The following is a 114,201-nucleotide window of genomic DNA, read 5'->3' as shown; positions in this document are numbered from 1 at the left end:
ATATCCCATATGTTTAAAAGTAAATAATAATGCATTTTAAAATGAAATCATAACATTTTAAAATATATTGTGACTATTTTTCATTTTTTGTTGTTTTTTTAGTACTCCAAGGAGGTGAGCGGCAACGGAGAAGGGAGAGGAAAAGATCAGGCAAACTTAAAACTTAAAAGAGGGATATTTCTCAAGTATAACTTCAATTTTTACAAAGGATCTGTTTTGAGAATTTTAATTAAATCTTCTAAATGTTTTTTTTTTGTGGAAATTTTACTTTTTTCCCTTAACTTCATTACATTAAAAATAATGGAAATATCGTTAAAAAATATCATATAAACTTAATTTTCTTTGCTTTCTTCTCGTTTTCAGTTTACGAACGTACAAATACGGCTCTAACCTAATTAATATTATTTACTATTCTTTGTTGAGAATATATATATTGTATTCAAATATATGTAATGTAAACTACATACTTAGGTAACGGTAATGTTATGGGGGGAGGGGGGATACATCTTTCAGCTCTACAAAAGATACAACATTTAAATTCCCTTTCTTTATAGATGATTTAAATAGCGAAGCTATATTATTTTATACTTTAAGAAATGGATATAGCGAAATGTGTTTTTCTGGGCTGCTATTAAAGATAGACAGCGGAATTTAGGTTTGAGGATATCCTGTACTGTTGAGCATCCAGTTTAAAATTTACTTAGTCTGTCAGTATTGCTCTGACAAATATTTCATATAAATATAGAGTTTCACCTGTGATATCTAATATCAAAGATTTAGACAATTAAGAGAATAAAATCTCGACAGTTGCAAAGATACTTTAATATGTAAGTTTATGATAGAAATACATTATTCCTATGGCAGTAGAGCCATATTATAAACGTTTTATCAATGAGTCCATTTGTAACGACGCGGGGAATAAAAGGGTTGACAGACTAATAAAAACCCTTAGGGAATGTTACGTAATCACCTATTAAAATTTTTGATTATATCAAAAAGGGTTGGTTGTCTCTTGGTCCCTTTAAATCATGGCTGGGTAATTTTTGCAATTTTTCTAATTGCTTCGTTTGGTCCCAAGCTTAGAAGATGAAGGCGTCTGCAGTGGACACATACAATTCACCACTAAATAAAGCATATTCAAATACAAGATTTAAATTTAAAATATTTATTTCATGTCATAGATTCAATAATCAAGAAACATTGTGTTTGAAAATTTGCGTTTTTCATGAAATCAGAATTTATAATCCTGGAATAAAAGACATTTTGAAAAGAAGTTAAATACAAATGCTAAGATTTATTCATTGTGCTAAAAATAATTAAATATAATTTGCTTTAATTTTGACTATCATTACGTTTGATGTTTTATCAATTATAAATTCAAAGTTTGAAAATAGAAATCACATGAAAAACCTGCTACTATGTGTGCGTCTTAAAGCCTCATTAAACAATAAACCCTGGGCTCGGCAACTACAGCCAAGCCTGACTGATTCACATAATTCAACTTTATGTTAAGTTACATTATAATTACAGTCTGTTATGTTTCAACATTATTTAGCTACAACTTGGTAAAAAATGACCACAAAACAGACCATTTTTGACCTAATATACTCAAGTTACTTTTCATGTGCAAAGATACCATAAAATCAACAGAAAGAATACTTATTTGTACTTTTCTCTCATTTTTAAAGTTTTATTCTGTTAAATTAACTATTCTTAAAGGGTATAATGCATTGATTATACGTAACCATAATATTGTGTAGAAATTAATAATCTGTAAAAATTTTTTTAGAAAATAAGAAATTTAACACCCATTGCTCAAGAGAACAGCTGCTGGCCTCAATTGTTCATGGATTTGTTAAATACATGTTAAACATAAAAATTAGCCCAAAAAGCACATGAAAAAGTCTTTTTATGTGTTAGAAATTTTTTTTTGAAACTCAGATTTGGGGATGCTGACCTTAAAGATGCTCATACTGGTGGTGATGGTGACCCAGATGGAATCAAAGTACATGACCATCCTGACAACTCATCTGTTTAACCAAGGTTTGATTTTTTTTTATTTGTAGCAGCCTCCAATAAAAAAATATAACAAGAACATTTACTATCTTATGAAAACTACAGTTTTTACCTCATGAGTTTGAGAATTTAAAAAACATGAGTAAATATTAGGGGATTTTATTTGATTAGAGGCACCTACGAATATATAAATTGGAATATAGTTCAATAGATTATGTGTTATAATGGGCATGTACTTAAATATCTAATCTTATCTAATCTAATACCATCTGGGTCACCATCACCACAAGTAAGAACATCTTTAAGGACAGCATCACCAAATTTAAATTTAAACAATTTATTTTTTTAGTACATTAAAACACTTTTTTATGTACTTTTTGGGCAAATTTTTTATCTTTAACATGTATTTCACTTAACCATGAACACTGGAGGTCAGCAGCTGTCCTCCAGAGCAATAGGGGTTGAATTTCTTATTAAGAATATTTTTTGAAGATCATTAATTCCTACCCAATATTATGTTTCAGTATAATCAACGCATAAATTCCTTAAATAATAGTTACTTCAACAGAATCAATCTTTGAAAATGAGAGAAAAGTATAAAAAAGTATTGATTGATTGGGCTTGTAAAGGAACTATTTGAGCATCTTAGGTCGAACAATGTCTGTTTTGTGAGCATTTTTGACCAAGTTTTGGCCAAATAATGATGAAACATATAAAAAGGTAACAGACTTTATAATTATATTATTTTGTATAAAACCGCAGCCACTAAGCTATGAGTCAATGAAAATGGATATACGCGCAAATCTAGGAAAACAAGTGATTTCTGCTTCCTTGTACAATTAAACTAAATCAATTAATTTAAGAAAGATTATATAAGAGGAGAAAAGTTCTCATATTCTTAACAAAATACATAGCTATCATTAGAAATAATAATAGATCTATAAAAATTATTTATATTTACAAGAATTGTAAAGAAAAGCAACTTTATTGTTTATCCTAGCAAAGATATACAGAAAATTCTGATAAAATGTTCGAAAAGAACTCTTGAATATTGCGGGCATGCTTCTCTTTCTAGACTTCCTAGGCCTTCACATTCAGTCTCTACTTCACTAACACAGAGATCAACCTAAACAAACAAATATTAATATCATAAAATCAAAACAAGGATACTGTTCATAATTAGCGAAAACATAGTATTAAACATTAAGATTTTCATAATTAAACTTTAATCAAGAGGCGTTAGTTGTGTAATGTTATAAAATTACACTTTAATTATCTCCCGTAAAGTTTTACCATGTTTCGGCCAAAATTATCTTCATACAGTAGTAAAACATGCCCGTTAGTTATAAAATAGTCAAATATGCCCAGTATTCAGTGAAATCTATCCTAATAAAACCTCTAAGAAAATCTAACCTACTCTGAAATATAACCGGACGGACGTATCGACCCTAGTTACAGAGTAGCCCACGCTACTAAAAATGCGGACAACAGGAGCTGCGCTACCAAATTTTTTAAAACTATAATAAGTAAAATTATGTCTATTAGTCAATTTGTTCGTTTGTTCGTTCCTTTAGATATCACTACAGTCCTTTGAAAAAAATAGCAACGTGTATACTGTTTCATTTAATGAAATAAATATATATTTAAATGTGTACATATATTTATTTAAAATTTTATAAATATATAAACAAATTTCATGTGAGTTTTGTTTTATTTATATTAACAACGAGTTTTCTACTATTCGCGCAAAATCCTACATTTTTTTAGTAGCGAAGCTACTCTATAATTCACAATGTCCGTCCGTCCGTCCGTAATTAATGAATTGGGGGAAACGTGATTTTCTCGGCTCCCATAAAAGATAGAGAGCTGAAATTTTTTGACAACATTCCCATCATTAAGGAGCACAATTAACTATAAAACATCAATGACGGTCGGAGTGCTTTTAAGCAGGTTTTAGGCTATTTTTTATATTTTCCAAATTTTCCCCATATCTTTGGTGTTAATGGTCCGATTTTCAAAATTTTTTCAGTTAAAGATATCAAAATTAAATTTCCCGTAATTTGAAGAAAACAACAATGACGGTCAGACTGCCTTTTTGCAGGTTTTTGGCTATTTTTATATTTTTCACATTTTTCCCCATATCTTTAGTGTTTATGGTCCGATTTTCGAAATTTTTTCAGTTAAATATATCAAAATTAAATTTCCTGTCGTTTGAAGAAAACAACAATGACAGTCAGACTGCCTTTTTGCAGGTTTTTGGCTATTTTTATATTTTTCACATTTTTACCCATATCTTTGGTGTTTATGGTCCAATTTTCAAAACATTTTCAGTTAAAGATATAAAAATTAAATTTCTGGCGTTTTAGCAGGTTTTGGGCTATTTTTATATGTTTGTCATATTTCCCCAAATCTTTGGTATTTTTTTAGTTCAATTTTAAAACTTTTTTGCATTAACAGTTTCAAAAATTTTTTTCCCATTGTTATGTGCATCTAGTATGTAATTTACTTTAACTTTAATCATACAAAATAAAACAAGGTTTCGTGTTTATTTTCTCCAATAAATCTATTCTTGATTTTAATAAATACACCTTAAATTTACTCCTACACGTATTCCCATCCACAATTGCTTCGCTACTTATGGATGTTGTCATCCTTGTTTAGTTTCAAAGTTGGTAATGGCCACAAGATTTTAAAAAAATATTAAATTGCATTGCACTATAAATAGATTCTAAATCTATTATTTTCTTGACAATTAAATTAATATATGTATGAAACAAGGATATCAACTTTAGTTGGAAAGCACAGACGGACAATATTGACTCATTGACAAAGTTCTTGAGAAATTTTTGAACATTTTTTTTATAAAATAAAACAGATGCCCCTAATTCATTATTGACCCATACTTTATTGACTGGCCGCAGAAATAAAAAATTTTAAGATTAGATGCTAAATGAATCATATTATCTCCATTGTAGACAATGCTCCCAAAGCAAACGGAAAGACCGAGAAAGCCTATACCGAAAAAAAACAGGCGTACAGATGAACGTTTGCAAAATAATATGTTTCATATTAGAAAATTTCCTCTATAATTTTTCTAACCATAAATGAATTTGTTTTTTTTTCATATTTATTTTTAAAATAACGGCCTTCTCCAGACAGAAGAACAGAAGAAGGGCTGAGCGCTGCGGCTAGGCAGGCAAGGGTTGCCGAGCGCCGCGGCCAGAGTTTATAGTTCTGCCGAAGGGGGGGGGGGGGATATTACCAAAATAACGGATATAAAATATATTTAATGTCTAGATTTGTAGCGTAAATCGTATAAAAATATGATAAAAAAAGGATTGAATAGAAACTGGTGTATAAAATGATAGGATTTTAGAGTTATGAAATATTCAGCTCTCAGTCTTGCTTCTAGCTATGATAAGCTATTATATAAGTGGGACAACCCAACAATATGTATGTACAAAAAAGAAAAAAATCTTTAATAACCAATATCTTACAATCTGTATTGCCTTACACAATACATTTTACCTAGAGAAAGCTTACAAATAAATGTTTAAATTAAGTAAGTGAATATTTTCTGAACTTATTTTTGTTTAAAATTAACTAGAACCGATAACTGTGTCCCCTATTGAAGAATCTTCCTTTGGCAACAAGACAAAAAGCCTATCTATTTTAAGTACAGCATTCAAATTAGATTTAAGGGTCAAATATAAAGTAAAGATTTTACTTGAGATCCTCGGTTTATTTTTGTTGGTTGTTGCAGGACAGTATCACAGCTAGAACAATTCACAGTTTCCCTGAAATACAATTATATTATCTTTTTCTTACTCACAGTATCACAGCTAGTACAGTTCAAAGATTCCTGTAAATTCAATAATATTATTCTTGTTTTCAGAGGACAGAAGAAAAGCTAGAGCAATTCACAACTTCCCTATAATATAATTACTTTATTCTTTTTCTTACAAGACACTGGTACAAATAGAACAGTTCTCATTTTTCCTATATTATAATATCATTCTTGTTTTTACTGGACAGTATCACAGCGAGAACAGTTTCAATTTTTCTAAAAAATACAATTGAATATATATCATCTTGTTATTACTGGACAGCATCACAGCTAGAACAGTATTTCAGTATTCATATAAAGAATACAATTACATAATTTATAGTTTACAAATAATAATACAAATACAAATGTGAAAGTGGAAAATATAAAGTTTCTTTGATTGAATATATACAGGGCGTTTAAAAAAAACTGCGTTTTCCAAATTTGGGAAACAACCATTAGGAGTACAAAAAAAATAATTATATGTCAATATTCTCTATAAAAATATGCATCGCAATTGTTACAGGTGTTTTTTAATATCTCTTAAAATAACGGCGCATTTTAAAGCAATAAATATTTTCTGGTAGAATTTTGTGCCTTAAGGTTGGTTTTCAAAAATTCACTTGAAAACAACATCTTTATACGGCCAATACAATTTTTTACCAATTACACTAAAAATTTCATTTAAAATTCCCTCACTGAAAACAAATATTCAGTTTTTCTTTTTGTATACTTAAGAAACATGACCTTAAAAATTGCTCATGTTCGTAAATCCCCACCCCTCATTTATTCCTATAATCCTTAAATTTGATTGACAGGTTAAGATATAAACTCATAATTTATCCATAATTTGTAATTAAATGCTTTAATAAAAAATATTCAAACTTCAATAACTTTTTTGTCTTTAGAGATTTTTTGTCAAATAAAAGGAGTTTTTTTCTTTTTACTATAACCTACGTTATTAAAGAAGATTCTTTTACTGCAAATGCATCACAATCAAGAAATGTGAAAAAATGACAAATTGCAGTTTCCTAAAAATGCTTTTGTGAGGAGCTAAAAAGCATTTCACCTTTAAAACTCATTAAGGTACTTTTCTTATACCTTTTGCTAAATCAATATTGAAATTCTACGATTTTTTTATACATAATAGAAGAGTTATTTTAATTTTTCTTGCACAACATTTTTCACATAAAGCATTTTTGGAAACTATGTACCTATCATAGATGCCGTATTTTCAGAGATAATGAAAAATACCTGTTATAAATTTGATGTACTTTTTTACAGAGAATAAGTACATATAATCGTTTTTTCTGTATTCCTTCTGGTTGTGTCAGAAAAACGGAAAACGCGGAAAACTGGAGCTGACAAGAAATATAAATGTGCTACGTGCATAATATTAATAACAAATATTTAACTTTTAAGGGGACATCTTAATACCTACAGGCACAACCCTGAAGCCTATTGTAAAGTCACTGGCATGTTTCTGATATATTTTTTTACCTGGAGAGTGATTTATTAGAAGAAGGAGAGCTATAGGCAGATTTGCAAGGAGTGCACACAGACGAGGGGGCAGAGGTTATATAACTATTAACAGACTCTTCATCTACACACTTGTGTCCATCCAGCAGGGGTCCCTCACACTCCTCTCTTTCCCCCCGGGGAATCACACAAGGAGTTGGAGATGAAGAGCCTAGAGCTGCTCGGGTTGATGTGTTTGTCATAGCATGCAGTGAACTCTCTGTATTTGATTCCTTAAACACATTATAAGAATAACAAGGATGACAACATTCATAAAAGCGAAGCTCTGAAACGGTACGACAGACGAACATTAACTTTTATAGAGTGTCAGAACTGAATAATCAGAATATATTAAAGTCGAACGAAACAAAATTATAAGTAGATCTGTTGAAAAACTGCTTGAATACAGGATAATTTTTATGGACATACTTACATTTTTAGGACTTGATTATAGAGTTGCTTCGGCTATAATCAGGAATCAGTATATCAAAAATCAGATCAATCGAATGATTAGATCACAAAAAATTTAGTTGTTAAAAAAGTAAAAAAACAACATGCTTAAAATGGATGTACGGACATTCTGGTAATGATTATATAGTTGCTACGCTTTCTTAATCATACCTAACTAATACAGGAATCACCATGCAAAGTTTGAAATCGATAGGACAATTTTAACATGCCTAAATTTACGAAAAAATCTATCCGTTGCGGATGGACGGACGGACTGACCGACCCTAAATATAGAAAAGCTTCGCTTTAAAAATTTATTTAAAATTCAATTAAATTCATACTCATACATATACTTTTACTCATTGAATGTTTTTCAAATACTAAAAGCAAAGCTGAAATTATTAGACCACAAGACAAACGAACAATGACAGATAACAGCAATTTTTATATTCGACATAATTCAGAAGTCTGAACAAAATTACATAAATACACAGGATTCATAACACTTTTTACATTGTACCTAACTGTTTCAAAATTTACCATGAAAACTTTAAAGTTAATAGAACAGTTCTAACATGTCTTTTTTGACTATACCAGTTATTCATTACGAACAATACCGACCCTACTTGTTGAAAAGCCTCATAAACGGTCATTGTGCATAGATGAATATAAATTTTCAAACAGGAGAAATCTAATCTAACCACGATAGTAAATGGGAGAGATAGAAAGAGAGACAATATAAATATAATAATGGCATTTTTTGCGGGGTTAAGTTATAAGCGTGCCCTTTTTTGGAGAAAAGTGGAAATAAGTACGTACATATAGGGAAGTGTTTGATTCTTCTTCATTTGATGCAATACTTATTATTAAACTATGACTAAGTTTGAATATCTGATCCTACCTTTATAGATGAATTAATTTCTCCTACAGAAGAGCATAGTGGTCTCAATGAGCAGGCAGTCAAAGTTCCATCAACTTCTAGATCACTATCCAGCCCTCCTATGGTACAATCTGATACTTCATCTCCACTGTTCATCCAAATTGTGTCTCCTTTATGTTTGGATTTGTTTTTGTGATGTAGTTGAGGTGGCACAGGAGATCTCCATGGAAATTCATCTGAACTTGATGAGACCCAATCTTGTGATTGAGGAGATGGTTCGCTACAGTGGGAGCTCAGATCTTAAATTATTGTATTTATTATTTAAGAAAAATAATAATATCACTATTAAATTATTGTTCTCAAAATTAGTCATTAGACATTCTGTTTGTCACAAAGATCTTTAGGATTCAAAAATCTTTACTACTCTAAAAAGTAAAAAAAATAACATTCAGAGTCTCAATAATTTACACATATACACAAATACATTATATCAATGTTACATTTGATAAATTTGCCTAAAAATATTTTGGTTATTTATGTGTGGTAATTTGCTATTTTATGTTTAACCTGTAATGTTATTGCTGTGCCGCTTATATTTTCTATATATTTTCAAAAAATATAATTTTAATTGATGTAAACTGCTTACCTCTAGAAGTATCAGATTGAACTGAAGACACTAATGAAGCCGTACAATTCTCACTAAAATTAGCAAATTTTATTCAATGGTGTCATCTTTCAAACTTATTAGGTATTAGATACAAATTTTATTCATAATTTCTATTTCAATATGTGTGTTAAATTAAATGAAAACGAAAATACAAAAAGTGGTCTATTTTTACAAGAAAAACTTCGACAGTGTGTATAATTTGTTTGCGATCCATTAAAAGCTTTTGGGTCTTATTTCTCCTCATTTTATAAACTTGATTAACTTAGTTTGTGCAAAACAATGCATTTGGACTTTGTAGTCCAGGCAGTTAGAAGAGTAGCTACTAGACAAAGCACGTGTTATTAGTTTCTACACATTCACTCACAAACTTTGTAACAACTGAAAACAAACACGATGCCCGGAGCAGCAATGCAGAACAGCTAGGCATATCAAAGTAAACTCAAACTTGTTATTGTTAGTCATTGTTGTATACAAGTTTTGATCAAAGGAACGTGAATTTAACCTGACTAATAGCTTTCTTTAACTAACTTAATAAAACACATACCATAATGACATATTGATATAGAAATTAGAAAGCAAGTTGGCACTCAGTGTTTGAAAATCACCAGGAGTAAATAAATTATTTGGGTAATGTTTCATATTGAAACAATAATTACAAGGTCTAAAATATATAGAATAAAAGTTGCATAAAAATCATACCTGTTTGTAGAAATATAAATCCCAATCGGATACTCATAATCTAAAAATGAGCAATAAGTTTTTATTAGTATCAAACATTTTGATATTGTCATAGGGATTTTATTAAACGAAATTTGTAAACTATGTGTTTGGAAACATATATTTTTTTTAATACTTTATATTGAAATTTATAACAAAAGGGAAACTAGTTATGGAAATATAAAATAAAACTCACATGGATTTAGTCTGTAATCGAAGCCCAAAGGACGAGGAACATTATTTAATATAGCATCTGTCTTTACTTCTCCAGAATCTGAGTATATCATTAATATTTATGCATACATACATTAAAGGAAAGAAGCAATATATATATATAATTATTACATCCTAGTATAATTTTTTTAATAACTTTAAATTCATCATCCATTCAATTATTTTTTCAGAAACGCATGATCTTTAATGTAATTATGCTAAAGATTTGATTGTACAATTGTGTGTTCTGTTCAATCATTTATCTTTTTTTTTATATAATTTGTCCATAACCCTGCAATAATAAAAGGTCAGTTCTGAATTATTAATAATATTGCAAAAGAACAGAACATTAATGTTATATTGTTCAAATATGAAGGAAACAATAATTAAGTTTGACAGACTTAGCTGAAAGTACAGGGTAAAATTTTAAATGAAGTAATTCCATTAGAAATACAATTTACCTTTCAAAAATTGAATATATATGTTGCTATTACAGCTAGCAAAATAGTAAAAAGTGAAAGGCACGTCAAATAATTGCTAATAATAAGGAAAATATTGAAAAAGAAAAAAAAAGGAAAAAGAAAATAATAAAAGCGAAAAAAGTAAGAAAGAAAAAGTAAGTGGAAAATGGAGTATTTTCTATCCTATTTGTATGTTTAGAAAAATAGAATTTAATTAAATAAAATTTTTGGCTAAAATATATAACCAGGTGAAATATTTATGAATATATTTCAAACTGAGTATATTCGATTTTTTTTGGCAGAATAGCAGATATTAATAAAAGTTCAATGAAATAAAGATTTTTTATAATTGTAAGAAAGTAATAAAAATCTACTTTCTTATTATAACCCATTTGTGCATTACAGAAAGACAGACAAACATGGGCACTTCGTTACTAAACAAGGATGACAACATCTATAAAAGCGAAGCACAGAAAAGGTAGGCCAAACGGACATTAGCACTTGTATAGTGTCAGAACTGAATAATCAAAATATAAATGTATAAGAGTCGAAGCAAAATTATAAGTAAAGTTGTTGAAAGACTGCTTGATACAGAAATCGATAGGATAATTTTAACATGCCTGAATAAACGAAAAAAGCTATCAGTTCCAGACGGACAGACGGACGGACTGACCCTAATTATAGAAAAGCTTTGCTTTTAAAAATAAACTAAGATTTTGTGACCTTATCAACCAAACATTTGGGTCAGAGTATCTCAGATATTTGGTTGGTTGAGAGAGGAAGGTAAACACAAATCATAGGAATTTTATTTAAGTTTGCCCAAATATCAGATATTGAAAATGTAACAAATAGTAAACACACAAAGTAAACAAAAAATAAATCCTATATTGCATTGCATCGCCCCATTACCCCCCTCCCCCCCCCTTGGACGTCTATGTATCCTACTTAAAACAGTTAGGGAGTTGAATCCATTTTTATAGAAGCAGAAATATAATCTATGATTATGGTTTGGACCCTCTAAAACTGTAATCTACCCTTCCACTTTCCCCTCTCTTGGTGAAGATATCTTCAACGCCGATACGAGTTTTGAAATATAAGATTCCACTTTTGTCTCTCTTGTTGAAGATATCTTCACCAAGAGAGGCAAAAGTGGAATCTTAAATTTCAAAAATCGTATCGGCGTTGAAGATATCTTCACCAAGAGAGGGGAAAGTGGAATCTTACATTTCAAAAATCGTATCGGCGTTGAAGATATCTTCACCAAGAGAAGGGAAAGTAGAATCTTACATTTCAAAATCGTATCGGCGTTGAAGATATCTTCAACAAGAGAGGGGAAAGTGGAAAGGTAGATTACAGTTTTAGAGGGTCCAAACCATAATCATAGATTATATTTCTGCTTCTATAAAAATGGATTCAACTCCCTAACTGTAAAATGAGTTTTTATCAATCTTCAATCAAACAAATATTAATCTTTAATTTATTAAAATGAAATAAATAAAAATATATAGCTTGTTAAATCTTTCTAGGTTAATAATAAATGTGATGAAAAGGTATTCCTAATCAAGAAATATATAAACAGAATATCTGTAATGTTTCATTCTTGTTTAATTTTCTACTCAAATACAACTACTGCACTTATTAAAAGTTAAATATTGAATGATTCCTGAGTTAATATAGGAAGAAAATTGTCTAGTTTTTGGGGATATTCGTTGTTGATCAACATTTAAACACTTTTTACCATGTACACCGGGATTTGGCAGCTCTTGGCAGGGGTAGGCACCACTTTCATCTTGGCAAGGATGGGGGGTGTCACCAATGAGGTGAGCACCAAATAGTCGAGATGGAGGATAGTTGGTGCAGCTTCCTCCAGAATTAGGCAGTGGTACTAAAACTGAATTTGAAGGCATTAAATCTGAAATGGAGAGAAGTAATAAGTCGATTTTTGACAGAAAAGTGACTTTTTAAGGTTAGGCCGCACGTAAGTAACGGATTACTCTTATCGGTTGCACTGATTTCTGTAACAGTACGGTACAGCTTTAAAAACTAAATGATAATCCTTGAATAATGTGTTTCTTTTTAATATAATAGTGTATGTAATAAGAGATGTATGTAAGTATTGAATGGAATGAAAAGTGTTGATGTGTGTGTGTGTTTGTGGCTGCCTACAGGCAATGAGGCAACAAAAGTAATCTAATCATTGCATTGCTCAGGTCTGCATCTTTATCTGCACTAACTAAATAATATTTACCCTCAAATATAATCTGCAAATTAAACTAGATTTTCTTCTAATCTTAATCATCTTGTTAAACGTAGCAAACCTGTTATGAGAAAAATTGCATTGTCGATCACTGTTAAATGGGTAACTCGAAAATGTCTTGTTAACTCATAAAAGATTAATTGTGTACCTGATTTTTTCCTTTTTGTAAATTTTGCTGTGTATGAAGAGGTAGTTTCAGAGACCTAAAAGTAAAAATAATAAGATTAGTTTAATGAAATAATAAAAATGACAAATGAAAAAGATACACTCATTTTTTTATATTTGCTCAAAAGTAACAACTAAATGCCTGAACCACAAAATGAAAAAGCTTGCATATTATCAACAATATCTATAATAAGAGTCAAGTGGGTGAAAGGGTTTGACACTTAATATATGGTTGAACATTACAGGCTCTCCTACATAATGGTAATATTGACAGCTTCTCTGTAAGAGATTAATACATTTGGTCAGACAATGCTCTCAACACACACATAAAACAAATACAAACATAACAAAACGAATATGATTTTTAAAAACATCCTAATCGATACCCATGCATCAACGGATGATAACAACGTAGGGATAAACCTTTATAGTATGTCCAAAGGCTTATAACATCCCAACTTTTTGAGACAACCAACTATTTCATTGCATGACCTTTTTCTAGAAGTTCCAATTGAGGCCAACGGCTTTCCGCCTGATCTTACTATTAATAGCTCGTATCTGACATATCAGAAGTAGGTACAACTTTTATCACGGCTTGGACCGAGATTCGAACCCAACCCCTCCCTACCGACGTGATATGCTAAGGTCGCAGTTTATGATTTTTAAAAGAAGCTTGTATATAAAAAAAACATAAGGAAATGTCTACTATTTTGATTACTTTTTATTTTACGCCTTCACTAGGACTAAGAATTTGCCAAAATAGGCCAACCCCCTCGGCCCCTGAAACCAAAAAAGTGAGGGGGGGGGGGTTCGATTTAATTAGTTAATTCTATAATCTATGGGGAGACTGCCATTTCAAACACACGCAGAGAGGTTTCAAATGTTGGGGGTAAATACCCCTTTACTACACGCTTGGACGGTTATTATAACTGTAACTATTTAAACCATTTTTGACAGGGATTTTATTTCTAATTTATATTTTATTACGAATCTATTAGATATCCCGAAAGCAATAATGATAAATTCACACATAAATAAAATTTTATTTCAGACATTAATATAGTTATGTAATTATCAATTATGTTCCTACATGAATTACACATACACACAAACTTTTGAAATACCTTCAGAGAAAGTGAAGCCTTATCATTTCAATTTGAATATTATTAAATTTTTTTTCTTATTTCAGTCCAATAAGGCTATTGACTTACCTCACTTCAAATTTATATGATTATTTGAAAATCTATTTTAAAATTAAATTCAGAGAACAAAACAAGAAATATTTATTGGTTTTAAATTAGAATGATATTGCAATACTTAAAAATACATAACGTATTAAAATTTCATAAAGATCCGCTGCCGTTTTCTCGCCGACCGCCGACTTCGGCGGCTGGCAGCTGCCAAGTACAGCTGCGGCCGCTGAAAATTATATTTCGATATTTCTAATGTAAAATTTACATAAAGATAAACATTTTCTGGAAAAAAATTATTCTTCTAGCTTTAAAAATAAGAAAATTATAGCCGTTTGTAATTTTTAAGAAAAAAAAGACCTAAAAACAAAGGTTGTTAAATAAAAGGGTGAAGGAAGCGAAAATTGACTTAGACTTATAAAAGGTCGGAATATCATTATCAGGGGACTTGCACAAAAAAATTTAGCCCTTTAGCTCTAACAGGAACGCCCCCCCCCCCCCCCCCCCCGACCGATTAAGGTGCGGCAAGGGGCCCGACTGTAAAGGGTTAACTATTTTTTGTTGATGTGTTAAAGATATCTTTAGTTTCTTAAAACCAATGACAAAAAAATTAATTATGAAAGTTGTCAATTTTCATCTCTGTATTTTATCAAATTTTAAGGAAAATATCTTATTTCCAAAGTTTCTTAGTTTTTATAATTGAAAGTTTCCAGATTCCGTCTGGCCTTGTGTCTCTGCATGGAGGGAGATGTGTTAAACATTATCAACATTTAAAATATATCGGAAGTGGCCAAAATCTAACCCTTTACTTAATCATAATTAAAATTTATAAAATTATTATACTTCTTTTAAAACTGAGAAGGCAGCCTGATATTTCGAGATTTCTGATGAGGGTAAATTTTTTTTTGACAATATGAGTCCACTGCTGGCAAATTAAGTAATTAATTACCAATCTTTAGCTTCTCTTCATTGTAACTTCCCCCCCTGTTTCCATCATTATATTTCAATTATGAAACTTTATCTTTTTGTCTTATTTAAATATTGAAATTTATGTCTTTGTTCCAGACTGGGCCCAAAGCGAATAAAAACATTATCTAATTGCAGCAAATGATCAAAATTTTATTTTTTTTTTGGTGAAGGAAGGGTTAGTGAATGGGAATGTCGAATGAAAAGACATTAATTGTTTCTAGAGACAAATCCTAACATTGCGGACAGACATAAGGAGAGAAAGACACACATTTATACTGCTAGAGTAGATTTGTCACTAAAATATATTTGAAGTTTAAGTCATATGTTCTAACTTTCCAATTTGTAGAAGAGCATTACTTAAAATACCTGAAACGTAGAAAAACTTACCTTTTTGTGCCTGTTCAGGACTTTCATTTCTGGATGTGGGACAATTTCGCTATGAGAGTTTTTATTATTTATATTCTTTTCATTTCTATTGATTTTGCATGCAGCCATTTGTTGAGCCCACACCACCTCAGCATCAACCCTCCACTCATAATTCTCTTGGCAACTTGAATTTTGTAACTGCAAATAGTTATCAGTCCTTAAATCCGGATAATGTGCATCCTTAAGCTCCCCACTTAGCAAGGTAGACATATCTTCTCTATGATGTACCAAGCCTTCTACGCCATAGTTATTACTATGACCATGAGCAATTGGTCGCCGAAAAGTTTGGAGAGATGTTGATTGATATGAACTATTGATATTTGGAGATTTATCATAATTATTATTTGGGTTCTGTATTTGTAATCCCCGCCTTATTTCATTTACATCAGATCCACTCTGGGCCATGGAAACAAAACTTAACTCATTTATTCCTAAAATATATAAAAAATACAAATCAAAACTTACATTTATTAATAAATAAATCTTAATTTTAAGAATGTGTTACTGTTCATTTTGAATTAAGATGCAATTGCCATAACTTCTTTCAACTTAAAGTGAGATTTTTTAGACATAAAGGTAAAATTGTTTTCATAAAGATAGGGAAAGAGAGGACATTGGACTGTAAATTATACTAACAGTTTTATAAGCATTTTTTCTATATTGTTGTATGCTAATTTATTGGGTACTTTTATCAAATCTTAATTAGTTGGTTCAAACTATCAGTGTAAATACTTTTGAACCAATAATTTTAATCTGTATATCTATAAAAGCGATGTTTTGTTTTTGGGATAACCAACCAAGAGTTTTAGTAAAGCATTTTCTAAAACAAAGTTTTTATTTTCATAAATTTAATTTTCATTGTAGTAGATTACCTTTTTTATCCGATTCATTCATATTTGGCAGTTCATCACTCAATAATCTATTTAAATCATTGTTGTAAGAGGCATCTTTGGATAAAGCAAATTTTGAGTTTTTAATCCTAAAAAGAAAATTCTAAAAGAGAAGCATTTTTAGTAGGATTTTGTTTTCATGAAGAGCTTCATGATAATTATCCTCTAAAGAAGTTGTCTTAACTTTATTGCTTTTTATTTAAGATAGCTAGTCGGTGTTTTTAGTAAGTAATATATGTAAAATTGTCCATAGAATTTAGATATGCAATCCTTTTTTTTTTTGTAGACCTCTTATCTTTGAAGTAATTTAAGTTTTAAAAAAAATAAGTCGGTTTTAAGGTACTAAAACGGAACAAAAAAGAGAAAAGAAATAGCCATAATGAACAAAAATAGTAAGATCTTTAATTTGACACCTTACTTTTTTAATTCTGTTGAGTAATTGTTGAAAAAATTAATTTTTAAAAAAACTTAAATTACTTCAAAAACAAGAGGTCTACAAAAAAAAACGATTGCATATCTAAATTCTATGGACAATTTTACATCTACTACTTAATAAAAACAAAAAAAAAAAAAAAACATTTATTCAGTGACAGATTACGCCCCGTCTTACGAAGCAGTACATACAATAGTACACCAAGCTACTGCTTAGTACCAGGTGTACTTTACAATTTTTCATAATATTTATAAATTTAAATTGCATGACTAACACTAGATGTTATGTGTGGCACTGATTAGGCTTCCCTAAAAGTAGGAATATGCGTATCCGAGATGTTTGCATTGCCTTTTTTAGGTTGGCATTAAAATAATAAGAAAAATAAGAAATAATAATGTCAAAATAAATGTAGGTAAAATTAAATGGACAGGGGAAAAAGAGAAGGAAAGAAGGGTTACAACAAATTTTAAGGCTAGTTTTTCTTAAATTTTAAAACCATTTCTGTAATTAATAATGTAAGGTTTTTAATAAATCCAGGCAAATCAATATATTTTAAGTACATTCATTACATTCTTCAATATTACATATAGATTTAAAAAGTTCATCTTTAAGATTTAATGCAAATGTTTTTTTAGGAATATTCTCATTTAAAAGATCTTTTTCATGACAAAAATTATTCCATAGTCTTTGAAATGAAAATAATGGAAACCTTTCAATTTTTTTAAATTTGGCTATTGGAATATAAAACTCACTAGAATTTCTTAGTTGTCTCTGATTTCTTAGATTATTTCTAATCCATACACCATCAAAAGAATTTGGTAGCCTCCAGCGAATAAAATCATAAAAAAATAGTAGTTTTGTATAAATAGATAGCTCCTTAATAGGCAAAACATTAATTTTCCTAAACAAAGGTGGCGTATGGCTGTTATAAGCGGATTTGTGTATAATTCTAATAGCTTTTTTTTGTAGAACTACTAAAGGCTTAATAGATGATTCTAAGCCACAGCTCCATGCTGGCAAGCAATACAATAAATGGCTATTTATAAAAGAGTGGAATAGTGTTACTAAGGATTTTTCACATAATATATGCTTAACTCTATTGATTAAAAACAAACTTCTAGATATTTTTTTCCTTAAATATTCAATATGGTATTTAAAGTTAAGTTGAGAATCAATAAACACACCCAAAAATTTAATTGCAGGAATTTCACTCTGTTGGTTGATATAACCCAAATATCTAATTTTATCTGTATCATTCTCATTTTCATTATTAAAATCTAATTTAATTTTAATTTGTTCCCAAGTTATGGAATCCTCCCTTTTATTAAAGATCATAAATTTAGTTTTAGTTGGATTAAGAGACATTTCATTGCAACGAAACCAATCACAGATATTTTTAAGTTCAATGTTGAGTATTTCAATTATCTCATTCAAATCTTTTCCTGATATCAAAAAATTACTGTCATCTGCAAAGAGTAGTGTCATTAAGCTAGTACAATTTTTAATATCATTGATATAAACTAGAAACAAAATTGGACCCAAAATACTTCCCTGTGGGACACCCTTGCTGATTCCTAATAAATCACTTTTTTCGCCATTTGTATAAACAAACTGATTTCTATTACTTAAATAGTTTTTAAACCATTCTAATTCTAATCCATGTATACCAATTTTTTTAAGTTTTTTTAATAAAATTGTATGCGAAATTGTATCAAAACATTTAGCAAGATCACAGAATACCCCTATAGTAATTAAATTTTCATTTTTTGCTTGTCCTAGATAATTCAAAAGGTGGATCATAGGATGTAGTGTAGATTTTTTGCTTGAAATCCATATTGATGTTCATAGATAATTTGATTAAATTCAAGATATCTTGTGAGTTGTTCAGATACAATTTTTTCTAACAATTTTGAAAAAATAGGTAGCAAACTTATTGGACGATAATTGCCAGGGTTACATTTATCCATTTTAGAGCTGTTACTATATTTAAAAATTGGCAAAACTTTAGCAATTTTTAATTGTGAAGGAATTTGACCTGTTTTAATAGATTGGTTAATAATGTGAACAAGAGGTACGGCAATACTATTTATAATTTGTTTTAATAAACAATTTGATAATCCAAACATGTCAGAGCTCTTTTTATTTTCCATTTTTTTCACTAAATTAAAAAGAACATGAATATTTATTTCTCTTAGCTTAAATACACTGTCTGTATCAGGAATAAAGTCGCACGGATTAAGTGGGGAAGGGTTAATTTGGCTGGCAATTTCATCAGCAATTGAAGTAAAATAAGTATTAAATTTGTTAGAAATATCATGATTATTACTGTAAGATGTATCATTGACAATTATTTCATCTATACACGATGTCTTGTCATTTGATTTTGAGATTACTTGTCTTAAAGTTTGCCAGGTTTTTCTTAGATTTTCTTTATTTTGATTAAGTTGTTCCCTGTAAAAAATTTTCTTTGCATCTTTTATTGCCTTATTGTAAATGTCCCTATATGTTGTATATGCAATGTTATTTTCTGGTGTTTTATTTTTTGAATAAATTGTCCCTAGCTCAAGTTTTTTTCGTCTAGAAATCATAAGCCCTCCCGTCATAAATCCCTCTATTTTATGAATATTTTTATTAAATTTAACTTCTTTGATGGGAAAATGTAAATTAAAAGCACAATCAAATACTTCATGAAAGTTTTCAAAACTAATTTGTGGGTTTAATTCATTAAGAACATTACCCCAGTTGTTCGTGTTTAACATTGCATTAAATTGAATAATTTTTTCACTTGTTATATCCCTGCTGATAAATGTTTTAGGCTTTTCTGTTTTTTGTGTTTGAGAACTAACATGAAAAATAGGGAAATGATCAGAAATTGAGTTCAGAATAACGCCAGATTCCAATGTATTATTGCAAGAATTAGATAAAATATTATCAATCAATGTACATGAAGCATGTGTAACTCTAGTTGGTTTAGTAATTAAAGGCAAAAACCCGTTAGATAAAGTGTTCTCTATAAAATCATTTGTTTTTAAATGAGATTCAAATTTAAGGAGATCTAAATTCAAGTCAGACATGATGTAAGAGTCACCTTTATAAGATGACATTGCTGCTTGTAAATTTGATATTTTATCAATGAAATATTCCATCTGATCATTAGAACTCATGCCTTGTACTGGAGAATTTGGACGATAGACACAACTAATTATATTGCTTTTTTTCTGTTCAGTAATAACTTTCAATGTTAAAGATTCAAAAAGATTTTCTTCAAAATATGATAAATCATCAATTACAGTAAATCTATGTTTTTTATGAATATAGATTCCAACTCCCCCTCCCTTCCCCTTTTTTCTAGATGAGAATACAAAATTATAATTTTCAAGTTTATATAGATCTTGATCAATAATTGAAAATATTTCTTGAATACAAATTATGTCAAAATAAATGTTGTTTTGTAGAAGAAAATTGATATATTCTTTAAATTCATCAAATTTCGAGGGTAAGGAACCAAGATTCCAGCTTAAGAATTTTATCTTCCTGCAATTCTTAAATTTATTAATGAGTTGTGTGTTGTCAAAATAGGAACATTTTAAATCTATACTGAGGTACGGGCTTTCAATATCGTTTTGATTTGCACTATTTAATTTATCAGCAAAACATTCATTTAGATAATTAATAAATGTCAAAATTTAAAGAAAAAATAGCACATAAAAAATGTTGTAAAATTTTTGCGTGGGAAAACTTAAGAAATTTTATTAAGGAAGGGAAGGAGAGAGGGGGTGAGAATATTTTAACTTCCTGTTGAAATAAGATATTTAGGGTGTATGAAAGGACATATTTAAAAATTGAGGGGAAAAAAAATAGCGAGAAATACTATTTTGAATAAAATTCAATTACTAGTTTAATTTAGAAGGTTAAGATTAGGTCATAATTACTATTATATATACTAACTTTGAGCACTATTTAATTGTTCATTAGTTCATTGCATGATTTATCAAAAAACTTCACAGATTGTATCCTGTCTCCTTCGTTCTTAATATATTTGATCACTCTACCATCCAGGTGCCAGCATTTAGAGAATTGTTTACTTCTGATCAGTTTTTGCATTACATCATACCTCATTTTGGTGAGGTCGGCGCTTATCGAGTATCTCTCTACACCATTTTTGACGTCAATTTCTCTTATAGGCAGATTTTTTTTGTTTGAGAGGATAAAATCTTTCAATGGGCGACTATGGAACCTTACAATTATAGGTGGAACTTTGTATGATCCATTCTTGTCTTTCGGTATAGGCAGAATATGGGCATTTTTGATGAATTGACCTGGTTCAGTGGGCATTTTGAGACGGTTTTTGTTCGCCTCTAGCAGAGGTTTGAGGACCTCTTCAACTGCTTTCATGGCTGCTTGATTGTGGCCAAGGGACTTTTCCAGATCTTTATCAACTTGTACACCATTGATTCTTACACACTCGTTTCTGCTGTGTTGTTCTCGTTCATCCAGCTTGATTTTTAGCAATTTGATTTCAGATTTGTAGCTCTCCATCTCTGTCTTCAAATTTGTGTTAACAACCTTTATGGCGCTAATATCCTTTTCAATTTGTGGAAATTTTTGAATAAGGGGTAGAACCTTCTTGTAATTTTCCTCAAGGACATGGACCCTTTGTATTAAATCATCCAGGCTGTTGAGCTTATCCATCACTTGCTTGTGGTCGGAGGATTGTTTTTCCGTAAGCTTAGTAATAGCCTCCATGATATCTTTGGAGATATCCTCACTTGTCAACTCAATAGGAAGATTTGCAAAACGGTTTTTGTCCGACATTTTTTAAAACAAATTTAGTCCCTTCTGGCTTGAACTATGTATTAAAAGCGAGACATTTACGACACGTCCGCTCAGTTCAAGTATTTTAAGTCAACTGAGTATTTTAAGTCAACTTTTAAGAAAACACCGACTAGCTATCTTAAATAAAAAGCAAAAAAGTTAAGACGCCTTCTTTCAAATATTGCTTGAGAATATCTATAGCCAGTCCTTTTGTCCTTATTTTAAATGTGTTTATTTTTTGTTAAGACAACAAATTTTTACATGACTTAATGATTTTATTAACTTTAAATTGATTGTTTTTCTTCAGACATACTGCTTTATTTTGATTTGTTGATTAATTTTCGTTTTTAAGCCTGTATAATGTTTTAAGCTTAATGTTTGTGGTTGTTATTAATATTGTTTTAAATCAACCTGTCAAGAAAAATTAAAGGAAGATAATTAATATTACTATAAAAAAAGAATTTAAGACTAAATATATATACACATTTGTAGGAGGATATATAAAAAAAATATTTAACCTTATTCTCTCTCCAGCAAACTTTTTATGTTTTGTATGACAGGCAAGGTTACTTAATTTTTCATCTATACGAAATTCTTGCACAGTGGAATAACTTTGTCTTGTGTTGTGCTGGGAGGAGGAAATATTTTCCTTTTGTTCTGGATATTTTCTTTGTTGTCTTACTGGAGAGGGCTGGCGGGAGCAGGAACTTCTTCTTCCTGGAGATTCTCTTCTTGTTGTGGCTGTGTGTGGTCTGGCTGGAGAATTATGTCTGGAGGTTGGTGGCAGTAGTCGAGCTAATTCTTCATCATCTTCATCCATAACTTTACCTGAAATTATATTTCTTATGTTAGTTAACTTTTACACAACAAAGTAAAAAGAAAATTGAGCACAATTAACTATACATCATCAATGGCGGTCGGACAGCTTTTTAGCAGGTTTTAGGCTATTTTTGTATTTTTTAAATTTTTCTCCATATCTTTGGTGTTAAAGGAAGCCTGCAAGAAATACGACGCTTTAACTGCTGAAAGACTGCCACAAGTAGACCAAATACCCCAAATTTGAAGCCTTCAGCTTCTATAACAAAAAAGTTCTAGGCATTTTAAAATGACATCTTATGTACAATGGAAATTTTGAAAGAATTGCAATGCTCATGTTGAAAACTTTAAAATTAAACTACGTGGCCTAGAAACAAAATTATAAGCTTATTTTTGTCATAAATTTAGGTTTCCAGTAACTAATTATATTTTTACAATAAAAATACACATTTTTATAGTCAAAATCATTAAAAAAAATTAAGTTTTACTTGCGTTGTACCGAATGTACTGTAGCCAATCAGAAGGCTGAATCAGCTTAACAACCAATCACAGCTAAGCTTGTATTAGTTTACCCCTTTGTTTCCGCTATGATTTTCGTTTAAAACTGCAATTTAAATCGATTTTTTTTCATAGATTTTGACTATAAAAAGTGGTGTTTTTATTGTAAAAATGTAATCAGTTACAGGCAATCTAAGTTTCTGACAAAGATAAGGTTATAATTTTATGTCTAGGCAACGTAATTTAATATTGTTTTTTCTTTTATGAGCATTGGAAATCTTTCAAAAATTCCATTGTACATAAAATGCTATTTTGAAATGCCTATAACTTTTTTGTTATTGAAGCTGAAGGCTTATAATTTGGGGTATTGGGTCTTCTTGTGGGCAGTCTTTTAGCAGTTAAAGCGTGTTATTTCTTGCAGGCGTCCTTTAATGGTCCGATTTCCAAAAATTTTTCAGTTACAGTATCAAAATTAAATTTCCTGTCGTTTCAAGAAAACAACTATGAAGGTCAGACTGTCTTTAAGCAGGTTTTAGGCTATTTTTGTATTTTTCACATTTTTCTCCATACCTTTGGTGTTTATGACCCGATTTCCAAAGATTTTCAGTTATAGATATCAAGATTAAATTTCCTGTTGTTTCAAGAAAACATCAATGGCGGTCAGACTGCCTTTTTGCAGGTTTTTGGCTATTTTTATATTTTTCACATTTTTCCTCATATCTTTTTAAAAATTTTTGTAGTTAAAAATATAAAAATTAAATTTCCCATTGTTTTGAACATCCAATATGTAATTTACTTTGACCGTCAGTCTGTTATTCACAGTACTGAAATATAAATATTAAGAAATTAAAAACAAATGTTGAAAAGGTTTCGTGATTTTTTTACTAATATACATGCCTTTGACAACTAATATCTAAATTCTTATTTAATTTGTTGTGCTTCGGTACTTATGGATGTTGTAATCCTTGTTTCTCTTCAATTTCGCTTTAAAAAACCTGTTTTTCTGTTTTGATGTACCTTTTTATTTGTGGAATAATATTCCTGTTTACATAAACGCATATAGAACTCAAATAGCTTATTTCTTTGTATAAATCTTGTAAATTGCCAAGCATGTTCATAAGTATTTTAATACTAGAGTTGGCTCGATATAACTATCTCACTATTGGCTAGTTTTCTATAAGTACATATCTATTTATCTATTTCAATTTTCCTCCCTCGCCATTACTATCTAAAAGAAAGAAGTAAATATTTAATATTTTAAATGATTTTTAAAAGATTTCTTCAATTATATTTTTTATTTACATTACCGTCACCAAAGGGTTAATATGATTGAAATTTTAGTTTTAATATTTGAACACTACGGAAGTGTCGCCACAATCAAATCCTTTTAAAACAGAATTTTCTTAGATTTTCTATATTATGAACGTATATTTTTTGTTTATTAAATCAAGATTAAATACTTTAATGTAATTCAAGTATCAACATGGATTGAAAAACTTTATTCATTCCATAAACAAATAGAATAAAGGTCTTATTGTTTGGTCAATGAGAGTTTAATGAGGATTATTGGAGCACTATGAGTTTTGAACATTTAATCCTTGGAAAACTTGAGCTCATTTATAGACATTTATTTCCCATATAGATCTGACATGGATCTTGAAGCAATAAAGCAGGCTGTTTTGTAAATGTTAAAAATTGGAAGAATCTATTAAATAAAAGTTATCACAAATATACTTAGTAAATGAGTAACAAATTTTATACTAAATACATAATACACATTTTAATATGTGAATGAATTCATCTATAGTTTTTCTACTTCAAATTGTATTCCGTGTCTTACACAGACATTGTTACATCAATTAAATGAAGGATAAATTCGTTTAGATTTTCTTTCTTTCTTTTCTGATTAATACTGTCTGCGTGTATGTGTATTGTTGCTTTTATAGCTCAAAATTTAATGCAAGTCGTATAATATAGATTTTTCAAATTTTAACTCTTTTTTAAATAGACACATTTTCTAAGCAGCTTTAGCTACACAGATCAACCAAAAACTCCCTATTAAAAAATACGACCTACCCTATATTATTAATATTGTCAAGAAAGGTTTTAAACCTAATCTTGCTGTTTTGAAGTATTATGATACTTTGATATTATTGCGCATTCAATATTTGTTATTTCAATACATTTTTTTCTATTAATTTTATGTTTATCTGCATGCTTTTTTTGGTAAAGAAAACTCAACATAAGCACTTTGAGCGATATAGAAAGAAAAGAAGGTACAATGTAAAATATTACATTTTTTCACCTGCATTCGCAAGATTTGATGAAACCACTTGAAAGACAATAAAAACAAAATTAGCAGCCGTCTTCTACCAAGACGAAGTAGTAGCCGCAGCTAAATATCTTTAACCCTTACAGATCGGGAGGTGGGGGGGGGGGGGAAGAGGGCTCTAAGAGTAAGTAAGTTTAGTAATTATTATACGTCGGCAAGAGTTGATTTTATAAGGATATCTGGTCTGTGTCGGTCGTGGTGTCCGGTCAAAGTTGGTTAGGTAGCACCAAAATTAGAAAAAAAATCTAAATAAATCTTAATTTCTACATTATGACTTTTGTTATAAAGTACCTAGAGACCTAAATTTTTTTTGGTGAATACTTAGATATCAATGAACATCTGATAAAAGTGATGTTATGGCCGTTTGACCGCTTCCTGGCCGATTTCAGACAAATTTTTTGTCCGGCTTATACTATAGACATATATCATGAATATCATGGCTTCTATTACAGCTAGGACCTGTAATTTTTTGGGATAAATCCTTGAGCAATGATGAACTTCCGTGAATAGTAAAGTCATGACCGTTTGACCACTCCATGACCGATCTTTATTTCCTACCTGTAGTTTTGCCGTTTTTAAGCTGCCAGTTGCCGAATTTTAAAACAGCTCTAGACCAGCCAATTTTTGTATGTAATCTTTTATTGTGATCATAAACAGATAAAAATATTAATTGGCACCGCCAACCGCCCTAAAATTTGGTTATCCTAGCTTTAAAATTGGCCGCTCTACATTTCTTTTTTTATTTAGCGGCTGGCCGCTAAAAATCGACTAAGGAGCGGTCTGGCCGCAATGACTAGAAAAAGTAATTTTCTCAAAAATATACATGAACCACCAGAAAAAAATTTACGTCTCTATCTCTAACAGGAGCCGAGATAGAGGGGGGGCTCTTATAGCTCCCCCTCCCCCCAATCTGATAAGGTGGGAATTGGGGTCCGATCTGTAAGGGTTAACAAAGTTTTTTTTGAATGTTTACAAATTATGTGCTTTATTTTATACTAGCGGCTTCGCCCCTAGCCTCTAGGGGCTTTGCCCCAAGAGGTATAATTACATCTTCTATTACTTACCCAGCAGAACGGATCACAAATTTTCGCACCTACCCAGCAGGAAACATTTTCTCGATTAAATAACGAATTCGCAAAATTCGTAAAAAAAAAAAAATAGCGATTAAATAACGAATTTGCAAAATTCGTAAAAAAAAAACAGGGGGGAGGATTTTTTTTGTTTTTTTTTTGGGGAGGGGGGTGTCCCACCCCCCAAAAAATAGCTTAAAACCACCGCAGGACCAATAGGTATATACCCTGAAGAGTAGAATCCGATCGGTTCAGTGGTTACTGAGATCTTAAGCTTCAGACGGACGGACGGACAGACAGACAGACATCAAGCTACTTTGTATTATAGATTACATTTTTGATAATACTAAATAACATGATATGAATTGTTTCTATATGATTATTAGTAGGGAAGCTACTCTTTCATTCGATCTGTGTCTCTGTCTATCCGTAACGCTATGGGCAAAACGTGATTTTCTCTCTCCTTTTCAAGATAGAGGGCTGAAATTCTAAGTGATTAAAAGTTCACATTCTACATATTTTCACCAAGTTTCATTATGATTTGTCAATTTATTGGGGTGCCTGATCGATTCCTAGATTTTCCTATTTTCCTTAATAACTAAATCCTTAATTGCGATGGTTAATCGAAAGCTTTTCAAATTTCTGGCAACAAACATTTATAATATTATCATAAAAATAAAAAAAGTAACTTTCTATGTCGGTCTGTTTATAATGCTTCAAAAGATCATTTATCAAGTATAATGTTTAATTAATGCTCTATAGTTAATTTTTCCCCGTTGTCCATTGATAATTTTTAGGATTCGCTATTTATTTATGTTGTCATTGTTGTTATTATTATTATCCAAAATCATAGTGATTAGTGCATGTATATTGTACAAAGATGTTAATGAACCCATGCTGTAGCCCTATAATTATACACAAAGCAACGATAATCACAAACAAAATTAACTCATTTGCACCTTTTAAAAATTAAACTATAATGTATCTGCCTTCAATGATGATTTTAATATTTTACAAATTTACTTTGTGAAAATCTGCTTTATTAAACTAATTTTGAAAATAAGAAGAACCATTTTTTTGCCATACTATAGCCAAAGTTATTTCAGGAAGACAATTCTTATGAAGTACATGCATTTCATCAAGATACTGACTATCGTCGAGGGAAGCAATAACCTCAAATTAAGACAGTCGAACGTACATAAGAGGAAAGTCATCATAGGTTAATAAAAGCATCAATACTGGATAAGCTATACAACTAAGTATTTCTATATTGTATAAGAAATAAATATTAGTGGAATAATCACTTTTGCAATAATAATATTAATTTGTTATTCTTGCAATAGATGTGCACAATATGAGAGACATTGTTTGTTTTTAATACATATGCATCTTGCTATCTAAAATATTTCTGAGAAAGTTAGCAATTTGACAATGAGATACCATTTGCCTTATCTCTTTTATTTCTTTGTAGTATCAAAGCTACTTTGTAATTCGAAATGTCCGCCCGCCCGTCTGTCTTTAAGAAACGGTATAGGAGAAACTGTTATTCAAGATATTCGTATAAATAATTTTGTGAGCATTCCTTATAACAATGAGCTTCCAGCATAAAGTTTAGAGTTCTCCAGTCTATCGACATTACACATTGGATGTTCTCATCATTATTATGTCTATTTAAAATTTCTGTTTTATCTTTCTCTTTTTTTCTAACAATCTCAATGGTTTGCCTTATATTATGCTTAATTTAAAAAAAAAGACTTAGTTATCATGGTACACCGACAAACGTCCTACTACGACAAACGTCCTAATCCGACAAACCCCCTAAACGACAAACGTACCGTTATCATTAGTCAAAATCTTTATATACATTTATGTTTATATTTCTAATAAAAAATTACTCTTTTTTTCTTTAGTTTGGTGAATTATTGGTTCAATCTTTCCTACGTTTTCATAATAAATGTAAAATGTTCCCTCATTGAATAGATGATTGAAATATCTATCAAATAATTCATCTCATCTAGTTCCATAAATCATTGAATGAATTTTTATAACTTGGAAAACTCATCATCATCTTTTATAAATTAATTTCATATTCTTAATAATTAAAAATTGATGTGTTGACTGGACAGTTGTGATTGATAGAAATAAGTTACAACTATACAACTACAACAGCTTTTATTATCTAATATCTAATGGTTTTAAAATTTAAATCTGAATTCAAAAACAGAGGCTTATCATAATAAGCTAACACTTTTTTGTACTAAAATGACAGTAGTAAAATTAAAATCAACACATTTTTATTGATACTTTGATTAAACTCGAGCCATTTACTCCTTACACTGTAGCAAGCATCGTAAGCATTAAACTTCTATTTAGTTCAATTTAGTTTTTTGTCTGTCTATTCATTAAAAATTTTACAAACAGGAAAAATTAAAATCAAACAAGGTTGACAACATCCACAAGTAGCGAAGCTAAAAAATTATGAATGGATATCGGGAAAAAAATTTACTATAGAGCAGTGACATACAATAACTTTAACCTTAATAAAATAGGGAAATCACGAAACCTTTCACACCAAACAACCTTTAAATCACTAAAACTTAAAAATCTAGGAATCGATCTAGCACTGCAATTAAAAGACAAATCTGAATGAAACTCGATGGAAATATGTAAAAAAATGAGCATATTTAATCCCTGATAATTTCAACCGTCAATCCTGAATACGAATCAAGAAAATCGCGAAAACCTAAAAATCTAGGAATCGATCTAGCATTTCCAATTAATAAACAAATCTCAATAAAACTTGGTGAAAATATGTAGAATGCAAAATTAATTAAATTTCAGCCCTTCATTAGAGTTACGGACTGACTGACAAATTCAAATTCCAATATTTTTTATTGGAACAAAACAACATACCTATACATTTTATATCAACATTTATAAATGATAATTACATTGCATTAAAAATTTTAAATTAACTACTTTTTAAAAACATTGAATAGAAAATGAGATAATTCAACTACCCTCTCCTAAAGTGTCCCTAGAGGCCTCTAGAAGCGTAGCCGCTAGTAATTATATAAATGAATAAATAATTGTAATTCTGTTATAAGGTACTAAATAAGTACATATAAGTTTTACACAAACCTATTATGTATTGTAGATTTGTTGTGAATGGGAAGCCCAATAATGTATGAATAAACAATACTTGTACACAGTGTGTCTACAGATAATGTATAAATAAACAATATTCCTACACAGTATGTCTACAGAAATAAACAATACTTGTACACAGTGTGTCTACAAATAAGGTATGAATAATAATACTTATACACATTATGTCTACTGATAATGTAAAAAATATTTAGAAACTACTTGTACACAGTGTGTCTACAGAAAATGTATGAAAAAACAATACTTTAACACAGTGTGTTAACTAATAACAGTACTTTTCGTGTACACAAACAAACCCCATATACCGTTTAGAATTTTTTTCCAGGTTTGCTTTCTAATCCATTCATTAGCCCATTACTTAAGACCATCGTTGACAACAATACTGGAAATATTAATATAAATTTTCACTTTCCATCTGAAGACAACTGTCAATAAAAAGATACAATTTATTTAAATCCAATTAATTTCCACTAGTTTTCAATCAAAATGAAAACAGAGACTTCGCCCCAGTGTGCAGTTGGTGTTCCCTCTACCCTTTTATTTGTTTTTGTTTTTTTTCCAAAAAATATAAAAATCCATTTCACCAAGAAAATAGTTAAAACCATCACAAAACCCGTTTGTATATTCACTGACCAGCTCAATCGATTAATTTATTACCGAGATCTTAAGCTTTAGACGGACCGACATTGTTATACTTTTTAATATAGATAATAATTAAGATTTTAAGGGATGTTGGAAAACTAAACTGCGAACCAAAAAAATAGGCAAATCTGAATTTTCAGAATAGCAGCTTTATTATTCATTTAGGATGATTTTACTGTAAATATAAAATGTAGATGCATCTTATGGTTACAAGTTTCCACTGTTAATTTTTTTTAATTAGCACTAATGAAGCACAAGATCTCAAAAACAGCATTTGGGGGTGAACCCAAAAGATATGCCAATATAAAAGATAATCAAACAGGAAAAATGTTATTTTTGCACTTTTCTTCACTTTTTTGGTGAGCCAAATGTTATCTAAGTACATGCCCATTACAACAACTTGTCTATTAACCTATGTACCATTTTTTATAGTCACAGCAATCTCCAATAAAGAATCCCGACAAGCTACAGTGTTTACCTTATGAATTGGAGTAATTAAAATTGGAATTTTTTTCTTTTTTAATACTGCTTGGCTGGAGGTTGCTAAGAATACAAAAATTGAACCATAGTTCAATATATGAGTTGTCATCATGGGCATGCACTTTGATAACATTTGGCTCACCATCACTACCAGTAGGAGCATCTCAAAGGCCACCATATTCAAAATCAAGATTTTAAAATGGATTTTATTAGCACATCAAAAACATTTGTGTATACTTTTGAGGGTAATTTTTATCTTTAACATTTATTTTGCTATTTTGCTTTATCCATAAGACTGAAGGTCAGCAGCTGTCCTCTAAAGTGATAGGGGTCAAATTTCTTTTTAGTAGCAAAGCTACTCTATAATTTGAAATGTCCGTCTGTCCGTCTTAGTTTGGGGGAAACGTGATTTTCTCAGCTCCTATAAAAGATAAAAGTTTGAAATTTTTTGACAACATTCCTATTATTAAGGAGCAGAATAAACTATAACACATCAATGGCGGTCGGACCACTTTTTAGCAGGTTTTAGGCTATTTTTTTATTTTTCACACTTTTCTCCATATGGTGTTTATGGTCCGATTTCCAAAATTTTTTCAGTTATAGATATCAAAATTAAATTTCCTGTTTCTTAAAGAAAACAACTATGACGGTCAGACTGCCTTTAAGCAGGTTTTAGGCTATTTTTGTATTTTTTACATTTTTCTCCATACCTTTGGTGTTTATGGTCCGATTTCCAAAAATTTTTCAGTTATAGATATCAAAATTAAATTTTTCCCTTATTTTTCCATATCTCTGATGTATATAGTCCAAGTTTCAAAATTTTTTAGGTTAAGGTAATAAAAATTAAATTTCCTGTCGTTTTAAGAATACAACCATGGCGGTCAGACTGCCTTTAAGCAGGTTTTTGGCTATTTTTATATGTTTTACATATTTCCCCATATCTTTGGTGTTTTTGGTCCAAATCTATTTATCAAAATAATCTATTCTTGATTTTGATAAATACACTTTAAATCTACTTGTACGTATTCCCATCCATGATTTTTTGTGCTTCGCTACTTATGGATGTTGTCATCCTTGTTTAAAATATTTCTTATTTAGAAAAATCATTAATTTCTACCTTACACTGTATTTCATAATAATTAATGCATAAATTCAGAATCAATCTTTAAAAGAGGAGAAAAGTGAGAAAAAAAAATCATTTTTTCCATTGCTTTGTTTTGGATTTGCATATCTTTTTGGTTCACCAGTTTTTCACCCAAATGCTGTTTTTGAGATCTTAAGCTTTATTGGCGCTGATTATTAAAAAATTAACAGTCGAAACTTGTAACCAAAAGATGCATCTACATTTCATATTTACAGTAAAACCATCCTAAATAAATAATAAAGCTGCTATTCTGAAAATTCATATTTGCCTTTTTTTTAGTTCGCAGTTTATGTTACTTTTGATTAACCCTGTAAATAAAGATAAATAGAATCTCTGGTGTGGATAGATCAGTGGGCCACCAAACCAAGAATACCAACAATTTTATCAAAGCATAAATTCTCATCATTAATCTCAATCCATCTTTCTGTGTTGACTTGAATACAGATAAAATTAGACTCTGCTCTTTCTATACCCTTTAATATTTAGTAATATTTATAAGAATATTCCGAATTTTAAAACATATTTCTATTTCAATACACTACATACGCTATTTTCACATTAGGTTAGGTGTGTCAAGGGAGTTCACTAGAACTAGTGAAATATTCCGCTGGGGCTAGGTTAAAAAAAATATGATTTATATTGTGTGCGTGATTAGGAGTTGTTGGGTTGTCCTATGAAGATAAGATTTACACTACTATAGTGTTTAAAGCTTTTTCAGCAAAGTAGAATATTCACCTTTATAAATATATATTTCGTGGTGTCAGAACTTTATAACGTCACTCTTACAGTTTTAGAAAGTATTAAATAATCAGGCAAAATAAGATTGAAAATAGGAAAAATAAACCTGACAAACAACATCTCTCATAACAATTTTAGTAAGACAATCACTACCAGAGCTACTCTTTAACCAGCCCATGTATGTACCTTGTACGTGTCTATTAAAATTAAATGAATACATATTTTTATGGTTTGTTTTTGCAATCTTGTTTACGTGGCTAGTAAAAATTATAACTTTAACCATACAAATTTCACACGAGAAAAAAATTATCGTTTTCACTAACCACAAGTTTGTTCAATGATCAAGTAGAAACTAAAAGCTTATTTGCAAGATTTTATATCTGTTTGTGCATTTGGAGAAATTTACAAATGATCTTAATTGGGAGGTTTTGGGGAATCGCTTATATGAGTCACCTTTCTCAGCATAAAAGTCTATGAAGGTTAGGGCAAAGCCGTTAATATATTAGAGGGAAGTGTTTTTATTCAACACAGCTTCAATTAAAGTATAAATATTATAGATAACAAGGATGACAACATCCATAAAAGCGACGCACTGAAACGATAGGACAAACGGACAATAACACTTGTATGGTGTCAGAACTGAATAATCAGAATATAAATGTATAAGAGTATAAGAAATACTAACATTTACTAACATAATTAGGACTTGATTATAGAGATGATTCGCTTATAATATTGTACCTGTTTGTAATAAGAATCAGTACTCCAAAAATCAGATCAAACGGATGATTATTGATTATATCACATAAAAAATTGTTGTTAAAAAAGTTAAAAATCAACATGTTTAAGATGGACATGCAAAGGTTGAAAACGATATGACGATTCTAACGTGCATAAATTAACGAAAAAAGCTATACGTTACGTAACGACCCTAAGTAAAAATTCTGAAATATTCTAGCGATATATAAGACTCTTGTATGTAAATAACAATAGGAAATGATCTGAACAGGATAATCAAGGATATTAAGTACAGCTTAATGACGACAGAATTGACAGATTATGATTATGAATGGTTTTACATACTACAGTTTTACAAATCTGTATAAATAAAATGAAGTATACCTCTGTATGTGTTTGTATGAAGCCGGAGCCAAGAAACTTCTTCAATATCAATGTATCAACTTTTCACTTCTTTACACTTCATGTCTTTAATAATAAGCTATGTAATAATCAATATAGTTCATTAATATTTTGTACAATTATAAAATGCTTACATTGTTGTTAACTAATGCGCATGAGTAAGGTATTCCAGCCTAATATTTGTAGCCCGGCTAACCCTGTGAATACCATGGCTACACCATAACTAAGTGTTACGAGAGGCTCTGATCCAACCGTATAGAGGATTCTGTCTTCCGTAGATGTATGTGGTAGCAAGGGGTAGGGAGTGCAGTTTCCCTACCTAGGCTTACACATCCCCCCTTCTCTTACTATTCTTTACTTTCAAAGTATATATAATATGTATTATGTATACACAAGGTACTTTGAATGGTATTAAACTATGATAAGAATATTTTTCCAAAATATATTTTTAATCAATCAATAATGAACATGAACAAAAATAATAAAGGGAGGGAGGAGTATGTTGCGCTAAAAATCCGTTAAGTTTTAAGTTAAAAACAGTAGTAGAACGATAAAAATTTAAGTTAACCTTTAAAATTTTTTTTTGTCTATAGTTCGTTTCTTATAAGCAATACACATTAGATCTTTTCATGAAAATACACTTTTTCGAATTTTAGTCTTCTGCTAACCTAAAAAGTTACTTTAGGAGCCTAGAAATACATGTACAAAATTTCAGCTCTCTATCTCTACTGGCGACCTAGCGCCAGGCATGTAAAATATCAACAGATAACGGTAGCACGGCGGTTTTAACAATATCTCAGCAATGTGCAGGTTTTAAGCTCTTCTGCATATTTCAATCTAAACACATAAGGACAAAGGTATATTATCCAAAAAATCTTTTGTCAAAGTCTACTCTACACCTAGCGCCAGTCAGTTTTCTAAAATCATGCATTTTATACCTGTGAAAATAGAAATCGCCAGCGCTAGGTGTAGAGTAGACTTTGACAAAAGATTTTTGGGATATTATATCTTTGGCCTTATTTGTTTAAATTGAAATATGCAGAACCCCTAAATTCATCTTCCAAGCCATTCTCTGAGCATTTTAATTTTTTTTATGAAATAACGGTATTTCAAAACTGCCCTTTGAAAAGGCCTAAAAAATATCTTTTTTTGTTACTTTTTTTCACTGCTTATAGTTACAACTTATTAAGATATTATGCTCAGTTAAAAAAAATCGGCGCCTCCAGCACCAAAACCTGCAAAAACTGGCAGTTAAACTTCTGTGCCCCTACTTGCCCCCCTCTTCGGCCAACAGTAGTTGTCTCAAGAAGTAAAAGAGATATCAACACACAGAAAGAAAACTTTTTAAATAAAACTGAACTAAGTAACTATTACAGATTTCATTTTGGGGCTTTCCTTCAAAGAGCTTGTGGAGCAAAAGACCCCCCCAAAAAATAAGAATATGAGTTCTGAGCTTATTTTTAAAGATATCAACCTGATTTTTTTAAAGAAAACTTTGTAAATAAAACTGAACTCAGTTATCATTACACATTTCATTTTAGACTTTCCATTGAGGGGCTTGTGGAGCAAAAGCCCCCCAAAAACTAAAAATATGAGTTCTGGACTTTTTTTTAAAGATATCAACCTAATTTTTTTTTAGAAAACTTTTTTCACATAACCAAACTCAACAACCTATACAGATTTCATTTTAGGACTTACCTTCCAGGAGCTAGTGGAGCAAAAGACCCCCCAAAACACAAAAAATATGAGTTCTGAGCTTATTTTTAAAGATATCAACTTGATTTTTTTTAAAGAAAACTTTTAAAATAAAACTGAACTCATTAATGTTTACACATTTCATTTGGGACTTTGCTTTGAGGGGCTAGTGGAGCAAAAGACCCCCAAAACTAAAAATATGAGTTCTAAGCTTATTATTAAAGATATCAACCTGATTTTTTTGTTGAAAACTTTGTTAACATAACCAACCTCAGTAACATTTACAAATTTTATTTTGGGACTTTCCTTCTAGGGGCTAGTGGGTCAAAAAAAAACCAACACAATAAAAATATGAGTTCTGAGCTTATTTCTTGAGATATTGAGCTGATTTTTCAATGAAAACTTTTTGAACATAACTGAACTCAGTAACCATTACAGATTTAATTTTGGGACTTTCCTTCTAGAGGCAGGTGGGACAAAAGACCCCCAAAACAATAAAAATATGAGTTCTGAGCTTATTTTAAGAGATATTGAGCAAATTTTTAAAGATATCAACCTGATTTTTTTGTTGAAAACTTTGTTAACATAACCAATCTCAGTAACATTTACAGATTTCATTTTGGGACTTACCTTCCAGGAGCTAGTGGAGCAAAAGACCCCCCAAAACACAAAAAATATGAGTTCTGAGCATATTTTTAAAGATATCAACTTGATTTTTTTAAAGAAAACTTTTAAAATAAAACTGAACTCATTAATGTTTACATATTTCATTTTGGGACTTTGCTTTGAGAGGCTAGTGGAGCAAAAGACCCCCAAAACTAAAAATATGAGTTCTGAGCTTATTTTTAAAGATATCAACCTGATTTTTTTGTTGAAAACTTTGTTAACATAACCAACCTCAGTAACATTTACAAATTTCATTTTGGAACTTTCCTTCTAGGGGCTAGTGGGTCAAAAAAAAACATCACAATAAAAATATGAGTTTTGAGCTTATTGTTAGAGATATTGAGCTGATTTTTCAATGAAAACTTTTTGAACATAACTGTACTAAGTACCCATTACAGATTTAGTTTTGGAACTTTCCTTCTAGGGTTTTGTGGAGCAAAATACCCTCCAAAACACTAAAATATGGGGGGGGGGGGGTCTTTTGCTCCACAACAATCTGTAAACATTACTGAGTTCGGTTATGTTAAAGTTTTCTTTAAAAAAATCAGGTTGATATTTTTAAATATAAGCTCAGAACTCATATTTTTTGTGTCTTGGAGGGTCTTTTGCTCCACAAGCCCCTCAAAGGAAAGTCCAAAATGAAATGTGTAATGATTACTTAGTTCAGTTTTATTTACAAAGTTTTCTTTAAAAATATCATGTTGATATCTTTAAAAAAAAGCTCAGAACTCATATTTTTGTGTTTTGGGGGGTCTTTAGCTACACAAAATGAAATCTGTAAAGGTTACTGAGTTTGGTTGTGTGAAAAAAGTTTTCTCAAAAAAAATTAGGTTGGTATTTTTAAAGATAAGTCCAGAACTCATATTTTTAGTTTTTGGGGGTCTTATGCCCAACTAGGCACTAGTAGGAAAGTCCTAAAATGAAATCTGTAAACATTACTGATTTTGGTTATGTTAAAAAAGTTTTCTTTAACAAAATCAGGTTGATATCTTTAAATATCAGCTCAGAACTCATATTTTTTGTGTTTTGGGGGTCTTTTGCTCCAAAAGCTCCTCAAAGGAAAGTCCCAAAATGAAATGTATAAACATTACTGCGTTCAGTTTTATTTTAAAAGTTTTCTTTAAAAAATCAGGTTGATATTTTTAAAAATAAGCTCAGAACTCATATTTTTTGTGTTTTTGGGGGTCTTTTGCTCCAATAGCATCTGGAAGGAAAGTCCCTAAATAAAATCTGTATAGGTTGCTGAGTTTGGTTATGTGAAAAAAGTTTTCTCAAAAAAAATTAGGTTGATATCTTTAAAAATAAGTCCAGAACTCATATTTTTAGTTTTTGGGGGTCTTTTGCCAAACAAGCCCCTAGAAGGAAAGTCCCCAAATGAAATCTGTAAATGTTACTGAGTTCCATTATGTTAACAAAGTTTTCAAAAACAATCATGTTGATATCTTTAAAAATAAGCTCAGAACTCATATTTTTAGTGTTTTGGGGGGTCTTTTGCTCCACAAGCCCCTAGAAGGAAAGTCCCAAAATGAAATCTGTAATGGTTACTTAGTTCAGTTATAATTAAAAAGTTTTCTTTCTGTGTGATATCTCTTTTACTTCTTGAGATAACTACTGTTGGCCGAAGAGGGGGGCAAGTAGGGGCACAAAAGTTTAACTGCCAGTTTTTGCAGGTTTTGGTGCTGGAGGCGCCAATTTTTTTTTAACTGAGCATAATATCTTAATAAGTTGTAACTATAAGCAGTGAAAAAAGTGACAAAAAAAGATATTTTTTAGGCCTTTTCAAAGGGCAGTTTTGAAATACCGTTATTTCATAAAAAAAAATTAAAATGCTCAGAGAATGGCTTGGAAGATGAATTTAGGTGTTCTGCATATTTCAATTTAAACAAATAAGGCCAAAGATATAATATCCCAAAAATCTTTTGTCAAAGTCTACTCTACACCTAGCGCTGGCGATTTCTATTTTCACAGGTATAAAATGCATGATTTTAGAAAACTGACTGGCGCTAGGTGTAGAGTAGACTTTGACAAAAGATTTTTTGGATAATATACCTTTGTCCTTATGTGTTTAGATTGAAATATGCAGAAGAGCTTAAAACCTGCACATTGCTGAGATATTGTTAAAACCGCCGTGCTACCGTTATCTGTTGATATTTTACATGCCTGGCGCTAGGTCGCCAGTAGAGATAGAGAGCTGAAATTTTGTACATGTATTTCTAGGCTCCTAAAGTAACTTTTTAGGTTAGCAGAAGACTAAAATTCGAAAAAGTGTATTTTCATGAAAAGATCTAATACACATATTTAGTGAATATTATCGTTCTACTATTTTTACTTTAAACTCACAACTTTAGGGATATTAGCGCAACCTACTCCTCCCTTTTATAACTTTTAATTTAGCCCCTTAAAATCTTTCAGTGTAATTTTTATTCTAAAAATTTCCTATTCTGAATAATACGTGAATTTTCTAATTATGCAATTATAATAAAAAGATTTGTGGGATCAGTCATTCAAGGTCTTATTGCAAAATAATAAATTCAAGTGGTGAAGTCATAGAAGTCAATGGGATTTTAACAATTTCAGCTTTCCTAACCACGTAAAAGAAAATCATGTCATGTGTGTGTGTGTGTTTTGTGCGATTACGTAATCATAAAAAGTTGCATATTGATTTTAAAACAAGGATGACAGCATCCATAAGTAGCGAAGCTAAAAAATTATGAATGGATTTTGGGAAAAAATTTACTATAGTGCAGTGTCATACAATAAACATTTAACATGATAAAATAGACCTTTAAAATCACGTAACCTTTAAAATCTTGAAAACTTTAAAATCTTGGAATCGATCTAGCACCTCAATTAATAGACAAATCTTTATGAAACTTGATGGAAATATGTATAATATGAGCATATTCAATCCCTGATAATTTCAGCATTCAATCCTGAATAGGAATCGAGAAAATCAAGAAAACCTAAAAATCTAGTAATCGATTTAGCACCCCAATTCATAGACAAATCCAATCAAAACATGTTTAAATTGGTAGAATCTAAAATTAATTATCCCTGAAAATTTCTGCCCTATATCTTGAAAAGGAATTGAAAAGATCACGAAAACTTGAAAATCTAGTAATCGATCTAGCACCCCAAATAACAGACAGATGGACAAAACAATGTATAGATTAGATGTTCATATGTCATAGGAATCTTCACTAAATCTTTCAGCTGTCTATCTTGTAATATAAGAAAATTGAGAAAATAGCATTACGGACTGACTGACTGACGGACAAAGTGAATTATAGAGTAGCTTCGCTACTAAAAAGAAATTTTACAGTTATTTATTTGCGCTTATGGAAAACTTGATGATTGTTTGACTAGAACAAAGTTTTGATAGTTTTAAACCGATATTTTTTTATTAGTTTAGATTACTTTGTGCTTTCCCTTAAAGTGACTGTCGAAAACTGCCCACCCCCCCCCCCCCCCTCTTTAAAACATTTTTTTTTATCTAAATCTTAATTGAGAATTGGCTACCCTGACATAACCTGACATAAAGTAATATACAAACAAATGATAAATCTTTCTCCCTCCCTTATTTTTAATTTACTAAAAAAGTAAGGAAGGGGGGTTCTGTACTCATTTAGGCACTTTAAACGTAAAACGCCGATTATTTTGGTTTGCCAGAATTCTCGTTGTAAAAGTTTATTTGTTTTCAATAAATATCTTTAAAAAGATTAAATTTGAACGAATTACAAAATTTCTCTAGTTTTATTGATTTTTTTAAATTGCACCAATGATACATTTTAAGTTTAAATTTTCATTTCACAAAATCTTTTAATTTATAAAATACGTTACAACAAGCAAGAACGTTCAAGGGGAGAGGGGTAAAGTTGTGATTACCCCCCTCCAAATTTTTTTTTTACCATCCCCCCCCCCCCCATTTAAAATTTATCCCTACATTGGAAGTGCCGTAGACAACCCTAACCATTTAAGAGGGGTATTTACCCCCCCCCCAAAATAAATTATCACTCAAAAAAAAAAAAATTTTGGCGCACTTCGCGCGCATTTTTACCACTAAATATTCAATAATATTTCATACTAAGGGTAATTTACATTATTAAATTACCCTTACCCCCTAAACATTTTACCCCGGGGGTAAATTTTTTTTGGAGGGGGGGGGTGGTAAACAAAATTTACCCTTGCCAACAGATTTCAGGGGGGGTAATTACCCCCTCCCCTCCCCCAAGCAAATTTTACCCCCGGGGTAAAAACTTTTTTGGGAGGGGGGTAAAAAATTTGCGGCGAGCTTAGCGCGCCATTTCCTCATCCCCCCTCAAAAAAAAAAATTACCCCCCCCCCCCCCAAATAAAAAAGCTTGTTATACCCCTGACAACAAGCATCTATAAATGAATAACTTTTTAGCATTTTTAGAACTATCACACAAAATATTTCAATTATCTTAAAATTTGAAATAAACTGAGAGAGAAAATGATTTTACTTTTATTTATGGTCCCGCGTAAATAAATTTATGTTTAAGATTTGAGGCAGATATTGGACATTGAAAAGAAGTGTAACACAAATTACAGGAAATTTTCTCATTATGTCTAAACATATTATGCACAAGGATGATAAAAGCAAAGCTTATAAAAATAAAACACACCAACCAACTGAAAAAAAGATATGTCTACATAGCGTTACAGAAGGACAGGCAGACACGAAGTAGCTACGTTAATCATTAATGAAATTTTCTTACTAAAAATGATATTAAAGTTGCAAAGATCTTGACAAAGTTGCTGTAGCATCATTCCTTAGAACAACTTCAAAAAGATTAAGCTTAACCAGCGCAAAACGGTATACCCTAATTATGGAGTATTGTGGTTGTATTCTGTTATGTGTAGAATATCTGCATTGCAAAAACATTGTCAGCTATAAAAAGTAATGATTCTGTAACACCATACTCATAGCATATATCAGGGTCACGCACAATTATTGTAAAAACTATCTATAATTCATATCAAATTTATTACCATTATTTAAGTAAGAAACCCTTCCCTCGCACTTTATGAACATAAGTTATCATTGTTATATCCATTTATTAATTTTTTTGTTTATTTAAAATTGTAGTATGTAGTTTGATACAGTTTTAGTATCATCTTCAAAACCACCCTACCCTTTTTTGTAAACATATTTTATGCCCGTTTTATCCTTCGCAACGAGAAGTTTCTAATAATGAATTATGTCCTGTCAAATTTCATTCTCTGAATACCTATTATAATAATAGGTATTCAGTAATATATTAATAACTAGAGTTGGCTCGATATAATTATCTCCCTATTGGCTAGTTTTCTATATGCATATCTATTTCTCAATAAATCTATTTTCCTCACCCGGCATTACTATCTAAAAGAAAGTAAATATTTAATAATTTAAATGATTTTAAAAAGATTTTTTTAAATCATATTTTTTTCTTTACATTACCATCACCAAAGGGTTAATGATGATGATTACAATTTTAGTTTAATATTTGAACACACAAAATGTCGCCACAATCGAATTCTTTTAAAACATAGTTTTCTTAAATTTATCATATTATAAATTTAAATTTTCTTTTTTATGATTAGAAATTAAATACATCAATATAAGGTAAATAGCAACATGAAATGAAAAAAATAAATTTATTTTTAATAAAGTAAAATAATGGGTCTTATCGTTCTGGGCAATGAGAGTTTATTATGGATTATTGGAGCACTATGAGTTTTAATCATATATTCCTTGGAAAACTTGAGCTCGTTTATAGACATTTATTTCCTATATAGATCTGACATGGATCTTGAAGCAATTAAGCAGGCCGTTTTGTACATGTTAAAAATTGGAAGATTTCATTAATTAAAAGTAATCGCAAATATACTTAGTAAATAAATAAGTGTAGTTTAACAAGGATGACAACATCCATAAAAGCGAAGCACTGAAACGGTAGGACAAACGGACATTAACACTTGTATAGTGTCAGAACTGAATAATCATAATATAAATGTATAAGGGTCAAAGCAAAATTGTAAGTAAATTTGTTGAAAAAAACTGCTTGATTTAGGATAATGTTTATGGACATACTTACATTTTTAGGACTTGATTATAGAGTTGCTTCGCTTATTACATTATACTTTGATGTCCCAGGAATCTATATACCAAAAATCAGATCAATCAGATGATTAGTTCACATAAAAATTAGTTGTTAAAAAAGTAAAAAAATCAACATGTTTAAAATGGACGTACGGACATTATGGTAATGATTATAGAGTTGCTACGCTATCTAAATCGTACCTAACTACTAAAGGAATCACCATGCAAAATTTGAAATCGATAAGACAATTCTAACATGCCTAAATTTATGAAAAAAGCTATCCGTTACGGACAGACGGACGTACGGACGGATTGACGGACCGACCCGAATTATAGAAAAGCTTCGCTTTTAAAAACAGAGTAAAAATTAAATTATTTATTGAATTATTTACAACAAATCATGAGGCAAATACTATTTATTAATAACTAATAATAAGATTAATATTGTAATTATTTCATTATATTACATTATTTTTTATGCATTGCTGACCATTTAGGAATATTAAAGTTGAAATAAAATATCTTATTTGTATATGAGCCAGGTTTCCCGGGGAAAATATTCCTACAAAATATTACTCAGCTTTGGATAATTTTATACACAATGATAAGACTTTTGGCCTCAGATTACTCTGGACACAAAACTTGGAAATACAACAAACTTGTCAAATATATTGGGGACATGAATCCAATTCTGCTGTAAAAGTTTGGAATTATGTGACACACACAAGATTAAAGAATATAAATACTGGATAGTATTTTATAAAACAATAGTTGTGTTGCAATCCAGGATTCTCGGAGTTTTGCAGAAAAGCGGCTACAAGAATTGTCAACAATTTAACTTAATTAGGAAATTCATGGCTCTATGTTTCATGTTGATAATTTATTCCGTGTGTGAGAATAAGACTAAACAAGACCAAATGTTTAATCAGCATTAACATTCTCAAACATTTTTGCATTGTACCAGGTTTAGTTTATACGAAAACTTAAATAAACAACTAATCTAATTAAATCTTTTTGAAACAATATAAAACAATATACATTAAAGACTAGAATTTTCAAAGCTCTTTCTATTAATAAATGCATTAGGGCAAATAATGACCGTAAGGAAATATTTTTTTTTATACAAACCCCACAACTTTTATACCAGTTGAAATTTAAGTGTTGTTCAATTTGCTTAGTTGATAAATTCATTTGTGGTTTTAAAGATTAACTTCAATTCAATAACAATTATTTTTCACTTGTAAAAAATTAAGGTATAAAAAGAAAACTATTGTTTCACATTAATTTTTTAGATAAAAGACTATAAAATTTAAATGTCATTTCTACAGAAGGAGTTTAAATTAACTTAAGGAGATCACAATAAAAAATCTCAAAAACAACATAAAAAATTGTTTAATAACAAAAATATACTATGGCTCTTACTATGTAAATACATAGCAATTTAACTTTATTAAAACCTTTAACAAAGTTTCTGTTGAAGTTAATGAAATCTTGGTAATTCTTCTAATGGTGAGGCGCGTGTTCTTTGAATCAACGGATTACTTTTTTTAAACAGGTTTTCATTAGCTTATAATTCATATTAATATCTTTTTGTGGATATTTAAATTTAATACCGCCCCTTCTCTGTCTCACCCAATGTATTATATATTAGACCTGTTACTCAAAATACACTTTTTCGAATTTGATTTTTCTACTGACCTAAAAAGTTACATAGGGGCTTATATTACATGTACAAAATTTCATCTCTATATCTCTACATATAAATAGATAACAGTAGCACGGCGGTTTAACAATTCAACTAGCGCCGGTCAGTTTTCTAAAAAATTGCTGAAAAATGAAAAAAAAACAGATATCGCAAGCGCTAGGTACGATTCAAAGATAGCACAACATACTTTTGACACAACAATCCTAATCGCATTTATAATTTAAAAAATATGCAAACACCCAAATTAATCTACAAGACATTTGAATATTTGTATAAAATTTCAAGATCTCAAAAATGGCCTTATTTAGAGGCCTGGCGTTAGATAGCCAGTAGAGATAGAGAGATAAAATTTTGTACATGTATTTCTAGGCCCTTAAAGTAAATTTTTAGGTCAGCAGAAGAATTAAATTTTAAAAAGAATATTTTGAGTTACAGGTCCAACGTATATGGTCATATTCTTAAGAAAGTTTTTAAATATTACACCAAATCTTTTAATTGATTTTTAATTTCATTTAGATTTAGGGATACATGGATGCTACAAAATAATACTACAAAAGTAGAACGATGAATATCCGTCTGAAGCTTAAGATCTCGGTATCCGCTGAACCGATGGGCTCTACACTTCTGTTTATTTAGATATTTTAAGTTATTTTTCCTAGGCATAGGAAACTCAAACTCCCTCCCTCCTTTATCATTACCAAAAAAGAAAAATTAAATTACCTTCCTATATTATTTGCATTCAAAATTGTATATGGGTTTAACTGACAATTTTAATTTTTAGAGTATGCGACAACTTGTAACAAACAGTTAATTGATTAGGAAGTTTTTTTGATAATAACTTTAGAGCTTAAAGAACGATATATACATCCCATCACCTCTTGGGGCGAAGCCAATAGTAAATAATAAGATAGGTATGTCCTATTGTTGCTGTTATTGTCTTTTCTCTATTAAGTAATACCTGCTTTTTAATTAAAATAAAAATCTGTTTTTCCTTGAGCTTAAAATTTCGCTTCTTGGAGTTGTAGAGCGTCTTCTACGTTGCCTTATTACTCCTTTCCCGTGGGAAGATTGACTTCTTCTTCGTCCTGGCGCCCTTGTCGTTGAGTCTTCCTTCACTAATATACTTGATGTTTGGCTTGTGGAAACAATTTGTTCTGAGGATTTTAGTTGTTCTGAAGATTTTAATTTAGACCCAGGGAAATTGGGAAATATTGGTTGTTTAAAATCTGCATTAAATGCAGTTGTTGTTGTTGATTGTGTAGTAGTTGGGCTGCTTGATTTTGAAGAAAGCGTTGGTACTGTTATTGCAATTTTACTTTCCTCTGGGTATGTTGTGCTCTCTAAAAAAAAGAAGAAAAAATATTTACAGCGTTGATTTGTAAGAACAACTTTATGATAAAATAAACAAATCAAGAAATGGGAGTAAACCGCCATTAAATCACTATGAAACCTAGAAAAAAACATATATTTGATAAAGGTTGAAATTTTCTATCATTCTTAGCAACATTGGCTTGTAACATTTTGTCCTTTTGTCAATCCATTTTTTTGTGCTTCTATATTAATGACTGTTGTCATCCTTGTAATAAAAAAAAAATATTGAAAGATAATCAGAGTGAATTAAATTCAGTTTAAAATTTGTTGTTGAAATATCTCTAAAAAACACCGTTGAAATAGTCAATGCCTTTTCTTATTGTACTTTTTTGGTGCGAAGATAAAAAGTCTTGATTTTATTAGGGCACAGCGAGTTCTTTTTTATAATTAAGGCTATAATTCTATGGAATTAAATAAAAAACCATCTTCTAGAACGAACAGGATAACTCCAACATATAATAATCCCAGATTATTCATATTTTATTCATTTTATAGTGCATAATATTTCTTTTTGTCAAATATAGAATATCTATGACTTTAAAATGTTTTATTTCCCAGGAGGGAGAGGTATAATATCTGAAATTGTATACTTCTCCCCCTTTACCAGCCAATGTCACATCCCTAAGGAGAGTGCTCACTTCAGGTAACGGTACAAAGATGAAGAAAATCAAATAAAAAATATATATAGGAACTTGAGCGTTCGATTTATAGTTTAGCTATACATTTATATATGCTCTTGAATTTTCATTATGTCCTATTCCATTTTTCAGTAGCTTTATCTCTGTTATGGACTGTGTGTATTTCCCATATTGTAGACACAATAAGGTTGGCAGGACCAGTTTAAATCTAGTATTGTTTAAACTAAACCAAACAAATAAATTTACATTTATGGGCTGTTTTCCTACAACCTAATTTTTCCTCCTAGTATAAAGTCTAGCAAGGGAAGAGGTATATTCTTACTATATTTTTTTTTACTGTGTATTTTACAGAATGATTTTTATCTTTACAATGTTTGCTTACTATCTAGAAAAGCTTTCTTGCTGCATAATGCTTTAGTGTTTACTCTATTCCATAAACATACAAACACAATAAGTAGATTCTATTCAAACAGCTGGGCCAAACAAAAGGACTTAAAATGCTTTTAATCATAATTCTTTCTGTGTAATTCCCAACCAACTTTTATAATTTTGTTCCTCATTTATCATCATTCTTCATAAGTTTTCATAATTTTGAATTTGTTAAAATTATTCAACATAGAGGACAAACTAAATTAGGCATTTCTTCTTTACATGTATGTCCTTCCGTCGTTCATAACTCATTGATTCACATTTAAGGAAATTGCCATTGACTTAAACCAAGAATGACCTATTATATTTTTTCTTAAATGCTCATCAAAGTTCTAACAGCAATTGAATTATTTATTTGTACAATGTACAGAACATATTCTATAAACAGCCCACTCCCCCTAATTCTTCTAGCCAATGCCATAAAGGAACTTCACAAAATTAAAGATTTAGCTAGGTTAGATATGTGTTCCACTGTCTAACTATGAAAGTTTGCAAAGGGACTAAAAACAATTTATTAACTGTAAGGTTAACCTTAAAATAGCAAAAAAATGGTTCTTACCTATACTATCCATATTTTGGGTGAAGTCTGTAAAAGTAAAAGGTTCTTCCGTTGTTTCAAAATTTATTGAAGATTTTACGTCTATGTCACCGTTCTTCGCGTCATTCTGAGACTTTTGGGAATTGTATGTAAAACCTTTGTAAAAAGCTCAATTTTCCTAATTTAACAATATAAAGGGAACAATATTTTAGAAAAAAGCCCGGTAAACTTTATAGATATTCTCATAGAATTAATAAATGTAATTTTCTACTATAAAGTAATATCAGCACTGCTATTTTTCTGTAAACGGGAGTTAACAAATGGACGGACACACTTTTAGTAATTAGATATAAATAACTTGTGCTACTAGTAAATAACTTTAGTAATGTCTGATTTTTTAACTGCGTCCTAGAAAAAAAACTATAGTGTCGGTTATTGGGCGAAATTAAACCTGAAAATTTCTTTAAAATATTTTTTCTCTCTATAATTTGCAATATGCAAAATTATACATATATTTCATTGTTTCTTATCATTTTTATTCCAGAAACTTTTTTTGTACAATATGTTCAAAAATTTATGAACATTATAGAACAGAGTTGTTCAAGCTAAGCTAAGTTTTTGTTTGTTTGGGGGGGGGGGGGGGCGAAATTTCTTCCAATTTCTTTGTTTTTGACTAAGATTTCAGTGCAAAATTATGTATTTAGAGATGTCTGTAAGGGTAAATAGAGATATGTGGACCATGAAGCAAGAGTAACAAAATACTTGATTGTATATATTTGTTTACCTCTTTCACTACCTATCCAAGTCCATAACATAAATAAAATTATTATTATTATTATGAGGGAATATCTATCACAAGCAGACCTATTCCAGGGATATAGAATTATTTTTATAAAAACATATCATAGTTTACAAAAGGATTAACAAAACGATGAACTGATTAGGTCTTGAGAAGTGTTTTTCAACCTTCTTAAGGATAATAGCTACAAGAACCCTATCCCTAAATTTTGATATTATTATTATATGAGTATCCATACATTCTTATCTTGATAGCTTAAGCTATGTCATATCTAAATTAATAAGTCATGTGATTACATTACAGATTCAAACTAAAAAATCTGGTTCTGTTTATTGTTAACCCTTAAGGGTTATAAAGATATGAAAATAGTAAACGACTGTTTCCCTTTATGGCTTAATTAGGGATATGATTTTAACTATCCATGTCCCTATCCCTAACCTGGGTTAGATCATTATTATTTCACAACCTCTTCAATAGCTGCAAAACATGGAAAATATCCGTGTATGTGTATGTGAGAGTGAGTGTGTGGGTGTTTGCGTGTGTGACCTGATTCCCATCTTGAAAATGTGTTTTGCTAGACATTTCTCATATATTGCCAAATATAGAATATTATAAAACATTTCCACCTTTTTTGTTCAGACATTAAATGGAGAATAACAAAATGTAGAAAAACAAGATTTCCGATATGTAGTAATGTAGTATAGTAAGGACGTTGGGGAACAACAATTTTGTATTCTCAACTTTAAATGACATAAATATTTTCAAGAAAAAACCTCACAAGAAAATCTTTGCAAAGAAATTAAATTTTAAAAGTTTTACTTCAATTCTTAAAACAATGCCTGAATTTTATTTAGAAGTTCTTGATCGAAAATCACGTAATTTTCTTTTTCATCTTGATTTGTAGTTTCAAAATATTCCTCATTTACTTTTTCGGTTGTAGTTGTGTCTCTAAATACTTCTTCAATGACAAGAGCTGGCTTTGTAGTTGAAAATAGACCAGCTAGGCTTAATTCATACATTGGTGTCATGCTTATTTCTGTATTTGTATCTGCACCTAAAATTTAATTATAGTTATCATTGCAACATGTGGTTGTTATATAATGAAGGGTTAGGTAGGCAAATGAAACCCCAGTAAATGAAGATTTGGGTAAATCATGCTAAATAATATTTATTATGGTTGAAATATTTGCTACAACCTTACCTTTCAACAATTCTTTATTTTGAAAGTTTGATTGGTGTGATTGTGTCTGCCCAGATTTTGCATCACTACTCTCCTTCCCCCCAACTCCATTCCTTTCTTCACCTGTATCCCCTTCTTCTGCAAAAATTTTATTCTTCTGTTCCTCCTCCTCTCCCCTCGCTAGCTGCACCAATTGTTCCAAACTCTTGACATCTTCAGTTTTACCAGAATCTTGCAATTCAGCAATTTCTTTCTCATTTTTTATATCTTTGTAAAATTGATCCAAAGATTCATATGATTTCACTTTTGAACCATAACGATGTTTGTACCTCTGTCGGTTTTTATTTATTCTGTCTTTTAACACATTTTCCCTCCTTTTTAATTTGAATTGAACTCTGTAATCTACCGTTGTAGGATTTGAATCCGTAGTCACCTGAAATAAAATAGTTTTGCAATTACAAAACAAGTAGATTTTTTTCCATAAAAATGATTTACCTGAAAGGTATTGTGAAATAAAGCATGAGAATAAAGATAAGACAATGCTCTAAAATCATTTGCTCACTATTAATTCGGTTGAACAGGTAATATTTTTTATGATAAAAGGGAGGATGAGTTGTTTAACCATTCTCTGTTCTTATCCCTTTTTGTATAATTTCGAACATTAAAAGATGAACAAATGTGAAGATGATTTTAAAATATCCCTTTACATTAGACATGTTACTCAAAATACATTTTTTCGAATTCATTTCTTCTGCTGACCTAAAAAGTTACCTAAGGGGCCTATAAATAAATGTACAAATGTTTCATCTTCGTATCTCTACTGGCTACCTAGCGCCACCTCTAAAAAATCAACAGATTTCGGTAGCACGGTGGTTTTAACAATTTTTTAGCATTTCTACATATTTTAACTTAAACAAATAAGGCCAAAGATATGATATCCAAAAAATCTTTTGTCAAAGTCTACTTTACAACCAGAACAGGTTAGTTAAAAAAAAATGCTGAAAAATATTAAAAAACAGACATCGACAGCGCTAGGTACGATTCAAAGATAGCAAAGCATACTTTTGACACAGCAATCTAAATCGCATATTATAATCATAAAAATATGCAGAACACCTAAATTAATCTCCAAGCCATTCTCGTATGCATTTGAAATTTTTGTATGAAATAACAGGATCTCAAAAACGGCCTTTTTTAGAGGCCTGGTGCTAGGTAGCCAGTAGAGAAAGAGAAATATTTTTTTTACATGTATTTCTAGGCCCCTAAAGTAACTTTTTAGGTCAGCAAAAGAATTAAATTCGAAAAAGTGTATTTTGAGTAACAGGTCTACTTAATATACATAGTTACAGACATAATGAGGGAATGTAAGCTTTGGAGAACACGCTTCCTGTTTTAAAACGGATTTTAAAATCATATAAAAATGTTATTGGATTTTTTTCCCAAAAGACATATTTTTTCTAAATCAGCGCCTTTTGTACTTTAGCTTAGTTTGACTTTTTGACTCTATACCTTTCAATTAGGTTACCAAAAAAATTTCTACAAAATTTTAAAAGTACCTGAATATTTGGTCTTGAATAAGGGCTATTATTATCCACCTCCTTCACCTCAATATTTTTACGGATAAAAGGATTGATTCTTTCAACATAGGGTATTGTTGTTTGTGTTACAGGAGTTGTTGTCTGGGTAGTTGTTTGAGTTGTTGGCTGTGTAACTGTTGTAGTTGTTTGTTCTGTTGTAGTGGTTGTTTCAAGTGCAGGAGCTGTACTTTGTAGGTAGGGAGTTGTACTTTCTACAAAAGGTGTACTTGTTGTTTCTTCAATATTTTGATGCTTTGTGAATACATGCCCATTATCACTTAATTTGATTTGTCCTTGTTTTTTCAATTTAGGTTCTATTTTTGATATTTCTTCGGAAAGTTTGTTTTTATTCATAACAACTACATCATCCTTGATCATATCATTTTTAATCTTGCTTTGCAAATTTACTCCAAAGTTACCATATTCAACAATTTCGGAGGTGCCTTGCTCAGGTTTCATTAGTTCCAAGAGGGACATTAACTTTTTAATTCCCTTTAGATGTTCGTCCCTGTCAAAACCAAGCGGAATGCGTGGGGGCAAGTTAAACATATTGTTTGTTTTTTGAATGGTTTGTTCTGTAGTATATATAGTTGAGAAAGTAGGTGGCATTGTTGTTGTAGATGTTGTAGTTGTAGTAGTAGTAGATGTTGTTGTAGTTGTAGTAGTGGTTGTTGTAGTTGTAGTAGTAGTAGTAGTTGTTGTAGTTGTAGTAGTAGAAGTTGTCATTGGTTTAAAGGACGTGGAAGCAGTTGATCTAAATATATGTTGTGGTACTGATGCCGGAGAGTCACTTTCTATATCAAATCTGTCCCTATTCACAACATTTTTTCTTCGCGTGTCATAAATGTCTTTTAGTATGTTTCTGTGCTTGTTGTTCATCTAATTTTATATTTTCTTTTCATCTAAAGAGGGATTAAAAAAAACTTCTGTAAGAAAATATTGTAAATAAAAAAAAATGTCATAAAATTTTAAAATAATAATTGAAATTCAATTGTTTACAAATCATGTGAAATTGATAATTTTAATTTACTATAAACAAAGGAATAAAATTAAATTTTGATTGTGAAATCAAGTTTTGTCCTTACAGACTTAAAAGTTATTTAGTCGGAATAGATATTTGGTTTATTAATTTTTACCAAAATCATATTATACGAAAAACAGATATTTGAGCTTTAATTTCTGGGAAATAGATAATTTCTGATACAAAATTCTTAAAGCCATTGAAAAAAAAATTGTTGATTATTAATTTCTTTCAAATGTAAGTGTTCCTTTAAATAAAACACATTGTATTATTCTACTATTCTTTGAATTATAATCTCATTTAATTGAGTAAAGCTGAAATGAAAACATTCCTTTTGTTTGGATTTATCCGGAGATGACAAGAAATTTTTATTCTTCCAATTTGAATTTATGTCTGCGCGATCTGAAATAAAAAAGTTATTTGTAATTATAAAAATTATATTTGAAACTAGTAGTGTGTGAATAACAGTACTTGACCAATGATGCAGGAACAGATAACAGGAAAGTTAAGATAAATTATCAATCTTAGAATTTTGTTGATAAAAAAAAATTATATAACTCTACAATTAATTAAAATCATTAATTTAGAAATAATACTTTTTAAAATACTAGTGGCTTCACCACTAGATGAATATGTGGACTACCAATTTCTCTTTTATATTTCTTATTTTATATATTGGGGTGGTTCTTTTTTTTTAGGGACGAAAGAAGGGGTTGTTGAACCTCCAAGAAACCTAAAACCTTTGTTTGAACAGAAGGTATATTCACAGAAAAGTGCGGATAGCGAGATCTTCAGCTCCTATGGATAGACAGATGGACAGTCAACTGCAAATTATTTATTACCTGGTATTGAAATAGATGTGCTTGTAGAGAATTGTAAATCTGGATAAATTTCACTTTTCATTATCTCCTTGGCCTTACCCCATAGAGGGTTCCCAGTAACAGGAGCCAGAGTAACAGAGCCCCATCTAACGTTTGGCTCTGTTGTTGTATCAAAATCAAATCCCTCACTAAATAGACTGTAGGGGGCACTTTTAGAATTATCATTTTGGATATGGAAGGGTGATTGTGTTGGCTTCTGTATAAATTGTTTTTGTTTCCAATTATTTGACATATCATGTGGTACTTTATTTGTAGCATGACTAGTTCCCACTCCTGCAGTTACTGTCATCTCTATCTTACCATTTTCTATACCAGTATTCCTCATATCATTCTCTGTTATAATAACATCATCATTATATTGAGGTGATAAAGTATGGCTAAGTCCAGACCAAGGCTTCAAATCACTAGATGTTGTCAACTCTTTCAATTCTTGATAATCATCATCATAAACATAAATATATTCATATTCATAATCCTCTGGTTCAGAAGCATGTTCATTTTTAGATAGACGCACTTCTTCCATGGAAGTTTTGACAGGTTTATTCAAATTATTATCTCCATAAAATCTGAAATACATTTATTTTGTTATTTAGACCATAATCCATTTTTATTAGCGCGGCTACCTTAAAACCCACATTCATCCTCAGTCTATTTGACCAAAAAGCATATTTTAAAAAACTTGGCTGTTCTGAATTTTACTTTACTTGTATTTATGTATTTTATTTCTGAGCTTAACCAGGATGTTATGCTATCTTTCTTGGTTAAAGAAATCTTGAAATCCTCGCAGTTTTTATAATGAAAATAAAATCCACACATCCCATTGATCACATCATATAATTAAAAGAATATGCAAAAATTACATCTTTTTATAAAATACAGAAATTATGGTAATTGAATTGATTTCTTATAGAAAGTCCAAATATTTTAATTTCTTTTAGAATTGGCCTATAGTTACTATTATGTACATGTGCATTGTGCTATTTTAATTCTGGTTGAAGTTTATAGGAATGATTAGACACGCAAATAATAAATAAAAAAACAACCGAAAAATGACAATAAGATTTATACATATAAACATAATTACAAAGGTTTATTTTTAAACTAAAGTGGAAACTTTATTCTAAAATCGTTATTTCTTGTTTGATTGAAAGCAATTAAAAGCAGGTTTAATTCTTTACAAAAGTGGAAACTTTATTCTAAAATCTTTATTTCTTGTTTGAAATTGAAAATTATTAAAACATTTTGAAATACCTTTGAAGCCACTGTTCGGGTGAAATTTCATTTTGTCGTTTTGTTTTTCTGGCTGGATTAACTTGAAAGCTTCTCCTCTCAGCTTGCTGAGCATAATTTAATAAGCTCGCAAATGAATTCAATGTCTCGTTCTCATCCTCTAAAAAAACATACATATACTTTAATATAATTTTTAAGGTTTATGTTTTTGTTACATGTATGATTAATATTGTATGTAAACAGTTTTGATTTTTAAATGGTTCATGAAATAAAGAATAACAAATCTAATTTAAATGTTATATGATGAATATAAAATCTTTTAACCTACAAAAATAGTTTTCTTTTTATAAATTTAATAAAAATACTAACCATATTGATAGGAAATATCTCGTTTTCCTATTTTGGATCCATCAGAAGTTTCACCTCCATATCTATTTAAGAATATATTTATGTTAAATATTTTACTAAAGTCAAATTACTAAGAATATTTACAAATAATAATAAAAAAAATCAAATTGAAGAATAAAACAGTAAACCTAAAAGAATAGTTAGGCAAAGGTCTCCATGGTTGATCATCGATCTGTATACTATGTTCTGTATCTTGGTAAACACTCTGTACAGCTGGATTTGTTTTCCTTCTCCTAATATATCTTCTACCTGGTGTGTCACTACGGCGTGGGCTTGCACTTGAAGTAGAATAACTATTTCTATCTGAATACAAATCATCATACAGATTTAGAATATTTGGATTATAAGCCTGATATTGGCGTATTGGGCTGGGAGAAGGCGCTGCTACAGGCTTTTTTATTCTGTTTGATTCAAATGTGGATGATCTAATACTTGATTCTGATGAAGTGGGTATTGATTTGAATGTTGAGGAATATTTATCTGTTGAAGTTGAATATTCTTGTTGTTGAGATTCCAAATTGAAACCTGTCATAGAATAAACCAGTATTAAATTGTATAAAAACACCGTTATTCGGGAAAAAGAGATATATTCGGCTGCTTTTAAATGTCAACAGCTGAATTTTCTTGGTTCAAATTTCTCAAAAGCAAATATATTTAATACATTATTATTAAATGACTGAATTATTTTGTTGAGATTTTGCTACCAAGTGATCTTCTTTATATCTCATTTATTTCCTCAGTTTTTTTTGTAAGGCCCTGTGAGCCATCACACACATACAAATTTAAATTTAAATTTAATACAAATCTTCTGACCAATGAACACACTTTCGCTACTTATTTAATTTGTCATCCTTCTAGATATTTTAGAAATGCATAGATCACCTAAATTTTTAGACATAATATCTGAGAAGTCTTCTCTGAAAAACTTGTTCAAAGAGTCTCCTATGTTTTCAGTCCCCTTCTCAAATATCTTTCCTAAATCATCCTTGTTTATATGTCCTCTTGAAATGTTAAAAATTAAATAAAATGAGAAATTTTTTTTCAGGAAATTGGAACTAGGCAACAAAAGCTGCCCTGCCAGTAGTTGAATAAGTCGCAAACTAGCCCCACACTCTACTGTATAACAGGAGCAAAAATGCTGGGGCTTAAATCCATAAATCAAAGCTATGACAATATTTACTTAACACAGCTGCAAAAAAATTACAACCAGAATCAGCGATGAAAAAATTCCACAAACTGCAACCGCAGCTGAGAAAGTTAGAAATAAAATAAGAAAACAAAAAAAAAGGATTCCTAGAATTTGTCTATTTCTCTCTTCTTCTTCCTCGAGATCAAAAGATTGATATTCTGAAAACAATTCTGTTTGTTTCATAGAAAAACTTTAGAACACATAAATATTTCTGTCTGTTTTTTACACTTTTAATTTTAAATTTAAATTTTAATTATTCAAAAGATTTTTACTGAAAACTTTAATCAATTTCAAAAAAAAAGTTTTAGATATACAGAAATGAAGTTTACAATATTAAAGAATGTGTTAAAAAAAGTTAAGGAAATTGGAGTGTCATCTGTAATTTTCTATATATATTTTTACATACTACTAGACACAAACTTACGACGCTACGTAATGTATAAACCCTGAATATAGAAAAACTTTGCTCATTTATTAATAAAACTAAACCCCGAACAAACATAATAGGCAAATCTGAATTTTCAAAATAGCAGCTTTATTATTCATTTAGGATGATTCTACAATAAATATGAAATGTAGATGCCTCCATTGGTTACAAAATTCCACTGTTATTTTTTTTATTAATCAGCACCAATAAAGCACAAAACAGCATTTGGGGGAAATATTGGTGAACAAAAATAATATGCAAATCCAAAACAAAGCAATAAAAAAAAGGTTTTTTTTTGGCACTTTTCTCCTCTTTTAAAGGTTGATTCTGATAAATTAATAATTTTTTAAGGGATTTATGCATTAATTATTACAAAATAAGGTAGAAATTAAGGATTTTTCTAACTAAGAAATGTTTGAAAAAAATAAATTCGATCCCTATAACTTTAGAGAACAGCTGCTGACCCCCAGTCTTATGGATGAACCTAAATACATGTTAAAAATAAAAATTACCCTGAAAAGTATACAAAAATATATTTTTATGTGTTACAAAAATTCATTTTAAAATCTTGATTTTGAGGATGATGACCTTTCAGATGCTCCTATTGGTGGTGATGGTGAGCCAAATTAATGTTTATTAACCTATGTACCATTTTTGTAGTCATATTATTTTTTTAAAACATTTCTTATTTAGAAAAATCATTATTTTTTACCTTATACTATATTTCATAATAATTAATGCATAAATCCCTTAAAAAATTATTAATTTATCAGAATCAATCTTTTAAAGAGGAGAAAAGTGTTAAAAACCCTTTTTTTATTGCTTTGTTTTGGATTTGCATATTATTTTTGTTCACCAATATTTCCCCCAAATGCTGTTTTGTGCTTTATTGGTGCTGATTAATAAAAAAATAACAGTGAAATTTTGTAACCAAAGGAGGCATCTACATTTCATATTTATTGTAAAATCATCCTAAATGAATAATAAAGCTGCTATTCTGAAAATTCATATTTGCCTATTATGTTTGTTCGGGGTTTAAATACAAACTAACTTTTCTAAATGACAAGCTACACTGTCATTTAAAGTATATACTTTAACACAAGTATATACTTTAACACAACTAAGATAGTAAACCTGAAGCAACAAGGTTAGGTTGCCACTCCCCTGCGGAGTTCTTCTCAAATTTAATAATATCTGGAGATGAAGCAGTCCTAAACAAATATATAAAGACTTTAAAAAATGGACAAGATAATTGAAATAAAAAGATTGCAATATTTAGTAGGTAATACTACTTGTGAAGAATACTGGATTTCATTTATTTAACTAAATCTTACAAAAAGGCCTAAAATTGTCGTAAAAAGTATAATAAAAAATTATGCACTTATTAAAAGGAAGTAACGTAATATTTTCCCTGTTTATGTTTGAAAATTAATTAAATAAATAAGTTTGTTTGTTTATGTTGTATGTTGTAATATATGCTGAAAAGTGGGGGCAATATCCTACAATATACAGTTAGGGAGTTGAATCCATTTTTATAGAAGCAGAAATATAATCTATGATTATGGTTTGGACCCTCTAAAACTGTAATCTACCCTTCCACTTTCCTCTCTCTTGGTGAAGATATCTTCAACGCCGATACGATTTTTGAAATATAAGATTCCACTTTTGTCTCTCTTGTTGAAGATATCTTCACCAAGAGAGGCAAAAGTGGAATCTTAAATTTCAAAAATCGTATCGGCGTTGAAGATATCTTCACCAAGAGAGGGGAAAGTGGAATCTTAAATTTCAAAAATCGTATCGGCGTTGAAGATATCTTCACCAAGAGAAGGGAAAGTAGAATCTTACATTTCAAAAATCGTATCGGCGTTGAAGATATCTTCACCAAGAGAGGGGAAAGTGGAAAGGTAGATTACAGTTTTAGAGGGTCCAAACCATAATCATAGATTATATTTCTGCTTCTATAAAAATGGATTCAACTCCCTAACTGATATAGGATTAAGAATAAAAGAAAATTATACAAATCAGTTTACTTAGGGTTAATATTTTTAACGTGAAAATGTGTTCTATAAAGCATTAGTTCCATTTATATGTCTGTATGTTATTTTCCACAAGAAGTGCAGCTTCTCTATTAGTCATACAACCTTCATTCCTGTGTTTTACATTACAGCATAAAATAGTATGCATACTCTTTACATTTACTCTACATTTAATATATTTTACTAATGTCTGACAACAAATTCTTTAGTTATTTTATCTTCAAATATTTGTCAAAGTTTGTCTTAGCATGTAAATTCCAAAATTCAGCACTATCCTTTTATTATTTTGTTTGCCAACAAACCTTAGACTTTTTTACCAAGGCTAACAACATAAATATACCGAAGTTTTAATGAAGAATAAAAATAATGAAGAATAATAGTGCAATAATAAGTTAAAACCCCTCAGAAGATTTCTAACAATTATTGTTATTAGTATATGCAATTTAAGCAACGTATTTTTAAAATCCATCAAAAAAAAAACAAGAACATTGTCAAGTTGTAATTAGAATTCAAATTTCCAAAGACTTGAATTATAGAAAAGCTTTGCTTTTAAAAATGCTTACACATTTATATTATATCCGTCCTCAATTTTTCTTTTGAATATTTTTCCTCTGTCTTTCTTTATACCAAACATTTCTTCTCTCTGTCTTTGCTTCATTAACCTAAAATTATATATTTTTGGGGTTGTTTAATGGAACAATAATGTTGAGTAAGTACACTTACCTTTTCATATTTGAAGGGGACCAAATTACAAACTCATTCTTTTGTGAGAATAACTTCTGGTGCAGATAGCTGCCATATAGAAATTCTTACTATAACTCAATTTGACCTATAATTTCTTCAATTACTCTTTTTACTTAACAACCTTTATCTTTAGGTTATCTTTTTAATCAGAAAATCAGCTTCTATCAAGATAGATATCTGAATTTTATCTTCTAAATATCTTTTTTTATACAGAATTTCCGACTATAACATAGTTTGATCCATTTATTGCTTCCTTTCACTTTTTATTTAGAAACTTTTGTCTGCAGGTCCTTTTTATCTGCCTAACACAGACAGATAAATAGACGGACAGAGGACGGACAGATAATTAGGTGGAAAGACAGACATATAGATGACAGACAAACAATTATCATAATTATGTATAAACAGTTACTTCTTTAAAAATCTTTGGAGTACTATAATAGATAGAGTAAATAACCTAAAAAATTGTTTTTTGACTATCAACAATAATGTATAAAAGCTTGACTTCTAAATAATAATTTTATTCTACAGTATCTATGCAGCATAACCTAATTCTAAATACTTCATCTATAAAAGTAAGCTTTAATTTTGAATGATAATTTAATAAAAAAAGAAAATAGTTTTTTCATATAAAAATGTTAAATATTAAAATTTATGTATATCAATGTATTTTAAACACCCCCCCCCCCCCCCTGCTGATATTGTCTCTTGCTAAAAAAATCCCTTCCAGTTTACTTTTAACATCCAACTAAACTCAAGGTTGATCATATTATTTTCTTCTTTTTTAGCAACATTTTCTGTCTTTATAGTTCTAAAAATTTCTTTATTTTTACCTATCTTTTAATATGTAAATTAAATTAATATGATTTATGTCATTTAGACTGATGAGGGTGCAATGTCCACCGAAATATATTTCAATAAATAGCTGGGAAGTATCAAAGACTTTTTCACTCAGTGAATTTATCATATACATATTTTTATTCAATAGAATTATAAGAATTATAGAATTATAAGAAAAGAAGTATAGTGTGAACCCCCTTTTCGTAAATCTGACAAAGGAACTCCCCCAGCTGACAAAAAAACCTTAACATTTTTCGAGTATATAATTTCTAGAAAGCTAACTTTATATTAAGGAATTCAACAATTCATAGCTAACTTATTAAAGGATTTGTAATTTGCATTACACTATACTAGAAAATAAATTTTAACACGATATAATTTACGTTAGAAAAGCTTTATCTTAAGAAATGCGACTATTTACAGCTGACTATTTATATGAACATCCCTCATTTTTATGACGTCATTGAGGGACAATAGCAAATAATGTAAATTTCTTATCTGCCTATGACAGGCAGATAAATAGACGGCCTTATCACAGAAAGACAAATAGATGGAAAGAGAGACATATAGATGACAAACAAACATACATATAAATGAATAAAAAAGACAGATGTTGTAATATCATCTAAAAATACGCCAAACATCTCAAATAGCAACTAATAAAATCATATTTCAGACATACAGTCTCAAGGAAAGACAGACATATATACAAACAGTATAACTTACATAAAGAAAAATTATGAAATTATCTAGCCAAAATCATATTTCTGCCTTACATCAGATTGTCGGACAGACAAACAGACAGACAGAGAGAAAAGAGACAACGAAAGTTGATGCTGCAAATATAAGGTTGATATTTACAATATTTTTTGTACTTTATTTCAAATTTCGTAAAACTTAAGTAAATTTGATCGGTCATCATGCCTGCTGTAGGAATTTTGAAATGCAGTCTTTTTTACCCAGTCCACAAATTGTCCAACTAGAAAAGTCTTAGAGGTTGGGGTCTGAATATTGTATAGCCAATAATGAGTTAAGTGTTTTCGCCCCCTCCCCCCGATTAGAGTTATTGTTTGAACTCTGAAATATTTGTTTGGGTATAAAACTCATTAAGTCAATGAGGAAAATCAGATATTATGTTAATTTATGTTATGTGTTGAATTTAAAATTTTTTGTTAAAAAACCTACTTTCTTGTCTATATAGAAATATGAAAGGCATTTAAAAAAAACAGGATTCTCTCCTACAACTTGATTTCGCCCTTGATTTTTAGAAATTTGAAAGACTCTGTCCTTCTATAATCTAGGTTACAAAGCCGTATTTGCCCATACTAATATATCATTCAAATTGAACTTCAGTTAAACTTAACAAAAAAACGAAATAGAAAGTAAATATTCCCTAAAAAACGATATTTTAGTTAAATATAGGTTAGAATTATTGCAAGTTAGAAGGGTATAAATTGACTTGAATATTATTCACAATTGTTTCCCGATTTTTCATAGGTTTTCTAATAAATAGTAAGAACTGTAGGAGCTACGAAGTATCTTCAAAAAAATTCTTTTCTAGGTTGTATTAATTTTTTTGCATTGGTATCTTTAACTGGCACAATGAACTTATTTTAGTGCAGAAGAATTATCTTTCTTGAAGTACGTGCTCTTATGACCACAGACAACCAACACTGCATTCTTATAAAAAACAAGCTGGTTGTCAAAATTCTACTGCAGAAAAAAAGATTGAGCCTGCTTTTGGTCTGAATCTTTCTCTGATCAATAATAAAATAATTTTAATAAACCTACTTGTAAACATTTTGTAGCCTTGGTCCCAATGGTTCATATGCTGAGATTCTGAATATCACACTGGTTACTGTAAGTAATTTGATAAATTGGGCCATTTTTATCTGAAAAAAAAAAACAGTTGTCTTGAAAGCCGTCCTGTTGGGGTGGTCGGTTGCAGCTTTGAATAGTTAAAAAAAGAAGCAGGTTGATGTAAGGTTCTTTTTCTTACTTTAAGCTGTGTTCCTTTGATTTAGATAATTACAATTTTAAAACACAATTCAAAATCTTAACCCTTAACGGTCGGGGGGGGGGGGGGGCGTTGAACGCCCCCCCATCCGGTTTTTTCTATCTCATTTTCTGTGTGTGAGAGATAAAGAGCCCAAACTGCTTGACTTTTTAAGTATGGGTATGACACATAACTGAGAATTGGAATTTTTTGAATATCTCCATCCTGGCGGGCACAGGATGCCAGCAAACCTGGCATGGTCATCCAGGTAAAGAGCAAAAATATTTTTTTTGACTAAAACAAAGCATTTTATCATACCAAAATACTAAAAAATCCTCTAGTAGTACATCCTTATATAGAATACAGGTGTTCAAGTCACTTTCAGGTTCCAGGTATGATCCTGCAGGTCCTGATCCTCCAGGTCTCCAGAAATCTTTAGAAGGCTCCTGTGGCCGCAATTTTTGACTTAGAGACTTCAAATTTAAAACTTAAGCTTTTCTTACATGTCTACATAACGTATTTAAATTTTATGAAGATCCGCCGCCGTTTTCCCGCCGACCTCCGACTGCGGCGGCTGGCAGCTGCCAAGTACAGCTGCGGCCGCTGAAATTTACATTTTGATATTTCTAATGTAAAATTTAGATAAAGATAAACATTTTCTGGAAAAAAAATTTCTTCTAGCTTCAAAAAAAAGAAAATTACAGCCGTTTGAAATTTTTAAGTAAAAAAAGACCTAAAAACCAAGGTTGTTAAATAAAAGGGTGAAGGAAGCGAAAATTGACTTAGACTTATAAAAGGTCGGAAATTCATTATCAAACAGGGGACTTGCACAAAAAAAATTAGCCCTCTAGCTCTAATAGGAGCTGAGATAAAAAGGGGGGGCGTTGAACGCCCCCCCCCCCGACCGATTAAGGTGCGGCAAGGGGCCCGACTGTAAAGGGTTAATGTTAAAGACCTTCAAGATTTATATAACCTTCTCAACTTACACTAACTATTCCTTTGGTGGTGTTCCCTGTCAAAATACTATATACGAGAAATACTGTTTGAATACAGTCAATAGTAAAACCAGGTAAAATATACCTAATAGTAAGATCTAATGGCTTATTCAGAAAATGACAAAGCAACATGGCAAAACTCCAGGCGCACGGTCTGCATCTATGGAAGTTATGGAAATACATTAAATATGCAGACAGACTGACTATAATTGTAGATTATTTATACTACTAATTGTAGTACTATGGCTGTTTAGGATAAATAAACAATAATTTATATATTTTTAAAAAAAGATTTTGTTTTAATATAATGAAAGGTTTTAGATTTACAGTTTTTATGTTTTTATCAGGGAATGTTAGAGATAATAGTCTCTGAATGTTGAATTATTCTGAGTGATGCCTACAACCTCACTTTGTAGTCTCAAACATCAACCAGGATCAAAAGATAAATCTTGGAGAGACAAAAACCTGGCAAGAATGTTCAAATTTCCAACAAACAACTACACATATTATATTATGTAAGGTAAGTTTTTTATATATAACACGGACAAAAAGTGTAACAGCAGCAAAGATCTAAAATATTTTAAAAGCTATGATATTCTTTAGTTTACTTTGTTCGTTCGTCCATCAGCCAGTCCGTACCGCTATGGGGGACATTAGATTTTTTCACTGCTGTTTAATATAGACGACTGTTTTTTTTTGTGGAGATTTCTATTACAAATGTGCATACAGTATATAATTTAATTGATCTTGAAATATATTGAAATATATATTCTTGAATTAAGACCAGTGTATATCTGTTATTTAAATCACTTTGTTCATTTATCCGTGCTTCGCTACTTTCTTAATTTATATGACACACACAGGGCGGGGCAAATAAGACCAGACAAATTCTAAACAAATGAACATATAAAATCGTCAATTTTAAAGATTTTAGTGAATTTTAAAAACTGGCAAGCAAAATAGGTATATAACTATTAGATGATCCAATAAAATCGCCGCCAGCCTCAATCACCGCCTTCATCCGCCCCCTGAACCGCCCGCAGGCCCTGGTCACCATGAATCTGTCCAAGCTGGCGAATTTCTCCTTGATGGTGGCAATAATGGAGGTCTTTGTTGTATAGGCACGTCTATTGGTGCATGCTTCAAAGTAGCCCCAGGCCCAAAAGTCCATTGAATTAAGATCGGGCTGCTGTGAGGCCCCATTTCCTTAGGAACGTGAGTAACCGCAGGATCCAAATTCACCTAACTTTAACGCTACCCTTTGACACGGAGGCTCTTATTTGAACCACAGTTGAGCTGGAACGACGTTCTATACCTTTTTGGAAATGGCATGAAGATTCAGCTAGGGTTGTCAGCGTAATTCATAGTCTAAAATGAGTTTTTAAGTTCCATATGGGTCTCTAACGTCGAGAACCGAGAAATTTTTACGATTTCACACAATTTTTGACATCTTAAAATCTGCCACGTTTCACTTTGCCGGAGTACTACAGCCAAGCCACTTTAGATAGAGAGCTCTAGTCTTTTCTAGTGTCTTATTTATGTATCTAACAGTATCCCCAGCAAGTTGCATAACTTTACCTCATCTACAGATGGGCTAAGATCCGATTTAGTGGGCCCTGGTCGAGGATCCAGATTATTCCACCGCCGCATTTCGAATCTGCCTTGTTGAACATAAGCGCGGCCAGCTCGGAGTACGAGTCCATCTTCGTCCAAAAATTTTTATTTGCTAAAAGGTAATTACCTAAGCTTTTTATAGTGGGGTCAAACGTCCTGATTTGTCAAGTAGTTTTGGCGCTATGGCCGTTTAAAGTTTGTCCGGTCTTATTTGCCCCACCCGTAGATAAAGGGTGGAGACAGAAAGAAAATGATATAAAATTAAAACAATTTAGAAAATATTGCTTGAAAGCATGAGCATCAGAAGCTTTGCCATGAGGTTGTTTTTATATAATTTATTTCGAGTTAAACATGAAACAAACTATGAATTTATGTATTTTTAAATGTTTATAATAGATAAATTACGAATTACGGAATATAAATCATGTACATTTGAAGTATGAGATATTATTTTTTTGTTTTAATAGAAACTCAAGAAAATCATTAAGAAAATCAGAATTTAGACCCATATTATTTAAAATTGATAAAGCAGATTTTACAACAAACAATGATTGAGAGAAACAGTTTAGAATGGTCCATCTTGATAAACATTCATCTTTACTAATTTTTAATGAGCGATCTTTGGCAATTAGAATTAGCAATGATAGTTGAAAAAATATTTCATTTTTAGCAAATATAGGGTACCAAACATTAAAAAGATAAAAATTTTCTTTGAGATAAATGAATTCAGGGGTGTCATTATTAAAATAATAGTCTGAATATAAAGCAAGTGCATTTATAAAGAATTTTGGGTATAGGCAAAAAAATAATGAATGTTCTATACTACTTTCTACATTACATAGATTACATTTGGTAGAGTCACTATGACCAAAAAGACCTAGTTTTCGTTTTGATACAAGAGTGCGGCATATTTGTTCAAAAAAGAAACTTTTAAAATATAGGGGTAGAGGAAGAGAGAATAATTTATTGAAACTCAATTCAAAAGACTCAGTGTCAGGGAAAAATAGACCATCTCTCAAACGAGCATGTACTACTCTAGTTAATAAATTAAATGTTTTGAAATCTATTGCATCCCACTTTCCAGTAGTCACCAAAAAAGAGTTTATGAATTTAGGAAAACCCCTCGTTAACCTAAACAATTTTAATCCACAAATATTTTCTCTACACTTCAAAATCATGTTAAGAAATAAATTCAAAAAACAACATCCTGCTTTGCCATGAGGTATGCTGAAACATTGTAATTAGTATTTTGGATAAAAAAACAGAGCAAGTTATTCTATAAGCATAAACTGCTTCTTTTGTAAGTACAACTTTATCTGTGTTTTGTTTAGCTTAGGGATGTTTCTAACCGACACAACAACGTCTCTAGCAACAAAAATAAAAATTTAATCGTACCTTTTTATGAAACGTGATTATAAGACCTTTATAATCAAAACATCTTTTATTAACTGGAAAGCCCACACTCCACCACTATTTTAAATAATTAAAAAAAAATTGTTGTTTTTTTGTTTTTTGGGGGGTTGTCCCACCCAGGGTCGTCCAAGCTTTTTTATTTGGGGGGGGGGGGGTAAAATGGCGCGCGATGGCCCCCCAAAAATTTTTATCCCGGAGATAAAATTTGCTTGGGGGGGTAATTTGATAATGTATTGATATTTAGTAATAAAAATGTGCGCCAAGCGCGCCAAATTTTTTTGTTAGGGATTTTTTATTTTTTCGGGGGGGTGGTATTTCCCCCAAAGGTAGGGATAAATTTTAAATGGGAGGGGTGAAATGAAAAATATTTTGGGCACCCCCAAGTTCGTTTGGACAGACAGACGGACAGACATCATTCTACTTTGTATTATAGATATGATGTTTTACCTATTTTTCGACATTAGTTTTCTCTAAAGGCGAGTATTCTAACCAGGGCTCGGCAGCTGCGCTTAAGCAGCGAAAAAGCCTCAGGCAAATAAACTTTTTTTAATTTCAAAATCAACTGGAAGTTTTAAACTGACCCAAACATGGCAATCCCTCTTTTTAAAGCATTCAAACGGGGTTTAAATTTGAGCCCTGATTCTAACTTTTATGTAATTTGCACATCTAATAATATAAAAGCAAGGACAACATTATAAGTAGCAGAGCTACTACATATTTAAAATTCCAAATGTCTCCCTGAAACGTTCTTAAGGTAAAAAGGAATATCCTCGACCCATATTCAAGAGTAGAGTTTTTCTTTTTGTAAACTAAACAAATTAGCGGGGTGGGGGGAACCAACTGCACCCTGGGGCGAAGCCCCCTTGAAAAAGTCAAATTACGAACGAACAATTTTATTATAGGAAGAGATCTTCCCAGAGGCTAGGGGCGAAGCCGCTAGTTTGATTATAAAACACCAATATTCTCAGCTAGAATTATTCTTGTCAACATTCCAATCATATTAGAGTATAAATATTTAAGAATACAACAAAAATTAAATTAATGTAGACTGGAAACTCTATGCACTTTGGAAATTCAGCATTATCATGAAATGAACAAAACCCTTTTAGACAAAGGACACTGTGCTTAAAAAATATGGTCTAACTGTATCAAGATAAAATAAGAATTATTTGACAAACTAAGATAATATATAGTAGGGCTATAAATCAATGTAAAACTTGAAGAGCCGGTTATAAATTGTATGAGGAAGAAGGAAGATGCAATTTAACAAAATATGTCAGAGTCAGTTAATTACGATCTGGTCATTTAATGAACACACGAGACTACACTCAGCATATACGCCCAATACAAACATAAATAAGGACAAGAATGTCCATTAGTTATGCAGCAATTATGAGTTAACAACATTTTTAAATTAAAAAATTTAAAATCATACAATAATAGTATATTAATGATTGCTAAAATTAGAAAGTAAAGATATTTTGCAAACAAAAAGCAGGGAAGGAATTTTATTAACAATCTTCTATTTGTATATAGTCGTTATATAAGGCCATTCACAAAATAACATACACTAACTAGAGCAGCTGAGCTACTAAAATAAACTAGCGTTGTTGGCTCAAAAGATGTGCCCAGAGCATTTTGGTAGACAGATGGTTCCCTATTATAACTTATTATTACTACCTCATTGGCCCATTGTTAAAAAATAAAGATTTTAATCAATCATTTGGAAGAATCATAACAAAAATATTTTGAAAATTATACATTTGATTAGATATTTATTACCCCGTCCAGTTTTAGAAAAATTTTGTTAAAATTTTTGCCCTCAGCCAAAATATGGTTGATTTATGCCAAAAAATGACCCATGCAAAATATTTTTTCTGTTATACAAAAATTGCGATGGTACAAGCACTGCAAAGTTTTTAAAATCTGCAAAAAGACCTGTTTTTAAAGCTCTTGTACCATCTCAATTTTAAAGATTTTTACAAAATTTCAATTCTAGTGTGTTGATATAAACCTGAAATTTACCAAAAAAATTGGATTAGACAGATATAGATATCTGGCTGATTTATAATGCCAGATATCAAGTATTCAGGTTTATATTGACACACTAGAATAGAAATTTTGTAAAAATCTTTAAAATTGAGAAGGAACAAAAGCTTTAAAAACGGTCTTTTGGCAGATTTTAAAAGGTATCCGTATCCGGCCCAACCCTATTATTAAAGTATGCAATTCGGCAATTTTGGCTTTGGAAGATTACTTGCTACCCTCTAGTCCTTAATATGTTATAATTTCGACGGCCCCCATTTTTTTGGGGTAAATTTCAGGTTCATATCAACACACTAGAATTGAAATTTTGTAAAAATCTTTAAAATTGAGATGGTACAAGAGCTTTAAAAACAGGTCTTTTTGCAGATTTTAAAAAACTTTGCAGTGCTTGTACCATCGCAATTTTTGCATTACAGAAAATATATTTTGCATGGGTCATTTTTTTACATAAGAGATAAAATCAACCTTATTCGACGTTCACTCAAAGCCCAAAATTAATGGACTTAAAAGTGTATTAAACTGTATATAAGACATTTGCGAATATATTGATACCATTAATTTGCCTCTTAGATAGAAAAAAGTATGTTTTTTTAATATTTTTCTCTTGCTACAAATCAAATTTCAAATTTAAGTCACCAAAAATGCTAAACTAATTTTTGCTCTAGAAGAATCAATTTTTGGAGTTAGAAAGTGCTTAATACCTCATTTTAATCGCCTGGCATTGCTTTATAATATACAGGTAATGACTTGTTTTTTTATGGAACAGCTGACTAATAAATCGAGGTTTTGTGATAAACCCACTTTTGTTGTTGCTCCATAAATGATATTTTTTTCCCCAATTTTTTTGGCTGTAAAGAAGCTTTATATATTCATATAACATCCACCTAAATTTGACTTTTGATATTTTATTTATAACATCACCAGAGGGAATTGAATTTTGGAAAAAAATATCAATTTATATTTTACACTGCTATGCATTGTTCTTGTTCTTGTTTCTAAAAAAAATTTATATTATAAAAAAGAGAATTATTTAACGCTTCTATAGGTATGTTTATCATTTTTCTAGGCTAAATATAACTATAATTAGACCATTTTAAAGTTAGACATCTTAACATATTAACACAATTATTGAATCGGTCTGTATTATTAAGCTGGCAACCCTTAAAACAGCTGCATTTCATTATCCTATTATATATAGTAATTATTATATGTATAAACACACTTAATTTTTTAACTTTTTATTTATGGAATACATATGTTTCTCTATAAAAATAGATCATCAGTTCCAATTAAGATGTTTAAAATAAGAGTTAAAAAAAAATATACATATATATGTCAATGCATTTTGAATCATTTTAAAAGACTAAATAAGAAAGAAGTGTTAGAAAATTGTGCCCCCTGCGGGGTTTTTTACTGCTTATATCCTCTTGGGGTTGGGGGGGAATTAGCATCTTTATATAAAAAGGGGGAGATGTTTAAAGAGAATTTTTAAAGAGAAAAAAATAGGTCATATTTTATCATTTGCAGTTTTACAAATAAATACATATTATATAAAGCTTTTTTGTCTGTAGCTTAAGATTTCGGTAAAGTATAAGGCTATTTTACTAATTTCCTTACTCCTTTAATTACAGAGCTCCTAGATGCTTGGAGCGCAGCTGCTAGTAAACAAACAAAGTAAAACGATTCCTGAATAATTGATTTACAATTTTAAAAAGCAAAACATTTTTACAATTAGGATGTGTATATCCACGCCATGGTTAGCTCTTATTGTTAATTCAGGCGTGTTAGAATTAATCTTAAATGTTGGAAGATGATTTTTGTAGCAGTAAGGTACTTTATAACTTTATAATCATTATTAATTTGGGGCAACCCCATAATTTTTAAATTTTTAATTTTTAATCTTCCCCTCTCTCCCCCCCCCCCCCCAAACAAAAAAAAAATATAAAAAGCTTTGACGTCCTTGCCTCTATAATATAAAGATTACCCCACAAAATAAACATGGGGATGCCCAAATTTAGATATTTCAATTTCACCCCCCCCCCTTCCCCCCCAAATCAAAAAGCTTGGACGTCCTTGATTATGTAAGCTCATTTAAAACATACTGAAATCAATTTGTGTACAACAATTATCCTATTTAGTTTTTTAGTAGTGAAGCTGCTCTATAATTCAAAATATTTGTCCGTCCATTGTCTGTCCATTCATCTGTATGTCTGTCCATTGGTATGTCTGTCTGTCTGAGACAGAAAGGGGAAAACAAGATTTTCTGGGCTTCTATAAAAGATAGAAGGCTGAAACTGGGTTGGGCTATATCGATTCCTACATTTCAAGTTTTCATGATTTTCTCTACTCCTATTCAAGATAGATGGTTGAAATTCAGGGATTGAATACTTTGATATTTTGCATAATTTTATGAAGTTTTATTGAGATTTACTTATTGGGGTTCTACCTCAAACTTAAGAGTCCCAAATGTCGGAGTGGACAAATGCAGGAGTCCCAAACATCAGAGTGGACAAACGTAAGAATGGGACAAACGTCAACAAACATCAAGGTGGACAAACATCAGAGTGGAAAACATTGGAGTGGACATTGCTTAAATAAAACCTAGGAGTGTCTACTATTTTAATAATATTACAATTTTGAAATTTTTTATACCTCTGTCTACAAAATAATGACTATGGCTGCAGCACTCAGCCCCCTAGCCTATATCCTAACCTAACTTAACTAAGAAAAGTAACAGGACGAAGGTAGGGGGGGCTGTGTTTGTATAAAAAAAATTCAAAATTGAAAAAAACGTTTGGGACTCCTGTGTTTGTCCACTCCGACGTTTGTCCCAAAAATCCTGCGTTTGTCCACTCCAACTTTTGTCCCACTCCTGCGTTTGTTCCACTCTGACGTTTGGGACTCATGCATTTGTCCCTCCAATGTTTTTCCACTCCTACATTTGGCATGGAACCGATTATTGGTTGGGGTGCTAGTTTGATTCCTAGATTTGTAAGTTTAAAGGATTTTCTTTACTCCTATTAAAAAAAATTTAAAAGGCTGGGTTTATACCCCTCATAATATATTAAGGGGGGTGATTACCCCCATCTCTAAAAAAATTACCCTTTTACAAGCACCTCCCCCTAGATACTCCTGCACTCCCCCTTGTAGTGACTAGGCCAACTTTATGGTCTCTGGTTTCAGGAAGCCCATTCAATTATGAGAAGTTCACATTATAAGAGCACTCTTGTAGCATCCTCTCTATTAGCATTACATGTGTAATGCATTATAGACAGACAGATAGATATTGTGAGGGATCCTACACTTTATAACACCTTGTTTTGCATGGTATAAATTGTTCCAATAGTTCTTGATATTGATATTTTATTTAAAAATTACAATAACTTGAATATAATGATGTTTAAAAAATGCTGAAATTATAGTTATATTTAGACTAGAAAAATGATTAACATACCTATAAAAGCATTAAATAATTCTCTTTTTAATTATAAAAATATTTTTAGAAACAAGAACGAGAACAATGCATAGCAGTGTAAAATATAAATTGATATTTTTTTCAAAATTCCAAAACTATCCAGGGTCCTATAAGAAGCATCCATAAAACACAGAACTCAATAGGTACTGTAATTGTCAAAATCTTAAGCTGATGACAAAAAAGATACTACTTTATATAATAGGATAATGAAATGCAGCTGTTTTAAGGGTTGCCAGCTTAATAATACAGACCGATTCAATAATTGTGTTAATATGTTAAGATGTCTAACTTTAAAATGGTCTAATTATAGTTATATTTAGCCTAGAAAAATGATAAACATACCTATAGAAGCGTTAAATAATTCTCTTTTTTATAATATAAATTTTTTTTAGAAACAAGAACAAGAACAATGCATTGCAGTGTAAAATATAAATTGATATTTTTTTCCAAAATTCAATTCCCTCTGGTGATGTTATAAATAAAATATCAAAAGTCAAATTTAGGTTGATGTTATATGAATATATAAAGCTTCTTTACAGCCAAAAAAATTGGGGAAAAAATATCATTTATGGAGCAACAACAAAAGTGGGTTTATCACAAAACCTCGATTTATTAGTCAGCTGTTCCATAAAAAACCAAGTCATTACCTGTATATTATAAAGCAATGCCAGGCGATTAAAATGAGGTATTAAGCACTTTCTAACTCCAAAAATTGATTCTTCTAGAGCAAAAATTAGTTTAGCATTTTTGGTGACTTAAATTTGAAATTTGATTTGTAGCAAGAGAAAAATATTAAAAAAACATACTTTTTTCTATCTAAGAGGCAAATTAATGGTATCAATATATTCGCAAATGTCTTATATACAGTTTAATACACTTTTAAGTCCATTATTTTTGGGCTTTGAGTGAACGTCGAATAAGGTTGATTTTATCTCATAAATCAACCATATTTTGGCTGGGGGCAAAAATTTTAACAAAATTTTTCTAAAACGGGACGGGGTAATATTAATATATAAATAAATATCGGCGGTTTCCTTGAAAGTGCCTAGTCGAGCACAGAAATCCTGCCACCTTTTTCCGTGTGTATTAATTTTAGTTCAGGTTGGGTATATGGTAACCCAAGAATTAGGGCATCATGGAACAAAGTAAAAGTGTCGGACTGATTATGACGTAAAAAAAAATTAGCCAATGAGAGGCCACTATAAATTTTACTATTGGTCAATAATGGCTTCTCATTGGCTAATTTTTTTTACGTCATAATCAGTCTGACACTTTTACTGTGTTCGGCATCATGGTATTATAAGAAATATTTTTTTCAATTTTGAAAATTCAATTTGAAAACTCTGGCCGCGGCGCTTGGCACCCTTGCCTGCCTAGCCGTAGCGCTCGGCCCCCAGCCTGCCTAGCCGCAGCGCTCAGTCCTAGCCTGCCTAACCGAAGAGGATAACGCCGAATATTTTTGCGCTGTGTTTCAATTCTGATGGAAACAGTTCAAAAAGTCAGTTATCAAACAAATAAAATCAAATTTTAATCTGTATGTTAAAAGAGAAAAACCATAACAAAAGTGTTTTAAGTGGAACGTAGCAAATCTACTGAAAAAGGTTAAACAAAATATTCCTTTTTAAATTTTTTGAATGTTTGTTATTCCTCAAGTCAAGTTTTAAGTCATTTGGACATTTTACCACGGTGCTGTATAACTATACGTAGCACAGGAACCGTTCTAATATTTCAAAAAAAGAGTTCATAGTGGTTCTAACGGTATGCGTAGTATTTTTCTACTATTAACATAAGCCGCGCAGTTAGAATCTTAAAAATGTTCGCATTTTTTTGGCTCACCCTTTATCTACAGAATTTTAAAGTTTGATTTATTATAACTCTACATTTATCTGACCTAATAGTGCAACTTCGTGAAAAAATAATTTAACAAAATTTTTCTAAAACGGGACGGGGTAATATTAATATATAAATAAATATCGGCGGTTTCCTTGAAAGTGCCTAGTCGAGCACAGAAATCCTGCCACCTTTTTCCGTGTGTATTAATTTTAGTTCAGGTTGGGTATATGGTAACCCAAGAATTAGGGCATCATGGAACAAAGTAAAAGTGTCGGACTGATTATGACGTAAAAAAAAATTAGCCAATGAGAGGCCACTATAAATTTTACTATTGGTCAATAATGGCTTCTCATTGGCTAATTTTTTTTACGTCATAATCAGTCTGACACTTTTACTGTGTTCGGCATCATGGTATTATAAGAAATATTTTTTTCAATTTTGAAAATTCAATTTGAAAACTCTGGCCGCGGCGCTTGGCACCCTTGCCTGCCTAGCCGTAGCACTCGGCCCCCAGCCTGCCTAGCCGCAGCGCTCAGTCCTAGCCTGCCTAACCGAAGAGGATAACGCCGAATATTTTTGCGCTGTGTTTCAATTCTGATGGAAACAGTTCAAAAAGTCAGTTATCAAACAAATAAAATCAAATTTTAATCTGTATGTTAAAAGAGAAAAACCATAACAAAAGTGTTTTAAGTGGAACGTAGCAAATCTACTGAAAAAGGTTAAACAAAATATTCCTTTTTAAATTTTTTGAATGTCTGTTATTCCTCAAGTCAAGTTTTAAGTCATTTGGACATTTTACCACGGTGCTGTATAACTATACGTAGCACAGGAACCGTTCTAATATTTCAAAAAAAGAGTTCATAGTGGTTCTAACGGTATGCGTAGTATTTTTCTACTATTAACATAAGCCGCGCAGTTAGAATCTTAAAAATGTTCGCATTTTTTTGGCTCACCCTTTATCTACAGAATTTTAAAGTTTGATTTATTATAACTCTACATTTATCTGACCTAATAGTGCAACTTCGTGAAAAAATAATTTGTTATCTTTCAACTTCCTTATCAGATTTTATTACGTAGATGTAATTTTATACATTTTTATGTCTATTCTCGAGTTTTCTTTATTCTGTTATACTTATTCTTATATAAATGTAACAGGACACATGTATATGATTATAACTTTTATTTAAATTATTATTTTTTTAGGAAGGGTACATCCATCCTCACAAAAGAATAGTTATTTCTCTCATCGTATTATAAACGGCTTTCCGCCGAATGGTGGTGTTGATGATTGAATGGTTAAATGTTGTGTCAAATGATTGAAAAGCATGGTTAATGTTGATATAGTTGGTATAATTATAGGACTATCAGTAACAATTCAATGCAATGCTGATGGATTTATGTCAAGTCAAGGCAATAGAAAAAGCAGAGGTATTAATGTTTGATGCTTGCATTAGGAAAGCCTATATTTCTGTTTTTAGCCGTTTTTGGGGTCTGCCTTTATCAAATTAGCAAATCAAAGGCAGATCCCCCAAAAGAGCTGAAATAACGAAATATTAATTAGTTCTACCTATTCCTGCTATAATAATTGTTAACATCTTTTCATGTTCTCAAGATTTGCTTATTCTGGATGTTTTCATACTTGTTTTTATTTAGAATATGTATAAATATAGGTGTTTCCCCCTTATGAAAACCACTAAATGTTTATCTGTCACACAGGCGTGGGATATTTCATATGTGTGTGTGTGTGGATGTGTTAATATGTGTGAGCTTTTTGTGCGTGATGGTGTAGGTGCAAGGGTGATTGTGTTTGTGTGTTATAATTTGTCAAATATCTCATTAAATGTGATTGCGGAAGTATAAATTAACTATCATGGTAATTTCTCTCATTGCAATTGAAAAGTGTTTAGATAAAACTTCTAAAATTCAAGGCTTTTTTAAATGTAAGGTGATCCCGTCAGTCCGTATAAAATAACGAGGAAAAGATAGTAATTTTGATATAGTAAAAATAGTCCCAATGAAAAGAGAATAGTGCAATACTGAAAGCGTATAAACTCTTATCTTCTAAGGGATATTTGTTTTATCCGTGGATTTGATATTAAAATCGTTGCTATGTATTTTATATATTTATATGTCCTTTTTTCCATTTGTTGTCAACGATTATCCTTGTTGATGACATTATTTGCAGAGAACTCAATTATTTTTGTGAACTATGTTGAAATATATGAAACACATATTATTAAAACTAGCATGTCAACTGCTATGATGATTGTTGAAGGGTGACGCTATAAATAAATGTATAATTTCTGTTTGCTTTTTGTTCAATTTTTCTAAATTTCATATCTGACCTTAAACAATTAGTTGCAGTTGCATGTATGTAAATAATTCTGTCTGTTCATGTTCAGTCAAAATAAGTTATGGAATATATTTTCTTACAAAACTCTCTCAAAACTATTGCCATTCTGCTAATATACAAATTCAATGGTTTGTGTTCACTATGCAGTTTAATAAACCCATGACACGTAGTGCATTCTTTCGTCGTTGGGGAGGTAAAATCTCAGCCCAAATTGCATAAATTGTAAGCGTAGGGGGAGGGATGCCCTAGTCCAAAACAGGCGCAACTCTTTACCATGCAGACTTACAGACAAAGTTTATGCAATTAATGGATTCATTGGAACCTACTATAAAGGTCTATCCCTACGTTGTTTTTAACCGTCCCCAGAGGCGTTATAAGAAGTTTTATAAAAATTTGCCGTACTTATTATATTATAACACAAAAAAGTATTCAAACTAATTTATATAAAAAATCAGCTTTATTTTACTGTGGGCCATGGTAACTTATTGTAATTTATTTTAAGAGTTTAAGAAGGAAACTATTGTAAAGTAAATTGTGTTTCAAACATGAATTATCATAAAATGTCAGTTCATAGTTTAACTGTATAAAAAGAACAAAATGATTATTATAATTCTTAAAATGGTAATACAAAAATTATAAACTTGTCATGCAGCTTAAAAAACGAAGCTTTTCTATGAACAGGTCCATAATTGATAATTATAATTCCATTTTGGCTTCCTCGATAATGCACCTTTTTTTTGTCTTAAATATATTAAGTTATATTAAAATACTAGCGGCTTAGCCCCTAGCCTCTAGGGGCTTTGCCCCAAGAGGTATAATTACATCATCTATTACTTACCCAGCAGAACGGATTGCAAATTTTCGCACCTACCCAGCAGGAAAACATTTTCTCGTTTAAATAACGAATTCGCAAAATTCGTAAAAAAATAGTCTAATGTGTTCTCAAGAAAATTACTACTGGTGCTGCTCATAGTCTAATGTGTTCTAAAGAAAAATTTTTTTTTTGAGGGGGGGTAAATTTTCATTTTTGGGGGGGTTGGGGGTGTCCGACTCCCCAACAAAATAGCTTAAAACCACCACAGGACCAATAGGTATATACCCTGAAGAGTAGAATCCAATCGGTTCAGTGGTTACCAAGATCTTAAGCTTCAGACGGACGGACAGACAGACGGACGGACGGACGGACAGACATCAAGCTACTTTGTATTATAGATAGTATAAATTCTTTATATATACGTAAAAATAGTCATTATAATGTTTATCTTTCATCTCTCTTTCTTTGTATATTTTGATCCTTGTTTTTAATTATATCTGTTTTATCTAGTGGGAGATGATCAAGCAGCACATATCATTATAGTAAACTTTTTAACAAAGATAAAGGGAGAAGAAATAAAATGTTTGAATGTTCTTTTTTTAAAACGTTTTGACTCATAATTGGAGGCAGTTATAGTCATGGCAGCCGGCAGCAGCTGGGCATTATAGATATTAAGAAAATGATTGATAAAAGAAAAAGTAGGTTACGGGTAAAATCCGTAAAAGTGTGTGTTTTAAGGCTTAACAAGGATGACAACATCCATAAAAGCGAAGCACTGAAATGGTAGGACAAACAGACATTAGCACTTGTATAGTGTCAGAACTGAATAATCAGAATATAAATGTATAAATGTCGAAGCAAAATTGTAAGTAATTTTTTTGAAAAACAGCTTGTTACAGGATAATGTTTATGGACATACTTACATTTTTAGGACTTGATTATAGAGTTGTCCCAGGAATCAGTATACCAAAAATCAGATCAAACGGATAATTAGATCACATAAAGATTTGTTGTTAAAAAAGTAAAAAAATCAACATATTTAAAATGGACGTACGGACATTCTGGTAATGATTATAGAGTTGCTACGATTTCTAAATCGTACCTAACTACTACAGGAATTATCATGTAAAGTTTGAAATCGATAGGACAATTCTAACATGCCTAAATTAACGAATAAAAGCTATTTATCTCGGACGGACGGATGTACGGGCGGACGGACCTACCCTAATTGTAGAAAATCTTCGCTTTTAAAAATAGTAGTACAACGATTATATTCAGTAAATATGTTTATTTCTTATTGAAAAGAACTATAGACAACAATTTTTTTTTAAATTAACATAATTTTTTTATCGTTCTACCACTGTTTTTAACCTAAAACACACAACCTTTACGGATTTTACCCCCAACCTACTTTTCCCTTTGTACTAATTGCTTAATATCAACAAAAACCTCTTTGACTTATAATCTAAAAATTATCGCAAATCGTAGAGAATTGCGATTGCGGCTTAATTTACAGCCTCCGACCGTAGTCAGCTCATAGCTGCTGGTTTCTCCACTATAGTTTGGCCAGCTAAAATTTTATTTATGTTAATTTGTATTTTAGGACTAAATTTCAGAATATAAAATATAATATAAATGTTGATCTTCTTTCACAAAAATAACAAAAAAGTAAGCTCACTCTGGAAACTACATAATATTAATGGACATATATCGTAGCTTACATATTTGTACATATATGCGTGAGTGTTGAAGGTCAGACAATGAAGTGCAATTCTTTTCAAAAGTTAAAACTGGATTTGTAAAAATCCCCCGTGTCAGTGGAAATATATTTATAGTAGCCACCAAATAATAACTACCGGGTTTATATCTCATCTCTTCTCATAGTTAAATACATAGATAACGGGTGAGGTAGCTATTTATTTAATGGTGATAATTAATTGAAAAAGGGACGATTAATTAGAATTGATTAGAACTTTTTTATTTTCTAAGTATATTTCCCACTTTTTCTTTGCTCTTTTAAGTAGTATCAAATATTCAGCAGACACTGATGTAATTTATGATATCTTTAAACTATCTTGTATTTCCACGAGATGGTGGACTTACAACATACCGTCGAATCAATTGTTTATGTTTCTTTCTGACATTTTACATTTTAAATATGCATGATTTTAAAATACTAAAAATAGTTCCTCATTTTCTTTTTAAGGGTATCTATTGAAGATCATTTAACTCACAGCTTCAAAATAATTCTAAAATACTGAAAATACACCAATAACAAAATGTACAATTGCTTTGTTTTAACATTGATAAAAATTTAGTAAAAACAAACTCGTACCTTATAAATTTATCTGCTGTATGTCCGTAGTCCCGTCAGTCAGTCTGTATTGTCATTGGAGAAAGTGATTTTATAGGCTAATATTTAAGATAGACTGCTAATTGTTTTTTTTACATACCCCTTTAAAAGAACATTTAGTATATTACTCACTTCTTACTTCTGTCCGTCGGTTGGGCTTTAAAAGTCATATATTTATTTTTTTTAAAAGTTTTTATAATTGTCCTCTGTTTTTTTAATGACCAATAACTCACATGGACCATTTGTGCATCCATGATTTTTGGCTTCTCTAATAATTTTAGTTCTTATAAATCACAACTAAAAGAAATTACATTTTTTATTCCAAAGTTAGGGAGGCAGGGAACAATGCAAATTTTATCAAATTACAACTTTTATCCAACATTTAAAAAAGCACACATGTGTTAATATTATTGTCACAATATTCGGAAGATTTTAACTAATGAAAAGTATGGAATTAGAACATTTTCCTTTTTTTAAATTTTCACATGAAAGTTTTGATTAATTTTACCGGAGTATGAAAGAAGAGAGCGGAAAAGTCTCAATTTCTTTCAAAGTTTGATGGACCAGAAAAACTGGAGATTAAAATTAAAGGAAGAGATAGAAACAAGAAATTCAATGTATATAAGTAACATATCTAAGGATTTAGTAAGTAAAATTTATATTAAATAGGTAGAGTTGTATGTAGAGATAGAAAGGACAATAAATCTTACTTTAAACTTTACGCTTTTTCTGTCAAATAGTTGTAATCCACGTATTAAGGGCGAAATATTAACTTAGATAAGATGTGAAGTATATATTGAAGATTCTTGAAAAAAAAACTATTGCTTATAAAGTGCGTTCTTTTGATATATAGTATACTAATTGTGGCAATTTTGGATGTAAACAATAGCAAAGAAGTATCGTATTTAAAATTTTAATTCGTTGGTACCATAATAACAATTTTAAAAATCCTCTTGGTTGGAACTTGGATGCAATTCTACGTTTTCCATTCAAAATTGAGGATAAGACAAAACACCGAGATGCTGCAAGTTTAAAATATAGAGAAATGAAGTTTGACCTAGAACTCAATTTGAATCAGATGATTAAAGTATTTTTTTCTGTTGGATAAGCAGCCATGAAAAGGCAAATTCACAATTTTAAAGGTTGTATATATTAAAGAGAATTATTTACTGCTTTATATCGAATCAGTGATAATTATGAATGGGTTAAATTAGGTTTTTTAATTGGAAGTCCAACCCTCCTATATAGAATATTTCTTTAAGCTTTTACTTTTGTTATTATTACAAATGAAAAAAAAATTGGTTGTGAGTAATTTTTTCTCAGGGTGTGAAGGAGTCCGGCCCAATTCCCATATTTGTTTTTGTTTTCAACAAAATATTTTATTGGGGGGTTTATATTCTTTTTAAAGGGAAAGGGGGTGTTTCCTATTTTTCAAGAAAATAACTTAAACGACCGCAGGACCAGTAGCTTCATTTCCCTGAAGAGTAGAGCCCAATCGGTTCTGCGGTTACCGATATCTTCAAATAGACAGACGAACATCGTTTTACTCTTATTACAGATAATCATAACTGCCCTTACTACCAATCAGAGAAGAATCATTTGAAGGTATATTTACATGCAATGAAATGAGTTTAATTTCGCAAATATTATGTATATATTTTCTTTACATTTCTTTGCTGAGATTATAATAACATTATTGCAAAATTTTTTGATTTGGTTCTTTTTATTTAAATGTCTAAAGAGGATGTTAAAGATTGCCGCTACCGGTAAAATATGTTGTTTAAGAAATTTTCTTTTCGTCTGATGAATGTATCAATAAGTTAGATTTTCAGATAATATAAAATCACATATGATTAAATGATAAAACGCAAATAAAACAATGGAAATAAATAAAAATTAATAATTAAAGAATATAATCGTTTCCTTACTTAATTCAGTGACCTTGCAATACTTCGTTGTAATGAAAATTAAAAGAAAGAACAATTATAGAATTATAGAAACAATAAAAATTACATTTCTTATGTAAGGATTTTATACCACGTACTATTATGTCACTCGCAATCACTTTTCTGGTCACTTTCAAATCTTATTTATACAAGCAAGATTATAAATTAAAGCAAAACTATATTGACATTAAAACAAGAACCAATAGACTTTTTCCAATCATTTTTTACGTGAATTGGACAACGCTAATGCTTTTAAAGACTCATGTGTTTAATGATTGGGATGAAGCGCAGCGGTCCTTAGTTCTACTTTATGGTTGTGATATTTAATAACTACTGTGACCATTGTAGCTAGAAATAGATTTGTATGTGTATGCTTTTCTGTATGTGTAGTTTTATGTGTGCGTGAGTTTGGTGTAAGCGCACATTCACAACATCATTTCAACACATAGGAACCAAAGGGGTTCCAACATTACGAACCAATATTATTAAAAAGTATCAGCTAAAGAAATCAAATCAAATGAAGAAAATCACCTTTCAACTCTCCCTTATTAATGAATTTGGGATGGCCTGTTTTCTCCCTTATAGTTTCACACCCCCCTGGCAAAACCATGTGCTTCAGTAAATTTTTAAAAACTGCTAAATATCCTTGACTATAAAAGTTTGATTTGTTATAGTCTAAATAAGTAGTTTTGATTATATGACCTTCATTTCAAAATTTTTTTCTTCAAATAAGTATGTGATATATATTTGTTTGTTGTTTAGAGGGAAGGAACAAACTATGCTGACTTTTTTAGGACACAGCAACAACAATAAACGCCGGTGGTTATTTTTTTCATTCGGAGAGACAATTTTTATTTACAGGGGTGCATTTCAGCTTTAACTAATAACTGAAATATTTAGAAAAATAATAATTAAAGTTTTATGTTTTAGCTGTTTCTGGTTCTGAAGTAATTACGACCAACAAAAATTTATTTTAGTTTTTTTTTGTGCTTGTTGTGTGATACCTATTCCTATTTACATTTATTAAAATGGGATCCTATAATCTAAACTTTGACCGTGAAAATTTGAATTATACAGTGTGTTTTTTTTATGAGAACTTTTTTGAAAGCAATTTTACCCCACTTATAGTTATCAGAATTTAATGATTAATGGCTTATTTTCTTCGTTTTTTAAGGGAAATTATGAAACAACCAAAAAAAATTACAGTTTTTGTTGAAAAAGTACAGTAAAGTTGAAAATTAAAAACTTAGGTGTCAACATCTAAAAATGGTTTTAGCGCATTTTTCTTATGTTCAAATATTCTACCTTTTGCAAGAATGGCTGCAAAACGCTTCAAAGTTGAGATATAGAGCTATAAATTTATACAGATACTATTGGGGACATGTACTAGAATAGGTCAAAGTATGAAGGCCATATCTCAATCAGGGAGAAATTACTGGCCCCCAAAGTCGACTACTGAAAATCCAATTTTGAGCATAAGAAAAATGCGCTAAAACCATTTTTAGATGTTGTCACCTAAGTTTTTAATTTTCAACTTTACTGTACTTTTTCAACAAAAACTGTAATTTTTTTGGTTGTTTCATAATTTCCCTAAAAAACGAAGAAAATAAGCCATTAATCATTAAATTCTGATAACTATAAGTGGGGTAAAATTGCTTTCAAAAAAGTTCTCATAAAAAAAACACACTGTATATTTGAGGATTGCTTTCAACAAACAGCCGAGTAGATATTTATAAAAAGGTTGGTACTTTGTCATGGATACAGCCGCGCTATAATGTAATCTGCAGTCGCAGCCGCTTGTCCTTTCGCCATAGTCATCCATCACCAGCAAAAAAATTACAACTGCAGTTTAAAGCTGTCAAAATTGTAAAAGTACGAGTCTCTAATCAGAGCTATGGGTTTATTGAATTGTCACTATCTAAACTATTCTCTTACTTAAGGAACATGATGTATGTCAGCAAATATCTCATAAATGACTGGTTATATCAGGTCGTCCCAAAAGTATGCCTTTTGTGCAGATTTTGGTTATGTGGTGGATTTCTTGTACCAACTCTTGGCGTGATGCTCGTGGAGGCTAGAGACAAAGAACCTAGTATACGCTCCTAGAGGCCTCTAGAGGTACTTGTTTTTTTAAAATATATTTTTTGATAGATTATTTGTCTAAGTAAAGATCAGCTGTTTTTTCATGTTTCTACGATACTGGCGCCGCCCTGCGGGAAAATTTCATTTTTTTTTTTTTTTTTTGGCGATTTCTCTAGGGAGGGTGGTGTTACATTCCCCCAAAATAGTAAAAGAAAGTAATCCGCCAAGAAGAACTATATCGGTTCAACGGTTAGCGAGATCCTTCGGTAGAGAAGGATAGACATCTTGTTACTTTATCATAATGAAAGGTATACATAAAAGGATTATTAGAATACTTGTTTAAGTATAATGAGTAGTAACTGTCTGTACAGAGCAAATGCATCTAAAATGAGTCCAGGAAGTCATTTTAGTTAATTGATAATAGAAAGATAGATTCTAGTGCAATATGCTGTCATTCTCATTTTGAACAACCATCTCTGTAAAAAGAGTTTTAGATTTTTTTTTGTAAAACTAGCTCAACATTGAAACCTGTGCTAATAAGCCTCAGACAAGCTATAGAACCCTTACTATCAGCCGTGTTGCTTCGTAAGCCACACAATTTGCCAATTTAAACGGCTTATTTAGCTAACCAGTAAGACACATTCACTAAATATTAAATCAGTTAACCTCACCAAAAGGGTTTTAGCAGCTGTAGATGCTGTAATACTCGATCATAAAGCTTAAACAAAACTGAAGTAGCAGCCACAAATAACCGAGTGGATCTAAAAAGCTGAGGGCTAATAGAAAAAATCTGCCACAATCTGTGTTAGCTACCCTTGGCCGAAGTTATCATATCTAGATTGAGCTACCATAAGCATAAGCAGTAGATAGAATAAAACATAAAACAAGAGCTCGATCTTTAAATCGTTTATAGGTGATTTAAACCGGGGCGATTCATTTGGCGCACCATCAAATTATTAATATCAATCTTTAAATCGAATTTGCATGGGCGATTTGAATCGGGCAGTGGCGCGGGCCTGGCGCGGCAACGCCACTCACCGAGTGGCATTGCCGGTTTAAATCGGGGTGATTTATTTAATAAATAAATATTTTTTTTTAATTACTTTAATATTTTATTGCAAAACTATTGTAAAAACATTTTTATAGTTATTTTTAAAATAAATTATATATTAATGTTTTATATAAAATACCATGCTGACACGGAATTTTACATAAAATGCCTTACTGACACGGCTTATGTAATAAAGTTGTACTGAGCTCGATCTTTAAATCGTTTATAGGTGATTTAAACCGGGGCGATTCATTTGGCGCACCATCAAATTATTAATATCAATCTTTAAATCGAATTTGCATGGGCGATTTGAATCGGGCAGTGGCGCGGGCCCGGCGCGGCAATGGCACTCACCGAGTGCCATCGCCGAACCAAATCGGGGTGATTTATTTAATAAATAAATATTTTTTTTTAATTACTTTAATATTTTATTGCAAAACTATCGTGAAAACATTTTTATAGTTATTTTTAAAATAAATTATATATTAATGTTTTATATAAAATACCATACGGACACGGCATTTTATATAAAATACCTTACTGACACTGCTTAAGTAATAAAGTTGTACTGGCGCGGATCGATATTTTAGTGAGTGCGCAGGCGATTTAACAACACCGCGCCGAAAATCTTTTAAAAATCCATGTTTTATAGGCGCGCTGTGGCTTAACACCAACGCACCTACAGTTCACCTCTGAATCGCCCTGGTTTAAATCACCATAAAAACGATTTAAAGATCAAGCTCTGGCGCGGATCGATATTTTATTGAGTGTCGCAAGCGATTTAACAACACCGCGCCGAAAATCTTTTAAATATCAATGTTTTATAGGCGCGCTGTGGCTAACCACCAGCGCACCTACAAATCACCTCTGAATCGCCCCGATTCAGCGCACTATAAAAACGATTTAAAGATCCAGCTAAGATAAATATTTTTAATCGTTGGGTTTTAGATCCAAAGCATTTATTTTACAAATTTTTTTTTATAAAATATCCGAATATAATAAATGGGCTTTATTGTTGCAATATAGGGCTGCGGCTGGGACAACCAGGAAATCAGGATGGCGACTGATCTTTTATGTATTAACGGCAAATGATTCAATTTCCAATAAAGTTTTTATTTGTGGATTAATTTGTTTCAGTCTATATTTCTTTTCATAACGCTTTTGCAATTTAATCGATTTGCAAAAAGTTTGTAGTCATTATTTTTAATGTAAATTAAATCAAGTCAATAACATTTAATCTTCTAATAAAGGAAATAGATAAAAAGATTTTGCATATTTTTGTGCAATTCATTTATTAGCAAAGCTACGGTCAGAGCTCTAAAATTCTGCCTATGTAAAAGACTTGAAACTTGCTAATTACTATAAATGGATTTAGTTTTAAGTAAATACAATTCGATATTTAATTTTAATTTTAAAAAAACTTTCAGGTGCAAACTTATCAATGACATAGCTACCCCCTTCTTCAAGCTTTTCTACATTTACTTCAGTGTGTACGTCGTCTCTTAAGTTGTTATTCATAATTTAGACATCTAAGATTCCTGCAATATTTAAGTAAATTAAAGTTCCTTTGGAGCATTTGTTAAAAATTTTAAATAATGTTAAATATTTGTTAGTGTTCGCTTTTATAAAAGTAGTCATCCTTGATTTTAAGAAAAAACTTGGAGCATTTGTTAAAACTTTTAAATAATGTTAAATATTTGTTAGTGTTCTCTTTTATAAAAGTAGTCATCCTTGTTTTTAAGAAAAAACTAGGAGCATTTGTTAAAACTTTTAAATATGTTAAATATTTGTTAGTGTTCTCTTTTGTAAAAGTAGTCATCCTTGTTTTTAAGAAAAAACTCCTTTGCCCTCTTACATATATGAATAAAACATAATATTGGTGAGCTAATATAAACATCTATTATCAAGTGCCAGAAGCAATACTCTGGACATAGTTGATTGTTTCTAAGTATAATTATGTATTGTAAATAGATTCAATAAGATTTTTGGATTATCAAATATTTTATTATAAGAATTAATAATATTTGTAGCTTAGATGTAAAGTAGCTTATAAATGATAAACATATTGGTTTTACATTTTATGTCAGGTTTATGACAAATTAATACCTGATACAAAGCCAATATAAAGCAAAAAAATGGAAGATAACTAATTATTCACTGTTTCAATAGGTTTACACATTACGCAATATATGAACCAAAAATTGTTATTGTAAAATAGTACAATTGAATCAGTTCTAATAAGCTCTAATTTATTTGTCAGAGTCCTTATCTCTAAATAAACTAATAAATGATGATGATAGCAATTAAACAAAAGTCTGTTATGTCAATAGAGATTAATATAGAGTGATTCTTAATGTAAACTAATATTTCATTTACAATTGTCACGTTTTCAACATAGAGATTTGAAAATAAATCAACGCCGGCATTACTTACCTATTTAATTTATTTAACGGCAACGATTCGTAATTTCGTATAGTTCCTATTAATATTTGAATCTAATATTTCTTTAGTTTTTAAGACTTCCCTTACAAGTGAAGACTGCCTACTTACAGCGAAACTTATTTTTAAAAGATTAATTGAAATTTTGCGTGTTGGTAATTTGTTACGCCCCAAGTATATAGTGTTCAGTATTCGAGGGGGGAGGTGGGAGGAGGCTTAACCACTCCAAGACTTAAATGTAGAAAAAAAACATCGCAGCAGCTATGTGAAAATTTGGTACTTGTTCGGTTCAGGGAATTAATGATTTACTAGGGAACAAACAAATAACCTTACTGATACTACTTCAAAAAACGATTTTGAGGCAAAATTAACATAAAGTATAGCTATGTCTTTCTAATAAGAAAGTTTTGAATAAAAAATAAAAGTTGTTTGAATAGACCAATAAACAAAATGTAGCAGTGGAAATCTTTGTTTTTATGTAGTTATCATCTAAATGAACAAATATTGATTATACGTACTTTTAGATAATCTAGTAAATAATAATAAATAATTTCCTTAAACAAAATTTGAAACAAGATAACTTGGTTCAATAATTTAATATGTGATAAAATTGCAACATGATAATTACATAATCATGGTAATTTAACTTATTATTGCCGTAATGTTATAATTTATAGTACAGGACACTTATAAGATTATCTTCAAAAAAATTAGATTTACTTACATTCATTACATCTGAAAAGTATAACTTATTAATGGAAAATGGTAAAGTAATTTAATTAACGGCTGTGGTTAAAATGCCAGAGATGTGCCTAACCTAACGCGGCTGACAAAACGAAACTGCCGCTGCAATATTCACATCCACAGCTAAATAACTGGAATATGAATATATGAATGATAGAATGACAGACAATTAGACGTTAATCTCAGGAATAATGTATAACCAACAATATAAATCAAAAAAATAATTGGGGGCAAATGGAGAAGTCGTCAATTTTACGATATGTTGCCCCCCAACGATAGCTGAAAAACACATACAGGTTTCTTGATTTTTTATCGTATTAATTTCGTTATAGGAATAAGCTGCGTTAATCTACACATTAATTCAATTTTATTCCCAAGAGAATATTTTGAATATTACAGCTGCAGCATAGCCCTAATTCAATTTGATTATTCAAAATCATTTTATGTTTCACGTCAAGTGTTTAAAAGAGGCTATAAAATGAATAAGTACTGTGTTATAGTATAAATGTATAAAACAAGTATTTTCTATCCAAAGCAAACAGATTTTATATCCTAACAAGAATTAATGACTCCTTTCCATGCAAACTTTTTTAATATGTTCTCAAATAATCCAGGAAGCTGTAGGAGGCACCCAGTTTTAATAGCAAATCTTTTATATAAATTGGCCTAATATTTGTGCACATAGGATTTGTATTGATTTAGGCATAAAATTACTTTTAGCAGCTAATATACTCAATAAGTGTTTGTGTCTATAATTTAAATTTTCTAGAAGTAACATTTGTCCCAACCCTATATAATCAGACCCACACCCCCTTATAAAACGCAAAAATTGAAATCTTAAAATTGCGTCACCCCCCTTGAATTGCGTATTATCGCGAGTTCCTTCATTTTCTCTGCAACCAACACTTTACTTCCTTTAACCTCCCTTTCACGTCAAACGTCCTTTTCTTTTCTCCACCTTCATTAACCCTTTACTGAAAGATTTTTTCAAACAAACATTATCACTTGTAGAGTGTCTGAACTGAATAAGCAGAATATTATTGCATATGTATAAATAAAATTGTTAGCAAATTTGTTGCAAATCTTCTTAAATACAGGATACTGTTCAAGGACATACTTACATTGTTAGGACTTGATTATAGAGATGTTTAGCTCATAACATTGTAACTTGTTAAAATAAGAATCAGTATTCCAAATATCAGATGTATAGGATAATTATTACATACAAAATTTTTATTCAAAAGTGTAAAACATCAGCACGTTTAAAATGGACGCACGGACTTTCTGGTAACGATAATATAGTTGCTACGCTTCCTAAATCATAGCTAATTGCTACAGAAATTATCATGCAGTTTGAAAAGGAAAATTCTAACCTGTTTAAATTAAAGAAAAGAGCTATTTGTCCTGGAAAGACATCCATAGGGACGTACGGACCGACGACCCTAATTATAGAAAAGCTTCGCTTTTTAAAAGTGTTGCTATCTGAACAACTTTCAATGTTTTAAAATTGACTACTTCCAAGACAGGAAGAATTATATTTTCTTGAACATTATTTTCTTTCTCTACTATGACAGCATAGGCAGAGGCATAGGTAAGCTCTCATTAATTTTTTTCTGGGTTATCAACATAGGGGAATAGATTGCTAGCAGTTGCATATTTATTCTTCTGTTTCAGCTGGGCAATCAATCTTGCAAATTGACTTTGAATTTTTTCTTTGTGGAATAACTTGTTAATTAAAGTATATGTAGTTGTTAGTGAAAGTACATTTCTAAGATATTCTTTTAGGGATACTGTCTTCCTTGTTTACTAAAAGTTTGTTTGTTGCAAATAATTTTGTTGTTGCAGAAGACTTGCATTTAATTCAAACAAGTACAAATGAACCAACAAAAATTACTTTATCTTAATAAATTTTATTTTTTATTTTCTTGAAACTTATAAACAAAATTTGCAAAAGTACCTCTGCAGTCATAAAATTAAAATTTAGCTTTGGATAAGAAAAAAGGGATTAAGCACATTAAATGTTTTCCAAGGCTCGGCAGCCACATTTCGCTCAGCTGGACCGCTTGAAGGACACCACAGCCGACAAATTATACCTTAACATCTTCTGCAGAATTAATCAAAAGGGCGAACCGAGTTTTGCTGAGAACATAAATATTTTTCGCAGTCTTATAGACTATTTTAAATCTACGATCACAATAATTTATATATTAAAGACGACATTACGCCAGCATCTTTAATACAAAATTCTCACGTAAAGAACACACAAAAATTACCCATATAAATGTCTTAGTGGGACTTTAAGCTCTGGAGCTTCGACTGTATAAGGCTTCAAAACTGCGTGGTTTGCTAAAGCTACATTAATATTGGCTGGGCTGTTGTTTTGAATTTTTTGATTACGACTGTGGTTGCAGCTAAGGCTTTTTTGGAGGCTTTTGCAAAGAGGACAGCTTAAGGCGAACTTTTGTTAGACTTTAAGCTCTTTGTCTTTTATTTATTGGACCGCGTAGTAAGGCCAGGTGACATAATTCTATAGAACATCCTGTTAGAGTTAGAAATTTGTTAGATATTAAATGTAAAAGCATAAGGATTTTAAGATGTAAATGGTGTTTTATTTTAAAGTATGTGAGCATGTAAATTAGAATGATACATGTTGAAGATTTCTGTCATAAAAGATTCTACAGGAAATGTATAAAATGGAAAGAGGAAGAAAATGTTAGAGAAACAAGATGGAAAATCTAAAACTTTTATATTCGGGAAATTTTCGCATATTCTTGACCTAATTTGAGACAAAGTTATATTTTTACAGGTAGATAGTTCTCTTTAACTTAGATTATTCAATTTTTAGTAGCGAAGCTACTCTATAATTCACTTTGTCTGTCCGTCCGTCCGCCAGTTAGTCCATCAGTAAGTCCGTAACGCTAACGTGATTTTCTCGGCTCCTATTAAAGATAGACAACTGTTAAGATGCACAATTAACTATAACACATCAATGGCGGTCGGACCGCTATTTAGCAGGTTTTAGGCTATTTTTGTATTTTTCACATTTTTCTCCATATCTTTGGTGTCTATGATCCGATTTCCAAATTTTTTTCAGTTATGGATATCAAATTTTAATTTCCTGACGTTTAAGGAAAACTATGACGGTCACACTGCCTTTAAGCAGGTTTTAGGCTATTTTTGTATTTTTCACATTATTCTTCATGTCTTTGGTGTTTAGGGTCCGATTTCCAGAATTTTTTCAGTTAAAGATATCAAAATTAAATTTCCTGTCGTTTAGAGAAAACAACCATGACAGTCAGACTGCCTTTTTGAAGGTTTTTGGCTATTTTAAAATTTATCCCTTATTTTTCCATTTCTCTTATTTAGGTAGGATATATTCCGATTTTCTAAATTTTTAAAGTTAAGGATAAAAAACTAGATTTCCTGTCGTTTTAAGAAAAAAAAACCATAACGGTCAGACTGCCTTTTAGTACGTATTTGGCTATTTTTATATGTTTTACATATTTTCCCATATCTTTGGTGTTTTTGGTCCAATTTTAAAACTTTTTGGGATATCAGTATCAAAGTTATTTTTCCCATTATTATGAGCATCTTTTATGTAATTTACTTTGACCGTCATCATTATACAAAATAAAACAAGGTTTCATGTTTATATTCTCCCATAAATCTATCCTTGATTTTAAAAAATACACTTTAAATCTACTTGTTCGTATTCCCATCGATAATTTTTTGCTTCGTTACTTATGGATGTTGTCATCCTTGTTACTTTTAAGAAATGATGAAAATAATGCTTTTGTCAGATTTTATTGATAACAATTGAATTATAACAACATAAATTATAACAAGACACAAATGAAAATAAATTTTACAACAATATATGATGGCAAATTTTATAAATCTTAATAGGATATGTGGCTGCAAGACTAATTGAACTGCTGCCTGAAGTTTAGTCAGCTACTATAAGGTATTAGACAGCCTCTGCAAGCCAGTCTGGTGGCATGGACCAGCTATCAGTCAGCTCCTGCAAGCCAAGCTGGTGGCATGGACCAGCTATCAGTCAGCTCCTGCAAGCCAAGCTGGTGGCATGGACAGAAAATCTTTTGTATACTGTCCAGATAATCTAAAATTGAAATAAATAAGCAAAAAATTATTCCTTTGAACACGATTTAATGTATATTTATAATTATCTTGAAAAGACTTTTTTATATAGCTTTTATTTGATTAAGATATATATGCAAAGTATTTACATGTACTTATGTAATATATATGCATATCAAAGTATTTATAACTTAAAGTAACTTAACAGTATATATATACCAAATTTAAGAGGGGCCAATTTAAAGAACAGTTCTGATCATAAAGAATTAACTTCACATAGACATCGGAAGCTAATATTATTTTCACTATTGTAGACAGATGACCATAAAGGATAACTGTAGCGGGACAGACCTACTTATAGAGCAACTAAATGGAATTGCTGAATATTATCCAAAGAACATTACACAATATTGGTCCACTTTAAGCTACAAATACTTTGGTTTTTCCATTGAGATGTAGATGCCGTTTTTATTTGAAAAATCTGTGCAAATTTAATTTAGTGTGAATGCACTTGTTAATTAGTGCACATTTTACACATCTTTTATTCAGATACACACAAGCTTCTTTTTAGCAGCAAAACCACTTTATAAGTCTTTGAACAGCTAGTAATCTTAACAAACAAATTTTAACAGACATGCCTTAATACAACATTTTTAGGAGGGACATTAATTTATTCTTTTAACTTAAAGTTTTGGAGACAATTGTTCTTGATTTCCAAGCAAAAACTGCAAATAGAATTAAAAATGATAGAGAAAATATTAAAACCATTAATTTGGAATTTTTCTTTGAATGAACACAAAGAACAGATGAAATGCATAAAACTTTTAAATACTCTAATGAATTTTTACTTTTTTAAAAATCTAAAGTTCTTACCTCATAATTTCAGATGGAAAACTTTTATCGTTTAAACTTTTGAAATATTCATTCACAAAGGGATCTAAAAATTATTAAAATTACGAGAAAACTATGGTAACTGCTTGCATATTAAATGCATCTCTTTATTTCTTTCTAGTAGTGATGCTACAATAGAGCTGTACCTTTCGCCCTCTGTAAGAAATGGTATTTTCATCTTGGTGTTTTGGGTCCGATTTTTACAATTTCTGTGTCTATAGGTGAACTTTTTTTTGTCTTTTTACATGTTATGTCTAAATTTTTGTTGGTGTTAGTATCAAAATTAAATTTCTAGGCCTTCAATGGGATATTTTAAAGATTTATTTATATAGGTAAAAGGACAAGAAGATTTTATGCTACTTTGTTTATATCTTTTTTGAATTTTTTAACTTCGCTGGTTATGTATGGTTTCATCCTTGTTTTATTTTCAAAATCGGTATAAGAAAACTTTGGGTTCTTAAATCAAATTCAAAAAGGAAATTTTGATTTGCACCACAATTTTAACTTTGTCTTTAGAAGAAGTGGAATCTTAAAAGACATGATATTTGAATTAACCCTTACAGATCGGGGGGGGGGGGGGGGGGCTCCAAGAGCCCCCCCCTCTAGTTTTTTCAATCTCATTTTTTTTGTAGGTAAGATGGAGTGCTGTGACTTCATGACTTTTTAAGTTTAGTAATTATACGTCGGCAAGAGTTGATTTTTTTAGGATATCTGGTCTGTGTCGGTCGTGGTGTCCGGTCAAAGTCGGTTGGGTAGCACCAAAATTAGAAAAAAATTCTAAAAAAAATCTTAATTTCTACATTATGACTTTTGTGTATAAGAAGAAACCTAAAATTTTTTTGGTGAATACTTAGATATCAATGACCTTCTTAGAAAAAATGTGTTATGACCGTTTGACCGCTCCCTGACCGATTTTTGTCCGGCTTTTACTACAGACATATATCATGAATATCGTGGCTTCTATTACAGCTAGAGTCCTATAAATTTTTTTGGTAAATCCTTGAGCAACATCAAACAGATAAAAATATTAATCGGCGCCGCCAACCGCCGTTTTACCGCCGTAACCGCAGAAAATGGCGGTTTCCGTTATTTGCCGTTTTTTGGCGATGATCAGAAAAAGTAATTTTTTTGTTGTGAAAAATAAAAGTTCGTCCTAAAATTTGGTCATCCTAGCTGCAAAATTGGCCGCTCTACAGCTGTTTTAAAATTTAGCGGCTGGCCGCTAAAAAGCGGCTAAAGAGCGGCCTGGCTGCTATGACTAGAAAAAGTAATTTTCTCTAAAAATACACATGAACCACCAGAAAAAAATTTTACGTCTTTATCTGTAACAGGAGCCGAGATAGAGGGGGGGGCTCTTGGAGCCCCCCCCCCCCCCGATCTATTAAGGTGGGAATTGGGGCCCGAGCTGTAAGGGTTAACATACCAAAATCAGGGATAAGGGATAGGAAACTTGGCCATAAATTAGGTCTCGGCCTGGTTTTGAAAGGGATCATGCAACTTTTACCATTTGCCTAATTTAATGACCTTACTGGCGGAAGGCTCATATTGGCTACTGCTCTAAACCAATAGTGTTCTGTGATTTGGGCTTGTTTTGTATCAACCAATCACCAATTGGCGGAAATTTTAGAAGAAGAAATTCTAGAAAAAATAATGATTTCGTCTGCTACGAAAAAAAAATATGAATGGTGTTAGATCACATTAGCTTAATTATTAAATCTGCTTAGAGTTAAACATTAAAAAAGGGCCATATAGAAAAAACAAAAATAACGGGATTATTTTTTTGGAAAGAAGGTAGCTACGAATTTTCATTTGGTAGTTTATAAATTAGATGTTGTATTTTGAATTTTAAAAATTTAATACGGAATTGATACAACACCTTAACCGTAATTTTTGTACAACACAACACAGTACAGATATATCATTACATTATAGTATCCAAAGAACTTGATAGAATGTTAACCAAGTGCATATTTATTTATTTATTTTGAATTTTAATTAGCAATGAAAATTTCAAATAAAATTTTTACTCATTAATAAAAATGCAAATAATACAAACTAAAATCTGTCTGAGGGAAACCTAACGATAGCTTTCTGACAGTTCAAATTACGAAAGTAAAAGATAAAAAAATTTTGGGAGAAAAAAAACTTCATTTTAACAAAAGCCATTAATATATAGGTTTATAAAAAGTTATGTTTTTTACTTTAAACTAGCTATCTGAATTTGATTCTATACTTTATCTACACACACACACACAGCTTTTTCATTAGCGTTTAGGACGAACCACTGCGTCATCCCAAAACTGGTTTGTTAGGCCTAGGCTTGAAATAGGCCTGAAATAATATTTTCCTACGTTTCCCATCCCTTATCCCTGACCAAAATTTAATGATTTATCTAAGCACTTAAGGATGTTTACCTCTGTTAATCCTGTATGAGAATTTTTTTTGTGTATTTGATTGTGAGGGAGATTGTACAGGGTTTGTTGGTTGGTAACCTTCAGATATTATCTCATTTTCAACACTACCAACGTCTAAAAAAATAATTTAGAATTATTACAATGAAAATATTTAAAATTGTTTCTTAAGGCAGAAAAGTCAGTACAATCTATTTATATTTTACAAGGCTGCCTAACCCCCCAGCTAAATCTTAATTTCAAGTGTCATTAAAAATTGTAAACAAATTGCAAAAAAAATAATAAATGAAGTTGAACAGGTTTTTATTTAAATTGATCTTTTACAAGCAGCTTTTAGTGCATTATGCATTGTATACCACTTCATTAATTTGTGATATTTATTATTTATATTCTATATATATTATTACAGCCCAAAACTTTTGTAGTAATATCATCAATATATTTGTTTATATTTCTAACTTACTGTTTTATGATGTATTTATTAATATATTGTGTATGTTATTCTAAAATAGAATTATGTTCCCCAATAAGATATAAATTAGATGATATTCCTGACTCGTAACAATGAAGATTATTCCAAATATCTCTCCATTCGCATTTCAAGCAACCATAGAAACACCAGCTCCCCCCCTCTCACAGATATTAACTTTTAAAAAATTAGTCAATGGAATTGGGATACTATTCAAAGTTTAGGAGAAACATATAGGGTTACTGCTCAGCAGAGCCAAAGTCTCTACAGGTGGTTAATACATAATAATGAAAATTAGAAAAAAAGAAAAAAGAAAATGAAAAAAAGCGAAAGTTAGGTATTTGATGGGGATGGGTGGTATCTTTGTTCACCGACGAGATTCTAGGGATTTTTCAAGATTATTATAGTGTAGACCCTCTATATTGTGTGTATGAATGTATTATGTGTATGCATGCATAATGGACAATGAATATCCATGCTGAAATATTTAGGTATAAACTATTTTTATTCTTAGATATGTTTTAAAACTAAATTTAATTACATGGTATAGGAAAATATCTTAAGTTCTTCTATTTAAATTAACGATTTCTTCAAAATTTAATCCTTTAACTTTTCGCTTTTTAACACCTTGCTGGTAACCTCCCACCCCCCTCCCACCCCAAAAAAGTTTAAGTCATTATAATATCCAAGATTTTGTACATTTTTTTTTATCTATACATTAAGGTTAAGATTAAGAAAAAAAAACATTAATTTCTGACTTTTAGTCTTTAAAAATCAAACAATTATTTTGGCTTTATAGGATTTTTTTCTTTTTCGTTAGATGGTGTCTAATTTGTTTAGTTAACATTGCTGAAAGGACGTCTACTTTAGTAAATAAACTTGATCTAATGATGTGCACCTGTATAAATAACCAAATTTGTAGGATGTCTACTTGTATCAATAACTATGTTTAGAGAATAGCAATTTCCTCTATTGTGTTTATATAATCTCATACACACATGTATTTTAGTTGTGCAGATGTCATCATTTTCTTTATCTTGATTGTAACTAAATTTTCTTCAAACTGAAATCATCATCTTCAAGTTTTATTATGAAGAAAAAGTTTATTAAGGATTGTCTTTTGGAGGCAAGAATACGATAATTCTATTTGAATAACTAGGATTTCTGTATATTCATGTAAATGAGATAAAATATATGTTCTACCCAATTAAAAGATTACCTTACCAATAACCTAGTCTTTTTTTAAAGTTACGACAATTGTAATTATCAGCCCATCCGTGTTTGCGTCCCACTTTCTGTTTTTAACTCTTTCAGAAGTAAACAAAGAGTTAAGCTTTATGTAAACAGTTCCAAAACTTTGGAAAAATAAAATTTTCAAGAATCAAACAACATGCTGTTGATAAGATACAAAATAATTTAGTTTAAAATAAATCAAAATCCCAAATTATTTTTAGGGAACTTATAGCTGGAAAGTGTATACATTTTTATGTTAAATAATAATGCATGCACCAAATTTATATGTGGATAAGTTTGGTGATAAATCATGCCATGTTTGATAACATTCTGTTAAAAATGTGTTTATATGCAAAAATTACAATATTAAAAGTCATTAGATATTGACACTAACAATAAAAAAAAGGATGCAAAAATATATATATGAATTCCTATAAAAACTTCAAGCGAAACTTACAAAAAGCTAGACCAATAAAAAAGTATAATTAAAAATGTTATAATTACCTGGCTGACTTACATACACTGGCTCACTGGATAGTTCAGGACTAAAAAAATATGACTTTAAAAAGATTTTTTAACAAATTCCGCTTTTTTTCAGTAATCCCCTGCTGCAGTTAAACCGATTTCTTTTACTATCCATGCAGCAGCTCAATAAATGCGCTGCAGCTGTGTATAATAAAGTGAGCCAACATATAAAGCAAGCATTGCTATCAGAAATAAATTAAATTATATCTTAAAAGCAGAAAAGGAATATGGAAAAGTACGCAAGTTGGCTTTTATGAGAGTTAACTTAATCCGCTAGACACATTCTAGCTCTGTACCTTATATACAGGGAGGAACAAAGATAGTTTACAATTTTCTGTTGATTATTGGCCTGGAATGTTTAGACACTGCTAGTTTGTACATCCCAATCTAGGTTAATTAAAAGGCCCCAATTCTTTAAAGGAAGCGAATGATAGATCCTGGTTGAAAAACTTAGGTGACCAGTATATATAAAAATATAGACATCCCTCCATTCTAAATTTAGTAATGTATGTAGAGAGGGACACAGATAATTATGCTAAAGTTTAAAAAAAGGGAATCCCTAACAAATAGACGTGTTTTACTAAGTACCTTAGATACAAGGATATATATGATATGGTATCTTTACAATGTATCTTTAGATATTAAACTTTATAAAACATGCAAAGTAATCAGTTTTCCTATGTTTTTTTACACATACCTATTTTAATGCTGGTTGAAATATATGTTTTTAAAAAGTTGGATCAATATGCTTCAAGATTTAAAAACTTGTAAAAATCTATTTATCGGGCTTTTTAGATTATGCAGATTATAATTGTTGTGAATACATTTATATATTTTGTACACCTTAACTATAGCTGTATTCAAGAATTTATATGTGTCTGCTGTCTATAAGCTTTAGCATAATACATAATTACAATAGGAGGGGTAGCAAAACAAAAAAGAATCATAGATATTTTTCGAAAAAATGTTAGTCTTCAATTTTTACTGATGTAAATTTTGAATCAATATTATAATTTTTCTATAAATGTTATGAAAATAAAAAAAGATTTATATAATTCCAAAAAAAAGCTAAAAGTAAATTAAGTTTCAAAGATCAGCTGACCTTTTGTATGAATTTCCAGAAGAATATCCTTCAATATCATCACTTGAATCAAGAATCTAAAATAAACAAATATCTTGTTAAAAAGAAAGAAAATTATTCTAATATCTCGAAAAGTTTCAAACAAGAAAAGATTTGGCCAAAACATAAGCAACGCAGCTAAGACATGTAAACCAGTATTTTTAAAAAGAGTACTTTGAAAATAAGAAAATTATAGGGCTGGAATAAAGATTTATTTGTTTCCAAAACAAATTTTACCAGATTAGGTTCAAAATCAAATATTTGATTGCCATCATCCATATACCCTTCAACTGCCTATTAAAACAATTTATAATAAATAATGATTAAAATTAAATGTTTGTCTATAACTATATGACAGATTAGCACCGGATCACCCAACAGGATAAGGGAAACACAGGTATAGCCTACACAGGGATAAAGCAAAAGGAAAAAACAACACACCATAATTTTTAATTTATTTTGATAATAACCTTATAAATTAACAGCGTAAAAGTGTTAAATTACCTCTAAAACAATTGGACCCTCGTCGACTGAGTTAGAAAATGAAGAAGAACCTTGATTTGAGTAAACTGAATTAGAAATAGCTGGACTACTATACTGGAGTACTGATGGAGTTGATTGGTCATAATCACTAAACATTTCTTCATCATTTACAATACCAAAAGTACCATAACTGTCAACATCATAGGAAGAATCGTCATTACTATTATATGTAGAATAGCTGTCAACTATACTATTCTGGTTGTTATTATTTTGAATGACTGTGTAACTGTCAACATTGTTGGTCACATGTGGGTTATTTTCCTGGATTACATTATAGCTGGAGCCACCAGAACTTACAGGAACTGGTTGGTTGTCTTCCTTTATAAATATACAAAAAAATAAAATATGTTAGGCAATTTAATTAATTAATTTTCTAAGTAGTGTATAAGTTTACTCAAAGCTTAAAATTTATTTTTATTTCTGTTTTCTCTTTTTACCTTAGATATCCTATAAATAAATTTTTTTTTGTATTCCTGAATAACAGTATAGGTGTTGCTAACAGAAGCACCAGAAAACTGATTATTTCCCTGATTACTAGTGGTACTGCCTTGTCCATGGCCATATGGAGAGGTTGGGAAGCTAGTTCCTACATAACTAACTGGAGCATTAAAACTATTTTGTTTTGGGGATGAAGATTGTACGTTTTGATATGAGTTTCCAACTGGTCTTGAATTAATATTAGTTTGAGAAGTAGGAACATTTTGATATGAATTACTAACAGGGCTTGAATTTAAAGTATTTTGATTAGAAGGTGACGGATCATTTTGATATGAACTTACAACAGAACTTGAAGCTTGAGATGGTGTAAACTGAGCTGGGGTAAATTTAGGCATGTCAAAAGTTTCTGCAGAATTGTAGCCATTTGTTCTACCTGGACTTCCAAGACTAATGGATGATGTGTAAGGTGAAACTGACCTCTCTGTTGTGACAAATGTATACTTTGTTGTTCCAGGCTCATTTAAAGAACTAAAGTCATTGGAATTAGATGAATAACTTGGGTTTGAGGGTTTTTGTTCTGATGAATCAAAAGTGTCACCATTATCATTATCAAAATAATCTGGATCAGATAGAGACAGGAAAGCATCATCCAAAGACACAAAGGCATCATCCTAAAAAATTTGCATGCATTTTAAAGTCTAAATGTGTACTTAGTTCTACATAGGCGGCATATATATTTTATATGTTTAGGTTTTACTTGACATTAAAGAATCAAGTTTCAATAATAATATTCGAAATGTGGCAACATATCTTGCAATATGCCATCATTGAAAAAGAGCTAATTCTAGATTATTTGGCTATCACGTAAAAACTGTACACTATATGGAAAAAGTGTTACATAAAAATAATTTTGTTATTGCAATTGAATCAATTAAAAATTAGTCATGATTAAAAAGTCCAAGTCATAATGAGGAACTAAAGATCGTGCATCAAAAAATTCTACAGATGGCTTTCAAATGATGACCACTAAAGTTCCCACCTCATCACTTATACCACCAGCTGATGTGTCTGTCTCCCCTAGTATGTAAACATCTTCAGCCTTGAAATTTCCATTATCATTCTGTAGTTGTTGGTTATTGTTGAGTAAGGTTGTTGCTTCCCCTCCTCCCTGCACTGATGTTGTCACTCCTGCATCTGAGAAAGTGTCATTTGTATCAGAAATTGCATTATCTACTTATCACAAACACACAATTTTCATATGTTATTACATTGCAGTCAACTTTTTAATTTTAAGATTAAGCTAGACAAAAGGTCCACTAAAAAAGATAAGAAACTTAAATTTCTCACAGTGTATAAGCTTACTTAGAGACTTTTTTCTTTCAAAAACAAGGATTTTATGATAGGTCCTAAAAATAATCATTTTCTACTTCAATTTTTTTCTTAACTATATGTTATGAACACTCTGCAATTTTAAATGATAGAGTGGATATTTTCTCTAGAAATGGTGTAAAAATATCCTATATTTCCCAATTCTAAAATAAAGTTAAATAATATACCTTAATTATTCGGCTTAATTTAAAAGTAATTTAAATTTTACATAACTAAATTTGCTTTTTGTTTGGTTGTTTAAATTACCTTTATTATATTGACTACTTGAAGCTTCAACATTTGCGGTATTTCTTTTAATTGGATTTACATTGTTGAATAAGCTAAATCTAATCACATCACCGACACCTAGGACATAACATTTTTTTAAATAGCTGAAAGGGAATGATATTTAATTTATAGATTTTGTATTCAGTTTGTTTTCTTGCTGGCGGAAAAGTCTATGTCAAGTTAGTCTTCTCAAAAGATAAAATATCCAACTAAATCATAAAAAAATAGACATTAGACAGCACATTAATCAGACTTATTAATAATGATAATATTATTTTATCCTAAATCTCATATTAAATGAAAATAAAAAAAAGAATTAAAATGCAAGATACTTACTATCCTGTCCTCTATATTTGACTAAATCAGAGATGGACTGTCTTATTTTGTGAGGTGTTACATCAGAGAATAAAGCTTGGGGTTTACCAACACTTTGCTTCCTTTTCTCAGCACCTTTCTCAATTATTTTATAATTCAACTGAGCTGACTTATCATTGTTTTTTGATTCATAAATACTATCCTCTAGGTTTCTAATTGTATAATCAAACTTTGGAGGAAGTGGAGTGGTCGATTTTTTAGTATTATCAATTCTAATTTCAGAAACTTTGTTAAAATTTGTGGAATAAGTTGGAGAGAAGGAAGTTTGTGTTGGTAAGGTTGGTTTGTTGTTCTGGTTTATATACTTCCAGGGATCAGCAAGCTAAACAAATAAAATTAAGTTGAAAAAGAATACAATAAACAGCAAAATTAACAGAATTTTACAATTTTTGCTTCATATTTAATTATTACTTGTCATGAAAATATAAGAAGCTTAAAAAAAATTAATTACCTTAAAGCTGTAATCAATTTTTACACCAGGAAACTCTCTGTTCTCTTTTCTATATAAAGTTGCTTTCAGTTAATATTTCTTTTGGCAAAAATTTGGTTGCAAACTATAACAAAGAATTCTCTTTATAAAAATATATAGTAATCTTTTCTATTTCTAGAATATTTGTGTTTATTATATGTACATATATATGTGTGAAGCATCTTTTGTGCATAGTACCTATATAAATCTAAAATACACTTCACATAGAACACAATTTTGGTTACTCATGCAAATATCTTACAAACAAAATGCATTCCCTTAAAACATAATCCCAACTACTTCATGAAAAAATACATTTGAATCAGTCACAGAGAAATGAATTATCAAAAATGAAATTAGTTGAGGAAATTTACCAGAGCTCGGCAGCCGCACGACATACAGAAGCCTCAAAACATCCATGAGGCTTCTTCAGCCACCCACAAAGCCTCAGTTACAGTCTCAGTATCACGACTGAAAGAAATAATTAGCCACTCAGCCTCAGAAGCTTTTTAGCAGCTGCAACTGCTTAAATAATCAATAAAACAGCTTAGACAAATCAAAAGTAGCAACAGTATAGAACTGCAGCTTGGAGAAAGAACCCGCCGTCCATCTATAGCCACACTCTCAGTCAGACATTCTCAGCCTTATCCATCTAATTTCAGTCTCAGCCACTGCAACCTTAGCCACCGCAGCTGCAAACTAGAATTCAGATGCGCTTCTGAATGCGCTGCCGCCGAATAGACAATAGACATTTATTTCAATTTAATATCAATTTACTTTGTACTAAAATCTTTAAATTATAGTTCTCTTACTAGTTTTTCAAAATATTTCTTCCTTGTTCCTTTTTACTCTTTGGATTGCAATTTAAACTATATATAGACAATACAACTTATAATTTGATAATAATAGAGTGTCTACACCACCAATTTATTACCATACAAATAAACTAAAATGAGGGACAGGGGAAAATAATCTAAACAGAACAAGTATGTCTCTTTAAATCTGCTGTTGATATTTAGTAATAGAATCAGGATTTCTATGTACAGGGAGGATAGGAAAAAAATAACGTAAACTAAAGTAAAACATATATTTGAACATGTTTTCCATATTATTTGTGATTGAGGCTGAGATAAACTGTATCTAAATACCCCGTGCAAAGATTAAAGAAATAATAAATCAACAAATATAGCGCCGACACTTCCTTCAATCAATTCCCATAAAAATGTCCAAGAAAAATAATATCAGTTAGGATTAGGGAGATAGAGGATAAGTAAATGACAACCATTTGATAACTTTTATTAATAATGAATATATCAAACTTAATGTTTAGTCTTTGCATGTATTTAATATTTATGAATTATAATTTTATTTCTAGAAAATAATGCTTTAATTTATGACGATTACATCCGAGTGTAACGAAGCTGTTTGAAATTATAAAAAAAACTTATGGGAGTGTATGCAGAGATAGATATAAAAATAAGTGAAGAAAATTGAATCACCTGCCATTCTAACAAAAACGGGCCTTCTTATTATTACAGTACAAATAACAGACATAAACTTCTATAGAGTTTCTAAAAGATTCCTACATCCATGTTTGTAAATCAATTATTTGCTATGTCATTCTGATGCACTTAATTTATTAAGTGTTTGTCATGTGGTCATATGTATATACTCACAATAAAAAAATTATTTTTTGTCTTTTTTTTAACCCAAATGTTCTTTTATAGGTTCTGTGTATTGATAATTGTTAGAACAGTTTAAATCTTTTCTTACTTAGATATAAATCATACTAACATTAACTATTTTTCCCAAAGCCTTACAAATTGTCTTTAAAAAATCAGCCATGTGACGTCATAAAAATGAGAGATTAGTGAGAGGAGAAATGGGAAAGAAAAACTTTAAAAAAAGCTTCGTTTTGCCCACAAAATTTTACACACAGGTTTTCTAAGTTTTGCTGCTTAATAGTTAAAACAAAAATTTAATAAGCAACTTTCCTGACGTTTTCATTATCTATTTCAGTTTGATCCTCAATATCCTCCACTTGTACAGCATCTTTTAATTCAATGTTTTCAAATTCTACACTCGGTACAAACTTCTGTGAACTGAAGACGGGTTCAGTGGAGTACTGTAGAGTTACATTTACTGATGTTTCTGAATCATTTGAGGATATCTTTGTTGTTGATAGAGTACTGGATCTATATGTTGTTGAGGGCAAGTTGGTTGAAACTTTAGGTGATGAAGTCGGTACAAATGTTGATGATACATGTTTCTGAAAAGCAGTGGATTGTTCGACTGTTGAAGGTGTAGTGGTACTTGATTTAGTAAATGTTGAAGAAGAACCTAGGCTGGTGTAAGTATCTGTTGATTCTCTTGTTGTTGTAGTTGTTGGAGATGTTCTGTAACGGAATATAGGTGTTGTTGTTGTGCTTCCAGTAACTTTAAATCTATTTTGCTGTGGATGTCTAGTAGATCTTGGGGGTGGCGGCTGTAGGAAACTATTTTCTTGGACTAAAGTTATTCTGGGGTTCATGTGTTTTAATTCCTGACCCTGAAACTTTCTGGGTTGTTGTCTAGAAAATAAATTATCATTAGACATTATCTTTATATTATATTAATATTATATCTTTCTTATATAAGCAAGATTTATAATAATAAAGATACAACAAAAACTTTAATTTAAGGGAAATGAAAAAAAGATGAAATTATACAAATATAGAAAATGGTGAACTGACAAGAGATGGTTACAAACTTATGAAATGATGTTAAATCTATCTAAATATCCAAAATGGAAAAAGGATGAACATAATTTATTATGTGTATAGTGATTTTCTCAAAATATGTATATACATACACACTATACAGTATACAACTATGGTGAATACACAAACAAGAAAAGTTTGATCCTATGTCTGTAAAGAAAATATGTGTGTAGGAAATATTAGATTAGTTTTCCCATATTTCAATAGAAATGTTGGGATGATATATTGCTAATAGGTATGTCATACTATCTACAAGATTACATTTTTCAATTTAAACATTTCAATCATACTCAAAATTAGGAGCGTGCTTAGGATTAGGATATTACCAGGGGGGGGGGGGGGGGCACGATAAACAAACAAGAAATGTTGAAACCCCACTGAAATTCAAAAGTGGCGCAGTAGGGAGGGGGGCATATACATAAAACATGTATCATTCAGGGGGATGTTAATGCATGTGACACACCAACCAGCCTCCCTAACATATATATAACAATTTTTGTTCTTAAGGGATTAAAAATAAGATCCAATTAATCTAAAATAATCTGTTTTACCTCTGCTGAACTTGTGGTCTTGGGCTATCAACCTGCAATTAATTTTTTTATAATAATTTAGTTATAATTTGAAATGAACTTTCTTTTATTTTGGTGTTTTTGGCATTTTATCAGTTAAGTTACTCAATGACAACTAGGGGTTGTCCTTACGTTCATTTGTACAGGACCATTTTATTCATGTTTATTTGGTGAAAAATTCCAACACTCAAAATTACTTTCTATGGTTTAGCCTAATTCTGTTTGTAATTAATTAGACTTTTCTGCGGCCCTATGCCAACAAAGAATATTGTTAGATTATTATTGCTCTACTAATTATAGAGACAAGAGTTTTATAGCTATTATAATAATTAAAGTTAGTTTACCTTACTTTTTACTCTATTCAGAATCTCTTTAAACCTGTAAAAGTAAAAAAATAATTTACAAACTTTTGTCCACTATTTTAGGATGTATATAAATTATGGCAAAGGAACCAAAGTATTCGGGGTATTTCTAAAAAAAGAAAAATATAGAAAAAAATTCAAAATTTTATATTATCTTCTCTTTTGTTATAAATTATTTGTTATGAAAGAAGGTTTTTATTATTTGAATAACTAGCGGCTTCGCCCCTAGCCTCTAGGGGCTTTGCCCCAAGATGTTTTATCAAACTAATTTTTTGTGTTTTAGATTTTTTTTTTGGGGGGGGGGGTTAGGGGTGTCCCACCCCCCAAGATAATAGTTATAAACCTTCCCGGGACCTATGAGAAGCTACCCTGTAAAGGAGAATCCGATCGGTTCAGCGGTTAGCAAGATCCTTCGCTACAAACAAACAGACAGACAGACGAACAAACACCGTTCTACTTTGTATTAAAGATTACTTAAAGTAATGTTTTTGTTATTTGAAGGAACACTTAATATTGCGCGACTTTATGCATAAGAATAATTGCACATAAACATCAAATTTTCAACAATATTTTGCATTCTATAAACTCATTTTTCTTTTGATAAAGAGTGCACTAAATTAAGATAACTTCCTTCATAATTTTTATTTTATATTGTTTAAATTGTATATTACAAAAACAACTCTATTTATAATTATTTGATTTATAACCTGCAGTTACTTATAACAGTTAGGGAGTTGAATCCATTTTTATAGAAGCAGAAATATAATCTATGATTATGGTTTGGACCCTCTAAAACTGTAATCTACCTTTCCACTTTCCCCTCTCTTGGTGAAGATATCTTCAACGCCGATACGATTTTTGAAATGTAAGATTCTACTTTCCCCTCTCTTGGTGAAGATATCTTCAACGCCGATACGATTTTTGAAATGTAAGATTCCACTTTCCCCTCTCTTGGTGAAGATATCTTCAACGCCGGTACGATTTTTGAAATTTAAGATTCCACTTTTGCCTCTCTTGGTGAAGATATCTTCAACAAGAGAGACAAAAGTGGAATCTTGTATTTCAAAAATCGTATCGGCGTTGAAGATATCTTCACCAAGAGAGGGGAAAGTGGAAGGGTAGATTACAGTTTTAGAGGGTCCAAACCATAATCATAGATTATATTTCTGCTTCTATAAAAATGGATTCAACTCCCTAACTGTATAATGAATAGGACGAGATTTAATATTGACAATTATTTTAAGATTAATGTTTTGAAAACAATGACTTTAGTTGTTTGTTTGTAAGCTGTCATCAAAGCTTGAAGAATTTTTTATTTATCTTTAGATATAACTGTTCTTATGCTTATTTATCCAGGGATCTAAACGGATAAGACAATGGCTGATAAATTGATGTACATCCCCAATATTGATAAACAAATCTGTAGATTACAAATGGTTGTTGAAACGTTTGGATACTAAACTTAATGAACTAACTAAATAAAATTTTAAAAAAGTCCCTAAAATTGTTAAGCTAACGAATAAGAAAACGTTATTATAAAGCTTTGGGGACTATTATTTGTATTTATAATCAAAAACCCGCGACCGTGGATCAACACGTAGCGCATCCGCTCGTCGTCGGGAAGGTGATTGTTTCGAATCTCGGTCCGACACCCCGTCATAACTAAAATCGTTAAAAATTGTTCCCACTGCTACTATGTCAGATGCGTAAATAGTCAGAGTGGTGGGAATGCCTTGGCCCCAAACAGGCGCAACTCGTTACAATGCACAGTTGGGACTTCTCAGACAAAGGTCGTGCATCTCAAAGTTTATAATTTCAAAATTTATAAATCTGATATTAATTTATAAAAGGTATCTTATAAAAATGTTGAACAACAAGAAATCCAAGACTGAAAATCGTCTTTTTTATTAAAATTTTAGAATCAGCTTGATGCAACAGAACGGAAGTCAATTTGCAGCTTGTTAGCGTCTGAATAGCAGCTACCAATTTTTAAATCTTAATGACAGTTAGTTGAAAAGCAGCGCAATAAAAATATACAAAATCTAGAAAAATCTTTAAAATTAAATAATTTACTTGTACGTGGTACATTAATTTTAACCTATAAAAATAATAAAAATTGTCAAGGAAAAAGCACTATACGTGATAAATAATGTAAGGTGAATTCGCACATAAACATTTTAAATTACTTTAGTTAATATTAAAATACACATGCAGACAATCTGAGAAATTAGAATATCACAGACAAAGATTTGCACTGCTCTTCTACCGTCTTTCATTTAAAAATACTCAAACCAAATCAAATTTAACTCCTCTCATGTGTTTAGAAAAGAATCTAATTTTTTAAATCTTATCTTTATCTGTGATGATCGGAGACAAATTTAGTTTTTATATTTTAGATTGTTTTACCTTGGAACTCTAATACTTGATACATGTTGTGCAGATAAGAACATAAAGATTGCCTAAAATATATTTGCATTATTATTTTTTTATATACTATCGGCTATGCCTATACATTGAATGGCTTTCTAGAAGCGAAATAGCCTTAAACCATCCTAAGATAAGGGATATTATATATATATCTACAAAACCTACCATTTTCAGGATGTTTTGGTGTATTCCCACAAGTGAACACTGATACAATGAAAAAAAATTGAATATTGGGGGAAAGGCAGGAAAAAAACTAAAACTAAGTATACAATAGGGTGGGTCGATTTTGGACATTTTTTTCTGAGGCCAAAGCGGGGATCTGCAAATGATTTGTATGAGTATAATACACCTTTGGATGATTTAAAATTTATCCTAAGTCTTAAAACCGCTAACGACCAGATGTTCAATTGTATAACTATTTGTAAATCTAAACAACCTTTACAAATTGGACAATTGTCAATAAGCCTTAAAAAATTGTGTTTTTTTTTAGTGATTTCTAAGGCTAGGAACGAGACATTTTGTAACGGACAAAAGTTCCTGACTCAGTTCCTCAAGGCCTGGTCGCGTTCTAAAACTCAATTTTTAAAAATTCTTTTTCGGTCAGAAATGTTTTTAAGGTTAATTTTATCTGTTGCATATCCCCTCTTTGTCTAATTCCTATATGAACCCGCCCTAGTATACAACCCTCTTTTAATCTGTCTATATGTAGCGAATGATCGCCCAACTGATTTTGTTCTCCTTATGTAATAGTAAATGATGTCTCTGTATGTAGCGAAGGATCTCACTAACCACTGAACCGATATGATTCTCTATCATGGGTAAATTAGCATGCGCACCGGAAATGTTTAAAACTATTTCAGAGAAGGATATTTCCATCCTCCTCTAAAATAAAATAGCTCTCCCTTAAAAATTATTTTACTTTTTTAAAAAACAAAAATTCAAAGTGAATGGTCGAATTTTCCCCTATAACCTCAAGCGCCCCTTAGAGGCCTCTATGCGCATAACGCTCGCTAGTTACTAATATTGTTGAACTAGAAAAAATGTTTTTTTTCCTCGTATTATAGACAAATGTCATCGCTTAGAAAAATAAAGAAATATCGGAATAATTCCTGTTTTGCTTACCCATGCCAACAAGTTACAACCTTTAAATCTTGACAATTCTCTATAAAATGATGCATATTGTAGCTATACAAGGATAAAAAATAACTTGTAATATTCTAGGAGCGAAGTCACAAAAATATTACCCAACCTGGGAGGAGACACATAAAGAGAAAAATATTGAATTTGAATTTGTATGGAATTTTTCTAGGATTATTTTTTGGGGGAAGAAAGGTTAAGTTTACATTTAATTGTACAGGTCCATTTATAATTTTCATTTAAGATTGGAGATCTTATATGACAAACACATATACTCATAACTAAGTGGATATGAAATATTAATTATTTTATATCCTTATTGGTACAAATTCTAATTATATTATACAGCTTAAGATAAGTGAAAATAGTTGATAATTGTATCTGTAGTTATAGCGACGGAGACTAGTTTACTCAAACTTCTCTAACAAGATAACTTATAACAAGAATAACTTTATCACTAGTTGACAAACATTAGATGATTTTTACACAAATATAAATTTAGCAATTCCCTCATTAGATTACCCTTATGTAAACTGGGTATCGATAATCTTACAAGATATTTTTTTAATGCGCTAAAATGATCTTCAAGATATCCAAAAGAGAATAATAAATGAAGAATATTTGCGGGCTTGGAATGATCACCAATCTAGTATCTTATCTTCTATGTATAAGCAAGCATTAGGTTAGTTAATTTTTAACAAGGTTAGCAACATCGATAAAAGCGAAGCTCCTACATTTGACTGTTTGTGACTGATAAGAACTTTAATTCATCCTCAAACAAAAGAAAGGGATATAGTCTCTTTCGTAACATCGCACCTTATGGGGCGATTCTTCGTATTTTTCACCGTAGCTTTTCTCTTATTTCAAACCCCTGCGGGGGGCTCTAACCCTGTGGGGCAATCACCTAACCCAATATAACATAACCTATCCTAAAATAACCTATAAAAAGCCATTTAAAAAATACGATGAAAGGGACTATTCCCAAAGAAAGTTTTATTGTACTTTGTATTTACATTTTACATGGCTCTTAAAGTGAAAGACAAATTTATTTTCCTTCTAATTAAAAACTGTATTATTCTGCTGTGATTTTGGGTTAAGACAATGGTCGATAAATTGATGTACATCTCAAATGATGATACACAAAATTACCCATTCTGTAAATTACACATAGTGGTTAAAACGTTCGGACCAACCAATCAAAATTCAATAAAAGGCCTAAAGTTGTTGAGCCAATAAATAAGAAAACGTAATTAAAATACTTTGGGGACTAGTGTAATAAAAGCCCAGTGTCCCCATCCTGACTCTTCGAACTGTATATAATTCTAATAAAATATTTTTATACTGTATTTTATCATATTTTCATATTTATTTCCCATATACGCGATTAATTCCAAAAAAAAGACTTATTATTTATTTCCACAAAAGTTATTTTATAACCATAATAATTTTCACAGTCTTTCCAGTTAACAATATAAATTTATTCATTTTTTCATTAATCTTTTTTTAATATATACTCACAGCAATAAATAAACGCCGCATCTTGTTTTTTTATTCTTTATGTATTAGCAGAGTTATGTTAGATGTGGGAGAAACAGTTGACAACTGATTTGTTGGTTGACTCGGCATCTCACAAATCATCTCCTCAACTCATTTTTTCTCAACATTTTTCCCCTCTTGCGTTGTTTTTTTTTTTTTGGACAGGAAGCAGCTTAGTGTTGGTAGATGCGTAGCGTCTTTAGAGGTTGCATTGTCACTTCATCATTAACTTACCAACAATCTATCATATTTTCATAAAAAAAATTTATAGCTCACTCACTGCATCTGCAGCCGATGTCATCACAAAAATCTACAGCAGTGGCCGATAATTAAGTCTAAAAAAACTATAGCTGCTTCAAAGTCAACAATCCTCAGTCAAGAAGAGTCGAAGAAAACACCAACTGCCCAGCCCTGAGACTCGACAAAGAGTCCGACAAAATGAGCCGTGTGACGTCATAAAAGGGAGAGATTAGATATGAAGTGGGAAAAGTAACCCCTTTAAAGGAGATGGGTCTATTGACATCACATTTTGCCGGACACTTTGTCGAGTCTCCAAAGCCCCGGAAACTATACGACATTTAAAAAAATATTATTTACTGCACAACTCTGAACTTTGCTTCCTTGTTAAGTGTTGTGGTACACAGTTGAAGTTGAAGTTGCCGTGTGTTTATATTTATTTGAGTATAAGTGCGTGTGTATGGGAATGTTTTTTTGCGTTGCAAACGACGGTGTAACTCCGAGAGCATTTATATGTCTGTATTTCTTGTCCATAAGGGAAAACCGAGTAAACAAGAGATCTTTGCACTTGTATTTGAAATCAATAATAATGAAGCAAAATGAGAAACCAATTTATCTAAAATATATTTAAAATAATTTTTTTTTATACAATCGTTTTACAAAAATTGCCTGTGATTTTCTTAAAGTTAACTAGATATATTTTGAAAGTTTTAATAATATATACATTACATACAGTCTCATTTAATTATTATTCTATTAAAGTGTACGTTTAATGGCATTCTTATTAATAAGGCTTGAAAATGGTTATATAATTCTGACGTACTTTTTAATCAGCAGCCGTTAAAGCACATTAAGCAGCAAACTTATGCGATGTTTGTATCAGTAGAAGGTGCAGTTTATATTTTAAATTTTCTACCGTAAGTTAATGAAAATTTAACGCAGATATAGGCAAAAGCAGAAATGCAAGCTATACAAAAAATAGGACTGTCGAGCTTTACTTTTACCCAATCTTTTTGTACTGTGTTTTTTTATTCTTGTCCAGATTAACTGAGGATAAGAGGTTCATTTTGTTGAAATAAATATGTTTGTAAAAAATCTAATTCCTGATTATATTTTGTCATGATGAACTATTCAAAATTATGGAGGGATGCAGATTAGTATTTATCTTCACAACAACTCCATAAATAAATACAAGGTTGGTCAAAAGATCTTAAACAGTATACAATTTTAGGTCAAACGTTTGTAAATAACGCCCCTTTTAAAAAATAGAACTCAACTTTGGTTGGCTTGTTTTTTTTTAGTAGCGAAGCTACTCTATAATTCACTTTGTCCGTCCGTCAGTCAGTCCGTCTGTCAGTCAGTCCGTCAGTCAGTCCGTAACGCTATGGGGGAAATGGGATTTACTCAGCTCCTATAAAAGATAGAATGCTGAAATTTTTTGACAACATTCCCAACAGTAAGGAGCACAATTAACTATAAAACATCATTGGCGGTCGGACCGATTTTTAGCAGGTTTTAGGCTATTTTTATATTTTTCACATTTTTCTCCATATCTCCAGTGTTTATGGTCCGATTTTCAAAATTTTTTCAGTTACAGATATCAAAATTAAATTTCCCGTCGTTTAAAGAAACAACCATGAAGGCCAGACTGCCTTTTTAGCAGGTTTTAGGCTATTTTTATATTTTTAACATTTTTCTCCATATCTTCAGTGTTTATGGTCCAATTTTCAAAATTTTTTCAGTTATAGATATCAAAATTGAATTTCCCGTCTTTTAAAGAAAACAACCATGATGGCCGGACTGCGTTTTTAGCAGGTTTTAGACTGTTTTTTTATATTTTTAACATTTTTCTCCATATCTTCAGTGTTTATATTCCGATTTTCAAAAATTTTCAGTTATAGATATCAAAATTAAATTTCCTGTCTTTTAAAGAAAATAACCATGACGGCCAGACTGCCTTTTTGGAAGGTTTTAGGCTATTTTTTATGTATTTAACACTTTTTTTTCCATATCTTCAGTATATATGGTCCGATTTTCCCAATTTTTTAAGTTAAGGATTTAAAAATTATTTTTTTTGTCGTTTTAAGTAAACAACCATGGCGGTCAGACTGCCTTTTATCAGGTTTTTGGCTATTTTTATATGTTTTACATATTTCCCCATATCTTTTTCAATTTTGATCCAATTTTCAAACTTTTATGGGATATCAGTATCAAAATAGTTTTTCCCATTGTTATGAGCATCTTTAATATAATTTACTTTGACCATCGTCATCATACAAAATAAAACGAGGTTTCATGTTTATTTTTTCCAATAAATCTATTCTTGATTTTAGTAAAAACCTTTTAAATCTACCTATACGTATTCCCATCTACGATTTTTTGTGCTTCGCTACTTATGGATGTTGTCATCCTTGTTTATTACTATCCTTGTGAGTACCTGACACCGGCAAACCTAGCTGGGCCACTCAGGTACAGTGCAAAAATTTCTTTAGGACTTTTGCAAAGCATTAGAAGTTTACTAAATATTCTATAATAATGATGACTTATATAAAATTTAGGTTAATTTTAGGTTTCAGGTAGCATCCTGCTGTTCCTAATCCTCCAGGTTTTCATGAAACTTTGAACGGCACCTGTTACTTTAAATTTTTATTTAGAGACTTTTAATTTAAAACTTATAATTATCTATTATAATCCTAAGTTTTAAGTAATGAAAATTGAAAACGATTATATGAAAACTAACATCTCTTAAAAATTTAAAATAAAAGTGCTTGGCAGCCGCGCGCATGATAAGATTGGTCCAACATTAGAAGTAGCGTAAAATAAATCACTGTCTTAATTATGTAATATGAAGTTCTCATCGGTTCAGTGGTTAGTGAAACCTTAACGGATAATCAATAAAATTACAACTACGTTTATATAGTGGTCAATAAAAATACATATCTTCGTTACTTAACAAGTAAGAACGAGCGGCAGCAGCTTTCTGAATAGATTCTACTGAAAGCTACTTACAAGCTCTGTAATGAATTTATGAATAAACTAGGAAATATGGAAGTAGGCATATTTTAAAGATGACAACGCATTTAATAAAATTATCTTATTTTCTATTTATAATGTCTGTTTGGATGTAAAAAAAACATGTTAAGAGTCTTAACAAATCGATATGCTAAACTTTTTATTAATAATAATATAAGCTTCATGATTTAATCATAAATGTGGAAAATAAAGCCAAAAGAAGCGTAGCAACAGCAAGAAACCAAATTTTAATCTAAATTAAATAAGCTTAATACCAAACTAAATTCAACATTCTTTAACAATATTACTTTTTGGTTTTCTTATGGAATGTATAAAGAAATTAATAATAAAAAATACATCTTAAAATTAATGACTTAATTAAAGAAAGAATTTATAGCGCAACTATTATTTTTTATATATCTTATTAGAACTGTAAATCTATCTGTTTCCGTATGATGACATTACAAACCTTCAATAATAATATAATAAGGATAAAATAATATGACAGATGGAATAAATATAAATTTGCCCCGACGTATAAAAAGGACAAAGTTTTTTTGATTCAATATCAAACTTTGAAATCTAATTAGTAATAAAGTTCGAGTATTCTCAAAAAGAACTTCAAGAATATTTTTAAAGCAATTAAAACTTAATAGCTCAGATATAATTATAAACATATAACAAACCAACTGAAGCCTATTTTTTATTTTGTTGTTGTTATGAAACACCAAGCATGTTGTATCCTATCCTCATTGTTTTATATTTTATTTTTAAAATCAATCTTTGTAGTTTTACACTATTGTATTATGGACGTATAGCAGACAATAGCTAATTATAGAGAATACTCGCTATTCTTACCATCAAATAACTTTATTTTCAGTTGATCAACTTTATTGAATACACAAATGATAAAATAAGCAATATTGTATAACTGATAAATGTATATTTATCCTGGGTTGGATTTATAAAGTAACTGCGGCGTCCTCACCTAGCCTCGAGCCTACAGCTACAGGGGGCGAACCTCGCTATGCAGGATTTAAATACCAACTAGCCCCTTTAGCTTTGCATATATTTATTTGCAAGCCGCAGCTTGCAATATCATGACAGCTCCCCTTTCCAGTCATTATCTTAGTTAGCTGTCTGTTTATAGAGAGGAGTAAAGCTTCTCTATAATCCATGCTACACTATAAAAGTTACATTTTCTTTTCTATAACATTTCCCAAGTTTGATCATGTTGTCATACTTATCGACAAAGTTTTCCATGTTAAAAGTAGATAAATTAAAAAAAGGTTTTTACTATTTAATTTTGGGGCAGCTGTTGGGCGAGCGGAATCAATAGCCGGCCTATTAAATACCTATTTAGTTAAAAACCAAAACCGT

General features: G+C 30.6%; 5 protein-coding genes across 6 annotated transcripts; all 5 read right to left on the bottom strand.

The window, feature by feature from the left end:
* Positions 1-1,149: 1,149 nt before the first annotated feature.
* Positions 1,150-34,146, bottom strand: LOC145313619 (uncharacterized). 2 transcript variants are annotated; one of them, XM_080153094.1, is made up of 13 exons: positions 33,904-34,146; positions 22,412-22,721; positions 16,628-16,734; positions 15,717-16,186; positions 13,154-13,208; positions 12,418-12,660; positions 10,271-10,354; positions 10,057-10,096; positions 9,337-9,389; positions 8,712-8,989; positions 7,343-7,593; positions 5,744-5,813; positions 1,150-3,142 (listed from the first exon to the last, which is right to left on the bottom strand). In XM_080153094.1, the coding sequence occupies exons 2-13, from the start codon at positions 22,711-22,713 to the stop codon at positions 3,008-3,010; spliced, it is 2,088 nt and encodes a 695-aa protein (XP_080009220.1). In that variant the 5' UTR covers positions 22,714-22,721; positions 33,904-34,146; the 3' UTR covers positions 1,150-3,007. The 2 variants fall into 2 exon arrangements, with proteins under 2 accessions (XP_080009220.1, XP_080009221.1); XM_080153095.1 differs by having other exon boundaries at positions 12,418-12,639.
* Positions 34,147-42,748: 8,602 nt separating this feature from the next.
* On the bottom strand, positions 42,749-61,288 carry LOC145313618 (uncharacterized). Its single transcript, XM_080153093.1, has 14 exons — positions 61,192-61,288; positions 58,380-58,478; positions 56,915-56,991; positions 55,461-55,511; positions 55,047-55,142; positions 54,293-54,689; positions 54,126-54,187; positions 53,778-53,916; positions 52,488-53,092; positions 51,979-52,047; positions 50,604-51,505; positions 49,069-49,480; positions 47,090-48,921; positions 42,749-45,432 (listed from the first exon to the last, which is right to left on the bottom strand). The coding sequence occupies exons 1-13, from the start codon at positions 61,284-61,286 to the stop codon at positions 48,695-48,697; spliced, it is 3,231 nt and encodes a 1,076-aa protein (XP_080009219.1). The 5' UTR covers positions 61,287-61,288; the 3' UTR covers positions 42,749-45,432; positions 47,090-48,694.
* Positions 61,289-90,342: 29,054 nt separating this feature from the next.
* LOC145313617 (uncharacterized) lies at positions 90,343-98,192 on the bottom strand. The gene is made up of 7 exons (XM_080153092.1): positions 97,806-98,192; positions 97,539-97,595; positions 97,284-97,339; positions 96,161-96,201; positions 93,958-94,071; positions 91,526-91,589; positions 90,343-90,674 (listed from the first exon to the last, which is right to left on the bottom strand). Exons 1-7 carry the CDS (start codon positions 97,938-97,940, stop codon positions 90,608-90,610), a joined length of 534 nt encoding a protein of 177 aa, XP_080009218.1. The 5' UTR covers positions 97,941-98,192; the 3' UTR covers positions 90,343-90,607.
* A 49-nt stretch (positions 98,193-98,241) lies between these two features.
* LOC145314795 (uncharacterized) lies at positions 98,242-101,534 on the bottom strand. The gene is made up of 6 exons (XM_080154874.1): positions 101,461-101,534; positions 100,765-100,813; positions 100,275-100,635; positions 99,918-100,016; positions 99,322-99,476; positions 98,242-98,953 (listed from the first exon to the last, which is right to left on the bottom strand). The coding sequence occupies exons 1-6, from the start codon at positions 101,532-101,534 to the stop codon at positions 98,246-98,248; spliced, it is 1,446 nt and encodes a 481-aa protein (XP_080011000.1). The 3' UTR covers positions 98,242-98,245.
* Positions 101,535-102,647: 1,113 nt separating this feature from the next.
* On the bottom strand, positions 102,648-109,983 carry LOC145313616 (uncharacterized). Its single transcript, XM_080153090.1, has 5 exons — positions 109,555-109,983; positions 106,879-106,931; positions 104,455-104,488; positions 104,093-104,124; positions 102,648-103,352 (listed from the first exon to the last, which is right to left on the bottom strand). Exons 1-5 carry the CDS (start codon positions 109,573-109,575, stop codon positions 102,761-102,763), a joined length of 732 nt encoding a protein of 243 aa, XP_080009216.1. The 5' UTR covers positions 109,576-109,983; the 3' UTR covers positions 102,648-102,760.
* Positions 109,984-114,201: the final 4,218 nt, after the last annotated feature.

The sequence above is a fragment of the Acartia tonsa genome, chromosome 3, assembly GCF_053477335.1.
Source record: "Acartia tonsa isolate MP-2025a chromosome 3, ASM5347733v1, whole genome shotgun sequence".
Taxonomy (NCBI): Eukaryota; Metazoa; Arthropoda; class Copepoda; order Calanoida; family Acartiidae; genus Acartia; species Acartia tonsa.
This window is presented reverse-complemented; position numbering and strand designations above follow the sequence as displayed.

What these genes read in the sequence shown, in the direction of transcription:
- LOC145313619 (XM_080153094.1), bottom strand. Translation starts at nt 22,713, where the DNA reads ATGGATGAAGATGATGAAGAATTAGCTCGACTACTGCCACCAACCTCC. An exon ending in ACAATTTTCTTCCTATATTA is followed by an intron (nt 10,355 to 12,417) that starts ACTCAGGAATCA and finishes TATTAATGATAT; the next exon opens with ACTCAGATTCTGGAGAAGTA. An exon ending in AAATTAATTCATCTATAAAG is followed by an intron (nt 7,594 to 8,711) that starts GTAGGATCAGAT and finishes AATGTGTTTAAG; the next exon opens with GAATCAAATACAGAGAGTTC.
- LOC145313618 (XM_080153093.1), bottom strand. Translation starts at nt 61,286, where the DNA reads ATGGCCCAATTTATCAAATTACTTACAGTAACCAGTGTGATATTCAGA. An exon ending in AGGCTACAAAATGTTTACAA is followed by an intron (nt 58,479 to 61,191) that starts GTAGGTTTATTA and finishes ATATAATTTTAG; the next exon opens with GTTAATGAAGCAAAGACAGA. An exon ending in TTGCCTAACTATTCTTTTAG is followed by an intron (nt 54,188 to 54,292) that starts GTTTACTGTTTT and finishes ATTCTTAAATAG; the next exon opens with ATATGGAGGTGAAACTTCTG.
- LOC145313617 (XM_080153092.1), bottom strand. Translation starts at nt 97,940, where the DNA reads ATGTTTAGTGATTATGACCAATCAACTCCATCAGTACTCCAGTATAGT. An exon ending in AGGGTCCAATTGTTTTAGAG is followed by an intron (nt 97,596 to 97,805) that starts GTAATTTAACAC and finishes TTGTTTTAATAG; the next exon opens with GCAGTTGAAGGGTATATGGA. An exon ending in CTCATACAGGATTAACAGAG is followed by an intron (nt 91,590 to 93,957) that starts GTAAACATCCTT and finishes AATAATTTTTAG; the next exon opens with ATCCCTTTGTGAATGAATAT.
- LOC145314795 (XM_080154874.1), bottom strand. Translation starts at nt 101,534, where the DNA reads ATGTCTATTGTCTATTCGGCGGCAGCGCATTCAGAAGCGCATCTGAAT. An exon ending in TTGCAGCTGCGGTGGCTAAG is followed by an intron (nt 100,814 to 101,460) that starts GTTGCAGTGGCT and finishes AACTTTATATAG; the next exon opens with AAAAGAGAACAGAGAGTTTC. An exon ending in CTGGTGGTATAAGTGATGAG is followed by an intron (nt 98,954 to 99,321) that starts GTGGGAACTTTA and finishes CAAATTTTTTAG; the next exon opens with GATGATGCCTTTGTGTCTTT.
- LOC145313616 (XM_080153090.1), bottom strand. Translation starts at nt 109,575, where the DNA reads ATGCGGCGTTTATTTATTGCT. An exon ending in TGAATAGAGTAAAAAGTAAG is followed by an intron (nt 104,125 to 104,454) that starts GTAAACTAACTT and finishes AATTAATTGCAG; the next exon opens with GTTGATAGCCCAAGACCACA. An exon ending in AGACCACAAGTTCAGCAGAG is followed by an intron (nt 103,353 to 104,092) that starts GTAAAACAGATT and finishes TTTATTTTCTAG; the next exon opens with ACAACAACCCAGAAAGTTTC.